We start from the raw sequence: 141,983 nt of genomic DNA, 5'->3' as shown, positions 1-141,983 counted from the left end.
TTAAGAGACAACAGATGAACGTAAGGGAAGGGAAACAAAAATAACATAAAAACAGAGGGGGACAAAACAGAAGAGACTCATAAATATGGAGAACAAACTGAGGGTTACGGGAGGGGTGGTGGGAGGGGGGATGGGCTCAATGGATAAGGGGCACTAAGGAATCTACTCCTGAAATCATTATTGCACTATATGCTAACTTGGATGTAAATAAATAAACAAACAAAAAACAAAAATGAAAACCAAAAAAATCTTAAAAGAATCTACTTTGATCAAAGTGATGGTTACTGAGTAAGATTGGCATGGTATTGAATCACACTAATATACTATTCACCAGCCACATGTAGTTTGAAATTTGGCTAGTCCAAATTGAGATGTGCTCTAAGTGTAAAATATGTATCATATTTCAAAGACTTAGTAGGGGAAAAAATACTAGAAAGTATGTCATTGATAATGTTTTCTATTGATGACATATCAAAATGGTAGTATTTTAGAATATTGGGTTGAATAAAATATATTATTAAAATTAAAAAAAAAAACACAAATACATCCACATCTAATCGTCAGGACATTAGAACATGAATACGTCACCCTACATGGCAAAAGGGACTTTGTAGGTACGATTAAGAATCTTGAGAAGGGGAGGGGCGCCTGGGTGGCTCAGTCGGTTAAGCCTCCGACTTCAGCTCAGGTCATGATCTTGCGGTCCGTGAGTTCGAGCCCCGTGTCGGGCTCTGTGCTGACAGCTCAGAGCCTGGAGCCTGTTTCGGATTCTGTGTCTCCCTCTCTCTGACCCTTCCCCATTTATGCTCTGCCTCAAAAATAAATAAACATTAAAAAAAAAAAAAAAAAAAAGAATCTTGAGAAGGGGAGATTATGCTGGATTATCTGGATGGAGACACATCACCGGTAGGAGATACCATCACCCAAGCAAGGAGAATGGAGTGACGTGAGGAAGGGGCCCCAAACCATGCGATGCAGAGGCCTCTTGCATCTGGAAAAGACAAGGACACCGATCCTCTCCTGGAAGCTCCAAGAGGAATGCAGCCCTGGTAACACCTTGATTTTGGACGTCAGACCTCCAGAGAAGGATGATGATAAATTTGTGTTAATACATGATAATAGCAACAAGAAAACTAATGTACACAGGAAGTATTTAGGAATAATAGTCTTTTCTCGAAGGATTAAAGGAATGTTTGCCCATGAAAGAATAAAAGAGAAAATGACTTAAATCGAACACAGGCATTTTAGTTGAGTGGTTGTTAAACTTGGCTTTATGCTTGTTTAAAAACACAGATGCTTGGGGCACCTGGGTGGCTTGGTCGGTTAAGTGTCCGACTTCGGCTCAGGTCATGATCTCACGGTCCATGAGTTCGAGCTGACAGCTCAGAGCCTGGAGCCTGTTTCAGATTCTGTGTCTCCCTCTCTCTCTGCCCCTCCCCTGTTCATGCTCTCTCTCTCTGTGTCTCAAAAATAAATAAATGTTAAAAAAATTTAAAAAAAAAATACAGATGCTTGTTACGTGTCTGATTCTTGATTTAGGCTCAGGTTGTGATCTCGTGGTTTCGTGAGTTCGAGCCCCAAGTCGGGCATGGTGCTGGCAGCACAGAGCCTGCTTGGGATTCTCTCTCCCCCTCTCTCTGCCCCTCCCCTGCTCACACACACGCACTCTCTCTCTCAAAATAAATAAGCATTAAAAAAAATATACAGAGGCTTGGGAGCTCCATTCGGAAATGCTGCCTTGTTAGGCCTGGGATTGGACTGAGTTATCTTTTTTTTTTTTTTTTTCTTTTCTTTTAAATGCTTCCCAAGGTGTTTTGGGTTTAAGATGGTCCTATTCCACTTCTTTTCTCCAAAAATGCAGGGGAAACAGCTACAAATTCAGATCCACAAAATGAACAGTAAAGACTGAACATATGTGTGGGTAAAGTGGGACAGAAGATGCAAAGGGAAGCATCCGAGTGCGTATTTCCAAGAGGAGAGTGGCATCCTGAAAGCACGACCCAAACTCCTCCCTTAAAAGAAAGGCGACAAGTTGCACAGGCTGGGGCAGGACTCCCTCTGGACTCTGCACCTGAGCAGGGAACAAAGGGAAGCAGGGACAAATGTGACTCACCCTGTCAGTCCGGAGATAGAAGACACATATGCAGGGAATTATAATTCAGAAGAAAGGAGTGATTGTTCTTTATTGTCTGGGTGAGAAGCAAAGCCTAAAAAGAAACATTAAAACAGGAAGTCTGCAAGGAATTAAGGCCGGGTTCTCTTACACAGAGGTGAAGGCATGTGTTGTTGCATGTTGGAATGCATTTAGACGTGACTTAGTATCTGTATGTGGCCATGCCCTATGACCCAGCAGTGTGAGGAGTTCCTTCAATCACTACCTCTGAAGGATGAGTGTCCTTAATTTTGTAATTATCAATTGCCTGTTAGTGATTGTGAGAGGAGGTAAAGGAAGGAGATGCAATGAGGGGGGCACATAGAAAGCATCAAAGATACTGATTCTGTTCCATGTCTTAAGATGAGTGGTGTAGAGGGGCACCTGGGTGGCTCAGTCAGGGAAGCGTCCGGCTTCGGCTCAGGTCATGATCTCGCAGTTGGTGAGTTCGGGCCCCGCGTCGTGCCCTGTGCTGACAGCTCGGAGCCTGGAGCTGCTTGGGATTCTGCGTCTCCCTGTCTCTCTGCCCCTCCCCCATTCACGCTGTGCCTCTCCCTCAAAAACAAGCATTAAAATTTTTTTTTAAATAAAAAAGTCTTTTCCTCAATAAAGAAAAATCTTGACGTGACAACCTTAAATTTACAGCTTAAGAAACCAGAAAAAGAGTAAAGCAAACATAAACCTGTCAGGAGGGAAATGGTGAAGATTCGAACAGACAGAATAGACCATAGAGAAATCAATGAAATCAAAAGCTCGTTCTTTGAAAAGACCAACAAAATTGACAAACCATTAGCTGGAATTACTTAAAATAAATAACATTAAGAATGAAAGTGGGGACGTGACTCCCAATTCTACAGAAATAAAACGTATAAGAGCACTGTGAACATCTGTATGCCCACAAACTGGATAGCCTAGATGGGATGGACCGATTGCTAATAACACTAAAAATAGAAAAAATTAGAAAATCCATAGATGATAACTAGTAAGGAGATTAAATCAATCAAAAACAAAAACAAAACAAAACAAAACAAAACAAAACAAAAAAAACTCCCAACAAAGAACCTGATGGTCTCACTGGTGAATTCCACCAAACATTTAAAGGACAACTTATACCGGGGTACCTGGCCGGCTCAGTCTGTAGAGCATGCAACTCTTGATCTCAGGGTTGTGAGTTCAAGTCTCCTGTTGGGCATGGAGCCTACTGAAAATAATAATTTTTTTTTAAAAGCTTTAAAGAAAAACTTGCACCATCCTGCTCAAACTCTTAAAAAACTGAAGAGGAGGGAACACATCCTAACTCATTCTACGAGGCCGACATTGTCCTAATACCAAAGCCAGACAAAGATACTGTAAGAAAAAAAAAAAAAAACTACAGACCAAAATATCTCTAATAAACATTGATGTAAAAATCCTCAACAAAATACTAGCAAACTGAATTCAGCAGTATATTTAAAGTATTATCCAACATGCCCAAATGGAGTTTATTCCTGGAATGCAAGAATGGTTCAACATTCGAAAATCACTCTGTGTAATATGGCACATTAACAGAATAAAGGACTAAAAACACATGATCATCTCAATGGATACAGAGTAAACATCTGACCAATTCAATCCCCTTTCAACACAGTACGAGTCATATATAAAAACCCACAGTGAACATACTCAATGACGAAAGACTGAAAGCTTTTCCTCCAACATCAGGAACAAGGCAAGGATGCCCACTCTCTCCACTTCTATTCAACGTAATACTAGCCAGAGGAATTGGGCATGAAAAAGAAACAAGAGCATTCAAATGGGAAAGGAAGAAGTAAAACCACAGATGACATGATCTTATATGTTGAAAATCCTTAAGAATACACACACAAACTTAGAATACATGAATTCAGCAAAGTAATAAGATACAAAATCAACACACAAAAGTCTATTGCATTTCTATATACTAACAATGCACAATCCCCAAAGGAAATTAAACAGACAATTCCATTTACAACAGCATCAAAAAGAATCCAATATTTAGGTATAAACTTAACCAAGAAGGCAAAAAGATTTGTACACTGAAAACTACAGAACATTGCTGAAAGAAATGAAAGCAGATGTGCAAGAATGGAAAGATAACTCATGTTCATGAATTGAAAAACAATATCGTCAAGGTGTGAATACCTTTATATTTAAATACCACAATATAGTAGCCAGAGGCTACCATATAAGACACATAGCTGTAATATATCATGTCTCTTTTTTTTTCATGAGAAGGGAAACAATCCCTGGCAAAGAAGCCCTTTCGAGGAGAATTTGCCTAATACAAAAATATTATTTAAAAGAAACCAGGGGCGCCTTGGTGACTCAGTGGTCAAGCCACGGACTCTGAATTTCGGCTCAGGTAATGATCTCCTGGTTGATGGGATCGACCCCCGACCCCTCGCTTCCAAGGAGCTCAGCACTGCTTTCTGGGGTTATCTCTCTCTCTCTCTCTCTCTCTCTGCCCCTCCCCCGCTCACATACACTCTCTCTCTCTCAAAATAAACTTAAAAAAACAAAAGTTAAAAAAGTAACCAGCACAAGATCTACACAAAGAAACTATGAGTAAAAACAAAGTTTGTCTAGCTCACGAAAACAAGGTGTCAGAGGGAATGAAAACTATGATCAAAACTTGTCATCAAAATATTTAACTTAACGGAGCCATCCCCTTTGTAAATAGGAGGCACATGCACAGATCCCACAGCTCAGGCAGAAGGCAAGACAACAGAAGGCGAAATAAACGTGGGGTGCACAGAAACAAAGAAAGAAGCACAAAACTCTGAAAATGGCTTCCCGCGAGAGAAAGAAATGGACTGGGGGGTCTGGGGTGCTGTTTTAATACAGGATTCTAGAACTATTTAGCCTTTAATTTAAACTCTGTGGATGTAAAAACAAATCTATCCCCTTCCCCCCACCCCCACCCCCTCCAGCACGCAATGCTTACTTGTCCGCCGCTCGTACTCCTAGCCTGGGAGAGCCCCCGCCCGGGCAGGTTGCCTGCTCCTTCCTAGGAAAACACTACAAGGTCTTGCTTGAACGAGTCCCTCTTGCTCCCGGTGTCTTATCCCACCTCTGCTGCCTGGGCCCACGCAACATCCGGCTCCACCTGCACGTCTGCTCCCTTAGATCTCAATCCCTGGTTCTCCAGTTGCTGCTGCCTCTTCCGGGGGTTGCAGACCCTCGCACCACAGCCCACGTGTCCTGGACCCCCAGGCTGGCCCTCCCAGGCCTGGCCCCCACCTGGGCCCCCATGTGTCCCGGTTTCAGTTCATAACAACTTCGCTGTCATTCTCGATCACCTTATTTGCAGGAGCGTGGGCTGGGGGAGCAGGGCTGCGGCGGCTCCGGCAGCTCTTGAGTGTTGTTTACTGTCGCCACGGAAACCTCCCCGCAAGCCCTGGGCGGGGCTTAGGAAGGGGCGTGGTCAGAGCCCAGCGAGGCAGAGGCGGAGGTCCCCTCGGATTCGGGAATTCTAGCTGGCGTCCGGGTTCCGACTCAACCCGCGCCCTGGACGTCGGGGAAGCAGCCCCGGGGCAGGCAGCTTGGCGCTGGTACAGCGGGTTCGAGGAGTTTTCCTCTTCCCGCGGTGGCGTAAAGACGGGCCGGGGACCGACATCGGATTCTGAACGGATGGAGGACGTATGGGATGGGACGAGAGGAAGGCGGCAGCTGAAAAGTACTGGGAGCCAGGAGGAGGAATTTCGTGAAGGACTTCCGGGGTGGGGTCACGTGGCGAGGTGACACCCCCCCCCCCCCCGACGTCACAGACGCCCTTGTGACGCGCGTGGAACCTCAGCCGCCGATTGGCTCGGCGGGCGCGGGATGGGGCTAAAAGCCCAGGCGCAGGTCCAACCCTGGGCTTAAGGGGGCGGGCAGAGAGGCGGTTAGTGTCTCAGCTCCCGACGATAGGACAAAGCTCTCTAGGCCCTCTGCACCCGCTCTGCTGAGCGGGCAGCGTTGGTCTGTCGCGCCTCCGGGGACTCGGGCCCAACCTCAGACCTCGGATTTCCTTGCCCCATCCTCGGCCGTCGCCCATCCGGACTCGACTCCCGGGCCCACCGCTGCCTCCGCTCCAAGCCCCCAGCCTCGCTGGTGCAGCACCTGTTGCTTCCCTCCCTCGTGGCCGTGCCCCCATGCCACACGATGTCTTCGGGCGAAGGCACAGAAGTCCTCGGTGCAGGCCACTGGCCAGCTGGACAACTCTAGAGCCTCTAGAACAAATTTGGTCTGAAACCCGTTTAATCTTTGGAAACATCTATCGAAGAAACTGAGTTGAGGGTATAAGAACGAAAATAAGGGTCATGCCCTGTAGAGGAAAATAAAATAGGGAACGAGGAACTAGGTCTTGAGAGTGGCTCCAAGTGTTCATAGAGCAGACAGGTTGCCTTTTTGAGCCCGTGCTGGCTAAGAAACATCAGAACCTCAAAGCAGTGCTTAGAAAGGTGTGGAGAGTAGAGGTCCGTCTCTTAAGAAACCCGTGGATTGCTTGGCTAATTGTTATCCTGGGGGAGATGGGGAACCTAAGTCCTGGGCCAGAATTTCTTGAAATGTTTTGGGAGTCTCTATTACTATATTATTCTCGGGAAAATGTCCCTTCAGAAAGAGAAGATATCAATGGACCGGACAACGGATTAAATGTTCAAAACCATCTCCATAAAAATGCAAGCGGCTTGGGTCACCTGGGTGGCTCAGTCGGTTAAGCGGCCGATTTCGGCTCAGGTCATGATCTCGCGGTCAGTGAGTTCGAGCCCTGCGTCGGGCTCTGTGCTGACAGCTCAGAGTCTGGAGCCTGTTCCAGATTCTGTGTCTCCCTTTCTCTGACCCTCCCCCGTTCGTGCTCTGTCTCTCTCTGTCTCAAAAATAAATAAACGTTAAAAAAAATTTTTTTTTTTAAATGCAAGAGGCTTTATAATACTGTCAAAATATGAATGGAAGCCCAAAGCAGAAAACCTCTTAGGGGGGAACAGAAGGGGACCAGCAGAAGGCTCTTTAAAGGAAGTTGTCGCATATACGACAAAACAAGAAAAAATTAGAATAAAGACCACCAAAGAAGGTAAAGTTGTACAATAGAAGAATTCAAGAGCAGATTCGTTGTAAAGGTGAAGCCAAGTAAAATATCAAATAGCTCCTATGGCACCAGAGACATAGTAGGCCCTCAGGAAAAGTAACTGATAACATACGAGGTGAGTTTCCAGACCACTCAGAGTAGGTTTACGAAACATTTTGTGGTGACGATTCCCCAATACGTGGTGACATATCCATCCAATAACGCAGGAAGTTTACACTGTGGATATTCGGAGCCTGCAATTAAAGTGACTTGACCGGAGTCCGTTAGAGCCTACTCAGAGAACGAGAACAATATGTATTAGAGAAAACCAATCTGAGAATGTAAAGTGGGAAAAGGGGCCCGGACCATAGCTTCACACAGTTGGCAGGTGGCAAGGACAGCAGGACTGGAACCTCTGTCCTGACCCCCAGCCACCTTCGTATACTTGCTCACTCCTTGGTCGGGTGGATCTCCTCACAGTGACCCTGGTCTTTGTCTGTGTCGCTGAAGACATTTCAACTCCACCATTAAATTCTGATAATAGGAACAAGTCTCTCCTTTTTACAGTCACAAACTATACCCCATATTAGAAGAGCTCTGTCGTAGTCCGAAAAAGACAGCGTCTTCATCTTGCCGTTGACGGAATGACAGGGCCGTGCCTGCCAGTGAGGCCGATCTCTGCGCGAGCCCCTACTCACTAAGCCTCAGTTTCCATCAGATGCATTTGGTCAGCATTTTTTTTTTTTTAACATTTTATTCATTTTTGAGAGAGCACACGCTTGAGAGGGGCAGAGAGAGGGGGACAGAGGATCTGGAGCGGGCTCTGCATAGACAATAGCGAGCCAGGTGTGGGGCTTGAACTTACAAACTGTGAGATCATGGCCTGAACCAAAGTCAGACACGCAACCGACTGAGCCACTCAGGTGCGCCTGGTGAGCATCAGTAAGCAGGGCCTTTGGGTTTAGTAAAATGAGGCTGGAAAACATCTCCAGAGACAAGTGCAGCCCACATGGTCACATGGGGCAAAGACAAACTGAGAAAGTCACGTTTATTGTCATATAGGGACTAGCTAGACAGCACCCACAGCTGATACGCCAACAGACATAAACCTTCCAGCTTCCGGAATTCCATTTCTCCAATGTAAAGGGTATCCATGCTGCCCCAGTCCCCTCTGGCCATGAAAAAATGTGGCAAACTTTTAATGAAACCATTGAAAAATATTCAAGCCCAGGGGCGCCTGGCTGGCTCAGACAGTACAGCATGGGACGCTTGATCTCAGGGTCGTGAGTTCAAGTCCCATGAAGGGCACAGAGCTTACTTAAAAAAAAAAAAAAAAAAAAAATCAAGACCTGACTAGTGAGCCAAATTTCCCTGGTGTCGACTGAACCACCTCCTCGTCCGACTCGATTTTGACTCAGGGCGTGATCTCACGGGTTCACGAGTTTGAGCCCTGCGTCCAGCTCTGGGCTCATACTGTGGACCCTGCTTGGGATTCTGTCTCCCTCTCTGCTCCTCCCCCGCTCGTTTTCTCTCTCTCAAAATAAAAGAAAAAAAAAAGAGAATGAAAATCTGGCATAAAAGAAAATTACCACGAAAATCGAAATGCCTTAAAAAAATGCCTAAAGTAAAAAAAAAAGCCTAAAGTTCCCCCCTCCATCCCCCCGCCCCAAATCTGCAGTGTTTTTGCCTCTCTGCAGCCACCGGACTCAAGTTCCATCTCCCGTCACTGATTTAGGAGTGGCCTTTACTGTAAGTTAATCAGGAGGCTAAGGTCCTGGATTACGCCACCCTGGCTCCCAGTGAAAATTTAAACGTTCTACCAGTTTCCAGGGTGTTTTTCCTTCGGAAGAGTGGAGAAGCAAGCGGACAGCCTCCAGCTGTTAGCTGTTGGCCGCTACAGTTTGCACTCCTCCCGGAGTGGCCCTGGCCTGTGACACGGGGTTCCTCCGCCAGGCAGTCTTTGTCCTGAGCCACCCCACAGGTTGGCAGGTCTATATCGCCACCTGACAGCTCCCCCCACCCTCCTCCGGGTGGGCTTCCTCCCGTTTCCTTTCACAGGTGTCACCCCCAAGAACCCAGCCTGCAATGAGGCTGTTCCCCAGAGCTGCGTTACAGAGAGGACACCCACTCCACAGAGCATTACCCTTCTCTCAGTGTTCAGGTCCCGGTTGGCATTTGCTGGAAAAGGAATGTGTAGAGCAGAAAGATCTAGGACGTCTTTGACGGGCTTTGGAGAGTTGGAACGTTTTCAGCCCCTTGGAAAATAAAAGCCAAGTAAAAAGTTTTTCTAAGAGAGCAATCTCCTGGGTCTGAGATGATGCCACACGAAGCAGAGACGGAGAAGCCAAAGTTAACATGTTTTTCTCAGGGGTGAGGTAGCCCTTGCTATAATTTCTGCAGCCTTCCTTCTCCATAGCAGTTATTTCTGGAGTTCTCGCTGCCACATCCTTTTAGTCAAGTGTCCCTGTGTATTCACTCACTCCAGGGCCAGCTTCCCTGCCTCCCTTGTAAATCCAGGCTGAACTTGAACAAGAGAACAGTCAAGATGGCTCCTGGTGCTTCATTATTACAAACACAGTTCTGATGAGAACAGTCTTGAGGGTCCATCATTGCATTCACCCTTAACTTTATTTTATTTTTTTAATGCTCATTTATTTTTTGAGAGAGAGCAGGGGAGGGGCAGAGAGAGAGAGGGACAGAGAATCCTAAACAGGCTGTGCACTGTCAGCACAGAGCCGGATGTGAGGCTCGATGTCAGGAACCAAGAGATCATGACTTGAGCCAAAATCAAAAGTCAGACACTTTACTGACTACTGTTTCTTTTAGTGCATATTCTCTAGAAGAGGAAATGCCTGGACAGAAGCATTTGCTACATTACAACCCAAATAGCTAGTATCAGTTTACATTCTGTTCCAGTATTTCATGAATTCTAAATATTCACCGTTTTCCCCACACCTTGCTCATGTTGGCGATTACTTTCTTTTTGTGTTTAACTGGACAATGACTGTTGCGTAATTTTGAAATTTTTTTTTTTTTCAACGTTTTTTATTTATTTTTGGGACAGAGAGAGACAGAGCGTGAACGGGGAAGGGGCAGAAGAGAGGGAGACACAGAATCGGAAACAGGCTCCAGGCTCTGAGCCATCAGCCCAGAGCCTGACGCGGGGCTCGAAGTCACGGACCGCGAGATCGTGACCTGGCTGAAGTCGGACGCTTAACCGACTGCACCACCCAGGCGCCCCATGAAATTTTCTGTATTTTTAAACAGGTGTGTGTGTGTGTGTGTGTGTGTGTGTGTGTGTGTGTTGTGTGTACATGTGTGTGTTTTAATAGAGTTTGGTTCTAAGGTTAAAAAAAAACAAAAAACAGTTCTGTGTGATTTCTGGGCAGTCACAGAATTTCAGTGAGCCGCAGGCTGGGATGACGGTGAAGCAAGTGAGGCATTCCCCACCACCACTCCTGCCCCCCGGTGCAAAATACAAGTGTGGGTGGCTCCAAAAAAACTCAGCAGTCAAGATAAATTTAAGAATAATGCAATATATTAAAAAAAATATATATATATATCAATGCAAAAAACGCAAGATACACAAAGTATCAAAATTGTACACGAGAGCCTTCAGCCCTGCACATCAGCATAACTGCCTCACTCCCGTCACTTTAGTTGGCCCTGGCAAGCAGGCGTCTAACTTTTAAAGGACCCTTTAATTATATCTGCCCAAATCTCTTTAGTCCCTTCATCTGATTGCATTACCACACTGTAGTTTAGAAAAACTGGCTGTTGGTTCCACATCCTGGTCCCCAGGAGGGCGGGGACCTGACAGGTGTATCCAAAAATCTGAGCAGGGGGATTCCAGAGTGTCTCTGGTCTTGCCTTGGGTGTGAAGCATTTCTTCCAGTAGCTTCTGGACTCTTGGCCTCAGTGGAAAAGGCACTGGCTTCTCCTCTCAGTGACTTTGCCTTGTGGCCAAGGCCAAGCTGTTTCCACCACTCCCTAGCTGACATTCCTTCCCAGTTACAATTCACCCCTGGGGCCATCAAAAGCAATAAGGAAGTGACTCCCGTCTGGATATCTGGAGATGTAATCAGTAATCTGGGGCTAGCTGACCCGTGCCTGGCCCTGGGGACATCGACAGAACCTTCTGGTCTCTGCTTCTCTGACACCCTTGGCAGGCTGCCTCGGGACTCACTGTTAAAATGCCTGCTATGCTCACACCTGGCCACAAGCACATGCCAAGACTCCTATCCCGTTTGACATGGAGAACCTCTGGGGGGGTTTCAGCTGCCAGAATAACCAGGATGGTGAGATGCCCTTCACCCCCACTGGCTTCACTGAGAGCCCCAGACACCGTTCCTCTTTCCCTCCTATAGTGAGGCCCATTCCAGGTCGTTCCTTCTCTGAAACACACCAGGCCCTGTGGGTGTTGTATTTAGAATTGATTGATGTTTCATGTTCCTAGACAAGGATAGTGGTGTATATTACTAATGGCTTTTTTTTTTTTTTAATTTCAAGAGCTTACTCACTTAATAGTCTTATTTTTCTTAACAAAGGGGGAAAAAGTACTGTCCAAAAGCAGGGACTTAAGACTCCCAAGAGGTGGACCATGAGCCCCTTAAAATCATGCTAGGAGAAAACATTAACTGAAATACGCGGACAAGATGACGACAAGCGAGGAAACTGACAAACTGTTATGTGCCATAAAATCCCATCTCAAAAATGAATCTGAAGTGACCGGAAGGGGGACGCTGATGTTCCCTGTCTCGATCCGGGCGCCAGACAAGCAAGGATTTACACTGCGTGCAAACGTGCGGCTACTTTTCGCTCTGCGTTCCATTCATCGAGTCAAAGGTCAAAAATATACTGGGGATCACACACAGCCGGTAAAACTCTGCAAAAAGAAATGCACACGAGCGTCAGCAGTGGCGGTCTCTGGATGGCGGCGTTTTCAGCGGCTCTGATGCTCTCGTCCAGATACTGTGCTGACCCTCCTTCAAAGAAGATGTTTCCTTTTACAGTTCACAGGACAGTCCCAGCTTGGGGGGGGGGGGCGCCCCGTCTTCCTTCCCCCGCCCCGGCCCCGCCGGGTCGCGGCCACCGGGAGCAGCGTCCTCGAACCCGCGCCGCGGCGGCCGCCGCCATTTTCCGCGCGGCGGCCGGAGGGCCTGGCGAGTCCGCCCCGCGGAATTCGGGAGCCGCTCCCGCCCCCACCCCGGCCGCCTCCGATCTCCGCCTCCACACCCCCCACCGCCCCGCCGCCACCCGCCCGGCCCCCGCGGCCGCGTCCCCGCCGCCGCGGCGCCCGGCCCGGGCTCGGAAGCCGCCGAGCGCCGGTTTCCCGGAAGCCGAGGAGCGGGCCGCTCGAGCTCCTCCCCTCGGACGCGCGCCGGGGGGACCGCGTCTCGGAGCCTAGGTGTTCCCGGCCGCGGGACCGTGCCGGCGCGGCGAGGTCTTTAGCGACGCAGAGTCGTCTGCTCGCTGTGACCTCGTGGCGCAATGGTAGCGCGTCTGACTCCAGATCAGAAGGTTGCGTGTTCAAGTCACGTCGGGGTCACGGTCGCGTTTTTTCCCTCGCCAACCACGGAGGGCCGCAGGAAGCGCCGCAAAGGCCGTTAGGGGAGAAATCCGGCCTCCGGCGAGCGCTGTCACACTGCCAGCGGGCGGAAAACCCCGCTCTTTTTCCTCGCATCGCGAATACGGGGGTTATAAATGCGACTGGGAGAGGCAGAGGTTCCTTGCGGCGGCCGACAGGAGGCGCGGCGACAAGCTCAGAGTGACCCCCCCCCCCCCCCCCTGCGCCCTGGCGGCCGCCCTGCCACCCCCGCCTCCGTTGATCGCGGGCCCCCGGGGTTACCAACCCCCATCCTCCACCCACCCCACCCTCGCCTCTGCAAAGCCGCGTCTCCTCCCCCTCCCCCTCCCCAACGCACTTGGGCCCCCTGGGAACGCCACCTGCCGGAAGATTGAATTCACACCTGCAGGGGCCTCTCGTCCAGAAAGGGGGCCCTTGTCCCAAGGTCTGGTGCCTTCTGGAGCCGTGTCCTGACCGGCTCTTTCCGCCCGCAAATGTTCCCGACGCTCAGAAGCTCGGTGGATTTGGCTACAGGGATGGAGGACAGAGTCTTACTTTTCTTTTTTCTTTTTTCTTTTTTAACAAGCATACCCAAACGTTAACATTAATTAAATCTGGTTAGAGAGTACATGGAGTCTAATAGGAAACCTGGGTTCCGGTCGGAATTCACTCTGCCTGCAGAGACTCAAACGTGCAAGTCAAAACATTAGTTTATAATTTCCTGGGTTATTAGGACCCACAGCAAGCTGGCGGGGGTATATTCTCTCTGAAAGAAATACATTCTCAAACCAGGCCTTCTACTTTTCGCACACGTAAAGTGCCAGTCCAAATACACTCGCATTTTATTTTAAATAAATCAAAAGAGAAGTCCTTCTGCATAAGAACCAGCAAAATCAGATCCACAGACTTCGGATATGGGGATTCTCAGATACAGAATGCACGATGGGTGGGTTTAATCTTTTAAAAACGAAAGGACTAGGGCGCCTGGGTGGCTCGGTTGGTTGAGTGTCCAACTCTTGATTTCAGTTCAGGTTATGATCCCAAGTTCGAGGGATTGAGACCCGTGTTGGACTCTGTGCTGAGTGTGGAGCGTGCTTGAGTTTCAGTCTCTCTCGCTCTGCCCCTCTCCCGCACTAACATGCTCTCTCTCTAACATATAAACAAAGAACAAATAAGTAAAGCAAAAGAGTGGCCTAAGAAATTAACAAGAGACAATAAAAACGACTTGATATGTTTCAAATACCAAAAAAGAAAATTCCAGAAATGAAAGAGTGAATATTCGATTTTAGAAATACATGGGTGTGTTATCTAGCAGATTAGACAGAGCTAAAAAATAAGAATGAAATAAAATATTTTGGCGGTTCAAAATACGTTTGTAAATCTTGACATTCCCTTCAAAAGGTGATGCCTAATTCTCTTCCCCTTGAGTATGGGCTGAACTTAATGCCCTTCATCTAACAAGTGGGAAAAAAGTAGACGTCACAATGTGTGAGTTTGGGCACTTGGTCATAAAAGAACTGTGGTTTCTTGCCTCTCTCTGGATCCCTTGCTCTGGGAAAGCCAGTTGGCCAGTTGCCAGGTTGCAAGAACCCTCTTGATGTGCTACAGAGAGGTTCACTTGATGAAGAGTTGAAGTCTCCAGCCAATAGCCTCATGAGTAATCCCCAGTCAAGTTCTCGATGAGTGCGCCCCAGCCAGCATTTCGACTCCACTGTTACACGAGACCCTGAATCAGAACCAAACAGCTAAGCCACACTCGAATTTCTGACCCTCAAAAACTATGTGAGATAGGGGCGCCTGGGTGGCTCAGTCGATTGAGGGCCCGACTTCAGCTCAGGTCATGATCTCACAGCTTGTGGGTTCGGGCCCTGCGTCAGGCTCTGTGCTGATGGCTCAGATCCTGGAGCCTGCTGAGAATTCTGTGTCTCCCTCTCTCTCTGCCCCTCCCCTGCTCATGCTCTGTCTCTCTCTGTCTCAGAAATAAACTAAAACATTTAAAAAAATTAAAAAAAAAAACTATGTGAGATAATAAATGTTAAGATGCCAAGTCTTGGGGTTAATTTCCTGTATAGCAATGGAGAACAACTACAAAGGCAGAATTAAAGAAATGACACCGAAGGCAAACAGAAAAAGATACAAAAGATGGGGGGGGGGGGGGCGGGGAATAGAGCGATATTGAGGATAGAATGAAAATGTCTAATCTCAGCCTAAATGGAGTTCCCTGAGGGACATAAAGAGACGGTAGGGGAGCGGTAGTATTTGGAGAAATGGTAGCTACTAACTTTTCAGAATTGATAACGAGACATGAGTCCTCACTCTCAAGAAGCACTATGCCTCCTAAGCATGATAAGGAAAAAAATCCATGCCTGCATACAAAGTAAGGAAACTGCCCAATATCGAGAGGAAAGATTTTTTTAAAAAACAACCAGGGGATTAAAAAAAAAACCAATTACCTACCAAAAAAAGTAAGAGCTGGACTGAAGCTGAATTCTTAGCAGCGACCATGAAAGCCAGAAGAAGTGCACTATTAATTCCAAAGCACTAAAATAAAAACAATTGCCAGCCTAGAATTACATGATTGGGAAGTTATCTTTCAACAATAGAGACATTTTCGGGCACCTGGCTGGCCCTGTTGGTGAAGCCAACTCTTGATCTTGGGGTTGTAACCTCAAGCCCCACTTGGGGTAGAGAGATTACTTAGGGGCGCCTCGGTGGCTCAGTCGGTTAAGCGTCAGCTCAGGTCATGATCTCGCGGTCCGTGAGTTTGAGCCCCGCGTCCGGCTCTGGGCTGATGGCTCAGAGCCTGGAGCCTGCTTCCGATTCTGTGCCTCCCTCTCTCTCTGCCCCTCCCCCGTTCATGCTCTGTCTCTCTCTGTCTCAAAAATAAATAAACGTTAAAAAAAATTTTAAAAAAATAAAAATAAAAAATGTGTGGACTTGCAAAATAGAAGTACAATACTGGGCAAGAATAACATGCAAGCCAGAGTAAATTTAGTCTGGGAGTAAAGCCGTTAAAGGTTCTATTTTTTGAAAGGAAGGATATTTACTAACCGGAAACCATGATATATTAAAGTGTAGGGTAATCACTAAGAGAGTAGAGGTAATTGATTGATTATGCAGTCCAAAAAAATCAGCTAAAGATATCGAGATCTGAATAATAAGCAAGTTTGGTCAAAGGGATAGAGAGAGAACTCTGCATACAACAAATGGAGAACAATGTTCTTGAATTCACATGAAACATTTCATATAAACGTGATCGCTTTCTCGACCATGAAGTCAATCTCAACAAACTCCAAAGCATAGGTATCATTCAAGTCACTTTCTCTGACGGAATTACGATGAATTTAGAAATCAACAAGGAAAAGCACACTAAATTAGGATATTTAAAAACACTTGTGGGGTGTCTGGGTGGATCAATCAGTTAACACCTGACTCTTGATTTTGGCTCAGGTCACGATCTCGCGGTCTGTGAGTTCGAGCCCCGCGTCGGGCTCTGTGCTGACAGCTTGGAGCCTGGAGCCTGCTTCTGATTCTGTGTCTCCCTCTCTCTCTTCCCCTTCCCTGCTTGAGCTCTGTCTCTCTCTCAACATAAATAAACTGAAAAGAAAACCACTTGTAAATTACGTCATCGAGCAAATACAAAAACCAGACACTTAGGCAATCGGAAAAAAATTGGAGTTACGGACACTGCAAAGAAGGAGATAAAGATCTGGGCCCCCAGGGCGGGAGATTTTCACCATCGCTGGGAACGCAGAGACCACAGAGACCGGCCGCCTTCTTAGGGACATAGCTCACCAGCAGAGGGCGCAAGTGGCAAGCCCAAGGAAAAACTGGGCGGTGACCTTGGAACTTCTTTTTTTCCCTCTAACGTGGGGAGTACTAAGCTTTTTTTGTTTCAGCACCCTTACATTTTTTTTTCTGGAAAGCGAGGTACCCCTTGCACATTTTCAGCTGGGCATCTAACGCTTTTATTATCATGTAAAGTCGTTGCAAGAGCGGGCATGTTATAAATAGTACCGTGTTAAATTAAGCAGGTACATCATTTTTAAATATAGCCCGTGAAGTGTTAACACTGCCATGATTCGGTACTATGGTGCATTTTAAAAATACAAGAACAGGTTCTTGCTCACCAGTTAGAAATTTTGCACGTTTCCCTTTTTCTCTTTGCATTTCCATTCTTCTCCCTACAGATGTATGATAATGTGATCTACTCTCGTGCTGAAAGTCTTTTATTTACGACCCTGTCATACTTCTCTCCACGAAAACGCAAATGTACGCTGAAAATGAAAATGGCTTAATTCCTGAGACCTTAGGGGTCTGGTTAATTTCTCTTGGGGATTAATTTATCACTATGATTCATATTAATGCGCAGCGCTGATGCAAACAACACAAATGTGTTACAAGTTGTGTGTGTGTTTTAATGTTTATTTATTTTGAGATAGAGGACACCCAGGCGTGCTTGTGCACATGCGAGCGGGGGGGGGGGGGGGGGGGGGGGGGGGGGGGAGGGGAGAGAGGGAGCGGGGCGCCTGTGTGGCTCCGTGGGTTAAGCAGCGTACTTGGGCTCAGGTCATGATCTCACAGTTCACAAGTTCGAGCCCCACATCGGGCTCTGTGCTGACAGCTCAGAGCCTGGAGCCTGCTTCAGATTCGGATTCTGTGTCTCCCTCTCTCTCTGCCCCTCCTCCGCTTGCACTCTGTCTCACCTCTCTGAAAGAAGTAAACAAATGTTTAAAAAAAAAAAATTTTTTTTAAAGAAAGAGAGAGGGAGAGAGGATCCCAAGCAGGTTCCACACTGTCGCGCAGAGCCAGATGTGGGACTCAATCCCACAAACTGTGAGCTGAAATCAGGAGTCCACAGGCACCCCTGCATTACAAGTTCTGATAACAGAGCTTGCAATGCTCAGATTGCTTCTTTATTCGGCGCTTCAGAAGCTGTTACACCCAACTGGTTGGCTCAGTCGGTTAAGCTGCTGACTTCAGCTCAGGTCATGATCTCATGGTTTGTGGGTTCAAGCCCCACGTCGGGCTCTGTGCTGATGGCTCAGAGCCTGGAGCCTGCTTCGGGTTCTGTGTCTCCCTCTCTCTCTCTCTCCCCTCCCTGGGAGAGCTGGGCCAGAAATCACTGATCCAAGCCAACCCAACGGAAGCCTCCAGACCAACTCACAGATGGCATCTATGCAAAGGGATGAAAAGAAATTTTCCCAAATGACTTCATTACTACACAGCTAGGATAGCAGCACAGAGAGCAGGTAGTATTTCTGTTTTATATGCTTTGTATTATTTTTAGTTGTTTATATTACATGTTATAAGCATCACATGCCTCCATATTCTATTTAATTGTCTCACTTTTCTCACTGAGATACTTTGTAACTCTTCAAATTCCATGTTTAGCAAGTCCTATAAATAAAATTTGAAGGTGAGAAAAATGAAAATATTTGAAACACACCTAATTGTTTTTTTAATTTTGAAAAACAGGGATAGTTTTTGGTTGATTGAGGCTTGAGTCCTTTGCTTTTGGAAGGTCATGCATGATGTCTGGTCTCAGATGCTTTGAAATAGACAAAATGTGTGTGTCTTAGTGGAAAGAATAAGCTTTGAAGTTCGACGTATTATACTCAAATCCTAGTTTGGCCAATTGCTTTTACATGGGCCTCAGTTTTCTTACCTGTGAATGATAATAAGGAATAATAAGGTCTGGGGGTTCTTTGTGGGGTTTTTTGTTTCTGTTTGTGTTTTTTTGTTGTTTTGTTTTTGGTTTTTTTTTTGGTTTGGTCTGGTTTGGGCGATATTGGACAATGCTCTTTTTTTTTTTTTTTAATTTTTTTTTTTTAACATTTATTTATTTTTGAGACACAGAGAGACAGAGCATGAACAGGGGAGGGGCGGAGAGAGAGGGAGACACAGAATCTGAAACAGGCTCCAGGCTCCGAGCTGTCAGCACAGAGCCTGACGCGGGGCTCGAACTCACGGACTGTGAGATCATGACCTGAGCCGAAGTCGGACGCTTAACCGACCGAGCCACCCAGGTGCCCCGGACAATGCTCTTTTTATATTCTGATTAGTCTAAGGATCCTGACTTTCCAGCTCTCGCTCTAAATTCCCTAGGATCTTGGGCTAGTTCGTCACCCTCTGAGACCTAGTTATCCAGGGTGTTGAACGCAAGGATTTCAGTGGCTACTCATTACAACCCACCCGGCATTAGCACTCTCGGCACTTAGGTCTCTCCGACCTTGTTACCCCCTCGTGGTCCTCTGCAGCCCAGTCTTTTCGACAAGTCCAAATGCGGCCTCAGACCCGCCCCGGTCTGCATTTCGGGAAGATCTCCAGGTGACTGGCAGGCCCGTCGGCCCTACCATCCTGGATTAAATAGATTTGAGGCATCTTAGAAAACAAAAGTGCCGGAATCACTATAAATGTAGAAATTTCACAAACTCTTGGATCGAGGGTGCTCCTAACAACTTAGAGACGATAGACGCCTTTTCTGAGCCCCCACATCTGAAAGGTACGGAACTTGTGCATTTATCGTGTTTTGTTCCTGGGGTCAAACAATGCATTTGCCGGGTACTCCTGTCTCTTAATGATCTGGTATTAAATTATGACCTTTTATTTTCCCCTCTGTCCCTGGAGTCAGGCAGAAATCATCTGCAGTCCCCTTTCTGCCCCCTTAGTGGCCGCTTACCCTTGGACAAGTTACTTAGCCATCGAACCTAGATTAGCCCGTCTAAGGAAACTCATAACCCCTCTAGGATTGCCGTGAGGATGACGAGGCTATGGATGAAAGCACTTAGCCGCGCTCCGGAATACGGCAGCGGCTAATGTTATTACAAAACAGAAAATGTCATCCTATCAACTTATGGGTAATGATGTGACATTTTTACGGTGGTTGTATTAGTCAGCTCGGGCTGCCATAACAAAATACCATAGACTGGGAGTCTTAAAACCAGAAATTTATTTTCTCTCAGTCCTGGATGCTGGAAGCCCCAGATCTGGTGTCGGCTGACTCATCTCCTGGTGGGGACCCTCTTCGTGGCTTTTAGATGGTGGCCATCTTGCTGTGTCCTCACACGGCCTTTCCTCTGATGCATGTGACCTTCTTATAAGGGCCCCAGTCAGATTAGGACCCCACCTTTAGGGGCGCCTGGGTGGCTCAGTTGGTTAAGCGTCCGACTTCAGCTCAGGTCACGATCTCACAGTCTGTGAGTTCGAGCCCCGCGTCGGGCTCTGGGCTGATGGCTCAGAGCCTGGAGCCTGCTTCCAATTCTGTGTCTCCCTCTCTCTCTGCCCCTTCCCTGCTCATGCTCTGTCTCTCTCTGTCTCAAAAATAAATAAAAACATTAAAAAATAAAATAAAATAAAATAAAATAAAGGATCCCACCTTTATGAACTCATTTAACTTTAATTACTTCCTTTTCTTTAAAGAAAAATTTATTTATTATTTTGAGAGAGAGAGAGAGAGAGAGTGGGGGAGGGGAAGAGAGAGAGGAAGAGAGAGAATCTCAAGCAGGCTCCATGCTGTCAGCACAGAACCCAACACAGGGCTCGATCTCATGAACCTGACCTGAGCCGAAATCCAGACTTGGACACTTGAACGACTGAGCCACTGAGGCACCCCACTTTAATGACTTCCTAAGGGCCCTACCTCCACATACAGTCACAGAGCTCCAACCTATGAATTTTGGTGGGGACAGAAAAGATATGCTTACCTCAGATTATTCCAGAGCTATCACGTGGCAAACAGAGAAGTCAGCAGAATTAGGACTGTGGTGTGTGATTTTATATCATCTCAGTATAGTGAAGAACCTCCCTCTTCTTCTTCTTCTTTTTTTAATGTCTACTTTTATTTTTGAGAGAGAGAAAATCAGTGTGTGAGCAGCGCAGGGGCAGAGAGAGAGGGAGATACAGAATCTGAAGCAGGCTGCAGGCTCTGAGCTGTCAGCACAGAGCCCAACTGTGGGGCTCGCACCCACAAACCATGAGATCATGACCTGAGCCCAGATGCTCAACCGACTGAGCCACCCAGGCGCCCCAGTACATTTGTGTTGTTTATAATTTTTTAACGTTTATTTATTTTTGAGAGAGAGAGAGAGTGAGCGAGCATGAGCAGAAGAGGATCAGAGAGAGGGAGACACAGAATCCAAAGCAGACTCAGGCTCTGGGCTATCAGCAAAAGAGCCAGATGCAGGGCTCAAACCCATGGACTGGGAGATCATGACCTGAGCCAAAGCCTGATGCTTAACCTACTGAGCCACCCAGGCACCTGAACAGTTGTGTTGTTTAAACCACTAAGATTTGGCAACTGGTTACAGCAGCCCGGGAAACCGATACAAATCATGAGGTCCCCATCACTGAAGATGTTCAAGAAAGGAAAGTGAGGACCGTTTACCTTAATAGTCATAAAGGGTGCGCAGAGCATTCTAGATAATCTCTAAGGAGGAGAATGGCTCACAGTGGCCTCCTTCAATAGAGTTCACGCCGTGCTTTTACACACATTTTTCCTTTGACCCTCTCAATAAGTTTATGGAAACAGACCCGCTCAGAACTAATTCTCATCGTTTAGTGCAAGAACATTAAAATTCAAGGTGAGGTGGCTGGTCTGTGGTCACGCAGCCAGGAAATGGCAATGGCAAGGCTAGAACCCAGGTCTTCTGATTTACAGACTGGTGGCACCTTCCCCTCGGCGATGTTGCCTCTTTCAGAGTCCAAAGGTCTCCTTTCGCGGGGAACTGAGTTAGCTTGGCTTAGGCTGTCCCAAACCAGAACCTAGGGTGTCTCCTTTTAGCCTCCAAATCCAGCAAATCCAGCCCCAGACCCGCTGTGCCCCGCACCCCCGGGGGAGCCCTGAGTCGGAGCTCCTGGCCAGGTTGGGGGGCTTGAGCTCCTTTGTGGCTGAGCAAGGCACGGCTCTATGAGTGACCAACGCCCTGAGCTCATGTCGTGGCAGCAGCCGGCCCAGGTGTCAGCCTCTGGCCTTGCCTGGAGTTGGCTGGTCGTGGTCATAAGGGATTGTCGCCACACGTTTGTGCGATGGCCAACTGGGCCTAAAATCTCAGGGTGCTGCGTCAGGCCACGGTGAGCGGGGCAGGGAGGAATTACCCGTCGAGGTATGTGTGGCTGCACCTGAGGGGGCAGTGCTCCCAGCCCAAGGTGGCAGGAAGTAGTCCCCTGCTCTCTTGGACAGGAACACGGGCTTCCGCTGAGCACACGTGTCAAAGGTTTGTTGCGCGAACTCACAAATGGTGAGGTCAGACCTGAGCCGAAGTCAGACCCTCAACGGACTGAGCCACCCAGGCGCCCACGGCTGTAGACTTTTCTACATGTCTTCAAATTTCCTCTAGTTCAGGGTGCCTGGGTGGCTCAGTTGGTTAAGCCTCCGACTTTGTTTCAGGTCACGATCTCATGGTTTGTGGGTTCGAGCCCTGTACCCGGCTCGCTGCTGTTAGCACAGAGCCTGCTTCAGATCTTCTGTCCCCCTTTTCTCTCTGCCCCTCCCCTGCTCTCTCAAAAAGAAACATTAAAAAAAAAGAGAGAAAAATTTCCTCCAGTAAGAAAGAAAGCCTGCCTAGGGATAGGGAGGAGTTCCTCTGACCCCCCAGGCCAGCTATCTTGAAAATTCCACCAGCTTCAGGCTGCTGCAATAGACCCTCGGGGTCCATTCCATCCCGGCACAGGTCGCCTACATTTCAGACTAGTCCCTCCTTCCGGAGCAGCAAGTTGTTTTATCAACAGGCCAACTTCAGGATTTGGAGTCTTTCTTTCCCCTGTCTCAGGATCTACGCGGATCACTCTTCCTCCAATGTTAACAGGCCACCCAGAGCTCCCCCTCAGCATCCATACACATCCCATCTGGAATTTGTTCTTCTTCTTCCAGCTCGTAAACACTTCTGCGGTTGGAGAGCTTTCCTGTCTGCAGGCCACAGTCAAAGGCATCCACGGAGGACAGGCTGCCAGTGTGATAGAAGCTTTTATGGTCCAGGGATCCATCCAATCCGTTGGAGATGTCCACGTGGCCCAAGGACTTTCCCACGGTCAGGAAGGAGGGGCTACAGGGGCCCCTGGTGCCATCCAGAACTTCTGGGGCTGTTTCCTCAGCCACGGTGCCAGCTAAATCTCTCCCATCAGGATCCACCTTGCTGTTCTTGTCTTTACTGTGGTCAGGACAACTGCTGACTGATCTTCCCAGTTCAAAGCACAGAACTTCGTTCCGACTGTGGCCATATAGCCCCCCGACTGGCGAAGGGCCACAGAGCTGACAGGACATCCACGATCACTTGCTGTGCTTGCTTGCTGAGCGAGTCCCACCAGCAAAACTCTTTTGCAGAAATCTCTGCAAAGACCAGAGCGTTGGACGCCTCCTCCCACCCTGGAGATTGGTCGTACCGGCCGTACCCGGGCAAAACACACTTAATCTTTTTTTTTTTTTTTTAATTTTTTTTTACATGTATTTATTTTTGAGAAACAGAGTGAGACGAAGCGTGAGCAGGGGGAGGGGTAGAGAGAGAAGGAGACACAGAATCTGAAGCAGGCTCCAGGCTCCCAGCAAGCCGTCAGCACAGAGCCCGAGGCGGGGCTCGAACCCACGAACTGTGAGATCGTGACCTGAGCCGAAGTCGGACGCTCCACCGACCGAGCCACCCAGGTGCCCCCAAAACGCACTTAATCTTAATGGAAGACATTTTACTTTTAAGATGATAGGGTGGGGCCGCCTGGATGGCTCAGCTGGTTGAGAGTCTGACTCTTGATTTAAGATCAAAATCCACTTTCCCTTCTTCTGTAAGTGCTGAGACACAGGACCACCACCATGGCGTAAAATACACTCAAAGCCTCTCGAAGCATCATAGATGCTTAAAACACAGTTTACCTACGTTCCAAAAACAGCACCCCAGTTAGCTAAAGAGCCTGTTCACCTTCACAAACCCCAAAAGAAGACGTTAAGGGGATATGGTGAAAAACACAAGGAACCTTGGAGTCAGGGGCATCAGAGTTTGTGAGAACTGGGGGCCGGTGACTCTGTGGGTGGTGGTTTCCTCATCAAGTGAAGCCAGTTTTGCTGAGCTGAGGACGCATGTGAATAAAGGGCCCAGCAGGGTCAGGAGAACTTGAAGGAAGATCTGCTCTCAGACAGATTCTCCTGAAACATCTAACTTCCAAGGACGAAGGCAAGATCGGCCATATAAGCAAGAAGAAGAAGAAGAAAGCTGTCTGTATCATATCCGTTAGACTGTTTTCCTCAGTGCGAGAGGCAGGGTCATCCAAACTGGACCAGGGATGGCTAGGGAGGAGCCCGAGGGAGGAAGGGCTCAGGCATATCCATCCGGGCTCCCAGATTCACGTTCCTGAGGGAAGCAAGGCTGGTACTTTGCTAACATGGCAAGTGCATCCGGGACATCTTGCAGGCAGGAGCAAATCAGAAACCAAACACTTGGATTCCCCAGATCAGGGAGACCTGAGTCCTCTAAGTTGCATACTTCCCGACCTAAAATCCTGCCCCTCGACTTTTGTAGTGCCGACGTCTGAAGACGTGTCACCAACTTTATGGATATGATTTTCATGTGAAATGTATTTATTTATTCATTCATTTACTTAGCGTCACGGACAGACTTGGTAACCTTGGAGATCTTGACTTTATCTGTTTCCTCTTTGAATACCTGTAGTGTTTCCTTATTTGACAATCCATCTCTGAAGTCTGACGTGGGAACAGTTCTGCAGTTTAACCTCCTTCTCTTGTCTAAAATGCATCGGTTTCCGGGCCACCTGGGTGGCTCGGCTGGTTAAGCGTCAGACTTTCGCCTCGGGACACGGTATCGCAGTTTGTGAGTTTGAGCCCCGCATCGGGCTTGGGATTCTCTCTCCCTCTCTCTGCCCCTCCCCTGCTTGTGTTTTTTTCTCTCTCGGTAAATAAATAGATAAACTTGAAAATGCGTGTGTTTCTGGGTCTTCTGGTCACCACTGGCACACTGGGAGTGCTTACCACCAGACCCAAGAAAACTGCCCTTTGGAGCGTGGGGCGTCCCGATTGGGTGGGGGTCTGTGGTGCCCGCAGTGGAAGAATTCACCCAAGGCAGAACAAGAGAGATGGGAGTTTACTGAATACACTGCAAGAGAGCAGCGGCAGGACAGCAAAGGAGATACCACCTGCCACAACGCGGTAGTGAGGGGCTATAGTTACACGGTGGGGTGAGGGAGCATGGAAACATGGAATTTTCCCTTTTTGGTTAATCTTACCCACTGCCCGGTTGTGCTTGGTCAGTGAGGGCCTGTGGCTATTTCGAAGTGGGTCACTTAATGAGCCTGTTTGCGCTCAGCTCGGGGGTCCCTGCAGGCCCTTCTGCCTTGTTCAAGGTTCTGTTGCTCTAGCCTGTTGCTTCTACACGAAGAATGGCTGGTGCCAGCCCGGCCCAGTCCAGCAAGAGTCTCATGAAGCAATAAAGCTTGGCTCTCACTGACCCTGTGTCTTATTTATTTAAAAAAATTTTTTAATGTTTATTTATTTTTGAGACAGAGGGCGAGTGGAGGAGGGGCAGAGAGAGAGGGAGACACAGAATCCAAAGCAGGCTCCAGGCTCTGAGCTGTCGGCACAGAGCCCGACGCGGGGCTTGAACTCACGGGGCTTGAGCTCACGAACGGCGAGATCATGACCTGAGCCGAAGTCAGAAGCTTAACCGACTGAGCTACCCAGGCGCCCCTGCCCCTGTGTCTTCTATGTGTCTTCTGGCTCTGTTTCTGTCCTGGGTTGTGTCTGATTCTTGGCCAAGTCTGGTTTGGGTCTGGTTCTAACCTGCATACAGCTACTTACGCCTCCATGGCAGGGAGTGGGGGAGATACACGGTCGGACCATTTGGAGAGCCTCGTCAGATGGGAGCCAACAGGAATTCGGATCTTTAGGTTATGTCTTCATTTACCTTGGGGATTCCGATACCTCCCGGGAAGCCCCGTTATGTTTTTGTGGGCACACGCCAGCACGAGCTCAAATCACTTAAGAGGAAAAGTGGTTATTTTCCCTCCCTGGAATGGAGAGGAGCCCTCTAGCAGTTGCAGCTCAACCAGCCGGTTAGTGTTGAGGTTCTGTGTTTTACTTATTGACGTGTGGGTGAAGTGACTGAAACAGGTGGTTTGTTCTCTTTCTCTGTGTGTACATTTATAAGAAGCATTCTGCACCCAATTCCAGTGTGTGTGTGTGTGTGTGTGTGTGTGTGTGTGTGTGCGCGCGCGCGTGTGTGTTGGGGGTGGTTCCCCACCCACCAAACAATTCTCGGACACTGGCAGGGTGTCCCTAATCCTCCAGTTCAAGTCAATTCCAATTCCAATTCCAATACCATCCAATTCCCGTGACCCCTACCCTAAACAATTAATTTGCTAGAGCAGCTCACAGAACGCAGAGAAACAGTTGACTTACTTAGATGACCGGTTTATTAGGATGAAGGGATATAACTCAGGAACAGCCAGATGGAGGAGACACACAGGGCAAGGGGTGTGGGAAAGAGCGGGGAGCTTCCATGTTCTCCAAGGGCCACTGTCTCCGAATAGCAGCCTGGTCACCGACCCAGCAGCTCTCTGAACCCCATCCCCTTTGGGGTCTTGATGGAGGCTTCATTAAGTAGGCACGATTGATTAAATCATTAGCCATTGGCAGTCGAACTCGACCTCCAACCCCCTCTCCCCTCCTTGTAGGTTGGGGGTAAAACCAAAAGCCTCTAATCACATAGTTGGCTCAAGTGGCAAACAGCTCTCACCCTTAGGTGAGGTCCAAAAGTCACCAAAAAAAGACTTCTCGATTTCTCCTATCACTTAGGGAATTCCAATGGTTTTAGGGGCTCTGGGCCAGAAACGGGATGAACACCAAACACAGTATATATTTCTTATTATAAAGCACAACATCGCAATTTAAAAATTTTTTTTTAACGTTTATTTATTTTTGAGACAGAGAGAGATAGAGCATGAGTGGGGGAGGGCAGAGAGAGAGGGAGACGCAGAGTCGGAAGCAGGCTCCGAGCTGTCAGCACAGAGCCCGAAGCGGGGCTCGAACTCACGGACCGCGAGATCACGACCTGAGCCGAAGTCGGATGCTTAACCGACTGAGCCACCCAGACGCCCCACAACATTGCAATTTTAAAAAGGCTTTTCCCTATCTTGTGAATGATGGTAACTTACCTTTCACAATGGTCTATTTATAATCTCTCTGTAGCTCATTCTCTGTCTCTCTCTGTGGTATGTGTCTCCATTCCGACACAGACCCCTGACAAGGGAAATGAGATTAGCAGGACTGGCTAAGATGAATCATTTGGAGTGAAAAGAATATTGGAAAATTAGCCACAACGACCACCGCAGTGTTCCCCATAATAAGAAGAATCAGAGTGGCTTTGGACTTTTCGTCTGTAACACACTATGCTAGAAGCAATGGGGTATCTCTAATGTGTGAACAGAAGACAAAAAAGGTGGCATGCAAGGGTCCACAAAATATATATTGCATAGCTTTTCTAAAAAAGCGGCTACTTGAGAAATCACCCACTCTATAATGAAGAGTTCTTCAGAATAAAGAATACCGGAAAGCCAGGCACATGCTGAGAACCCAGTGAGTGCGGTATGCAGAGTAATGGCCCCCCAATGACGTCTATACTCTAACCCCCAGAACCTCTGAGCGTTCCCTTTTGCGTGGCAAAGGGACTTTGCAGATGTGATTCATTTAAGGATCGTGCATGCAAATATTATCAAGTAGGCCCAGTATAACCTCCAAGGTCCTTACAAGAGGAGAGCAAGCGGGTCAAAGTCAGAACAAGGAGATATGATGAAGCAGAGGTTAGAGCCATGGACTTGGAAGATGGAGGAAGGAGCCACGAGCCAAGGCAGCCTTTAGATGCTGGAAAAGGCGAGAAAATGGATTCCCACCCCCCCCCCCCCGAACCCCCAGCAGGATCGCAGCCCTGCTCACATCGTGATCTTATCCCCACAAAACCCATTTCAGACTTGTGACCTCGGTAAAATACTAAAGTTTTTGAAAGACTATTTCTATTGGTAAAACTACTCGGTTATCAAGAGTCATACAAAGACTCCAACTACCTCCATTTTGAGCTCAAACTTTCTGAGTGATTTAAGTTCTTCTCTTCCGGCTTATCTCTTAGCTCGGGCAAAAGACCCTTCGGGCAAAGCATCCAGTGATGAAAACCGAAACTACCCCCTCGAGCGAGTGCTAAGTGACAGCCCTGAGCCAGTGAGACCCTGGGGGGAAGGTGGGGGCTGGCTCCAAGACACTGATGGACCCGATCATTACTGCCCACCCACCGGTACCTGCCAACCCTTGCCCCACACTTTCCTTGTGTAACCCTGGAAGGTTTTTTTTTTTGGCACTTTGGCAATGTCTTTGAGAAGCTACTTCGCTGTCTTCCTGGTGTTGGCTTCACGGAAGTAAATCCCTTCCTCGTGTCACCTCCACTCGTCTCTGCCTTTGGATTTTGTCAGTGGTGCGTGGCCGAACGGGGTCCGGTTGTGACCCCCCTGGAGTCAGGTGCTCATCGCCCTTGGGCCCTGGCTACATTTTCTTGTTTCAAGCCAAGTAAATCTGTGGTCATGTGTTACAACCACAACCTATAAACGTTTACCATTGGCCAAAATCGATTCAAGAAGAGGTAGAAAATCTGAATAGACCAGCAGCCTCAGAAGAAACAGAAACTTTCCCCTTTTTTTCTTCTTATTTTCAAACTAAATATAGCTCCTAAAAAAAAAAGGCATCAGCCAGTCTTTTGATGAATGCCGTCAAACCTTCAAAGAACAGATAATTCTTTCTTCTTTTTTTAAGTTTATTTACACGTGTGGAGGAGGAGAGGGGAAGAGAGAGAGGGAGGCAGAGAATCCCGAGCAGGCTCCATGCTGTCAGCGCAGAGCCCGATGCGGGGCTTGAACTCGCGAACCGTGAAATCATGACCTGAGCCCAAACCAAGAGTCGGATGCTTAACTGACTGAGCCACTCAGGCGCCCCCAAAGAACAGGTAATTCTGATAATATTCTAATAATTACAAAGCATAAGAACAGAAAGCTTCACAATTGATTCTACGAGGTTATAAATGGTGTGATAACTAACTTGGACAAAGACAGGGAAAACGTATACAAAAGAGTGCACAGATATAAAAATCCCGAATGAAACACTAGTAATAAATTCACCACCATAGACCACTGATGCTATACCATAATCAAGGGGAGTTTATTCCAGGAATCAGTGATGGTTACACATCAGGGAAGCTATGATGAACTTCACACTGAAATCCTCAAAGAAAAGAAAATGTGATTACTTCAGTGAACACTGGGGGGAAAAAAAGCAGACAAAAGTAACTTCAATATGTGCCTTTTAAAAATCTCTTAGCGGGAGCCACAGAGGAACATAGTAATGACAATTTTTCAAAGATCATCAGCAAAGTCAATATATTACTCATCTAGGGGGAATCAGACATGAATTGAAGTAGGGATATGACTGACCGGGAAGTCTCAGTATCTTAATGAGATACAATCTTTCTGAATAAATCCGCGGATATCATGGCATGTCAGTCAAGATCCCAGCACCGTCCAAGTCAAGCATGCTTTCCCACAACCATTCTTGAAGTAATCCTTTGCTTATGTATTGACTCCAATGGCCAAATAGGACTTTCTAGTGTAAGAGAAGGCCTATGGATGAGGTCCATGTTTTGGCTGACCACCGTTTCCTTGATCAAGTTATCTAGTCTTAACGTAACTGTGTGTTGTTTTAAACTAATTATCAATTGACAAGATCTTTTCTTCCCCATTACTTTTCTTTTTCAGAAAGGTATTTGTTTTGGGGGACAGCTGGTTGGCTCAGTCGGTTAAGCATCTGACTCTTGATTTTGGCTCAGGTCACGATCTCACGGTTTGTGAGACAGAGCCCCACATAGGGCTCTGGGCTGACAGTACTGACCCTACTTGGGATTCTCTCTCTCTCCCTCTCTCTTCCCCTCCCCCCACCTCTCTCACACACAAAATAAATGAACATTAAAAAAGAAATAAAATAGGGGTGCCTGGGTGGCTCAGTTGGGTAGGCATCTGACTTCGGCTCTGGTTATGATCTCACGGTTCGTGGGTTCGAGCCCTGCATCGGGCTCTGTGCTGACAGCCCAGAGCCTGGAGCCTGCTTCGGATTCTGTGTCTCCCTCTCTCTCTCTGCCCCTCCTCCACTCACGCTCTGTCTGTCTGTCTGTCTCTATCAAAAATAAACAATAAAAAAAAATAAAAATTAAACAATTAAAAAAAAAAGAAGAGTGGTGTCCTTATAAGAAAACAGGGACACAGAGGTAGACGCCCAGGGAGAATGCCAAGTGGTGGTGGAGACAGAGATTGGGATTATGTGGCCACAAAAGAAGGAATACCACGGACTGTAGGCAGCCACCAGGAGCTAGGAGAGAAGCATGAAACAGATTCCCCCTCTGAGCCCTGAAGAGGGAACCAATCCTGCTAAGTCCTTGATTGGAGACACCCCGCCTCCAGAACTATGAAAGAATGACCTTCTGTGGTTTCAAGTCATCAAGGTTGTGGTAACTTGTCACAGCAGCCATAGGGAACTCAGACAGGTGCATGCCATGGGTATGATTTTGATAGTGACCTTGATCATCTGGTTGAGGGAGCGTTGCCAGTTTTCTCCACTTTAAAGTGACGAATCCCCCACCCCGCCCCCACTGTTGCAGGCTGTGCCCTTTGGAAGGAAGTCACTGTGCACAGCCCCCTTAGGGAGTGAGACATGATGCTTCCCATCACAAGGAGGCTTTGTTGCTGTTGTGAAAGCAACTTCTGCCTCCAATATATTCATATATGGTATTACCAATGTAAAGGACTGGAATTATCTGTTGAAGAACTTGTCCATAGCAACTTTGTTAAATCCCCTTATGAATTCTATTAGCTTTCTTTCCCATTTGCTTAATTTGGATCGTGTGTAATTGTAACTGCAATTGTAATGCTTTGGCCTCTCTCTCTCTCTCTATATATATATATACAAATCTATATACACACACATATATCACACTTCCGTTCCACCTCTGGTTATATTGGCCAAGACTCCGGAATACTAGTAAAGAACGGCCGCGATTGAGTCAGCGTATATCCTAGGGTTTTTGTCTATTGGGACCCTCACCTCCTCCTCCGCTTTCCTGCATGTAATTCTGGTGAGACTATTACCAGTCACAGAGCCCAACCCTTTGGAGACAGGCCTGAGCGCATGGTCCAGGTCTAGGCAAACATTAGACCCTCTTTTCCTTCCCCGGGATGATTTTCCCAAAAGTGGGCAAGAAACCTCCATCTGACCACTCAAGTTTTCTCTCTGGTTTTTGTCTATTTGTTTGGAGCTAGAAGAGAGAGGGCCTTATTATCTGGTTTACAGGGTGGGAAAGAAAGGGGTGAGGGCTCCCAGAGGCAGCTCTGCCCAGCACAGGAAAAGAGAGGCTGCCTATGTAGAAAAAAATGAAACCAAGGAGAGAATCAAAACCGGTGGGAAGACGAGGGAAGGGGAGGAGAGATGGGGGAGAGGGAGAACAGTAAAGACCTTGCTTTAAAATCCCCGCATCCAAACTTCCTGGCTTGGGGGGCCCCAAACTTTATGCTTTCCATTTTCTTTGCTTAAGTTGGGTCGCTTCTGCAAGAGAAGGAATTTCCACTATTACAGAAATCACCCTATTCTGGTAACTAACGTCTGCGGGGCAAGGATCGTGTACCAGGCTGAAGGCACGTCGTTCACCGACACAACCTCATTTCATCGTCACCAGAACCAGCGGTGGAGAAACTATTCCGAGTTTACAGAGGAGGCAACGGAGGGCCTAGGAGGCAAGCAAGTTGCTCTGCTCTCCCGGGGACCACGCGGCAGGTGTCCCTCAAATCCTCCTTTGTGGACGAAAAGGTTCTGGTTCTCCCACTTCAGGCTGATTCAGGATAAATACCCAAGAAGCCCGGCCGAACGGGAATCGTTCTGTTTGGGAAACGTGGGCTTGTCGCTCTATTCTGGTAGATTCTAAGTTCTGTAACACAGTTGGTGGGGGGAAAGGGAGTACGCCAATTCCAAACCCAGCCTCAAAAGCGGGTGCTGGGCGCACTCCGCAGGGCGGGGGCCACCAAAGCCCAGGTGCCCGCCAAGGCGGGCGTGTGCTCAACCCGCGCCCCTGGCTGGTCGCCGGCCCCGTCCCGGAGCGAGGGCTCGAGGTCCTTCCTGGCCGCACGTTTCAGAACCTGAAACCCCCGGGGCAGGCAGGCGCAGGGCCAGGGCGAGCCCTGGCGTCCGCGCCTCCGAGGGCCCAGCCCCCTGAACACTTTCTGGGTGCTTCCAGAACTTTTGCAAACGCTGCCTTCCCGGTAGGAGTCGCGTCCACAGCGGTGCAGGGGTGCAAGGGAGGCGCCCAAAGTCGCGTCCGGGCAGGGGGCGCGCACGGCGGGGCCCCGGGCTGCGGGCGGGCTCCCGGCGCGCGGCGGGAGGTCTGGGGCGGGGACTGGAGTGGGGGCGGCACTGCGCCCTCCAGGCGGCCATCTCCGCGCTTCCCCGCCGCAGAACTCCGGGAGCATGGAGGCTATAGAGCTGTCCGAGCCGAGCGGCCCCGGGGCCACCCCCGAGCGTCGTGGGCCGCGCTGCCAGCTTTTGCCCGGCTTCCAAGAGGAGCTGCGGGCGCTCCTGATTCTGGCGGGCCCCGCGGTGAGTAAGGTAGCCTCCGTCGGAGGCTGGGCCCGGCGGGTCGGGGGCCCGGCACGCGTGTCGCCCCGGGTGACCTAGGGGGAGGGAGGGGGTCAGAGCGAGCTGGCGGCAGACGCGCGGGCGCCCGGGGACTCGGTGCCCAGAGCCGCGCGGGCGCGCGTCCCGGTGCCTCCGCGTGCGTCCCGGGTCGCGGCTCTGCACCGTCCCGGGGGCCGACCCGCCGGGCACAGGTGGCGCAGCTGGCCCCCGCCCGGGCATGGGGAGCCCCGAAGGAACCGGGACCTGCTGGCCTAAAGGCGCTCCACGGGTGCCTTCGCTGGGAGAAGATTCCAGCGAAGCAAGCCGGTTCCCGAGCCGCAGAACATTCGGGGAATCTGGTTGGCTTGAAAACTAGCTGTGGGGATTTCAGGGTAGCTAAATGGTCTCGAGGCAGGGAGGAGGAAGGTGAATTGCCCGTCTCTCTTGGATTTAGATCTCCGGACCCTTCGGGATTATTCTGTCACCCTCTGCACGAGGAAACCAGAGGCATCGTGTCTCTCACTCTCCTCCCCCGTTATTGTATGTGTTAAAGACGTAGAAAGTTTTTAATGTGGTTCTCTGTGGGGCTGAGGTTTTTTTCTTATCATTCTAAGGCTAGGGCTTTTTCTGCGTTGTCTATTTAAAAGTAATGTGGGTTTTAAAAGCCACAGGAACCACAGAAAAATATAATCCCAGCCCTGTTCTCCTGACAGTTTGGGTGGTTTTCAAGTGAACGGAGTAAGAGTCATTTCATTGGACAAGAAGGACCAGTTGGGGTTTCAAGGCGGGAATAAGCTTTTGGCCACTTGGTAGGCGTTCTGCACCTGCACCGGCTAAGGCGGTCACGTGGCACTTCCTGGCGTGGTGGCATCACTGGTTGAGGAATCTCATGATACCTGCTGTGGTGTGCCTGGGGGCAAGAGTAATGCCAGGGATAAAGCCGTGAAATGAAATTCTATCTAGCAGGAAGGTGTTTGTGAACCTCTTCTTGCAGAATGGAGAGAGAGAGAAAGCGTGGTTTGGAGTCTCTGTACCTGGGGGGCTATTCCCTGCTTTGATCTCAGAAGGCAGGTTGGCAAACGACTATGTGAATTTGAGTAGTTCCCGAACCCCTTCTAGCTTTTGTTTATTCATCCCTAAAATAAGGATAGAAATTTGGGCTTTGGCCCAATGTGCTGTCAGACTTGCTGTGAGAAAAGTCTAATGTAAGGCTGTTATTGCTCTAATAATACAAGACCGCAAGGCGGCTTGCTGAGACCTAGCCTCTCCCAGGACAAGTCCTTCGTCTCTCTGGTCTCCATTGTAACCTGGTCTCCCTTGATGTAGGGGGACCTTCCAGGGATCAGCACTAGCCTGAGTTGTTGACCTGTTGGGCCCTTTGTGTTGGTTGGAACCCCTGGGTGTTTGTATGTATATGACTGTGTTAATTACCGATACAATGTATATTACTTACAGACAAAAATAGAAAACCAGGACAAAGAAGGTAACAAAAACACTCTGAAAGTTCCCCACCCAGGCAATTTGGGAATTTCCTTCCAGCCCATTGGGTGGGGGTTTGTACCTGACTGCTTTACCCAATGTATATTACTTATAGACAAAAGTAGAAAACAGGACAAAGAAGGTAACAAAAACACTCTGAAATTTCCCCACCCAGGCAATTTGGGAATTTCCTTCCAGTCCTTTGGGTGGGGGTTTGTATGTGACTGCTTTACCCAAAGAGGTCATACAGTGCTGTCACTCATTCAGTCTCTTTCCACACTCAGTGTCCCATACTTTCCACTCCGAATGAACTTCAGATGAGGCCTGTAAGAGAATATGCCTAATGCAAGGGAACAGGTGCATATCAGAGAACATGTCAGTGCATGTTCCATTTATTCTGCAGAAAACGTATTTGTGAGGGAGGGAGGTGGTGGTTGAAACTACCTAGCCTTGGGCTTTTCTACTTTGTCTTTGTCATTAGCATTTTATCTTCACTGCCAGGCTGAGTCAGAGTCCTGAAAAATAATCCCAAGGAGGGATTGCCTGCTCTCTAGGAGCACGGGCTGTGCGCAGCATTGCCGAGGGTGGAAAAGAAGGGGGAATCGCCTGGACCCAAGCTGAGGGAGCTTGTTCCCATCTGTGTGGAGAGAGGAATACTTGAGAGGGAGCTGGAGAACCTTCTAGGGCTGCAGGGCAGAACGACAGAGCGAGCCCCGCACGGTGAGGGGCGTCTGGACAGACAGGCTGGATGGCAGTCGGGAGAGACACCAGACCCGTAGGCTGATGGTTTGATTTTTATCCTATAGGCAGTGGGGAAATAATCAGCGGGCAGTACTTAGTGACGCATGTGAGATTTCGGCAGGAGCAAGCTTCCAGAAGGCAGAAGACGAGCTAGGCTTGGCTGATGAAGGTCTAAAAGAGTGGGAGGCGGGGCGCCTGGGTGGCTCAGTCGGTTACACGTCCGACTTCGGCTCAGGTCACGATCTCGCGGTCCGCGGGTTCGAGCCCCACGTCGGGCTCTGGGCTGATGGCTCGGAGCCTGGAGCCTGCTTCCGATTCTGTGTTTCCCTCTCTCTCTGCCCCTCCCCTGTTCATGCTGTGTTTCTCTCTGTCTGAAAAATAAATAAACGTTAAAAAAAAAGATTAAAAAAAAATAAAATAAAAGAGTGGGAGGCATCTCAAAGGGTGATGGGCATGAGGGGAAGGGAGTGGTCCAGGATCCTCCTCCATTGTCCCCTCCCTCACGCAGGCCTAGCTGTCTCTCCTCCGGATGCACCTGCTCACCTCCCCTCCTCCGCATTCCAGGTCTGGGCCACTACTGCCTTCAGCTTGTGTCTCCCTCTTAAATGTTGGCCCCACTGCTCCACTTGGAGCCACCAATCTCCTCTTCAGATGTACTGTGTGAGCTTGTCCCCTTCCTTCGTTGGTCTCCGTGAGGCCCTCCAGTCTCTCGTTTCAATCTCCCACTGGTCCTTCACCCAGCCTCCTTTCAGTGCCCCAGCCTTGCCTCAGACCCCCCGCCCTCCTGCCACTCGGGTGTTTCCTCTGCCCGGAACGTTCTTCCCAGACAGACCGCCCACCTTCACCATTCAGGTTTCAGCTGAACTTCATTTCTCCCAGAACCTTCTCGGACTCCCAGGCTGTGCTCTTGGAGCTCCTGCCTCCTTTGTAGCACCCATCACGTGTGTCACTGGCAGTGTTATTCCACGATGAACATCTTTCTGTGCTCCGCGGTGGGTTCCATTGGTGTAGGAATGGAGTGAATGGTGTTCCTGTTACTTCCGTCCGTCTCCCTAGTGCTTGGTGCTCCAAAGATGTTGACCCCAGTTGACCATCTGGGAGTCCGGTGACTTGCGTCCTACCTCTGTTACTAACCAGCTGTGTGACTTGGGGCTGGCGGCTCAGCCTGCCTGCCTGGATTTCCTCGGGTGTAGCCGGTGACCCCGCAGGCTCCTTCCAGTGCTGGCCTCTCGCTCCAGGAGTAAGCTTTCAGGCATCCATGGGGGGGGGGGGGTGAGACCAGGGCCTTCTAGAACTGTCTCGTATGGCACACTGGACAGGCTCACACCCATTGCCTCCCCGGCATCTGGCCCTGGAGAGCACCCTTCCAAAGCGGCCACATAGCAAGAGTTCCGTTTGTTGCTGTCTGGCCGAAAAATGAGCAGGACCTCCGTGGCAGGAAGAAACAGATGCCACTTGTTGTTGTTTTTTTAATTAATTAAATTAATTTTTATTTAAACCCAAGTTAACATATAGCGTCAATGGCTTCAGGAATAAAATTTAGTGATTCATCGCTTACATGTAACACCCGGCGTTCATCCCAACAAGTGCCCTCCTTAGTACCCATCACTGTTTAGCCGCCCCCCACCCACTAGTTTGGGCATTTCCTTTTTTTTTTTTTAATGTTTATTTAGTTTTGAGAGAGAGAGACCATGTGAGCAGGGGAGGGGCAGAGAGAGAGGGAGACACAGAATCTGAAGCGGGCTCCAGGCTCTGAGCTGTCCGCACAGAGCCCGACGTGGGGCTCGAACTCATGAACCGTGAGATCATGACCTGAGTTGAAGTCGGACGTGTAACCGACTGAGCCGCCCAGGCGCCCCCAGTTTGGCCATTTCTGTTGTGCATTTGACTACATGTAGCCATTGCCAGTCATGCTGTCGTGTAGGCAGTGGCCCGTGAGGCACCCGGGGGAACAAACCTGTGTCCGGAATTGGTTAATTCCCCAGGCACAGCAACGTGCCGTGTGATGGGACAATTTGGGAGGATCTTGTCCTTGACCAACACGTCTTGACTGGGTGTGCATGGGTTGGGCGTTGGGGTGTTGAAACGCAGATCTCACAGCCCCACTGATGTCCAGAATCAGTCTCTTAAGCTAGGGACCAGGTGTTAGCCTTCTGATCAATATCCCCAGGTGATCCTTTAATTTTTTAAAAATTTTTGTTGAATTTATTTATTTTGAGGGGGAGAGAGTGAGCACAGGGAAGGGGCCGAGAGAGAGAGAGAGAGGATCCCAAGCAGGCTCTACTTTGTCAGTACAGAGCCCAATGCGGGGCTTGAACTAACAACCATGAGATCATGACCTGAGCCGAAATCAAGAGTTGGACCCTTAACCCACTGAACCACCCAGGCACCCCCCTCAGGTGATCCTTATGTGTAGGGACCACAGCCATGGTCAAGAGCTTACCCAAAGGGCTTGAAACCAGGATATAAACGTTACGTGGTTAACAAACATCAACCCTGGAGCCAGGATCCTCCTGGGACTGAAGGTCACAAATGGCTGCTGTGTTGGGCGACCTGAACCCCTTGTTACTGCCATGACCCCAGCAAGTGTTCAGTGGCCTCAACACTGCATCTCACGTGGGTTAGCTGAACTTAGCTAGACTTCCTGGCTTTTTCATCTAAGAAACATAACTATTCCCACTGGTGGACGGGACACTTGCCCTACAAAAATGCCCATTCCCTGCCCAACTACAAAAGGCGTTCTGTGTAGCATGATCAGTTCAGTTAGAGCAGAATTGGGAAAGTGGCCCAGAGGCCTGATGATAGATGAGACTGAGCACGTTTTTACGTGAAGCCACGGAAAACAGCTCACATGTGGCCTGTGGGGGGACTGGGCACTGTGTCGTAGAAATAACGTTCCCGTGGAAAAGAGGAAAACAGATTCTGTGATACAGCCATTTGCCACTGTTTACATGCACGGAGGCTGAGAAGTTAGTGACCGTGATACTGAGTTTACTAAAAAAAAAAAAAGGACCCCATGATCTTTAAAGTTATACAAATTCACAGTCGAAGAGACAGCAAGGTGCCCTGGACGGAACCACAGAGAACATCTGTAAGGATGGTGACGAGGCCCAGATCCTGGCCTGTCCCACTGGCACAGGCCTATGGGGGGTACCTTGGCTCTAGGCTTAGGTTCTATAGGATTGGGTTTCCATGCCAACCTTTTTTATTTTCACCCCTGCCCCCAGCTTCTCGTTGTCCCCTGCCTGCTCTTTGGTTTTTGGCTTGCTTCTGCAATACGTTTGAAAGCATCCCTTCTGCTCCATAGCAGAAGGTCGTGTCAGATGAGAAGTTGTGTCACTTGGGGGCCCAAGAAGGATGGAACCTTGTCTGAGGTCTGAGCAGGAGGAGTCCCTTTTCCCTTTGCCGATGGGACCAGCACAAGCTCCTCTGTGTCCCATCAGCTTGGGAAGGGGCCCTTGGGGCAGACCCCAGCAGCAGCTGTCAATCCTTAGGCCTCTGTTCTGTCTCCCAGAGAGTGGGGGTGAGAGCACATAAGCCTCCTGGGAAAGAAGGGCTTTCCTGAGAGGTACTCCACTGCTCTGGCAGGTGAGGGTGGGAGGTGTTTTTTAATTTTATTTTTACTTTATTTTTGAGAGAGAGAGAGACAGTGGGGGAGCGGGAGAGAGCGGGGGAGACACAGAATCCAAAGCAGGCTCCAGGCTCTGAGCTGTCAGCACAGAGCTCGACATAGGGCTCGAACTCGTGAACCGCGAGATCACGACCTGAGTGGAAATCAGAGGTTTAACCAACTGAGCCACCCAGGTGCCCTGGGAGGTGGCTTTAAATTAACCTAAGGAGAAAAAAGAAAGAAAAAAAAAATTAACCTAAGGAGATAAGGTAAGTGTCCAAACATGTGGCTGCAGCCTTGGGGAGCAAGTCATGGTAGTTCCTGGAATGATGGCTCATTGTTCCAGAAGCTGAATTTGCCCTCCTTTCTGAGCCTTCATAGGATATAAGAACTAAACATGCTTGGCAGATTGGGGATGTCTCTCCCCAAGATTCCAGAGCCCGTTGACCTTCCAGCAGGATAACCTCGTGTCTGCCTTAGGTGTTCCTGCCTGTGGAATTGATTGAAGGCGGCATTCTCTCCAGTCCTCACTAGGAATTTGGGAGAACAGGGGGGTTATCCCAGGAGGCAGCCTCTGACAACTTCAGAGAATGTACACATGTGACGTGCGGCCTGAGACCCTGCAGTGAAAAATCAATTTAAAAAGCTAGAAAGTTCTCAAAAATGTGATTCTGGGGGCGCCTGGCTGGCTCCAAGGGTTGGACTTCCACTCAGGTCACGATCTCATGGTTCGTGAGTTCGAGCCCGCATGGGACTCTGTGCTGACAGCTCAGAACCTGGAGCCTGCTTCGGATTCTGTCTCTCTCTCTCTCTCCGCCCTTCCCCTGCGCTCATTCTGTCTCTCTCTAAAAAATAATTAAAAAATGTTTTAAAAATGTGATTCTGGTAGCGGTCGCAGATGAACCTTTTACCATCCTTCTGGAAGCCTACCTGAAGTTGCGTGTTGGCCTGTGAAAGTTGGCAGAGGCCGATACCAGCCAGATTCCGTTACTGGCGTTGATTTGCAGAGGGTGGGGGCGCCCCGACCCCCGTCCCCCTGCCCTCACACCCTCCTTCGGCTGTGACAGTTGGGACACTCACCCGCAACTCCTTTTCTGTCTCTTCCCAGTTCTTGGCCCAGTTGATGGTGTTTCTGATCAGTTTCGTGAGCTCCGTGTTCTGTGGCCACCTGGGGAAGCTGGAACTGGACGCCGTCACCCTCGCGATTGCGGTACGTAGGGGACTTTATAACACACGTTTCTGAAAGCCGTCTGTCTTTCCTCTTGCTGCTGTTACGAGGTGTCGCTATTTAATGGCCTAAAACAACCCAGCGTATCCTCTTATGCTGCTGGAGGTCAGAAGTCGCCAAGGGGTTTCACTGGGCTGAAAACACGGTGTTGGCGAGGGCGGTAACCATTTTTCTGTCTGCAGCTATAATTCTCCTTTGCCACGTAACCTCACGTTTTCCCAGGGTTCCGGGGGTTGGGATGGGACATCTTTGGAGGGCCCTTACTCCGCCTCCCACATCCGTGAATTTGTAATCCGTGGCGCTCTGGCCTTCGGTTCTTGGTCCCACATCTGGGAGGAGGGAATCATAAAGCGGGGGGGTGAAGTCTGACTTCATCAGGAGAAACTGTGACACCCCCCACCTCCGCCTTGACTTCCATCTCCCTGACACGGAAGTGGAAGATGGAATCCTGGATCCTAGTGTCCAAACCTAAAATTGGGAGGAACCCCAAATCCTCTGTGTATCCTGGATATGCGTCCCCGAAACCAGAGAGAGATGTCGTTGACCTCTGCCAGGGGCTCAGTGGCTATGTCTGGCCAAACGACCCTGCCAACTTCTTTGGTTTGGCCAGCGAGGTGTCTCTAGGAAGGTGGATTCGGTGGCTTGTGTGCCCCTGTTCAGCCTCCCCAGTTCCCCCTTGGTGCTCTCTGCTAAGGCACACGTCCACCTTACTTAGCCGTTGGTGTTTGCTACCTCGGAACTGGGCAAGACTACTCTGAACCGGGTCTTGGGTATATAGGGGTTGTCTTGCTTTAGAAAACAATGTGAGGGGGTGCCTGGGTGGCTCAGTCGGTTGGGCGGCCGACTTCGGCTCAGGTCACGATCTCGCGGTCCGTGAGTTCGAGCCCCGCGTCCGGCTCTGTGCTGACAGCTCGGAGCCTGGAGCTTGTTTCCGATTCTGTGTCTCCCTCTCTCTGACCCTCCCCCGTTCATGCTCTGTCTCTCTCTGTCTCAAAAATAAATAAACATTAAAAAAATTAAAAAAAAAAAAAAAAAAAAAAGAAAACAACGTGAGAAACCCCCAGGCTTAATTATTCCTTTGTGGTTTTAATGTTTGGAAATCCGGGAGGGACAAACGCACCTGGCAAGCCTCTGGCAAAATCTCTGTAGCCAAGCAAGCACAAGAAAGCTGTCCTTCGGGGCGCCTGAGGGGCTTGGTTGGTTGATTGTCTGACCCAGGCTCGGGTCATGATCTCACGGTTTGTGAGTTCGAGCCCTGCCTCAGGCTTGCTTCCATCAGTACAGCTTTGGATCCTATGTTTCTCTGCCTCTCTGTCTCTCCCCTGCTCATGCTTGCGCTCACTCTCTCTCTGTCTCTCAAAAATAAACACTTGAGAAAAAGAAAGCAAGCAAGCTGGTGCTTCTAGGCTGAGTCCAGTTTGGGGCTGTTGTCTCTAACCTCCCCGCAGACTCAGGTAGAGGTAACAGGTTCCAGACATCCTGTGATGCCACTCCCTGGTGTTGGGGGTGCTGCCCTGGGCTCCCCAAAGCTCCAGGGACCCTGGGGTTTAGTTGCCGACCCTGGTCAAGACAAGTACACCTGGAAGCCCTCTGGCCTTGGCTCCGGGGGCTTGATTCTGAGCCCTCAGAACCCTTTGGGATATTGTAACAGGCCGTACTTGGCCTTGAGCAGGGGGACTCACCCAGAACTGCCACCCCACCACGTTACCTTGCCGTTGAGAAGTATTCACGTTCCTCTGAAGTCAGGAAGCCAAACGCCTGGGACTTAAGAAAGCAAAAGGCTTTGTAGTGACCTCTGGCCGAGACGTTTCCTCTCTCTCAACTCGTGCGCGTCCTTTAATTAAAGTGGGGCCAGTGGAGGGGCTCCGGGCGGAGAATGGGGCTGAGTAGGCCCACTGGTGAGGGTTGTTGGAGGCTCGAGGCTGCCTCTGATCAGAGCAGACAGAGAATATGCCTTCCTGTCTCCTTGCGTTTCTTGGCAGATGATCAACGTCACTGGAATCTCGGTGGGCTTTGGCTTATCTTCTGCTTGTGACACCCTCATCTCCCAGGTAAACGGAAGCCCCAGGTGACTCTCACGGTGACCCTGAACATCTTCTCCGGAGCGTAGCCGGAAGGTCCCCAGTGGCAGGAAGGGAGGGCCGTGCGCACGGCGGGGAGGGACTTGCTGACGGCCAGCCCTGTGACGTCTGGCCAGCCGTCATTTCCACTTTCCGGTGCCTGCTTTCTTTGAAGCATGGCTGGGTGTCTCGCAGGCTTGTGCACGGCCACCTTACGTTGCCTTTTGACCACATGGGACATTTTGTACGAGTCCCTTTTATCACTTCCCGCATCATTGAGTCTGGCACGGTCCCCGTGGGTCTCAGACTTGAGCGTCCCTCTGAGCTACCAGCGGGGCTTGCCAGAGCAGGCTGGTGGCATCCTGGTAACTGCGGAACGAGCGGGTCTGGGGTGGGGGAGGGGCAGAGGGCCACGTCTGACCTGCTCTCTGCCAAGTCCCATGGTGGTAACTATTCTCTCTATAGCTAGCTTCAGGCTCCCGTACAGATGTCACTGAACATGTCCCAGGGAGAGATGGCACAGAGTTTTTGGCTTCTGTAGGCCCATAGGAGCTGGCTTCTGCGCGCACTGACCCTGTTTCGGCAGGTGGGGGGCAGGGCCCGAGATACTGCACGTCTAGGAGGTTGGTTTCCAGCTGATGCAACCCTGACTGGCCTTTATTTTTTTTTTTTTTTTTTTTTTAATTTTTTTTTTAATGTTTATTCATTTTTGGGACAGAGAGAGACAGAGCATGAACGGGGGAGGGGCAGAGAGAGAGGGAGACACAGAGTCAGAAACAGGCTCCAGGCTCTGAGCCGTCAGCCCAGAGCCCGACGCGGGGCTCGAACTCACGAACCGCGAGATCGTGACCTGAGCTGAAGTCAGATGCCCAACCGACTGAGCCACCCAGGCGCCCCCCTGACTGGCCTTTAGAATCACACGGAGAGGGGCGCCCGGGTGGCTCAGTCGGTTAAGCATCTTTGGCTCAAGCCATGATCTTGCGGTCCCTGAGTTCAAGTCTCCCCGCGTCGGGCTCTGTGCTGACAGCTCAGGGCCTGGAGCTTCCTTCAGATTCTGTGTCTCCCTCTCTCTCTGTCCCTCCCCCGCTCATACTCTGTTCTCTCAAAAATAAACAAACATTAAAAAAAGGAAAAAAAAGAATCACATGGGGAGCTTTTAAAAGTGATTGATGTGGGGCGCTTGGGTGGCTCAGTCTTGAGCATCCGACGTCTGCTCAGGTCATGATCTCGCGGTTCGTGAGTTCAAACCCCACATTCGGCCCGCCACTGTCCGTGCATAGCCCACTTCAGATCCTCTGTCCCCTCTCCCTGCCCCTCTCCACTGTGCTCTCTCAAAAATAAATAAACAGCAATGACTGATGTCTGGGTTCCACCCTGGACCTGTTAAATCCAGACTCTTTTTTTCTTTAAAGTTGATTTATTTATTTGAGATAGAGCTGGAGGGGCAGAGAGAGAGAGAGAGAGAGAGAGAGAGAGAATGCCAAACAGTCCCTGCACAGTCAGCACAGAGCCCCAGCTGGGGCTCAAACTCATGAACCATGAGCCCACAACCTGAGCGGAAACTAAGAGTCAGACATTCAACCGACTGAGCCACCCAGACGCCCCTAAATGTAGACTATCTTTAGTGGGACCCTGGTGTCAGTGTTTTAAAAATGTTCTCCAGGTGGGGTGCCTGGATGGCCCCATGGAGTGTGCTACTTTGTTTTTAATAATGTTTATTTATTTTTGAGAGAGAGACAGAGTGCGAACGAGGGAGGGGCAGAGAGAGAGGGAGACACAGAATCTGAAGCAGGCTCCAGGCTCTGAGTTGTCAGCAGAGAGCCTGACGCAGGGCTCGAACCCATAAACCGCGAGATCATGATCTGGGCCAAAGTAGGACACTTAACTGAATCACCCAGGCACTCCTCTTTTTTTTTTTTTTTAATTAAGTAAACACTATACCCAATGTGGGGCTTGAACTCACCACCCTGGGATTAAAAGTCACATACTCTGGGCACCTAGAGGGCTGAGTCGGTTAAGCGTCCGACTTCGGCTCAGGTCATGATCTCATGGTTCGTGGGTTCGAGCTCCGCGTCAGGCTCTGTGCTGACAGCTCAGAGCCTGGAGCCTGCTTCAGATTCTGTGTCTCCCTTTCTTTCTGCCCCTCCCTTGCTCGTGCTCTGTCTCTCTCTGTCTCTGTCTCTCTCTCAAAAAATGAGCATTAAAAAAAAATTTTTTAAGGAAATCGAAAAAAAAAAGTTCTCCAGGTGATGCTAATGGGTAGTCAAGTCTGAGAACCACTAACGTAAAGAGCGTGGCAAAGTCATGATTGAAGGCCTTTGGGGGGTATAAGGGGTGTCATTTCTGTACTCATGCGTTTGTTTGGACCGTGTACACCTAGACGTATGGGAGCCAGAACTTGAAGCACGTGGGGGTCATCCTGCAGAGGGGCACCCTGGTGCTGCTTCTCTCCTGCTTCCCCTGCTGGGCACTCTTCGTCAACACCCAGAACATCCTGCATCTCTTCAGGCAGGACCCAGCCGTGTCCAGGTAAGATGGGCCCATGCCATGGGGGGGTGGGGGCTGGGATTGGGTCCATCTTGGCAGAAAAACGGCCCTATCCAGGTTCAGCCTCTGGGAATTACAAAGGCTGGCATTATGTAGTGCTTTTCATACCTGGCAAGCAAGGTCTAGACCCTTCCTTATTTGGGTGACTTCAGGGTACATCGTTTATACTGAAATAAGGTTTGCAAACATCCTCCGCTCGAGATAGGAGTTTAGGGCATTTGTTCACGGTTTTGTGATTCTTGACCCTGGTTGATACTAAAATCACCTGGGTGCCTTTAAAACCCGCCCGTGCCCGGTCCCCCTCCCCCCGTCGGCGTTCCGTGTGAATTGGCCTGCGGTGTGGCAAGGGCATCAGTGTCTTTCAGAGTTCCCCTCGAGGATTCTCATGGGCTGATGTCTTTGCCACCTGCTGGTCGAGTTAATCAAGACCTTTAAAATAAAGTCCTTGTGCTAGACCCGCGGCGGTGAACCTAGGGGGCGTTTAGCCATGTTGGGAGGCATTTCCGGGGATCAGGACTGGTTACTGGGGCTCTGTGGAGACATCGCGAAACATCTTTCGATGCACAGGTTCGTTCCACGGTGGGGAATTCTCTATCTGGCCGTAGTGCCGAGGTTGAAAAACCCTTTCCTAGACCTAAAGATTTGGAAGGACCAAGAGAGGCAGTTTTAAGAGGACAAGGTCTAGGTGTCTCTCATTTTCGCATTTGCTCCAGCAGTCGAAACCCATTAATTCAGAAAGAGCCAAGAACAGGAAAGATGGTTTTCGTTAGCTTCTCCTACCCACCCTTGCCTCACAGAGACCTCTGTGGCCTTTTTTTGCTTTTCGTTGTACAGGCTTACCCAGGACTATGTCATGATCTTCATTCCTGCCCTGCCTGTAAGTTTTCAAGGGTTACAAGGTCCCCTTCTTTTTTTTTTTAAGTTTATTTTATTTTGAGAGAGAGAGTGAGCGAGCCACAACGAGTGGGGAGGGGGCAGAGAGGAGAGACAGGATCCCAAGCAGGTTCCGTGCTGTCAGCGCGGAGCCCGGCTCAAGGCTCAGTCCCACGAACCGTGAGATCACGACCTGAGCCGAAATGAGGAGTCGGATGCTTAACTGACTGAGCCACCCAAGCACCCCATGAGGTCCCCTTCTTGGGGTTTACTGGTGGAAGGCACCTGAGCTACCTGTGGGCCCAATGCATTGGGTCAGTCTTCTGTGATTCACATGTGTGATGTTGGCTCCTTTAAGAAGTGGGGTTTTAATTATGCCTGTAGAAGACACAAACGTGTGTCCCTTGAGAGACCCCGGGACCGAGGCGAGTTCAGTGAACCACGGTCTTGAACTTCTGCCGCTGGAGGGGTCTCCAGGATATCCTCCGCGGAAAGGAGTTCAGCCTTTTTTTTTCTTTTTTCTTCTTTTAGATAAGGGTAAATTCTTTCCCGTGTCAGAACTCCTTAGGGCCTCACTCTGAACCTTTAGATTTTTTTTTTTTCCTTGCTGAGTGTGATCACACACAACCCTGAGTGTATGTTCACGTCTGACACAGAAGCTCGCGGTCAGTGAACAATTAAAACTATTTTACTCCGTTGGGACGGCGGGGCTGCGTGGGTTTGCTTGCACTGCCCTGACAACACGCCGCAGACTGGATGGCTTAAACGTTTTCTCACACTACTGGAAGCTGCAAAGTCTGAGATCAAGGTGTCGCAGGGTTGATACCCTTAGGGGCCTCTCCTTGCCTTGCAGACCACCTCCTGCTTGGCTGCCTCTTCTCGCGGCCATCCCCCCGTGTGGGTGCAGCCGCGGTGTCTCTTGTCTTCTTATCAGGACCTCAGTCCTGTTGGGTTAGAGCTCACGCTAATGGCCTCATGTTAACGTAATCACCTCTTTAAAAACTCCCCAAATACAGCCACATTGGGGGTTAGGTCTTCAACATACGAATTTGGATGGCTGTAATTCAGCCCTTAAAAGTAGCCGTCTGCCGTCACAGTTGGCATTGTGGCTTTTAATTTACCCCGAAGCCTTTAAAGTTTAATATTCTCGGGGTGTCTGGGTGGCTCGGTTGGTTAAGCACCCAACCCTTGGTTTCTGCTCGGCTCATGAGCTCATGGTTTGTGGGATTGAGCCCCGAGTCAGGTCAGTGCAGGGCCTGCTGGGGGGGGTCTCTCTTTCCCATTCTTTCTCTGCCCCTCCCCCATGTGCACGTGTGCACGCTCTCTCAAAATAAATTTCTGAAAACGTTAAAAAAAGATAAAGTTCCGTATTATTTAGTTATGCCACCAAATAGGACTGCTACTTGGTCTATAAAAGTGGTGCCCCCCCCCCCCCTAGAGTTTGCCCAGGGGCCTCCTTTACAGCCCCACTGTTCCCCAGAAGGCTCCTTGTCATACTCCCAAGGAAACTGCTCTCCCAGGCCCTGGGGTCCCTTGGATGCTGTTCATCCATAAGAGATGTTTGGAACGCCCTGGCCCTAGACACCTCGGCTCCCACCCCCTGTCCCTGTCCCCTTCTGAGATGGCATGCCTCTGCGGGTCCACGGGGGAGCAGAGGGCAGCCAAGCCACGGCTCCCAGCTCCTTGCTACATGGCAAGGCCAAGATGTTAACATTCGTTTCTTCTTCTCTTGTAGGCAATCTTTATTTACACGTTACAAGTTAAATTTTTGCTCAACCAGGTAATGTAGACTCTCCTTTTTTCTTTGGGGGGGGGGCGGTTCATGGGAGTTTATGGCTTTCGGGGATCGGGGCCCTGAAAACATTCATGGATAACAGGGTGGGGAACCTCACCTGCTGGGGGCCACCGAAACACGTTTTCCCGTGTGGTGCGCTCAGGACTTCGGTGTGGAGAAGTTTACCAAGTGAAATCAAGGGAAGGGTATGTTCTTGTTGGCTCTGGAACATTCTTCTCTGATTCCCCCTTGGAAATATTGTCATTGGCAGGATAAGGGGTAGCACTAGCGTTCTTTGGCTCCATGCTGTTACCTGGCTCTCTGGAAGTGAAGGGTGTGTGCCTGTGTCCCCCAGAGGGTGCCGGGCAGGCTCCAGGGAGCCAACCTCTCAGCTCCTCTCAGCCTGTCTGAAAGGCCCGGCTCTCCTCAGCGGGGCGTGAAGGCCCACGTCGTAGCATGTCATGTCAGGGAGAACTGTGACCAGCGGCAGGGGCCAAAGCTGTGTGGCGGCTGCCCTGGTTCGGTAGGCGTGCATTTACGATGCCAGCGTATGTGGGACCCTTGACTTCCTTCCAGAGGAATCCAGGGAAATGAGGGTCCCGGGCAATGGGTCGTGGCCACACAGGTAGGCTCTCCAGGGCACGTGAGACCGAGGGCACAAGGGAGGGGAGAGAGAAGGGAAGAGGTTTTCCGTTTATTTAATGTTCTTAAATTTAAGGTTACCCTGTGGACAAAAACAGCTTCCGAGTCTCCCGTCAGCGTAACACTGAAGGGTCTGGAAAGGGGCAGAAGTCTGCACGACTGAGCGCTGGCCTGTCTGTCCACTGCCAGCCCGTGGCCTTGTCTGAAGCCACGCGGAGGCGTTAGATGCTCGGGGCTTTCTCCCTGACTGCCAGGCTCCCAGCCAGCATGGGGGCTCCTAGCCACAGGCTCCAGCTTGGCCCAGTGAGGACACTGGGAGTGAAAACCCCTCTCTCAGATACTCTGAGGGACCCGCAGAGACCTACAAAGAGGAGCCTGCAGCTGAGAGGGGCCGAGAGGCTTGAACCGGGTTTGGAGACTACCCGGGGTTCCCAAGGGGTTCTGGTCACCGGGACGCGGGAGCACAGAGGCCAAGGCATGGATGGAGGGGCACAGTGGATGACAGAATCAGAGAGGTGGGCTGGCCCAGGTTCAGCCTTGGTTCTCTGCTGTGGATTTCAGCTGGTGGGAAACCGATTGCTAGGGGGAGAGAGAGTTGTGGACGTGGTCCCAACAAAAGATGCTGCAGGTCTGTGATGAGAAAGGATGCCCTACAGAAGCAACGGGAATCGTAACACTGGGGCGGATCCTGTAGAACGAAATGACTCCTTGTCTGCAGGGGTCTCTGGAGAGGGAGGGAGTTGCATTTAACCCAGTTTCCGTCTTCGGGCCCAGCCCTTCTGTGAGTGTAGGATATGGGAGTGTGCGGCTGGTCTGGGGGCAAAGTTAATACAGTTGGGGAGGGTGGAAGGAGCTCCAGAGAAAACGGGGGGGTTGCTTAGACTTGTAGGTGGGAGAGAGGTAGACAAGGCGACCCCACTGGCTTCTGCTGACCTTCCTCTGAGGGAAGCTGTCTCTTGCCTGTTTTTTCTTGCCATCTGTGTGCCCAGGGCTCCCCTGTTTAGAGCTCTAGTCGCCAGTCTGGAATGCTGCCTCTAGGAGGCGCATGCATGTTGCGCACTTGACCTTCTCATCCCCCAGGCCTGCCTCTCCACTTGCCTGCCTTCCTTCCCAGTTAGGGGCCTCGAACACCTTATCTCTGGGGAACCTGCCCTCATCTGGCTCTCCATCTTTTCCTTCACTCTTACGTCTGGTCACTGATGGTCCTGTGGTCCTGCCTCTCTCCAACCTCCAGCCTCAGTTCCTCTCTTCTTCCCTTATCCTTCGGCGGATACTTCCGTAGCATCTTACCAAATTTCCCTGCTGCAAGTCCTTCCCGGGGCCAACCTCACCCCATGCTACTTCTGCTCTCTCTACCCGAAAGGCTTGTGTGGTCTCCTGCCTCCTTTGCTAAAAACTAATAAGCAGGGTTGCCTGACAAATAAGTGACCCACATAAGTGGTTGGCCACGATCCTTGTCCTGGTCCCTGACCAGGAGACCACTTGAGACAAATACGCAGCATGGTGGACCATAGCGTGGCTGGATCAGAGGAGTGTGGTTCTCCCCCAGCAAGGGCGGGGGAGAGTTATCATATGATTCTGATGGATGGAGTTTAGGTGCAGTGCAGGGGAAGCCACGTTTTGGTAGGCTCAGAGCAAAGCAGAAGAGGGATCAATGCCAGGTCCGCTCTGCAAGGTGGAGCCACGTTCTCTCTCCTTGGGGACCGGAGAGAGCTCAGATAGATGCGGATTGCTGTGTCCAGAAATCCGTGAGAAGCTCTGCCCCTGAGCTGGAAAATCGAGGCTGCTGCTTTGGGGTGTGAGAGTGACTTCAATCCCCCAGGCAGGAGAGGGATCTTTTATTTTAACTGGTAACGACTTCACACGACGAAATGTCACAGGGTCCGTGATTTCAGAGAAGCAGGTTTGTCAGAGGGTGAGGAAGCAGTAGGCGTTCAGACGAGGGGCCGGGGTGACACCTTGCAGGTGGGAGAAGCAGCTCATCGCGTCTGCGATTCTGATCCCCTGATGCCTTGTACGTCTCCAGCCCGTGTCGTTTTCCTCTCCCGTCTGAAGTCTTAGATTACGATGCCAAACAGCCCGGACTTCTCTGCCCTGTACTTGTAAGCAGAGCCGGGTGGGATGGAGTCCTTCCCACGCCCCAGCTTTGTGAGGTCATCTTAGATCAGTGTTCTGAACTTCCATTTGGTTGAAAAAGTGCTGAGTTGGTCACCCCCTGTCCAGTGTGGAAGGTGATTTGTTTATACTCCGTCTCAGCCAGTCCTTGTGCTCTGGTAGGCGAACCACTTGGCTGCCTGTCTGTTGCCGGGCCCTCTCCTGCCCACGTCCCTGTGTTTCACGCCTCCAGGCGGGGGAGGAGGGGAGGAGGAGGGAGGGGGGAGGCAGGAGGCCAGGAGCAGCAAGGACAGGCATTCGGTTGGGTCCTCGTGCTATACCTGTGGCGCGTGTGCATTTGGGGAAGAAGTGACCACCCTGCTCCCTGGTCTCCAGCACGCGGTGTGGTCTCTCCTCGTTTCAGGGAATCCTACTGCCCCAGATCCTCACCGGAGTTGTCGCCAATCTTGTCAACGCCCTCATCAACTATCTGTTTCTCTATCAACTGGATCTCGGGGTGATGTGAGTCCAGCTGATTCTGGGGATGGGAGGCGGGGGGGGGGGGGACCTGCCTGAGGCATTTCCAGGGCGGGATGGCAGGGGGGCACCTCTACTTGGTCATGTCTCCCGGTGGGGGTCCCCTCCCTGGGCCGCTCTGGAAAGCACTGTCAGGGACGGACCGCGAGGCTGCTCCGGAAAGAAGATGCGTTTAGGGCTGCCACGGGAGTCCCCGCACGATGGACAGGCACCTGCCCTCACTGGGACCGTTCCTCCCAGGGGGTCGGCACTGGCAAATACCATTTCCCAGTTCATCCTCGTGCTGCTCCTCTTCCTGTACATCCTCTGGAAGAAACTGCATCACACTATCTGGGAAGGTAAAGTCTGCTGTTCGTTTTCCAGCTCGGACGTGGGTCTTGTCTCGGGTTGAGCTCCAGCCCAGTGGCCCGTGTGTTGGCGATGTGTCTCTGTCTCTGCTGCAGGGTGGTCCCTTGAGTGTCTGCATGACTGGGCCGGCTTCTTCGACCTGGCCTTCCCCGGCATGCTCATGCTGTGCATTGAGTGGTGGGCCTACGAGATCGGGAGCCTACTGAGCGGTCAGTGTGGGGACAGGTGGCGATGGCTGGCGTGGGCACGGGCCCCGTCCGGAAGCACGGTGTCAGCTGCCTCTCTCCACCAGGTATCCTCGGCATGGTGGAGCTGGGAGCCCAGTCCGTGTTGTACGAAGTGACCGTCATTTTGTACATGGTGAGTGTCCGGGAGCCGGTCGTGTGGGAGTGCTAGCTGGTTCTTTTGAAAAGAGCCCAAAGGGGCGCCTGGGTGGCCCAGTCGGTTAAGCGGCCGACTTCAGCTCAGGTCACGGTCCGTGAGTTCGAGCCCTGTGTCGGGCTCTGGGCTGATGGCTAGGAGCCTGGAGCCTGCTTCCGATTCTGTGTCTCCCTCTGTCTCTGCCCCTCCCCTGTTCATGCTGTGTCTCTCTCTGTCTCAAAAATAAATAAACGTTAAAAAAAAATTTTTTTTTTTAAATAAAAAGAAAAGAATCCAAAGAACGAGCGTAGGCATTCATCCCGTTAGTAACCTGTGAAACGATACACGAGAGTAAAATTTCATCGTAGAGCCAGGCAGGGCCCATCTGGAATGGTGGGGTCTTTCTGGTGAGCTCTGGGGAGTTTGCACGTCCTAGCACTGTTCGGATCTGAAAGATTTTTGCCTAAGCTTCTTTATTTGTGTAGAGAGAGAGGGCATGCAAATAAGGGAGGGACAGAGAAAAAGAGGGAGAGAGAGAATCCCAAGCGGAATTCTTGCTGTCAGTGCAGAGCCTGACGTGGGGCTCGGTCCCATGAACCGTGAGAACGTGACCCGAGCCGAAATCAAGAGTCAGACACCAGCCAGGCGCCCCCCGGATCTGAAAGACTTGATTTGATTTGCACACTTCCCAGACATGAAGAATCTTTTCCGGTTGTCACAACACACGATAGATGCCTGGGGGACAGGTCGGGGGCGCAAAGGGTGATGGCGCTAGGTTCATGGCGTGAGGAGCCCCGCTGCCTGGGATGAGCTTGGGTGTGCATCTTTGCGTTTCCTTAAAGTTCCTTTTTACCCGACGCTCCGGGGAAGGGGAAAGGTCGCCGTTTTGGGATTCTGTTTTCTAAACTTGATCCCTTGATGGTCTTTCAGAACAGACTTCCCCTGGGCTCCTGGCAGTCCGTCCTCTGCACGCAGAGGAGGAACACGATTGTGCGGGACCCTCCCTTGCACACCTTAGAAGCCTTGCCCCAAAGCCCAGTATGCGATGGAGATTCACATCAGCCTGGGGGCACTCGGCTAGGCAAATGGGAGGTTGCAAATTTATTTTCTCAGAACTTTTAGGACCAGGTTTTACCACTGAGGTGTATGCCATGATCTTCCGGGTCCCTGTTCCCTGGGGAAGGTGCACGGTTGGGCTGAGAACCGAGCCAAGAGGCAGGGACTTCTCTGCTCCCTGCTTACTCTTCCCTTTTCGTTATGGTATGTCTGCTTTTCATTTTAGATACCTTCAGGCTTCAGTGTGGCCACCAGTATCCGGGTAGGGAATGCGCTGGGCGCTGGAGACATCGAGCAGGCCAAGAAGTCCTCAACTGTCGCCTTGCTGGTCACAGGTGCTTAGACTCTTCAGTCATTGACTCACCCAAATGATCTGTGCCCGGGAAGCCCAGCCTCCCGGTGCCCTGCAGATCTCCTTTCTCACTGGTTGTTTCTCTGCTGTTTTTACCTCCAGGAGTCTTTGCTGTAACCTTCTGCGTCCTGTTGTTAATTTTTAAGGATCTGGTGGGGTACATTTTCACTAGCGACCGGTGAGTGTGGACATTTTCTTGAAATGCAAAATTTGCCGTAAAGAAATGGTTGGGTAGATGGATGCCTTCACACTGGGAGGCATCCTGGGGGTGTTGCATCGTGGAGGGTCCCTGAGCCATTTGTAAGATCAGAAACTCACCGGGGGCACCTGGGTGGCTCGGTCGGTTAAGTGGCCAACTTTGGCTCAGTTCATGATCTCACGGTCCATGGGTTCGAGCTCCACATTGGGCTCTGTGCTGACAGCTCAGTGCCTAAAGGACGCTTCAGATTCTGTGTCTCCCGTTCTCTCTGCCTCTCTCCCACTCGTGCTATGTCTCTCTCACTCTCAAAAATAAATAAACATAAAAAAAGGAAAAAAAAACCTCACCAATGTTTCCTGGGAAGAACTGATCAGGTGTAGGAACTAATTTATCATCCAGAATGCCAATTTATTGGTGATACGTGCTGCAGGTGGTCAGGATAGGTGTGCATTTTAGAGAAGGAGACCCCTTTTTGGTACCATTGATTACATTTTCAGTTAGTTATTTTGTTCCCAGTGATAAGAATCCTCTTGGTAGCTCAGAATCTGCCCCCCAAGTCCCTGGTAGCTACAAGTCGTGGAATGTATTGGTCAGTTCGAACCGAAGTTAAAATCTCCCTGAAGAGCTGTCTCAAAAAATCATGTGATCAGATTGATCACTGAGACAAATTCGTGTAAGGGATGGATCTTTTGTGTGGTTTGCGGGTCCTGTTTGGGTTGGTTGCTTTCATCAGTGAGGCTGGCTGGTGTGGGCATGTCGCAAGGATACTTCTGACTTGGGTTTCTTCTATCAGCAGTTGCAAAAGGCAACGTTGACTTTTCCTTCACGGGTGTAACAAGCAGGTGGTGGACAGGACTGCCCTCTGCCGTTCATTCCTTGGGTATCTTTTTGGGGTTGCCTTTTGATTTCTGATGTCGGGTTGTCCCCTTGAAGCCTCCGCCATGTTGCTGTGGGGAAGTCGGATGTTTAAGTGTCCCTCGCTTCCAAGGAAGCCGAAAGGCAGCCGGAAATCATGCTCGTTTTGCTGCAAGGGAATCAGAACGGTCGTTATCGGATGTGTATCCTGCGCTGATGGTTTCAGTAGGCACGTGGCAGACGTTTGCTTCTGAGTCTGTCCACTTCCGGAAACCATGCGGGGCAGGAAGAAAACACGAAGAACAAAAGGGCCCAGGAACCATATCTTTGGTGGTATTGGGAGACCGAGAAAACTCACGACGTCAAATTATTTATCAGCTGACCAGGATCAGCTGAAACTGGCAGGATTGGTGACACAGATTTCTAACAAGGACACGGAACCTAACGTTAGCAGAGAGGGAGAAGAGAGAGAGCCCCTCGATGCAAAGTAATAAAGGAGGAAGTTACTAAAAAACAGTAGTTTTTTTGAACCGTGAGAGACGAGTTTGCATGACTTTTGAAAGTAAATTTAAAAAATCTGGAAGGAATATAGGGGCGTCTGAGTGGTGTCAGTTCAGTATCTGACGTCAGCTTAGGTCATGATCTCACAGTCCGTGAGTTCGATCCCTGTATCGGGCTCAGTGCTGACAGCTCGGGGCCTGGAGCCTGCTTCCGATTCTGTGTCTCCCTCTCTCCCTGCCCCTCCTTCACTTGCACTCTGTCTCTTTCTCTCAGAAAATGAATAAACATTTTAAAAAAAACTTTTTTTAATCTGGAAGGAATAAATAACTTTCTAGGAAAATAATTTACCAAAACTTACCTTGGAAAACATAAAAGGTCTAACTGGACCGATTTCCTTAGAAGAAATAAGAAAAATTTATTTTAAAATTTGAAAAAGCACTAATCCCTGAGGATTCCTGTGGAGAATTTTATAAAACCTCGAAAATGTCATTCCAGCGCTGCCGAACTGTACCAGAGACCACAAAAAGGGAAATGTCCGCATTCTGTTTAGGAAGCAAAAATAACATTGGTACCGAAATCTGACAAAGTTTGTACAGTAAAAAAGAAAGTTGCAGGCCAGTCTCACTTATTAATATCAGTTCTAAAATCAAAACTAAAATATTAGTGGACAGAATTCAGCAGCACATAAAAGATCATATATTTTGATGGGATATAAAAATGAGTATGTTGGAAAAGCCAAGTTGTAGAAGGTCACGTAGAGAATGCTAGAACATGAACTAACAGTTTCTAGAAGGGGAGCAGAAGACTGTATTTGTACTGGAAAAGTACAGACAGTATTCAGGATTGTTGCCCAGTCAGCAGGGAGGTGGCAATGGGTGGGCTGGGAACAGAGTGGAAGTAAGATTTTTCTCGATACTCTTTTTGCATGGCTTGATTTCTTTTAACCATTGGCAGATGTTACCTATTCAAGAAATAAAATCCAATTTGAATAGTGAACTGTATTTCTGTCCCGTGTTTAGAGGGGGAGGAGAGTGACCACCTTGTTCAGTGCTGGGTTTCCTGATTTCTTCATTCATTCAACAAATATTTATTGCCAGACAACGACCTAGGCCTGTTTGTTCATCGCTCAAGAGTATGATGGATTTTTTTGCCTTCCTGGGTCAGTGGCAGCATTTTCTAGAAGTGTAGGTGTTAAAATCAAAGTCTCTAGCTGTAGAGGTTAGGGACTACCTCTAGGAACCAAGGATAATTCTGTAAACTGTCTCTATGGCCTTTGTAACATGCCAACCGGGTTCCACAGAGAGAACTGTAACCACTCTGTTCTTCTCCATCCAGACACACTGAGATACGTGTGGAATCATGTTCAAAGAAGGATGGCATTGGGGTGCCTGGGTGGCTCAGTCGGTTAAGCATCTGACTTCCGCTCAGGCCATGATCTCACGGTTCGTGAGTTCGAGCCCCACATCAAGCTCTCGAGGCGCGGTCAGTGCAGGGCCCGCTTTGGATCCTCTCTCCCTGCCCCTCAGCTGCTCACATGTGCTTGCACACTCTCTCTCAAAAATAAACATGAAAAGAAGGTGGCATTATAATCCAAATTTTATTCTTTTGTGGGCAGTGGAGCACCACCTCATCTCATGCAATTGTTTCCATCAACCAGTTGGACTATATATTCCTTCTGGAAGTCATTCGATGCAGTGTAGGGTTGGTTTCCTCTACGGGCCAAGAAACCGTAGGATTGTCCGCGAATCGGGTGTTGGCTGGAACGCATGGGCCCCTCCGGTTTTACGCAGAGGCCAAGCGCCGTCACCTGAGCCACACATCTGTCTCCTCCTGATCGCGACGTGCTTTCTTTTCCTAACAGAGAAATCGTGGCTCTGGTCGCTGAGGTGATTCCGATCTGTGCTGTTTCCCATGTGTTCGAAGGACTTGCTGTAAGTGTTACGCAGTATTCCTTTCAAGCCCCTTTATGATCTACACGTTTCTTCTGATGGCGGTTCATTTAAACCGAAAAGAGCAGTTGGGGGTGCCTGGGCGGCTCAGTGGGTCAAGCGTCCGACTTCGGCTCAGGTCATGATCTCACCGCTCGTGGGTTCGAGCCCCATGTCGGGCTCTGTGCTGACAGTTCAGAGCCTGGAGCCTGCTTCGGATTCTGTGTCTCCCTCTCTCTCTGCCCCTCCCCTGCCCTCTCCCTGTCTCTCAAAAACGAATAAGCGTTAAAAAAAAAAAATTAAAAAGGAAAAAAGAGAAGGAAAGAGCAACTGGGATGGGGCAGGTAGGTAATACCGAACGTTTTTATCACGGATTTTAAGTCCGAGCCCCGCCCCCGCCCCGGGATGGGAGGTGCTTGGGGACAGGAGTCTTTCAGAAGCCTCAGCACTGTTCTCACTGATGGATGTTTTCTGCCTACAGTGCACAAGTGGTGGCATCCTGCGGGGAAGTGGCAACCAGAAGGCTGGGGCCATGGTCAATGCCGTCGGGTATTATGTGGTTGGTCTCCCTGTCGGGATCTCGCTGATGTTCCTGGCCAGACTGAAAGTGCTTGGTAAGCATTAACCACGGGCAGGCAGATCTGTTACTTATGGGGCCTGGAAATGACTGTTGGAGCATGGAGGCTTTTTTCTTTTCTTTTTTTTTTTTTTTTTTTGAGACTTGGCCCTGGAACTTTGAAACTTTTGCATGCTTGTTCCGTGCCCTGTCAGTGAGAAGCACGGAGTGGACAGCAGGTAGCCAGGGACCCGGGACTGCAAGTTCACGCCCCTCTTGCCCAGCCGGGCCCGCTTTTCACACTGACATGCTTGAGTAGAGCAGGGTGACCTTTCTACTCCTCTCCCTGCCCTGTGCCATTAAGTTCTCACGTCCTCAGAGTTGGTGAGAGCAGGAGGGCCGAGGAAGCTTGGAGAAACGTGCCTTTTGTGGCCCCGGTTCTGTCCTTTGGTAGAAGCGCTTGTATGGTGAGACCTGGAGAGTGAGTCTGCAGGACTGGTTGTGGCCATCATAAACTGGCCATATTGGAGTGTTTGGGCTGAGGCAGGGGAAGCCATGGGTCAGCCTTGGCGTGATGCTTACAGAACTTCCAGCAGCAGCCATGGTAGCTGAGTACATCCTGGAGCATGGCTCCTGTGTCAGCCCATGCAGCCCTTAGAGCTGTGCTCTCAATGTCACCTTCATTGCCATTCTGTTGCCTCCACCTCCCGCCTGGTACGACCTTGTAAGCCTTGTGCCTTGCAGGTCTCCCCAGAAGGCCATGGGGGTGATGTGTGCGAACAGCACAGAAGGCAGGCACAGGGGTGTGAGGGGACTCTTTATCCCTTTGCCACACTTGGAGGAAAGGACTTAATCCATGCTAACCTTGAAAAACAGAGAGAGGGGCGCCTGGGTGGCTCAGTGGGCTAAGCATCCAACTTCTGCTCAGGTCCTGATCTCGCGGTTCGTGAGTTCGAGCCCCACGTCGGGCTCTGTGCTGACAGCTTAGAGCCTGGAGCCTGCTTCGGATTCTGTGTCTCCCTCTTTCTGTGCCTCTCCCTTGCTCGTGCTCTGTCTGTCTCTCTCTCAAAACATTTAAAAAATTTTTTGAAGTATAGAAACAAATGACGGCCCAGCTTTGATTTCTAAGATAATAATTTGGAATACACTGGTGGTTAACGCATGATGATGTTAAAACCTGAGCACTTTATCTTTGGGTGAAGTGGTGACAGACTTAAGCGTGGCTCATTTTTACCCAACAGTACTTGGCTGGCGGGGGAGCAGTGAGAAGTCATCCGATACCTGGAGTGAACTTCCCATCCCGTTATGCTGCACATTGTTCTCCAGCTGAATAATATTTTAATGAAAAATACGGGAGATGTTCAAAGAATGGAGTTGCCAGTGCAAAGTTCACTGGCTTTCATCGTGGTGCAGAAAATTATTTAGCTGAGTTTCTGGCATTATTCATATTTTGGATTTGCCAGTGGCATAGCTAAGGGAAATATTAGAGAAATCCACTTAAAAATACAGATCTGTGTTCCCAGTGCTGTTCATTTGACAAAAGCATCCCTAGGATGTGCAAAGCAGAGGGAGTTAAGAATCACTTAAAAGAGAGGCACCTGGGTAGCTCAGTCGGTTGAGCGTCCGACTTCGGCTCAGGTCATGATCTCAGTTTGTGGGTTCAAGCCCCGCATCAGGCTCTATGCTGACAGCTTGCCCAGAGCCTGCAGCCTGCTTCGGATTGTGTGTCTCTTTCTCTCTCTCTGCCCTTCCCCTGCTCATGCCCTGTCTCTCTCTGTCTCTCAAAAATAAATGTTAAAAAAAAAAAAAAAAGAATCACTTAAAAGAAATGCTGTGGTGGGGCACCTGGGTCGCTCAGTCGATTAAGGGTCCCAACTTCGGCTCAGGTCTTGATCTCACAGTTCATGAGTTTGAGCTCCGCGTCGGGCTCTGTGCTGACCTCTTGGAGCCCGGAGCCTGCTTTGGATTCTGGGTCTCCCTTTCTCTCTGCCCCTCTCCTGCTCATGCTCTGTCTCTCTGTCTGTCTCTCTCAAAAATAAAACATTAAACATTAAAAAAAAATGCTGTGGTGCAAACTTCCAGTTATAAAGTAAGTCCTGGGGATTGGGAATGTGCAATTTGGTAGCTACAGTTAATAATACTGTTATTACTTGCTTGAAGATTGGCAAGGCCGGGGCCAGCATCCCTGGAGTTCTGGCAGAGATCCAAAGGCAGGCAGAGGAGTTGGGAAGGTTTTGTGGCGGGGGGGGAGGGTAGGGGGGAAAGGGGCACGCTTCTGGTGTTGGACGCTGGTGGCCTGGGGAAGCTGGAAGCAGGCTAAGTAGACGTGGGGCATCCTGTGCAATTGGTCAGGGGTGCGTGTTTGCTTTTCTTTGCTTGGTTCTGAGTGGGAAGCAGGGACAAAAATTAGGGAAGCTGTCAGTTCTTAAGTCAAATCCTGGCCATTTTGGGTCAGCTGTTGCAGAAGTTAATGTTTAGCGTCCTGGAGTGTCCTTAGGGATAGCTATCTGCAAGTCTGATGTGGAACAGGCTGGCTTTTCGGTTGTTTATTGTGGATAAGGGGTTTCCTGGCTCTGTTGCTGCAGGTTGTGGGTCAGAGTTCTACTTTTTTTTTTTTTAACGTTTATTTATTTTTGGGACAGAGAGAGACAGAGCATGAACTGGGGAGGGGCAGAGAGAGAGGGAGACACAGAATCGGAAACAGGCTCCAGGCTCTGAGCCATCAGCCCAGAGCCTGACGCGGGGCTCGAACTCACAGACCGCGAGATCGTGACCTGAGCCGAAGTCAGACGCTTAACCGACTGAGCCACCCAGGCGCCCCCAGAGTTCTACTTTGATATATGGTGTGGCCATCGTATATTCAGTGTCTCAGTCTCCTCTTTTTCAGGGAAAATTAGAGACAAGGGGAATTCAGGGAAAGCTAGGGAGCCAGGTCTTACCACTTGGGGATTGTACAGTCATCTTCATAGTCAACTGTATTGCAAGATCTTCTTGAGCTCCTTGATGTTGTACCGTCATGATGACCATCATGGTGAGCGATTGTGCAGAACCATTCAAGACTTGGGAAAAAATGCAACCAGCCAGCATCACAACCATTGAAAAGGTCCCTGCCAACAAGGTTCAGGAGCAGTTTTCCCTGCTCTCTCTTCCGGTAGATGAAATCTTCTGGCTAAAGAAGGTGAAGAAGCTGTTTAGGAAGATGTTGTGGGAAGGCAGCCTTAAGCTGTTGGCGGTAGGACCCTGGTGATATTTTGCACGTATAGCCCATCAGTGTGGTCAGGCTGGTATTGGTGGTGAAATCCCTAGACACAGGCCTTCCAGTGTCCTAATTCTTTCAGAATTTAAGGATGAGTTTAAGGATGACATTGGTCCTTTCTACTTTTCCAGAAGATTGTGGGTGATGAGGACAGCATAGTTTTTTGAGTAAGGAGTGATACTTTACAGAGTTCTTTTATATGGCTCCCATAAAGCATGTGCCTCAGTCACTTGGTATAAAACTTGCCATCTGAGACCTGTAAAACCTGAGACATCAGGTTGGAAATACAAAGTCAGGCAGCTTTTTGGTGATGGTACTGTAGCTTTTCAGCAAGGAAATGCGTCATCTATCCTGAAAATAGACAACCGATAACTAAACCGTATGTAAATCCTATGGAGGATACAAGCTGGACAAAATCCATCTGTAGGCGTTCAAATGTCCCTTGAGGCCTGGTTCCCGGCCATGTCGCCCTTGACGGTTTCTCCAGGATTATGTTGGTGACGAGCGACACATGACCTGAAAAAAATCTCAGCTATTTTTTTTTAAAATTTTTTTTAACGTTTATTTGTTTTTGAGACAGAGAGAGACAGAGCATGAACGGGGGAGGGGCAGAGAGAGAGGGAGACACAGAATCGGAAGCAGGCTCCAGGCTCTGAGCCATCAGCCCAGAGCCTGACGCGGGGCTCGAACTCACGGACCGTGAGATCGTGACCTGAGCTGAAGTCGGAGGCTTAACCGACCGAGCCACCCAGGCGCCCCTCAGCTATTTTTTTAAAGTTTCCCCACCGACGTTGATTTCAGATGCTAAGCAACCCGTCTACTCTGTGATGACGAATAGTTTCGTGGAGAAACTTCGCTAACATCCATTTGAAATCATCTTGTGCTCTTTTTTTTTATTTTTTTTTTATTTTTTTTTAACATTTTTTATTTATTTTTGGGACAGAGAGAGACAGAGCATGAACGGGGGAGGGGCAGAGAGAGAGGGAGACACAGAATCGGAAACAGGCTCCAGGCTCCGAGCCATCAGCCCAGAGCCTGACGCGGGGCTCGAACTCACGGACCGCGAGATCGTGACCTGGCTGAAGTCGGACGCTTAACCGACTGCGCCACCCAGGAGCCCCTCATCTTGTGCTCTTGAGTGGCCATCTTGATGGTGCCAGAGATTCCCTGAGTGATGGGTGTGCAGCCAGATGTGTTTTCCTTTCGTCTTTTTCAAAACCGGAGGCTAAACACTGGTCTTTTACAGCGGCCTCTTTGAACCCTCCAGAGATCTATCTTTGGAGGGCTCGGATAGGATCAGAACCTGGTTTAAAGTGGCTTGTTTGGCTCAGTGATCTGCAAGGGTCTCCTTCTGGCTTCTGCGTTCTCTTGTTCTCTGTGGGTCTCCATGTTTACAACGGCTGCCTCTCTGGAAGACGGAAGTGAGTTTAAAGGTTTCTTCACTTGCTTTCTATCTGTGATAGGGGCTCCAGCAGAGGTGAGAAACCCCCCGTTTCCAGAACAGCCCCACATCAGGCAGGGGCTTCTCCCACAGCATCAGTTTGCCATCCGCATATATGTCTACTCTGTGGTCTTTGCTGGTGACATACTTTGGGAGTCACAGTAGGGTCTGCTATCTGGGCTGATGTTTTATGTCGGGTAGAGGACTGCAGTCTAATATTTTATTGTTTTATTATTTTTCTTCGAAGTTTATTTATTTTTGAGAGAGAGACACAGCATGAGCAGGGGAGAGGCAGAGAAGAGAGAGAGAGAGAGAGGGAGACACAGAATCCAGAGCAGGCTCGAGGCTCCGAGCTGTCGGCACAGACCCCAACACAGGGCTCGAACTCATGAACTTTGAGATTATGGGCACAGAGAGACAAAGTAGTTTTTTGTAGCTGGGGATGCCTGGGTGGGAAGGAGGCCTGCTGAGGAGCCTTCTAGGTTTCAGAAACCTGTTCGTGTTGGGGCCTCCTGAGCACAGGGTCTGTCTCTATGGACCAGTCGATTCATAGAGAGGTGTTGCAAGCTCAGAAAAATTTGGCCCCCGTGGTCTGCAATATACAGTTAAACCCAGAAATCCTGGATAGGTCCTACCCTAAACGAACTGTGTTGTGGCAAAATTGTGATTGTGCTTTTGCAACGATGTCTCTCTTCTGCCAAGGCTGAGAACAAGAAAACAGGATGTTTTACGTGCACTTCCTCATTCTCCGCACAAAGTAAGAGTGCTGGTGCATCATGTATCAGAAATGAATCACAAGGTGGCTCAGTTGGTTAAGCATCTGACTTCGGCTCAGGTCACGATCTCACGGTTTGTGAGTTCGAGTCCCTCAGAGGGCGAGCTTGAACCCCACTTTGGGTGAGTTTGAGCCCTGCTTCAGGCGAGCCCCGCTTCTCTCTCTCCTCTCCCACTCTGCCTGTTGTGGGATTCTCTCTCTGTCTCCCTATCTCTCTGCCTCTTGCTTACTTGTGCCCTCTCAAGAGGAAAAAAAAAAAAAAGATGATCTTCCTCTCCCTCTGCCCCTCTCCCTCGCTCACGTGCTTTCTTCCTCTGTCTCATGAATGAATGAATGAATGAATGAATCCTGCTGTGATTTAAAAAAAGGAAAAAAAAAAAAGAACCACAAGGGAAATGTACATTTTGAAAATTCTTTTTTAAATTAGAAAACAATTTTTTTTTTTATTTTAGAGCGAGGGAGTGCAAGTGGGGAGAGGGGCAGAGGGAGAGCGAGAGAATCCCCAGCAAGGACGGAGCCTGATGCAGGGCTCCCGACCACGACCCCGGGATCCTAACGTGAGCCAAAATCGAGTCAGGTAGTCAGCGGACTGAGCCACCCAGGTGCCCCGATTTTTAAAATTCTCGATTAAGGAACTGAGAAAAATTGAGGGGGGTGGGGGGGATTCAGTGGCCCTCCTAGCCCGTGACTGTGCAGACACACTGTTGTCCTCGGCTGGTGAAGGAAAGGGGTGTCAGCCGTCCCCGTGTAGAGGCTCGCTGAACAGAGCAGAACAAAGACACATCACTACAGTAAAGCGAGTGGCTTCAGGAGGGATTGATGTCACGATGGTTCTGGGTCGGGTATTTGTGGTGAGCGAGGGATAACAATTTTGTTGATGGCCCCGAAAGTCTTGAGTAAAGATATCCTCATGCATCTGACTTTTTTTTTTTTTTTTTTTTTTTTTTTTTTTTTAGTGACAGTTCTAAGGGCCAGTCCAGGGTATGGAAAGACCTCTGGGTGTGACTTTTCAGTGCTAAGTTTGAATCCTTTCATTTGCCTTCAAGGGATGCTGGGGAAGGAAGTTTAGGTAACACTTGGTAGGAGCAGTCTGAACTTTTAGGGGTCCTGCTCCAATCCTTTGGCTGTGTTAGTACAGTAACCAAGGCCATGGAGTGTCAGGCATAGTGTCAAGGTCCTTGTCTGGGGTCTGTGTCAAATATAGGAAGCAAGGTGTGCACCCCGAGCAGACCGAATTTGACCATAAATAGAGGAGTCCGCTCAGATCTCTGGTATGCATTTGATATCACGGTTCCGCCTGCAGAGGAAGGCTCCCTCTGTGAAATTTGCAGGGGTGGTAGCACCGAGCAGGAAGGTGCGCCTCTCAGTCAAGGGCTCCAGGGTTACGGTTAAAGACTGGGATAATTGGCGGGGGTGCCTGGGTGGCTCAGTCGGATTAGTGCCTCTTTTTTTTTTTAAAGTTTTTAAATGCTTATTTATTTTTGAGCGACAGAGCGAGAGTGGGAGTGGGGTGGGCAGAGAGAGGGAGAGAGAGGGAGACACAGAATCCGAAGCAGGCTCCAGGCTGAGCTCTCAGCACGGAACCCGAAGCGTCTGACTCTTGCTTTCGGCTGAGGTCATGATCTTGCGGTTTGTGAGTTTTGAGCCCTGCGTGGGGCTCTGCGATGACCGTGCAGAGCCTGCTTGGGATTTTTTCTCTCTCCCTCTCCCCGGCTTGTGCTCTCTGTCTCTCTCAAAATAAATAAATAAACTTAGGGGGGAAAAAAAAAGACTGGGAGATTGGGAAAACCTGTGGGTCATTTGAAATACCAATCACGTGTGCAATATGTGTACCCTGAGACAGAGGTTGGGTAAGGTGCCGGGGCTGCTTGTAGAAAGCGGGGCATCCGCCAGGCATTGATGAGGATGGCCGTCTTTATTTACGGTGAATTCACCTGGAGCGTTGAAGGGCCTGGCGGGATAGTGGGTGATTTTGCCTTCCGCAAGCACTCACTGACCTGAGACGAGAGAGTTTTTGGTCTTGGGTTTTCCCTTCCTGGCATCCCTTCTGTTTACAATATCTGCAAGTGTCCTTGTAGTTGGAGGTTGGCCGGGGTGGGGGCGGGGGGCGGCCATCCAGCGGTCTCTCTTGCAGGTCCCAAAGAGACTTGGGGTCTTGGCTCATTTTTGTCCCAAAGTCCTTTTTCAAAATGGTTCTCCCATGTGTTGTAGGTCAGCGAAAGGGTTATGTTTCCTACCAAGCTCTGTGTTCATCTTCGCTTTCCAATTTCAGTGTTAGTTTTCTCATCGACAAAAGGAGACGAAAGGGTTGTGACATCGAGCACCTTCTCTGACGCCCACACGGCGGTTGGAAGGGGCTTAGAACGGGCGGGCGGAAACCCAAAAAGAAAGCTCCCTGGATCAAAGCCAAGGCCTCAGGACACAAAACCGTGACAGGAGAGCCTCATCTGGTCTTAGTGGTGACCTGCAGAAAAGTCTGTCCCAGTGGATGCCAGTTGGGTTGAGAACCACAAACTCCTCGTGGGTCCGTGAGATCGGCACACGCGGCGGGCTTCTAGGGCCTGTGCCTGGGTTCTGGCCTCTAACTGTCCCTCTGTGACAGACAACACTTTACACAGCACCACAAAGCACAGCAAAAGGGATGAAAAGGAATGGCCTGATTCCACCCAAGATGCCAAACGAATGGGAACCAGGGACAAAACCTGGGTACTGAGCCGAGGAGCTCATTGTAAAGAGATTGGGGCGCAGGCCTGGCCCGAACTCACATCGTCAAGGACTGCACACGCCACAGGCCGACAGGCACAAGGGGCCTCTGTGGGTACCACATTGGGTTGGAGGCTGGGGCCTGTGGTGGTAGGCAGTGTAGGCCAGGTCTTGTGGGGCCTCCATGATGAGCTGTGGACTCATGGGAAATGGGAAAAACGAAGGCCATTATTCTGAGTTTGCTCTAGCAAGGGAGTCAGCCACCACCACCGGAGTTTGGGCAGAGACCCAGAGGCAGGCAGAGGGGTGGGAGAACTCTACAGGGAAACTAAGAGAGGTCTCAGGTGTGCCCTCATGTCCCGGGGAAGCCGGAATCGGGGCATCCTGTGGGATTGGTGGGGGTAGGGGGGAGGGCGTGTTTGCTTTTCTCTGGTTGGCCCTAAGTTGGAAGCAGGGACAAAACTTAGGGAACGTGTCAATTATCGATCAAGTCCTGGCCGTTTTGGGTCAGTTGTTGCAGAAGTTCTTATGTAGCACCCTGGATTATTCCCAGAGTTTGACATGTAACCAGCTGGCTTCTCGGGTTTATTGTAGGTAAGGGCTTGGTTTCTGGACAGATTGCTGTAGGCTGTGGATCAGAGTTCTATTTTTTTTTTTTTTAATATTTATTTATTTTTGAGAGAGAGAGACAGTGTGTGAACCGGGGAGGGGCAGAGAGGGAGGGAGACAGAGAATTGGAAGCAGGTAGCTCCATGCTGTCAATGCAAAAGCCTGACGTGGGGCTTGAACCCGTGAACCATGAGATCATGACCTGAGCCGGAGTCAGCCTCTCAACCGACTGAGCTGCCCAGGCGCCCCTAGAGTTCTGTTTTTACATATCGTCTGCCCGTTGGCTGTTGGCATATTCAGTTCCTCACAGCGCTTGTTGGCTTTTCTGATTCTGCCATTGCTTCACTGTTGACCAAAGAAACCCTTCTCACTTGGGGTCTCCGTGTCCCGTGTGGGTTTACTAGGTAGAGTGCGATGGTACCTTGAGATCCACAAGGCTTTTCCTGTGTTCTGTTCTCCCTCAGCCTCTCTGTGATCATCCCTCTGCGGACAACCTTGTCCCAGGAGCTCTGGAAGTCTGTGCCCAAAGCCAGTAAGCCTGTAGGAAGTGCCAACGGAGGGAACTTAACATGGCTGGTGACTTGTGCATTTTGAAAACGTTAGTCCCTTTTGAGGAAAATAGGCCATAGCTGTTCAGAAGCATAGCACTCTTAGAGAACAGGAAATAGTCTGTCTTGGGAATTTCATTTCCTTATAACCTGCGTGTCTCTTACTAGCAAAGTATTAGGATCACAAAGGCCAAAAAGAGCGTCTAAACATCAGTTCTGAGACCCAGAGCACTGGGCAGTGACCACAGGGAGCCCTGGGCCTCTCAGAACCTTCTGGAAACCAAAGGAGAGCAGGAAGGGGATGTCTGGATCACTGTGGGCTCCACTGCAGCCGTGAAAGCAGATTCTCAAAGTGAGACAGGAGGCATATACTCCCCAGGGGTGCCCTGTTTTCCATGGAATTAACCTCTATTAAATATTTCCACTTCTAGGTCTGTGGTCAGGCATCCTTATCTGTGTGATCACGCAGTGTGTGTGTTTTTTCATCTTTATTTCTCAGCTAAACTGGAAGAAAGCCTGTGAAGAGGTAACTATGTTCATTGCTGGCCCATAAAAGTTCCTCTCCTAGAAAACAATCTGTTCAGGCTCTCTCCCTCTCATTTGTAAGGTTCTTTCCCCTTTTATCACCAATGCTTTGTTGTTGTTTCAATTGCCTTTATTTCAGATGCTAAGGGCCAGATACCCCTGCAGTTATCCATTTCCCTTTTGTTTATTTATCAAACAGAAAAATAGGGGTTCCTTTCCTCCTCGTATCCCAAGCCAGGCTACCACCCTTGTGCCTGAAAAATCAATTTGAGGACAGGATTTGAAACTGGAAAGAAAGGAGGCATGCCAGCCAATTTATCCTGATAGTGTTTTTTATGATCCCAAAATATTTCATTAAGATACCTGCACACATGAGTGTCTCCAGCTTGCTAGGGTCAATGTGGGGTCTGAAAATAGATGGTCGATAAAACAAAAATGAAGGAAAAAGGGAAGAATCCTCTGAACTTGGGCCCAGCCTTCCCCCTAGTGCTTTTCCATCGATCCCTTCCCCCCCCCCCACCATTGACCTTATGTCAATCATCCTGAAAGACGATTCCATACTTGGGAACCAGAGAAGGTCCCCTTACATGTCAGTTACAGAGAATGGCTTGGTTTTTCCTAAACTGGGTAGTAGTCAAGTCAAATGTTTTATTTATAACGGTGGTAAATAATGCTTTGCGGATTGACTTTGAGTTTCATCTTCTAGGCTCGGGTACATGCCAATGTGAGACTAAATGTGGCCCAGGCTAGGACCCAGTCTGCGGCCCGGACGGCAGTCTATCAGAACATAGGTATGGAATAAACTCTCACCTCTTGGAAACAGGCCTGTCCAGGTGGTCCAGGAGGGGCCATTTGTGGGACACAACTAGATTTTCTGCCATGAGTGCCCCCCAAACCCGGGAAATAAAGTTTCAGGGACAAATGATAAAGTCACGCAACACTCAATTTTAGGTACACTGCAGGTTGCCAGTTCCTTGGCTGACTTAACGGTACTCACGTAAGCATTCCAAAGGGATCTCTAATACTCGGTGATCCTGTGCGTTGACCTTATCTTGGAAGCTGACGTTAGTAGGTCTGTGTCTATAGGGTTCCCCCATTCACCAGGCAAAGATGGGCCTTAAACAGATCGTTGTTTTAACTGTTGCTTCCGGTGACCATCATGCAAGTGTGTATATCACTTTCTCTCTGTCAAATCTGTAATCTCCCCAGACTTCCAGATCCTTCGGCAGTTAGTCATGTACTCACACTAGTTCCTCGCTTCTTTATTACCGAGTTCACAGACTGGCTGAATTACGGCTGCCAATTCCATTGTTCCTGCCAGTTTTCGTTCATGTTGTCTGGTCCCCTGTGTGCCTGGTTATCTTTGATTGTGTTCCAGATCTTGTATTTGAAAATTGCCGGTGGAAGTAATTTGAGGCCTGTGATGTCTGTCTGTCTTCAGGGAGGATTTTCCTTTGCTTTTGTCGAACACTTAGGGTTACCAGCAGTCTAGGGCAATTTCAGAAACTGAGCTTCCCGGAGCCCCCAGCTGACTTGAAGGCAACCAGGGTGAGGCTTGGTTTACTTCTGGTTCCTCCTGAATTCTTGGATACAGCCCCTGAGATCCGGCCTAGAGTCCAGAGGGGTTTACCTTGGTGAGGACTAAACTCCCCCCCAAAAGCATTGCTCAGGTCCAGATGGAGAACTCTCAGGTCAAAAGTGGCCCCCAAAGCTGGCTTACTTTGCTGGGTTTCCAGCTTCCCGTAGATCTTGCCCTGGTGACTTTTTGTTACTTCGGTAGTACTCTGATACCTTCAAGATGATATTTTTCATTCGTTTTATCCGGCTTTCATAATTGTCTTCAGCATAATTGTCTTCAGCGGATGGTTCGTCCAAGTTTCCTATCATCTCCCATTTGTAAAAGGGTAATAATACTAGTTACATCATACCACTGTCGTGAGAGTTACGTGAGTTTCATACGTGTAAAGCGCTGAGAACAGTGCCTGGCATGGAGGAAGCATTTTGTGAGAGTGGGCTGGAATTACTCTATTCGAAATTCTTTTCTCTCACAACTCCCAAGGGCCATCAGCACATCCCAGTATCCACTATGCTTGTTAAGAAGTCGGATGCCCATCTTATTCTTGGTTCTTTCTGTCAACTGCCTTTGCGTTTCTCTCGGGAAGCTTTTAGGATATTTTCCTGAATTCTGACTACTCTGAAGCTTTGGAAGACTGAATCTACATCTGAGTCACACCCTTGCTGGATGCTTAGTAGGCCCCCTGATGTGAAGAGTCACATCTCTCTTCAGTTCTGCGAATGGCCTTGAATGATCTCTTAGGTGATTTTTCTCCTCCGTTGGCCTTGTTCTCCTTCTGAACTGTTAATTAGAGGAGTGTTGGCCCCTTGAAAACTTGCCCTATGAATCTTAACTAGAGAGTCACTGTATTTATTCCTCTAGTTCTTGTGGTGGGGCAGAGCTCCCTGGTAGACCTAAGCTCACAATAGCAGGCTCCGGAGTTTGTGATGGGTGAATGGAGAGGCACTCTGAGATAGTATTCTTTTGCGTATCCAAGGCAGCAACTGCTTCCTCAATAAACTTTCCCCTGGCTAGTAACATACATATAGGACATCTTTTATACTAATAAAAAAAATACCCTTTTACTCTGCTCACTAAGTTCCTTTTTTCCCCTCAGCGGTGGTCCCAAGGAACCCGCGAAGAGTGTTAAGGAGAGCTGTTGTACAAAGAGACGAGACTCCATTGGATCTGCAAATGAGCCAAGACGCTAGGTTGACCGGGAGACAGTTGGTGCTGTGGCGTGGGCTCCTGCTCCTGGGGGTCATTTCAATCTTGCTCCTAGGGATTTTACTGAGAGTGTATATCAGAGTTGAGGGATAGGCAAGAGAGAGTCAGGTCGAGCGATACTTTTTGAGTTTACAAGTAACGCACAGGCCAAGCGGTGGAAATTTGTTTTCAGTTAAGCAGTTCTACTTTTTGAGTTTACAAGTAACGCACAGGCCAAGCGGTGGAAATTTTTCAGTTAAGTCGTTCTACTTTTTGAGTTTACAAGTAACGCACAGACCAAGCGGTGGAAATTTTTCAGTTAGGTCGTTCTACCTTTTGAGTTTGCAAGTAACGCACAGGCCAAGCGGTGGAAATGTTTCAGTTAGGTCGTTCTACTTTTTGAGTTTACAAGTAACGCACAGGCCAAGCGGTGGAAATTTGTTTTCAGTTAAGTAGTTCAACTGTGCCCATGGCTTTCAAGGATTGAGAGTTCAAAATTATGTTTTCTAATGAAGAAAAGGAACTAAGGTAAAAAAAACCTATGTTCTAGTCTAAGACAATGTCTGAATGATGAGATTAATAATATCTCATCCATCATTGTCTCAACCCAGGACCACTGTGTACTGATGGTGTTCATCTATGACTTTGATATTTCTTCTGCTTTTGTTTCTTTAGATACAAACGTATGTACTGAGTGCTTAAGGACTGTTAGCATCTAATTATTTAAAATATATTTTACAGCATCTGTTTCCTTGTGTCTTCTATGGTTATTCAATGGGAAAATGGCATTTGTTAAGATTCATTTGGGGTCCAGCTCTCAGGCGCTGTGGGCAACGGACGTGCTTGAGAAACCAAAAGAGGAGAAGACCGGTTTAAGAAGAGAGGAGTCAGATGGCATTGATGAACATGCTTCCTGTTAAGCAATGGTCTAAAAATCTGTCCGGACTGAGAAAGATTGGCATAGACCAGGAGAGAGGAAGCTGTAGGCCAAGACCCCACTGAGAAGCAGCACCTCATTTTTCTAGAGGGGTGGACATCCCAGAGAGAGAAATAAAGGGCTTGAAGAGCTATTCTGGGCAAACTGGAAGAAGTCAGACCTTTTCCTATGTTGATGGAGGGGATTAAAGATTGGAAGGCAGCAGAAATGGAAAGAGGGGGCTAGGAAAGGGGTCCTGGGTGGGCCCCATTCATCTTCTGCTTGGGTCTTTGTCTTTATGAAGGCACCAGCTTTAGGTGGTGAACACGGCATATCCAAGGAAGAGGTGTGTGTGTGTGTGTGTGTGTGTGTGTGTGTGTGCGCGCGCGCGCGCGCGCATGCATGCGCATGCGTGCTTTTGTCTGAAAAGGATGAGGTTTTGGTGAATGCTCCCTTCTGCCCCAGCATTGGAGAATAATTGGGGAAGTCTTTGGAGCTGTGCAAATCCAAACAACCCTAGCTAATTCCTCTGGGGTGGAGGGAGTGGTCAGGATTTCAGTAGCGGCCTTGGATTAAGTAGTAACCAAGTTGTACTTGGATTCCACCTTCCTGGGGGGTGGGGGACACTTTAACTCAGAATTAAGAACGCTGTGTACTTGGGATGGATACAAAGAGCTACGCACGGCCTTTGCCCTCAAAGAACAGATAATGGACAAGATCACAAATGTTGGCTACTATGAGTAAAAAAAACACCCAGGGCCGCCTTAAGGTATCTCCACCCTCGGTGCTTTACTCTTCTAGGAGAGTCACTTTACTGGGACCAAGATTAAAGGCCTGCCCTGAAGGATGCCCGCCCCCCCCCCCACCCCCGCCTTCGCCGGCAACCTCCCCTCTCCCAGCTCTTTCGTGAGGAAGCCCACACACACACCCTCCTCATTCCCTCCCCTGTGGATACCCCTCCTGGATACCCTCGCCTTCTAAAGAGTTCTCACCCTGCCTGGCCTTCCCTTCACCAGGTAGGAGCCCCTGGGAAGGGATGCGGAGGCTTATCTCATCAGCCCAAGTTGCAGGCGAGGAGCGCATCCCCAGGGGAGTAAATACTTTTAACACACCCGTAACCCGAGGCAGAGGGAGAGGGACTTCACCTGCAAAACCGGCGCAGTGCTCTCGGGGTGCGGTGGGTGGAATTAGAAATTCGCCCTCTCCGCCCCCGCCGCAGCACATTGCGCTCTTCCCAAGCTACAGTCTCCTTTGTCAGCGCACAGCGCCCCCGACCCCGTCCTGCCTCCCCAGCACCACCCCCCCCCCCCAAACCCCACCCGGGGATGTGCGGGCGGTGACGGTTGGCCCGTAGGTCCGGCGTCCGGGGGTGCGGCCCTCCCCCTCCCCCACCCCCGGCCGCGTGCGCAGGTGGGGGCGGTCCGCGGGCGCGCGGGGCGGGGCCGTGCGGGGGCCGCCCCCAGCCCGCCGCCTCCCGCGCGCCAGTCCCCGCGCCGGCATGGAGCCCCCCGCAGCCGCCGTCGCCGCCGCCGCCGCCGCGTCCCGGGAGAGCGCCGAGCCGCCCGACGCCCCTCGCTGGCGCAGCTGCCTGCGGAGCCTGCGGGGCGCGCTGCCGCCCGACGCGCGGCGGGAGGCGGCCGCGCTGGCGGCGCTCGCGGGCTCCGTGGTGAGTGCGCGCCCCGACGGCGGCCCCGGCTCGGGGCGCCCCCCAGCGCCTTCGCCCCGCGCTGCCCGAGCGGGGCCCGAGCGGGGCCCGGGCGGGGCGGGCGGGCAGGGTGTCAGCGCGTGCTCTCCCTCCTTTTTTCCCTCGCAGTTCCTGGCCCAGTTGATGATCTTCCTGATTAGCGTCGTCAGTTCCATCTTCTGTGGGCATCTGGGCAAAGTCGAGCTGGATGCCGTTACGCTCGCGGTATCGGTAGGTTTTCTTTTCTTTTTTCTCTTCTCTTCTCTTCTCTTCTTTTCTTTCTCTTTTGTTTTTTAAATACTTCCATTGGGGTCGGCCCCGCGGTAAAGCCTCGGAATTTGCACTGTATTATGTCTGATCTCTTCCCTTAACACTATCGGAGCTTGGCCCGTGGGTAGCTTTTGCCTTATCTCTAGATTTGAAAGGAGATCGCGTAAACTGCTCGGGGAAGCGTTGTTTCAACCATCCCGTGGTGGTCGGGCTTGCGAAGAATTTGTAGCAATGATACAATTCCAGGGCGGCCAGGGATTGCTAGGAATTTGTAGCAATAATACGGTCACAGGAACAGAACGGCATTTTTTTTTTTTTTTCCTGTTGTAAAATTAAACCGGAGAACTTAGAGATCATGTAGATTGTCTGCCATCGGTTTGAATTGCACAATTCATTATGGGCGCAGTATTTCCCGCTTGTACTAAAGTGTCTCCCTTGGGCCACGGATTGAAATTACACCTCCTTTGAAGGCTTTCGTCCCTGAGTGTTTGTTAGTGATGTAGCGGAAAGTTGCCTTCCTCCATCCAGGCTTTCAGAGAAGGTGGAAAATAGTTCCGGTGGTGCTGGCAGGTGGTCTCTCCCAGCCTTAGAAAATTCCCCTTCCGTCCCCACCAGAGGTCGGTATCTGCTCTAGGATCGTGGCGGGACCGCCGGAGTTTCTCTTTTCAGCTTTGTGGGTGAAGTGACCTTAGTATGTGGACTCAGATATTTTATTTACAGGTCTGTTACTGAGTGAACTAATTCAGGCTAAGGGATATTTCTACTTCCTTTGAGATTTTAGATTGGGTCTCTAGAAAGAGTGAAGAAAGCAGAGAAGCTTTACGTACAGGCTGTTAACTGTGTCCCCTCCAGAAAGGATGAACTTGATTCCTCCCCCACATAGGGCACGGTGGCCCTGGCATATGTTGTACTCCTGATCATTCTGTCTGCTGTGAACGACATTAACAGTGGGTTATTATTGGAAACCTGAAGGGACACTTTCTGTTTATCCACGGGGCCGCAGTTGGGATCTCCCTTTTCCTGTCGCTGGTTCCAAACCTTTATTTTGCAGTGCTCTTTAAATTTTTTTTTAATTTTTATTTACTTACGTGTTTATGTATGTATCTTAAATGTTTGAGAGAGAGAGGGGGACAGAGGATCCGAAGCGGGCTCCGTGCTGACAGCAGCGAGCCTGTGTGGGACTTGAACTCACCAACCGTGAGATGGTCATGACCCGAGCCAAAGGCAGATGCTCAACTGCCTGAGCCACCCAGGCGCCCCCTTAAAAAATTTATTATTATTATTATTATTTTTTTTTTACTGAGGTATAATTGACACACAACATTTAATCGGTTTCAGGTGTCTAATGTAATGATTCAGTATTTGGGTATATTGTGAAGGGATCACATTAAATCTGGTTAAAATCTTATCACTACACACAGATTTTTTTTTTTCTATGTGATGAAATCTTCTAAGATTTACTCTCTTAGCAAGTTTCAAGTGTGAAATATGGTATTATTAACTATATTCACCATGCGGTACATTGCATTTTCACACGTTATGTACTTCGTAACCGGGACTTTGTATCTTTAGATGGCCTTTACCACCAAGCCCCTCGGGCATTCCACCCCCCCCTCCCCCCCAGTCCTTGGCAATCACCAATCTGCTATGAGTTCAGTTTTTCTTTGTTTGGATTCCACGTGTAAGTGAGATTATACGGGCATTTGTCTCTGTTTGACTTCTTTGACTTAGTATAATGCCCTCAGTGTCCATCCGCATTGTTACCAATGGCAAGATGTTCTTCTCTTTTAGGACCAACTAAGATTCAGTGCATAAGCCGCATTTTATTTACATGTTTCGTTTTCTTTGGTCAAATACACAGAAGTGCGATTGTTGGATCTTATGGTAGTTCTGTTTTTAATTTTTTGAGACTTCATACCGTTTTCCCCGAGGGGCTGGACCAGTTTGCATTCCCTCCAAGAGTGCACAGGGGCTCCCTTTTCTCCACGTCTCCTCCAACACTTGTTATTTCCTGTCACATACTCTCGCAGGGGTTAGTTCATGGTGGTTTTAATTTGCATTTCCCTGACGATTCGTGATGTCAAGCACCTTTTCCGGTATCCTTTGGCCCTTTGTGTGTCTTCTTTGGAAAAATGCCTATTCAGATCCTCGGCCCAGTTTTTAATTAGATTGTTTGGGGTTCTTTTGCTAGTGAGTTGTATGCGTTCTTTACATATTGTGGAGGTGAACCCCTTATCAGGTGTACGATTTGCAAATATCTTCTCCCATTCTGTAGGTTGGCTTTCCACTTTGTCGGTGGGTTCCTTCAGGGTGCGGGCGCTTTTGAGTTTGGTGTGGTCCCACTCATTTATTTTTGGTTTTGTTGCCTTTGTTGTTGGTGTCAAAACCAGAGTCCTCGCCAAGACCAAGAGAGCTCACTGCCTGTGTTTTCTTCTAGGGGTTTTATGGCTTCAGGTCTTGCGTTCAGGTCTCGAATCCATTTTGAGTTATTTTTTTTTGTGTGTATGGTGTAAGATAGGGGTCCAGTGTCACGCTTTGGCCTGTGGCTGTCCAGTGCTCCCGACACCCCTGGATTGAATAGCCTGTCTTTTCGCAGTGCCCATTTCCGGACTGTCCCTTCGGGTTTACCATCCTGTATGGTTCATGTCCATGGTATCTGATGGCCGGTGCATGGCTTCTTCTGTGTTCATCAAACACCCCAGGGCCTGAGTGCTCAGCTTCTTGGGTGTGGGGACCCCACCTCCGTCCATCCCTCTGGCTTTCAGGAACCCCCTAAATCCACTTCAGGACTCACACTCTGCACATTGTTATCTCTCAGCATGGGCGCACGGTAGCAGTTCTGTTGTTGTTGTTGTTGTTGTTTTTCACTGTAACAGTGTTAAACTTTACTTTCCTGCTGGCAACCTTTTATCCCTGGAGCCCTCTCAAGTCCCCACCTGCCCTTTGACCTCATGGGTCTTCCCTTGCTGTGGTCCCTCCCTCTTCTCTCACTCTGCCGCCCTGACTGCCCCGATCGATCAATCGTTCTCGATCCTGCATTCTGTGACTTGCATGTGAGGCTCGGGAGGATCCTTCTAGATGCAGCTTAGGGGCATGCATTTGCAGAACATTTTCCCAGACCCCCCCCCCCCCCAGCCCCACCTTTCCATGCTGTGCCACAGTCTCTGTCTCTGAATACTCTCGCCTTGGCCGGCCAGCTCATATTAATTTTTGCCACGCCTGGTTCCTGGCACAGATCTGCCCCGAGTGGATATTTCCAGAAAATGCAGAGCTCAGGGGAGCTGTGAGCGGGTCCTCATCTAGGCGCCTCCTGAATTTGTCTCCTACGCGGCCCTGCTGTAACATGGTGAGGGTTGAAGGCTCTGTGATGATACACGTACAGGCCCCATGTCTCCTTTCACCATTTCGGCAAAACTGTCTTTTTTTTTTATTTTTTTTTTTAATTTTTGGGACAGAGAGAGACAGAGCATGAACGGGGGAGGGGCAGAGAGAGAGGGAGACACAGAATCGGAAACAGGCTCCAAGCCATCAGCCCAGAGCCTGACGCGGGGCTCGAACTCACGAACCGCGAGATCGTGACCTGGCTGAAGTCGGACGCTTAACCGACTGCGCCACCTAGGCGCCCCAAAACTGTCTTAACCAGGGGCGGCTGGGTGGCTCAGTCTGTTGAGCGTGCAACTTCAGCTCAGGTCATAATCTCCCGAGTCATGAGTTTGAGCCCCACATCAGGCTCTCTGCTGTCAGCGCAGAGCCTGCTTCAGATCCTCTGTCCCGTCAAAAATAAATAAACATTAGAAAAAAAAAAGAAAGAATTAGGGGCTCCTGGGTGGCTCAGTCGGTTGAACGTCCCACTTCGGCTCAGGTCATGATCTCACGGTTCGGGAGTTCGAGCCCCAGGTCCGCCTCTGTGCTGACGGCTCAGAGCCTGGAGCCTGCTTTGGATTCTGTGTGTGTGTCTCTCTCTGTCTCTTTGCCCCTCCCCTGCTGTGCTTGCTCGCTCTAAAAAATCAATAAATATTAAAAAAAAAAAAAAGGAATTAAATAAAACTATCTTAACTGTATCCTGGGGGGAGAAAACAAAATTAAGATTTTATGGAAGGTTTGTAGTAATTTCTTTCCTTCTGTCTCTCTGTTTTACCCGCAATTCACGCACCGATGAGAGCATAAAAAAGAGTTCCTACTTTTTGAAGTAAAAATAGGTAGAGAGCAAATACAAGCCTAAAATTCCATAGATAGGCCTGAAAAGGGTACGCGGGAAGGTTGGTATGTTGCAAAGAGAGGAATTTCTGTAGCTAAGGTTTTAGGTAAGGGAGTCTATGTCTGTCTTTCCTTGGGCAGTGCGTGGTAAGACTGTGCTTTTAACCAGCCGTTAAATTGTAACTAATTGGTAGGAGGAGAGTAGGCCCAATTTCAAGAAAACTATTTATGAAAGCCAGATACAGTTAAAAATGTTTTACTTTATGAAAAATTCTGTATGCGGAATGAGAGAATTTACAAAAGTGTTTGTTTTTTAAGTAAAAGAACGTTTTTTAAGGTTCATTTTATTATTTTTTTAACGTTTATTTTTTAGAGAGAGCGTGTGCACCCATGTGAGTGGGAGAAGGGCAGAGGGGGCCGTGGGGGGACAGAGGATCTGAAGCAGGCTCCACATTGGCCGCAGAGAACCCGATTCAGGGCTCGAACTCACGGAGCTGTGAGATCATGACCTGAGCCGAAGTTGGATGCTTAACCGACTGAGCCACCCAGGCGCCCCTAGGTTTTATTTTATTTTTTTGAAGGAATCTCTTACTCCCAATATGGGGCTTGAACACGCGACCCTGAGACCAAGAGTCGCGTGCTCCACCAACTGAGCCAGCCAGCTGCCCCCTGCCCTCCCCCCCCCCCCCCCCCCCGCTCCCCCGGCCACAAACATTTATTTATACCCCACCTTGTTTTGTTTCATGAAGAATTTGAGTTGGTTTGTAAAAATACTTTCAGTACAGAAGGATAAATAATTAGCTGGTAGAATTACCGGCATCCTGAGCTCTTGTAGTTTGCAGAAATTCACAGTGTGTCCAAGATGTCCCTGAGCCATCTGTTCGGGGGAAGGACGGCCTTTCCTGATACTGAGTCAGAGGAGTGGCGTGGACACCCTGAGGTGGAAGATGGTGTCCCGTACAACTTGCTACGAGAGATACGTCAGCAAGTCTCGAACCGTCTCCGTATACAGGTGGTCATTGTGTGGGGAAAGCACAACGCTCTTGACTTTCATCCAAGCAGTCTCAGACAGCGGACTTGGCCTGGAGATAGACTTGAGGTCACAGAAGAAGAGTGACGGCTGGGCTTCCTTTTCTTTGCCTGGAAGGCTGAGGGGTTTTGGAGCTTTGGCCCTGACACTGTCCCGGGCTGGAATTGAGAACACAAGGCGCCTGCCTCCCGCTGCTCCCTCTGTGTGTGGCCTGTCACTGACTCCTGGTGGCTAGAGTTTATGATCTTGGTCAGCCAAGAAGTGAACCCACCTTGGGATTGACATCACCACTAAACGTGAGACCCGGGATGAAAATGAGGGTCTCCAGCTCTCCCCAGCCTCCGCAATTGCAAAATGGCTCCTTGGGCCCTGACCTTAACCTGCAGGTTCATTGCCAGGGGCCCTGGGTAAGGTGCAGACACGAGGGCGACACAAAACCAGTCCTGTTTCTCATCACAGGGTTCAAGCCTGTGGCCAGACTTCCCAGCTTCGGGTCGCCATCTGAGTGACCTAAGCTTTCTGTGACGTGCTCCCAAGACCCGTAAAACGGGCACAATGCCCACGACAACCCTGTATGGGAGGGTTTGGGGACAGGGCCTGCACGTGGCATATGCTCAGTACACGTTTGCTGTCCTCGTTCTTAAAGGCACATCGCAGACCAGGGGCGTGGCCTTTAGATATCAACCGCAACTTAACTTTTTGATGTGGAAATTGTAACACACGCTGTGTTGTTCAAGAAGAACTACGTTGTCAGCCACCCCGGTTGACAGGAAGTGATTGTGATCCTCTGGTCGGAGGCTGTGTTTTTGTTCACAGTCGCCAGGGATGGACGTGGACGCCCATCTGCTGTGAGATGCAAAGTCTTAAGTGTACGATTGCAGGTTGCTCCTTGCAGGTAAACCGTCACGGCTCCTTGGCTTAGCGGGAGCTCTTAGGCAGCGACTGCCCGGCCGGTCCTCCAGCTGCAGCTGCCTGTCATTCCTTGCAGGTGGTGAACGTTATTGGGATTTCAGTCGGAACTGGCTTGGCCTCGGCTTGTGACACGCTGATGTCTCAGGTGAGGACCACCCTCCCCCACACACCATTTTTTTTTTTTATTTATGTATGTATTTAGTCAGTTACCTTTCCTGTTGGAGGCCAGGTAGGCGACTCTCCCCTCTTTGGCTTTTGTTGCCTTTTATTTGTCAAACACTGTGCTGCTGATGGCTGTAGATGTAAGCCAAGTGGGCTTTATAATTGTGCTCAGGGGCTGTGCTTTCCTTTCTGTCTCTGGTCTGATCTCTCCCACCCTAACACTGTACTCCCTCACCTGCTGTTGAAGACGCTCAGCTCCGTCTCCCGCCCACATCTCTGTCCTGAGGGCCACACTTGAATGTCGGTCATGTCCCGGACATCACACTCAGCTCAACCAGAGCTAAGCCCATCCGGCTTTCCTCCCTGAACTGTTTCTCCTCTCGGGTTGTCTCTCTCAAGAACACACGACCCTCCACTGAAGCCAGAGTCCTTCTTTATCTTCTGTCTCCTTACGTTAGTGGAGTCCGCTCACACCCCTCCGTCCTCGTTGCCTGTCACAGGACTGGGAACTCTGGGTTGGTGTGCTAACGCAGTCAGAGGAGAGTCAGATTCTGGTCCCGGCCTTTCTCTCCTGGCTCTGTCTTCCATCTCACCCACCTGGTTTACAACCATAGTGGTTTCCCTGGTAGAATCTGAGCTGCCTGGGGAGAAAGGCTATAATCCCATTCAGTCTTTGAATCCCTGTGGGGCTCAGCATCGTGCTTGCTATGTAGTGGGTACCCTGGAAATCTGTCGAATGAGTGAGAGGAAAGCAGAGAAGCAAGCCGGGATGGGTAGATGATGACGGACGGATGGATAGACGGTTGGGTGGTGGGTGGATGGGTTTATAGGTGGATGCTGGATAGACGGGTGGGTGGGTGGAGGGATGGATGGATGGATAGATGGTTGGGTTGGATGGTAGATGGATGGTTGGACAGATGGATGGGTAGGTGGCTAGAGGGATGGATGGTAGAATGGATGAGGTGGACAGATGAATGATGGCTACGTGGGTAGGTGGATGTGTCATAGATGAGTCCTGCCTTCACACCCACTGCCTGGGAGAGTGGGGACAGGGTTATATGCCAAGGAAGGAGTGGCCCTGAGCATATGTGTTATATCCTGAGCGGTTGGACTCAGCTCCTCAGCTGTTGGTGCATGAGGGTATCCTGGGATAGTTTTTATAGGCTCAGCTAAATGTGGCTCTGGATTGGCATGGTAGAGAATGTGAAATTTTTTTTATTTTTTTAATCATTAAAAAAACATTTTTAATGCTTATTTATTTTCAACAGAGAGAGACAGCATGAGCGGGGGAGGGGCAGAGAGCGAGGGAGACACAGAATCTGAAGCGGGCTCCAGGCTCTGAGCTGTCGGCACAGAGTCCGATGCGGGGCTCGAACTCACGAACTGCGAGATCATGACCTGAGTTGAAGTCAGACGCTTAAGTGACTGAGCCACCCAGGAGCCCCTGAAATTTTATTTTAAAATAGTTATTTTGTCCCTTTTTTGTTACCATTTCAGTTATTTTTATCCATATAGTTAAAAAAAGAAAAAGACTAGATCTTTGTTTCCCCCACCCACCCATATACAGTGGACGTCTTTCCGTATTAGTAAACGTATTTCTATAATAGCACATTGTTTCTTGGATTTTATTTATTTATTTATTTATTTATTTATTTTTTAAATTTTTTTTTCAACGTTTTTTATTTATTTTTGGGACAGAGAGAGACAGAGCATGAACGGGGGAGGGGCAGAGAGAGAGGGAGACACAGAATCGGAAACAGGCTCCAGGCTCCGAGCCATCAGCCCAGAGCCCGACGCGGGGCTCGAACTCACGGACCGCGAGATCGTGACCTGGCTGAAGTCGGACGCTTAACCGACTGCGCCACCCAGGCGCCCCTCCACTGACTCTTTCAAGGCACTTTAAGTTAGACTCCTTTTTGCTTTTGAGAAAGAGACAGTCATTCAGGGTACTTGAAGGAAAGGGAGAGTGAGAAAAGCTCTGAGAAACCTTGACTCGGCCAAGGCCGCTGGGGGGACCGGGCCTTCCCTGCCCTCCCGTGGCCTGCTCTCCGCTCTGTGCTCTGGCCACCTGGCTGCCCCTCATTTCTGCCTTTTGTGCTCTCGTCACACTTAAACGTCAGGTGATGTCGTTTCTCTGCGCGCAACTCTCCTGTGACCCCGTCTGACTGTGGAGGCCGCTGAGCCCTCTGCTGTCCCCACCGGGGTTCCATCCCCACAGGCTGCCCTGCTGGGCCTCTCCCAGACGTCTGCCTGGCTCATTCTCTCAGCTCCCGCATGTGTTTGCCAGAAATCCCCTTCTCCGGGAGGCCTGCCATCCGCCCTGTAAACATCGTGCTCCTCCCCCAAGGGTCTGTCCCCCTTCCCTGGTGTCTTTTTCTCCAAGCATTACTGCCATTCTAGAGAATGCACTCTAGATCTTAGTTATTTCTGTTTATCGTCTGTCTCCCTTTCCTTCTAGAAAGTCAGCTCCATGATGGCAGGGACTTCTGCCTGCTTTGTTCACTGCTGAGTTAGTTCCCGGGTCGCAAATGCGTGTGGCACATAGTAAGAGTTCAAGAAATACTTGCTGAGCGAATCCGGCAGGCTCTAACCCGCCGCCTGCTTCTTGCACCTTTGAAGCCCTGCTCTCTGCTGTCAGTGCCCTCCATGTCTAACTGTCCCTGTTCCCAGAGACAGGAGACTCCTCGTCCCGGGGCATGTTTAAAATGCCCTTGGTGCCCTTGGCTCAGGTGTTGGGGGCGGGAAACAACAGCTGTCCGGCTGCATGGGTGGCCAGCAGGGTGCTCTCCCTTGGGGAGCCGTTTGCGATGCCGGCGGTCCAGGCCTCGGCCCGGTACACGGTGGCCCTCTTTATCACTGCGTTTGTTTTCTCCAGTCCTTCGGAGGCAAGAACCTAAAACGCGTGGGGATCATACTCCAAAGAGGAATCCTCATCTTGATGCTGTGTTGCTTTCCTTGCTGGGCCGTCTTCATCAATACGGAGCGTATCCTCCTGCTCTTAAAACAAGACCCCGAAGTCTCCAGGTCAGCAGCGTCTCTAATGTCAGAACCCCAGGTTCAGCGTAAGTGACCGTCTGGTCGTCTTAACCTTCATTGACGTTTTGGTCAGTTACCTGGACTTGAACCCCCGTGGAGAATGGAAGCTGTGACTTGTGGATCACAGGGTATTAAGGCTGGCAGGGACCAGCTGGCACAGAGTGACACAGAGTGGCACAGCGTGACACAGTAACCTGACGTCCTGCCCAGAGTGAAGATACAGGATGAGAATGTTAATACCCTTGGCCCCAGTCTACTTTCCCGGTGTTTTGCAAATACGCAGAGGATTTTTTCCCTCCCAGAAGCAAAGGAGCAATATAGTTGCTTAGAGTTCTTAGAGTTGGGTTTTTTTTTAACCTACAAGTCCAGCAAACTCTGGAATTTGTCTTCAGGATACACGGGATCACGGGATGCAAGGAGGCATCTCTCTTTTCTAGAACACTGTTCGTCTTGCTTCAGTGTGAGGTACAGCTACAGTCCTGACCCAAAACCTTTCTGAACTTTGCCCGACTTTTAGTTCATTTTGCTCTGTTCGTCCCATCTTTTCTGCTAAGAATGAGCTGAAAGACGTAAAGTCAGACTTCCCTGTAAAAGCAGACGTGTAGCAAGCCTAACATAGTGTTAATCTGGCTTGTGGAAAAAGCCTTTTCAGAGTGGTATTAAATTTCTCCCGTGTAAATTATGTTTAATTTTTAGGAACCACGTGGATTCAATTTGAAGAAGTACGGCAGCAATTGTTTGAATATTAACTGAAGGCTGTTTGTTGTTTATTTCAGGATAGCCCAGATTTATGTGATGATTTTCATTCCTGCTCTTCCTGTAAGTGTCGAGGATATTTTGTGTCCTGGGACGCCCCAAGCAGCTCATGAATAGTGTCATGCCTGTGCCTCCCCTCTTTCTGTTTATTTTATCATAGTCCTGTTCCCGTGTAAGTTCAGTGTGTAGTTCTTGGACCTGTCATCCCATCCTTACTGCTTCTCAGAGCTTGTACCACTTTGATATCCAACAGCTTGAACGTAATACCCACACCGATGAGGGGGAAGAGCTTTCTGTCCTTATTCTGTGGGTGCTTTTGACTGCAGATTAATTAGGATGTTTCTGGGGCCCCTCTGGGATTGGGGAAAGTACTGCCAGCTGGCACTCTCAGAGCCATTCAGACGTCAAGGTAGTGAGCCGTTCGCAGATTCGGCCAGTTCGAGGTCTGAGGGTCCTCTCCGGAAAATTCCAAACAGCATCCTAGCATTTGATCCGCGTGGGTCTGGGTCTCTGATTTTGAGGTCGCATCAGGAGGAAATACCTTCTTGAGAAACAGAACTGTCAGAAACTGTTGGAATTATGCCTTCATGTTAACAAGAGGTGTTTTTCTGTTTTACCTCCTAGGCAGCATTCCTGTTCCAGCTGCAGACAAGATATTTACAAAGTCAGGTATAGAGCCTTTGGATCTTTTGACTCCGTGGTGCCTAGAAACGTGTAGTAGATATTCTTAGGGAGTTCTCCGTGAAAGTCATTCACAGTTTTATTTCCCTGGAATTTTACCCAGAGCTCCTTGTTTGGGAGACCTGAGGTCTTGTAAATGGATTTTGTCCAGCTCAGGAGAGATGCCCATCTCAACCTGTCAGATTCCTGCACCTACCTCTTGTTTTACTCTGCAGCCCCTGCCTCCCACAACACCCACCACACTGCACCCCTTCCCTCCTCTGTGGGCTGCCTGCTGGCTTTGGGTCTGACCTCAGGCCCGGCTCTGGTGCCTGTGCTTTAGAGGAAGAGGCTGCAGAGTTCTGTGGGGTTTACGGCGCCCCCAGGAACCAGAGGGACAAGGGGCATGGAGGGGAAGGCTAAGGGCAGAGCTGAGGGGGAGCTCTGCCTCTCTGTGTCCCCAGGTCCCTCTTACGTGAGCCGCCCGCTTGCCTTCATGTAACTTTTATCCACAGAAGCCGCTCTACTTTGATGGTGGCCAACTGTTTTTTAAAAAAAAATGTAGACTCTTTTTTTTTTTTTTTTTTTTGTAAGTTTATCTGTCTTAAGAGAGAGTGCGAGCAGGAGAGGGGCAGAGGGAGAGGGAGAGAGAGAAGCCCAAGTAGGCTCCACGCTGTCAGCGCCCAGAACCCAACATGGGGCTCAATCTCATGACCCCGGGATCATGCCCTGAGCCAAAACCGAGAGTCAGACGCTCAACAGACTGAACCACCCGGGCGCCCCAAATGTAGAGTCTTCAAGAAAATGTTTACCTGAGGACTAGCGTAGAGTAGGCAAGAGACACACGAGAAGTGAGGAATGAGGCCCCGTAAATAATGGGGGTGAATGTCCACCGCATACCTGCTGGGGACCAGGCCCTGCTGGGTGCTTCGTGTGAGGTGACCTCACGAACCTTCACCTTGACCCTGGACAGAAGTTAGGTAACTCGGCCTGAGTGTCTCCCATGGGGTCTTCCTGGGACACCTCGTGCCATGCACCGATTTGCTGTCCATGCAGTCATCCCTTCTCTTCTATCTCTGTGTTACTGTGATAGAAACGATGGCCCAGCGGGTCATTCAAAAGCTTTTAGAAACTTCTAGTTGGCCGGGCTCGCAGCTGTACCAGTGGGGGAGATGTGGCCAGCGGCTCTGACCCTGGCCGTCGATGTCCTCTGTGACCGTGCTGTCATTCAGAACCCTTGCCTGTGTACCTCTGAGTGTTCGGCTGACCACCTCTTTAGGAAAACTCACTCTTCCTGCTGCAAGAGTCTTAACTGTTCTCACGAGACCACATTCTCCGCTCACCAGAGGAGTGGAAACATCCCCACGCAGCCCGGCTAACGCAGTTGTGTGTCCTGCCTTTTAACTCGACCCTAACGCGCTCTGCCCAGAGTTTCAGGGACCTCCCACGGGTTAAAGGGCTCGGTCCCTCGAGACTCCCCTCCCCCCACCTTCCGGTGCCCACGTTGCCCCCTGTGCTTCTGACTGATCGGCTGCAGGTTGGAGGTTTCCACGACCGCCAGCCTGGTTCCGTTAATTTTTTAGAGCGACTCCCAGGACTCACGAAGAGTTTGCTTACGATTTGCCGGTTTGTTACAAAAGGGTGTGGCAAAGAACGCAGGCCAAACACCCAGATGGCAAGGTGTGTGGGACAGGGTCCGGAATTTTCACAGCACGTCCTCGTGTACACAGCCTGGAGGCTGTCTGAACCCCGTGATTCTGCGGTTTCAGGGGAGGCTCCCTCACGTAGGCGGGATTGATCACTTCCTCTATTCCCAGCCCCCCTCCCCTCTCCCGAAAATGAGCGAAGGGCTGAAAATGTCAAGCTCCTAACAACCATGGCTTGGTTGTTCTGGTGAGCAGCTCCCATCCAGGAGCCCACCCAGAGTCATTAGGACAAAAGGCGCCCTTGTCACCCAAGAAATTCCAAAGGATTTAGGAACTCTGGGTCAAGAACCCGGGTTGAAGACCAAATATTAGAACAAAGGATCCGCCTCGTGCCCCTGCCACTGAGAAGTTCTAGGGGAGTTAGGAGCTCCGTGCCGGGAAGCGGGGGCGGGGTGGGGGCAGAGACCAGTATATATGCTTCCCATTACGTCACACCACATAACCGATCAGCTTTTGAAAATGCTGTTTTCCTGTTTGGGGATTTTAGGGCATCATCATGCCTCAAGTGATCACTGGGGTTGCAGCAAACGTGATCAATGTGGGCATGAACGCCCTCCTGCTCTACGCCCTGGACCTCGGAGTGGTGTAAGTTGTGACCCGTTCGTTCCCCAAGTGCCGAGCGTCTGCTGGCCGCGGCCCTGGGGGCTGGGATATGGGGGGGTGAAGCGGCCTGGGAGGGAATCCCCGTGGGGTGGGGGCTGGTGTCCTGGAGCACCTGGGGGGGCAGTCAGCCCAGGCTGTGGGGAGGAGTGCGGGCGTCAGCTGGGGGAGAATGTTGTGGAAGAGGTGACGTTGTGAGCTGACACCTGCCTGTCCGGTGGAGTTAGTGTGAGAGGGCGTCGCTGCAGCCCATGAAGACTGAGATGCCAGACCTGAGCAAAGGCAGGAGGGGGCAGAGGACTGTCGGGATCTCCCACTAGCTCTCAGTTGTAAGAAATCAAGCCAGTTCCGTCTCTGTGAAGCTGGAGAGTTGGAGGGTCCCACGAGGAAGGCAGCGTCAGTTTGGACCTCCCGCCAGTAGGCATCATGCTGTCGATCCATCCCTGACTTGAACCGTCCGGTGCGCTGGCCCAGGTCCAGCCCCCTTCACGTGGGCCGACGTGGTCACACGAGCACTCGAGATATATTATGAATGACATGTAGTAAAGTGAGATAGAATAGAAAATAGTGTATGGAGGTCTTTTCATGAGACTTCGTGTGTACACATATTAATGTGGGTACCAGGTAGTGATGGAAATTTAGTTCTGTTAGTTGCAGTAATACACGTGTGTGTACACACACACACACACACACACACCCACACATATTTGTACATTTGTACGTTTGTATATAAGTCATTAGGTGATGGGTAGTAGAGAGGTGGACTGTAAGAATAATCAATGGAAAAAGGTTTGTAACATCTCCTGCCAGAAAAGCCAGAGGCTTTGACCATGGGGGGCGGGAGCACGAGTCGGCAGGCAGGTCTGAGAGCTGGTGACATCGACCCACATAAACACCTGATTGGCACCCGGTTTGTCCGGCTTTCCTCTGCAGGTGCACCTCACGGACCATCTCATAGAAGTTTCTTGAACAGGTGTACGGAGGACAGTTTGGATAGTAGGAAAAGAGGAGAAGAACACATAGGAATGGGTTAATAAGTGATACAGTGTGAGGATTGGTCGGAAGATTAAAATGAAAAAATAGGAAGAAGCAGGGCTCTGGGCTCCCTGTGCCAGGACGGGGCATCGTTTAATTTGTGGTGACAAAATGTCATCTAAGATGCTCTAAGTTTGTCTTGTAATTGAAAACAAATTTATTATAATCCTGGGAAATAACTGTGAACCTTAGACCAGTATTTTGAGCACAGTAGTTGTTTTTGATATTGTACTTAGGTGACTACATTTAAGAATTTATCTGCTAGGTTATTTCGGGCTGTTAGGACAAAGGACGGTGACAAGTGTGTATGTCCTTTTATTTTTCTGGTGATGAACAGTAACATTTGGCTCTTCCACAAAATTGTTGGTGGAAAGAAAACAAGTCAGTTGTAAGTGGACAGTGTATTTAAATCATTAAAAGATAGTCCACAAGTTCTAGGCTTTTCTAATAACTGTAATTCTTAAAACAGAGCAAAAGCTTGTCAGGGGTAGTCTGTTTATTTATATTTGGACAGAATATACTCCCAGGTAATGATCACTTTCTCTCCTTCAGGGGATCTGCCTGGGCAAACACCACTTCCCAGTTCCTCCTGTCTGCTCTCCTTCTCCTGTACATGTGGTGGAAAAAAATCCACGTCGATACCTGGGGAGGTATGAGAACTTTGATTTACATTATGATATTTGTTATTCAGAAGGATGTAATTCGGGTGTTTGGATATTTTTCCCCCAGAGAGTTTTTTTTTAATCTTTTTGGAAAATTAAAAAAATTAAGGAAAATATTTGTATACAGAAAATATAAAAATTATAAGTCACTGTGAGTTTTTTTTTTTAATGTCCATAAAGGCAGCTTTTGGTCATAGAGAACGGTTGGCAGCTGTTGGGTTTAAGAATTGATATTTAAGGAATTAAAATTGCAGATACAAAATCTAAATTTTTCTTTGCAAATCATCCTGCTGTGTTAAAACACAGTTTGATTGATATCTTATCGACTCAGGTGAACAGATTGAGTTCTTAAATAATAGTACCACTTAAAGTTTCGCCAAATTCCCTTAAATAGTGTAACATGCATTTGTAAGTTTAGTAAAATAGATTTGTTTTGTTTTCTAATTTTTTAAATTGTGGTAGAATGTATGTAACATAAAACTTGCTATTTTAGCCATTTTAAGTGCCCTTAAATACATTCACAGTGTTTGGTAACCATCACCACAATCTAGTTCTAAAACATTTTTATCACCCCAAACAGAAATTCTGTACCAGTTAAGCAGTCACTGCCCCTTTTTTCTCCCTCTAGACCCCCAGTAACTTCCAATCTACTTTCTGTTGATCTGGTACCTTGAAACTTTGCTGAAGTCATTCATTAGCTCTGAAGGCTTTCTGGTTGACTCTTTGGGTGATTCTGTATATAAGATCATACCATGTGCGAATAGAGATAATTTTACTTCTTCCCTCCCGGTTTTGATGCCTTTTCATTTCTTTTCTTGATTAATCGCTCTGACTACAACCTCTAGTGCAGTGTTGAATAGAAGTAGCAAAAGTGAACATCTTTGTCTTGTTTCTGATTTTAGGGGTAAAGTTTTCAGACTTTAGCCATTGATACGACATATGTGAGTTTTTCATAGAAGCCCTTCGTCAGGTTGAGAAAGTTTCCCCTATTCCTAGTTTGTCGAGTGTTTTTGTTCATAAAAGGGTATTGGACTTTTTTTTTTTTTTTCCCTGCATTAACTGAGATGATCACTCTTTGTTTTTTCTTCCATTTTATTAATGTGGTGTACTGCATTGATTGATGTTAATCATCTCGTGTGTTCTTGGGATAAATCCCATTTGGTCACTGTGTGCGATCATTAAATATGTTGCTTGGGGCGCCTGGGTGGCGCAGTCGGTTAAGCGTCCGACTTCAGCCAGGTCACGATCTCGCGGTCCGTGAGTTCGAGCCCCGCGTCGGGCTCTGGGCTGATGGCTCGGAGCCTGGAGCCTGTTTCCGATTCTGTGTCTCCCTCTCTCTCTGCCCCTCCCCGGTTCATGCTCTGTCTCTCTCTGTCCCAAAAATAAATAAAAAAAAAAAGTTGAAAAAAAGAAGAAAAAAAAAAAAAAATTTAAATATGTTGCTGGGTGTGGTTTGCCAGTATTTTGTCGAGGATTTTTACATCTATATTCATAAGGGATATTGTTCTGTGATTTTCTTTTCTTGTGTTGTCTTAATCTGGCTTTGGTGTCGAGGTGATGCTGGCCTCAGAACGAGGCTGTGGGTTTGGTACCATTATTTCTCTTCTGTGTTTTGGAAGTTTGAGGAGAATTGGTGTCAGTTCTTCAAATATTTGCTTTAATTCACTGGTGAAGCCGTAAGGTCTTGGACTTTGTTGGGAAATTCTAATTGCCTGTTCAGTCTCTTATTAAAGGTTTGTTGAGATTTTCTCTTTGTGTTCGGTCACTTGAGGTAATTTGTGTGTTTCTAGGAATTTGTCATTTCGTCTAGTTATTTGATTTGTTGCCATACAGTTCCTAGAACTCTCTTATATTTTTTATTAAAGTGAGGTTGGTAGTAACATCCCCACTGTTATTTTTGATTTTAGTTATTTGAGCCTTCTTTTTCTCTTGGTCAGTTTAGCTAAAGTTTTTTCAATTTCGTTGATCTCTTTTCGTTTGTTTTTGTTTTATTTTTTCAAAGAATTGGTTTTTGGTTTTCTGGTTCTCTCTTGTTATTTTTCCATTCTCTACTTCATTTATTTCTGCTTTAATCTTCATTATTTATGTTGTTCTAGCTTTGGGTTTAATTTGCTCTTTTTCCGTCTCCTCAATGTGTAAAATTAATTTTATCCATTTGAGAGCTTTTTTCTTTTGCAATGTAGGCATTTACAGTTATAAATGTCCCTTTGAGTACTCCTTCACTTCATCTAGTGTGGTGGGTTGTGTATTTGTTTTCTTTTGTTTCAGTGTGGTGTTTTTTTTTTCGTTGAACTTTTGCTACACTTTTTAATAAAGTTTATTTATTTAGGGTGAGAGCAGGAGGAAGGGCAGAGAGAGCAGGAGAGAGAGAGAATTCAAAGGCGGCTCCGCACTGTCACTGGAGAGCCTGATGCCTGATGTGGGACTCAAACTCATGAACTGTGTGTGACGTCATGATCTGAGCCGAAACCAAGAATGTGACACTTAACAAACTAAGCCACGCAGGTGCCCCTTCAGAGTTGTTTTTCAAATTGTCCCTTGTGTTTTGTTTAAGAGTGTGTTTAATTTGGGGCACCTGGGTGGCTCAGTCAGTTGAGCATCCAACTTCACCTCAGGTCATGATCTCACGGTTCGTGGGTTCGAGCCCCACGTCGGGCTCTGTGCTGACAGCTCGGAGCCTGGAGCCTGCTTCAGATTCTGTGTCTCCCCCTCTCTCTGCCCCTCCCCTGCTTGCATTCTTCTCTCTCTCTCTCTCAAAAATAAATGAAACATTTTTTTAAAAAGTGTTTAATTTTTACATGTATATGAATTTTTTGGATTTCCTTCTATTACTGGTTTTATCCTTATTCTGTTGTGGTTGGAGAAGATACTTCGTATGAGATCAGTCTTCCCAAATGACTCTAAACTTGTTTTGTGACCTAACACATGGGCTGACCTGGAGAATGTCCCGTGTGCACTTGAGAAGAGTATTGCTGATGTTGGGTGGAGAGCTGTGTACAAGTCTGGTGTGTAGTGTTGTTTTAAGTCCTCTCTTTCCTTAGTGATCTCTGTCTACATGTTCCATTCATTACCGAAAATAGTACTGGAGTCTCCAACTATTTTGTGGAACTAATTCTCTACTTGTGTAAATGTTTGCTTCGTATTTTATGGGGCTGTGTTGTTTGGTCCCTGCCTGTTTATCATTGTTGTGTCTTCTTGATAAACTGACTGTCTCATCAACGTATAATGTCCTTCAGGGGCACCTGGCTGGCTCAGTCGGTTAAGCGTCCCAAGTTCGGCTCGGGTCATGATCTCGCGGTTCGTGAGTTTGAGCCCGGCATAGGGCTCTGCAGACCCTGCTTCAGATCCTGTTCCCTCCCTCTCTGCCTCTCCCCTACTCATGCTTTCTCCCTCTCTCTCTCTGTGTCTCAAAAATAAATATTAAACACACACACGTATATAATGTCCTTTTGTCTTTTGTAATCGATTTTGACTTAAAGTTATTTTGCCTAATCTTAGTCTAGCCACCCCAGCTCTCTTTGGGTTCCTACCCCAGTTCTCTTTGGGTTACTACTGATATAGAATATATTTTTTAATCATCTTTCTTTCAGCCTATTTGTTGCTTTCTGAGTCACTTTTCTGTCACCAAAGTGAGGCTCCTATAGACAGCATATAGTTAGATCGTGTTTTCTAGTCCATTTGGTCAGTATCTGCCTTTTTATTGGAGAATTTAATCTGTTTACATTTAAAATAATTGCTGATAAGGGCAGACTTTCTTTGCCATTTTATTATTTGCTTTCTGTTTGTCTTAGACGTTTTTTGTGTTTCATTTCCTTCTGTACTGCCTTCTTGGGGGTTTAGTTGATTTTTTTTTTGTTTGTTTGTTTTTTGTTTTTTGTTAGGGAACTGTTTTGATTCCATTCTCATTTCCTTTGTGTAGATAATTTAGATTTTTTCCTTCATTGTTACCATGGGGATTTTATTTAATATCTTAAATTTATAACAACCCTGTTTGAATGGATACCACCTTAACTTCAGTAGCATCCCAAAATACTACTCCTATCCAGCTCTCTCCACCACCCCTTTCTGTTGTTGTTTCACTGACGACCTCTTTATTCACATGTGCTCAGTAACAGAGGTTCGTAATTCTTTCCTGTGCATTTGTCCTTTGAATTATGGAGGCGAGGCGATAAATCATGGAGTTACAAAGCAAACATACAGTAATCATACTGGTCTTTATATTTGTGCACATAGTTACCTTTACTGGAGACCTTTATTTGTTCACACAACTTTTGAGTTACTCTCTGGCTTCCTTTCTTGTCAACCGGAAGGACTCCCTTTAACATGTTTTTTAGGGTAGGTCTGGTAGTAACAAAATTCCTGAGCTTTTGTTTAACTGGGTATATTTTAATTTCTACTTCATTTTTTAAGGACATTTTCATCAGATACAGAAGTCTTGGTTGACAGTTATATTCTTTTGGCGATTGATTGATTGATCGAGAGCACATGCACACTCTCATGTGAGTAGGGGAGGGGCAGAGAGAGCGGGAAAGAGAGAAACTTAAGCAGGCCCCAATGCAGGACTCGATCCCACAACGCTGGGATCATGATCTGAGCCAAAACGATGAGTCAGATGCTTAAGCAAACTGAGCCACCAAGGCGCCCCTCTTTCAGCAATTTAAATGTCATTCCACTGCCTTATGGCCTCCATGGTTTCTGATGAGAAACTGTAGGTTAATCGTCTTGAGGATTCCTTGTACGTGATGAGTCACTTCTCTCCTGCTGCCTTAAAAAATTCTTTGTCTTTGATAATATGATTATAATGTGTCTTGCTGTGGATCTCATTGAGTTGATCTCATTCGCAGTTTGTCGAGTTCTTAGATGTGTATATTGTTATTTTTCTGGCAGCCTTTAATCTACTTCCTGTCAATGGATTTGCCCATTCTGAACATTTCACAGAACTTAAACCGCACAATATGTGGTCCTCTGTGACTGGTTTATTTCACTTAGCCTGATATTTTCAAGGCTCATCCATGTTGTAGCTTGTATCAGTGTTTCCATTTCTTTTCCCAGGTGAATCATATTCGGTCATACATGGTATCATGGAGATACCATGTTTTACTTATCCATTGAACAGTTAGTGGGTATTTGGGTTCTACTTTTTGGCTATTTTCTATAATGTTACCGTCCACACTCATGTACACGTTTTTGTGTGGATATATCTTTCAGTTCCTTTCGGTAAATAAGTAGGAGTGGGATTACTAGGTCATATGGTAATTCTGTGATTAACCATCTGCAGAATTGCCCGACTGTTTTCCAAACTGTAAAACATGATTTTACATTCCCACCACATCCTCACCAGCACTTATTCTATTTTCCTTTTTATTTTATTATTATTTTTTAATTCTAGCTATCCTATTAGGTAGGAAGAGGTGGCTTGGGATTTTGACTTTCATTTCCCTGATGGCAGCTGGTGTTGAGTATCTCGGGTTTCTTGGCTTGCTCCGCTCTTGTATTTCCTTTTTTCTTTACATTTCTTCGCCCCTCTGTCTGCAAGAACACTTCCTGTCGCGCCATTGGATTAGATGACATGCTTCGCCTCATTACGTGGTTCTGTTATCAGATCCTCCTCCACCTTTATCACCTGATTAGATTCTGTAGCCCTTTGACGTCCTTCCTGGTAACTGGAACACAAATTTAAATGGCTTCTGATTGGATTCTGTAGCTTGTGATTTTGGCCCTGTGGCTATAGCACTAAGTCACAAATGACTGAATACATATTTTTGAATGTTTATTTATTTTTGAGACAGAGAGAGACGGATCGCGAGTGGGGGAGGCACAGAGAGAGAGGGAGACCCAGAATCCGAAGCAGGCTCCGGGCCCCGAGCTGTCAGCACAGAGCCCGACATGGGGCTCGAAACTCACACACCATGAGATCATGACCGGAGCCAAAGTCAGATGCTTAACCGACTGAGCCACCCAGGCACCCCCGGCATTCTTTTCTTTTCTTTTTTTTAAAAAAAGAATTTTTTTTTTTTTTACATTTATTTATTTCTGAGAGACAGAGTGAGACAAAGAGTGGGGGAGGGGCAGAGAGAGAGGGAGACACAAGATCGGAAGCAGGCTCCAGGCTCTGAGCTGTCAGCACAGAGCCCTACACGGGGCTCGAACCCACAGACCATGAGATCATGACCTGAGCCGAAGTCGGACGCTCAACCGACTGAGCCACCCAGGCGCCCCCCAGCATTGTTTTCTTAGCACAAAGGTGGATCTGCTGGCTAAGCCCTATGCCATGGTGTTCTATCTACCCATAAGGGGTACTATATAGGTTAATAGAAGTCCTGGTTCCAGGCTCTTTTTAGCTTCTCCACGGTATATAGTTTCCACTCCCAAGGTCACTTCATGGACCAAGAGGCTACTATGTTCCAGTTAGTAGGAAGGAGGAGGGAGGAAAACAGGACATTCACACACCCCCTTTAAGTGTGTTAAAAGTTCCTGACAGGTGCCCACACCGATTCTGATTTGCCCTGTTGGCCAGTACATAGCCCCATGGTCATATTAAGCTGCAAGAAATGGATACATGGCCCCTAAACTTCTTGTAAGTTTATTTCTGTGAAAGATTGTGAAGGATAAGGATGTCAGTTTTGCTAGGCAAATAGCGGTCCCTGCTGCAGTTGGGAACCATGAAGTGCTCAGGAAACGCCAACAGCTCTGGCTCTTCTCCTGCATTCACCCTGGATGCTCATTTATCTCGCGAGATGTTGTGCATGCTCCTGCTGGACAAAGTTCCCCAAAAAGTCGATCATTTTACTGATCGATGTAAACGCTTCTTAATTAAGTGAATGGAAACTGTGGCATGCTAATTTTCAGTCAAATGCTGCAGATCGAAATCAGAGTTTGCTTACAGTCAGAAAAACTCCATGTGCGCTTTTTAAAACAAAACGAATCTGTTAACAGTGATAAAAGAGAAGCGAGTTTAGGTCCTTCTACTTTAAGTCTTCCTTATAATCAGCCTCCTTTCATTTGTTTCTTTTCAATTAAATTTTTTTTTTTTTTTTTTAGTGTTTATTTTAGAGAGAGAGGGGCAGAGTGCAAGTGGGGGAGGGGAAGAGAGAGAGAGAGAGAGGGAGACACAGTCCGAAGCAGGCTCCAGGCTTTGAACTGTCAGCACACAGCCTGGTGCGGGGCTCGAACTTACGGACTGTGAGATCATGACCTGAGCCGAAGTCAGACGCTCAGCTGACTGAGCCACGCAGGTGCCCCTCTCTTCACTTTTAAAAGCAGAAACGGGGGCACCTGGGTCGCTCAGTCAGTTGAGCGTCTGACTCTTGATTTTGGCTCAGGTTGTGATCCCAGGGTCATGGGATTGAGCACCACATCGGGCTCTGCACTGGGCGTGGAGCCTGTTTAAGGTTCTCTCTGGTCCTTTGTCCCTCTCCTTTGCTCTCTTGCCCTCTCTGTCAAAAATGAAATGGAATGGAATCTTAGAAAACGTGTTGGCCTCATTCTGCCCAGCGTCCACATCTACACGTAGACAACGTTCAATCGTTTTCTCTTGTCAGATCACAGTTCTTAATCATTTCTGATTCTTTTTGTTTTAAAGTCAAAATGAGGAGGGGCGCCTGGGTGGCTCAGTCGGTTAAGCGTCCGACTTCAGCTCAGGTTACGATCTCGCGGTCCGCGGGTTCGAGCCCCGTGTCGGGCTCTGGGCTGATGGCTCAGAGCCTGGAGCCTGCTTCCGATTCTGTGTCTCCCTCTCTCTCTGCCCCTCCCCTGTTCATGCTCTGTCTCTCTCTCTGTCTCAAAAATAAATAAACGTTAAAAAAAAATTTTTTTTTTAAAAATAAAGTCAAAATGAGGAAAACTCACGTATCTTGTAACAGCTTCGTTGAGGCATATGATACAGACGCTGTAAAATCCAGTTTGAGGACGTTTCTTCTTGTCACTGCAGTCCCTCCCTGTCCTTGCCCTGTCTTCATCCTGAGCCTCAGGCAGTCACTAATGTGCTCTCAGCCTCCGTGGAGTCCCCTTTTCTGGACCATCATAAATATTTTACGTTGTACCTAAACCATCGGTTATGAGGCAGGCTAATGGCCTCTGCAAAGGTGGCTAATAAGGAAGGTGATCTTATACATACCATGTAAAGTAATTCTTAGCTCTTTGCTCAATTTTTGTCTTTGTTTTTATCTCCCTTCACCCCTTAGTTTTAACGGTGGAGGAAAAAGGGCCACATCCAAATACTTTTTTATAGACACAAATGCCTATTTGGGACCCTCTGCAAATCTAGGTCATTATACCAGGTTGGTAGATACTTTAATGTTAGGAGGTGGGTAGGATTTGGGTGTGGATTGATTTATCTGCTGTGAAATTATTAACTGTTTAGCGTTCTTTAAATATTGACCAACATTTTTCTAAATATTCTCTCAGTACTTACGTAACTAAGACCCCCAAACTCAAGAGTTAACAATTTAGGGGCGCCTGGGTGGCTCAGTAGGTTAAGCGTCTGACTCTCAGGGTTACATCAGGTATTTCCAAAGTACTGTTTGTGCCCATTCAGATGCCCTTTTCTCAGCCCGGTGCCTCTCCTGTCCTGTAAATACTTGCCCTAATTGTTTTCTCTTCACAATCCAGCCTGTTGTTTACTTAGCTTTCAAGACCTTGTTCTGCGTGTGTGGTCCCCATGGTCCAGCCCAAAGCTTCTATTGCAACTGCTTGCTGTCCGTGGGGCCTGTGTGGGTCTGGTTTCATAAGGTCCAGGGCCTTTGGTCTGTCTGGCCCCCTGAAACTGATTGCCGTGAACCAGCACCCCGGCAACTTGCATCAGTAATATATGACAGTACGATTCGTCCCACACACTTCGCGGGCGTTATCTATGCTCCCAAGGAGTCACTCTGTTTTAGGTGTGTCTTTTCTAAATAGCATATGGCATTATTCCTCCTAAGAATCTATAGTTTCTAATCAGTGCCTTTACCCGTTTGCATTTATTGTCATTAAAACGTATTAGGACCTACTTACTAGGAATTACTCTGTGTTTTCTATTATTTCATGGTTTTACCTTGCTTTTTTTCCCCCCTTACTTCTTTACTTGTAATCGGTTTTCTTTCTGTCTTTACTGTACTCTTACTGTAACTCTTTTTTTTTTTTTTTTTTTTTTTTTTTTTTTTACACTGTAACTCTTGATTTGGGAGGTGGGGGCACGTTGTTCCGCATGTTGTTCAGCGTGGTGACTCTGGATCCAGATCGCCGCCGTTAGGTCCCATCTTGAAGTGGGATCTGGGGAGCACTACCTAACTTCCGTGTCTCCATTTCCCTATTTGTGAAATGATGATAATGAAAAATAGGGCCTACGGGGGCACCTGGGTAGCTCAGTTGGTTGGGCGTCTGACTTTGACTCAGGTCGTGATCTCATGGTTTGTGAGTTTGAGCCCTGCATCGGACCCTGCGCTGACCATAGGAGCCTGCTTGGGATTCTCTCTCTCTCCCTCTCTTTCTGCCCCTCCCTTACTCGTGTTCGTGCTCTCGAAATAAATAAGCTTTACAAAAATCATAGGGCCTACATCCTTTAATTGTGAAGATTTAACTGAGTTATCCCTGTGAAGGGTTTAGAACAAAGACTGTGACAAAGTGCACTCAACAAATGTTAGCTGCCATTTTTTTTTTTTTTAGTATGCTAAACTGTTTTTAATTGTTTTACAGTCCCAAGCGCTTTCTCATGTTTCCCTTCAACTTTTTATTTTCAAGATGTTCAAGCCCACTGGAAAGTAGAATGGTTTAGGGGTCATTCGACTCTTCTTTCCCTTAATTTCCTGATTGTTAACATGTTGCCTTGTTTGTTTTTGTGTTTCCCTTTATGTGTGTGTGTCTTGCCATGTAGTGAATCGTAGACATGACACTTCGCCACCAGCTAGTTCAGCATGTGTCTCTCCTAAATGACATTCTCCCAAATAACCACCATATGGTCGTGGAGGAAAACAAAAAAGAACACGTTATTCAGTGTGATATTCATTAATGTCCTAAGATGTGCCTTCTGTGTTCAAATTTCCATACCTGTTTTTTTGTAAATTTTTTTAATGTTTATTTATTTATTTATTTATTTATTTATTATTATTTTTTTTTTCAACGTTTTTTATTTATTTTTGGGACAGAGAGAGACAGAGCATGAACGGGGGAGGGGCAGAGAGAGAGGGAGACACAGAATCGGAAACAGGCTCCAGGCTCCGAGCCATCAGCCCAGAGCCCGACGCGGGGCTCGAACTCACGGACCGCGAGATCGTGACCTGGCTGAAGTCGGACGCTCAACCGACTGCGCCACCCAGGCGCCCCATTGTTTATTTATTTTTGAGAGAGAGAGAGAGAATGAGCAGGGGAAGGGCAGAGAGAGAGGGAGATACAGAATCCGAAGCAGGCTCCGAGCTCTGTGCTGACGGCTCAGAGCCCGATGTGGGGCTCGTTCGACCGCGACATCCTGACCTGAGCTGAAGTCGGATGCTCAACCGACTGAGCCACCCAGGCGCCCCTCCATACCTGTTTTTATGATCCAGGGTCCAGTGAGGGTCCATGTATCACCTTTGGTTGTTGTTGCTTTAGCCCCTTTTTATCTAAAACAATCTTCCCAGAGTGCCTGGGGGCCTCAGTGCATTAAGCATCCAACTTCGGCTAAGGTCGTGATCTCGCAGTTCATGAGTTCAAGCCCCGTGTCGGGCTCTGTGCTGACAGCTCAGAGCCTGGAGCCTGCTTTGGAGTCTGTGTCTCCCTCTCTCTCTGCCCCTTATCCGCTCACACTCTGTCTCTCAAAAAGTAAGTAAACATTAAAAAAAAAAAAATAGAACAATCTCCCCATCTTTTTTTGTTTTCCTGGCGCTGATTTTTCAAAGAGCCTGTGCCATTTTTTTCAGTGAATGTCTTAGACTCTGGATTTCTCCCCTCATGTTAGTTTCCTCATGAGCGGATTCCGATTAAAGCGTTTAGGCAGGAATACTATGAAGAGGGTGGTGTGTACTTAATCCGAGACCTATAATCGCAGGTGGCCCTGGCTTTGATCGTTTGGCTTAAGGTAGTGAGTGCCAGGTTCCTTCGTGGGAAATATACATTTTCTCCTTTGTAATTAGAGAGTAATCTGTAACACGACAGAGAGGATTTGACTGTCTGGGACTCCAGTAAATTCTCATTCGGTGGTTTAGCATCCGCTGCTGATTCGCACTTGAATAATGACTACAGTGGCGGTTTCAAATATTCTTACGTTTTCAGTGTGTGTACTTGCCTCCGTTAGGATGCATTCAGCTGTAAGTTACAAAAACCAAACAACTGGTTCAATCAGCTTAACCGTTAAAAGTTCAAGTAACTGACTCCTGTAACTGGAAGTCCCAGGGTAGGTGTTTCGGAATTTGAATGCAAAGGAGCCGTGGATGCCTGAGTGAAAATTAAGAGTTTCCAAGAGAAGTGAGGATGCTGGTTGTACAGGCAACTTTTAAGGCTCATTTGTGATATTTTACGATACGTGCTTTTTTCTGATCTCTGTTCTGTTCCCAGATAACGCACCTTTTGTATCATCATTAATCATAAATTTAGTTCTGGATTTTTAAAAATTTTTTTTTCCAGATTTTTAAGAATGCCAATAAAACATTATTTTGTCGTGTTTCAATTTATCAATGTTTTTAGACATTAATTTTTTTCACTGTTGCCTCTTGAATCTCATTCCTCCTTTCTGGATTATTTTTATTCTTGCTGATACATGTCTTTCAGAAGTTCTTTCAGGAAGGGCCTGGAAAGAGTAAACCCTCAGTCTGTTGATGTCTTAAAAAATGCCTTTATAGGGGCCCCTGGGTGGCTCGGTCGGTTGAGCATCCAACTTCGGCTCAGGTCATGATCTCATGGGTTCGTGGCTTTGAGCCCTGTGTTGGGCTCTGTGCTGACAGCTCAGACCCTGGAGCCTGCTTCAGATTTTTCTCCCCCTCTCACTGCCCCTCTGCCTCTTGCACTCTGTCTCTCTCAAAAATAAACATTAAAAAAACGCCTTTATCTTTTTCTCATTCTTGAATATTACTGGGTGTGAAAATCCAAGTTGGTAGCAACTCTGCTTGCACGGCTGATGTTACACTCTTTCCTTCTTGTTCTTGGTGACGGGTCTGGCATCAACCTGTCTTGGCTTTGTAGACAATCAAGTATTTTCTTTTGTAGTTTTTTTTTAATATATATATATATATATATATATATATATATATTTTTTTTTTTTTTTTTTAATTTACATCCAAATTAGCATATAGTGCAACAATGATTTCAGGAGTAGATTCCTTAGTGCCCCTTCCGCATTGAGCCCATCCCCCCTCCTGTACCCTCAGTTTGTTCTCCATATTTAAGAGTCTCTTCTGTTTTGTCCCCTTCCCTGAGTTTATATTCTTTTTGTTTCCCTTCCCTTATGTTCATCTGTTTTGTCTCTTAAAGTCCTCATGGGTGAAGTCATATGCTTTTTGTCTTTCTCTGACTAATTTCACTTTGCATAACACCCTCCAGTTCCATCCACATAGTAACAAATGGCAAGATTTCATTCTTTTTGATTGCCAAGTGATACTCCATTGTGTATATATACCACATCTTCTTTATCCACTCATCCATCGATGGACATTTGGGCTCTTTCCATACTTTGCCAATTGTCAATAGTGCTGCTAGAAACACGGGGGTGCATGTGTCCCTTCGAAACAGCACACTTGTACCCTGTGGATAAATGCCTAGTAGTGCAACTGCTGGGTCATAGGGTAGTTCTATTTTTAGTTTTTTGAGGAATCTCCATACTGTCTTCCAGAGTGGCTGCACCAGCTTGCATTCCCATCTTTTGTAGTTTTAAAAATTTTCTTTTCCTTTTTGTACCATAACATGGCCGCATGAGGATTTAAAGAAAATTATCTTAGACATTCAGTAAACTTTCTTAATCTGAGGGCCTCAGTTAAACTCTGGAAAAGTTTTAGCCTTTTCCTCTACTGTTTATTCTCCATTGCTGACTGTTCTGTCCTCTGCACTCAGACACCTTCCAGATGGCTTTATTTCTCTTCGTATGTTCTCTCTCAACTTTGTCCTGCGCCTTGAGACATCTTCTCTTTCCTGTCTCTGTTTGCTAATCACCTTTTAAGCTGTGACTTGTCTAGTTTCTGATCCATTTTTTGTTTTCGATTTGCAACAGTTATGTCTTTTATTCCTAAGATGTTACTTGGCTCTTTATCTGTCTATCCTTATTTCAAAACCTCCTGCCCTAAACATTTTAAGAATGCTTACTTAAAATTTTTTTTTTCGGATGGTCCTATTATTTCTACTTTATCCGGTGTGAAATCTTTCATGTGTTGGTTTTGTGGAGTTTCTTTCCTGGCATTAGATTTCTTATCTGTTTATATCCTGGGTCATGGAACATACCTGTATCCATATTTTGTTAATTTTAAGACTCATTTTTTTTTTTTTTTTTGCATATTAACGTCTGTATAATTGGAATTCCTCTTGCAGTTGATGTACTAAAATATAAAATACCATGTCATAATTTAATTGGCCGATTCTTTGTGGCACATAATGATACCTTAGATGCGTTGAAAGCCACACTTAATTTCACCAAGCATCGTCTGACCGATGCCTCCTACCTCAGACTGTGGTTTTGATCGGTTTCTTTATGATTTTTGTCTGTGAGCTTATTTCCCAAGGGGGTTGTCTTCCTTGTGAGTCACATATTTGCCCTATTTTTTTTAATGTTATTTATTTATTTTGAGAGAGAGATGGAGAGTGAGTAGGAGAGGGGCAGAGAGAGAGGGAGAGAGAATCCCAAGCAGGCTTCGCACTGTTAGCACAGAGCCCGATGCGGGGCTTGAACTTACAAACTGTGAGATCACGACCTGAGTTAAAACTAAGAGTCAGATTCTTAACTGACTGAGCCACCCAGGCACCCCATGGCCTGTCAGTTTTTTAAAGGTTTTATGTCTGATCAGATCAAATGAAATCTACCTGTTCTAGTCCCAGGCTTTCCTCACCATGACTGGATCAGGTTCATACCCTCTCCGGTACACGGCAGCCCTTTCTGCTCCTGGTTCATTTGTACCCATGGGTCTAGGCTGGCAGGTAGATTTTCTGGTCTCTTGATGGGGGACAAAGTGGGGGACGGGCAGTGCTTTCCTAACTCCTAACACTTCCTGCTCAGTGGAGCTTGTGCCTTTATCTCTGACCCTTCTCACCAGCCATAGCCACCTCATAATTCATGTGGATCATTTTCTATTGGTTCTTGATGTTGTTCTCCCCTCCAGCCTTCACCTCCAAATTTGGGGGTAGAGGGTGGGGTCCCAGCCCCTCTCTTCTCCTGCTGGGACCCAGTGAGGTGAATGGCAAGATGACTGTTGGGGCCTTTCTTTGTTCTTATGTTATAGAAATTCCTCAGTGTTGGGGCGCCTGGGTGGCTCAGTCAGTAAGCGTCCGACTTCAGCTCAGGTCATGATCTCACGGTCTGTGAGTTTGAGCCCCGCATCGGGCTCTGTGCTGACAGTTCAGAGCCTGGAGCCTGCTTCAGATTCTGTGTTTCCCTCTCTCTCTGCTCCTCCCCCACTCACACTCTGACTCTTTCTCAAAGATAAATAAACATGAAAAAAAGAAAAAAGAAATTCCTCAGTGTTTTTCAGTGCCTTCTTCCCCTCCCCTTCTTCCCTCTCTTGTCCTGGAATTTCTTATACTCAAATTCATGACACACTGATAGCCTCATTTCTTACAGGGCCCCCCTTCCGTTTTGGAGTGTTTCTCCCTCCCATTTCACAGTTCCCATTGTCCTCCTTTGAGGCACCTTCTCTGTGTTTAATGTATGTCTTTTGATGTGTATCTTTGAAAACTGCAAAGTGGTTTTATTGTTTTTGGCTGTATATATGTTTATATTCACCTAAGAGCATAAGAGTTCAGATTTCCTTTTTTTTTTTCATAATTTTTTTTTTTTTTCCACTTCACAGAGGTAGGCAAACAGCCCCACAAACTAAATCCAGCCACAGCTTGCTTTGGTAAATAAAGTTTCGAACACAGCCACACCTAATTGTCACCCGTTGCCGGTGGCCATTCTCGTGCTGCTACAGCAGACTCGAGTAGTGGCCTCAGGGACCATTTGGTCTGCGAAGTTGAAAATGCTTACTGTTTGGCCCTTTATGGAAAAAAAGTTCATTGACCTCTGATTTATAGCGTAGACGGTGGTTTTGCTTTAAGTTGTAGTGAAATGTACATAACATGAAATTTACCACCATAGCCATTTTTCAATGTATAGGTAAGTAGCTTTAAACAACACTCACGTTGTCGTGAAACCATCTCCATCATTCATCTCCAGAACTTTTTCATCCTGCAGAACTGGAACTCTGTCCTCGGTAAAGAGTAACAACTCCATTTCTCCCTTTTGTCCGTCCCCTGGCAACCACTGTTCCATCACTGGTTTTCTGTCTCTAAGTTCGGCTTCCCTAGATACTTCCTCTAGGTGGAATCATACAGTGTTGGTCTTTCTGGGTCTTCGCTTAGTGTCTTCGGGTTTGATTCATGTTGTAGCATTGTGTCAGAATCTCCTTCCTTTTTAAGAGTGACGAATACTCCGTTGTGGGTGTGGACCACATACCGCTTATCCATTCATTCCTTAATGAGCATGTGGACTCTCCTTCCACCTCTTGGGTGTTGGGAATGATGGTGCTCTGAACATGGGTGTGCAGGTAGCTCTTGGAGAACGTGCTTTCAGTTCTTTTTCTGTATGCTCAGCAGTGGTATTGCTGGACCCTGTGATACTTCTTAATTTTTTGAGGAACCACCATACTTTATTTCCATAGCGGCCGTACCATTTTACGTGCCCAGCAGCACGGCACGCGGGTTGCAATCTATCCACATTCTCACCAGCATGTGTTATTTTCCTTTTCTTTTCTTTTTTTTTTTTTTTAATTTTTTTTAACGTTTATTTATTTTTGAGACAGAGAGAGACAGAGCATGAACAGGGGAGGGGCAGAGAGAGAGGGAGACACAGAATCGGAAGCAGGCTCCAGGCTCTGGGCTCGAACTCACAGACCGTGAGATCGTGACCTGAGCCGAAGTCGGATGCTCAACCGACCAAGCCACCCAGGCACCCCTTTCCTTTTCTTTTTTAAAGCAGCCATTCTAATGGGTGTGAGATACCATCTAACTGTGATTTTGATTTGCATTTCCTTATTGATTAGTGAGGTTGAGCATTTTTTTTCACGTGCTGGTGGCTGTTTGTAGATCTTTGGAGAAATGTCTATTCAAGGCCTTTGCTCATTTGTTTAAATCATTAAAAAATTTTAACGTTTACCTGTTTATCTTGAGAGAGAGTGCCTGCATGCACATGTGTGCAAGTGGGAGAGGAGCAGAGAGAGAGAGGGAGAGAGGGAATCCTAAGCAGGCTCCGTACCGTCAGCACAGAGCCCAACGTGGGGCTGCGAGATCGTGACCTGAGCCAACATCAAGCGTCATCCAGATGTTCAACCGACAGAGCCACCCAGACGTCCGGGTTGTTTTATTGTAGTTCTTTAGATATTCTGGTTATGATATCCAGATATCCTTATCCGATACATGATTTGGAAATATTTTCTCCCATTCCGTGGGTTGCCAGACTCTGCTCTGTTGATGGTGTCCTTTGGTGCACAGAAATTTTCAATTTTGATGTAGCTGAAAAGATCTGTTTTTACGTTAGTTACCTGTGGGCAGTATAATGTCAGATCTCGCCGTGTTGCTTTAAAAATTTTTTTTTTTTAACGTTTATTTATTTTTGAGACAGAGACAGAGCGTGAACAGGGGAGGGTCAGAGAGAGAGGGAGACACAGAATCTGAAACAGGCTCCAGGCTCTGAGCTGTCAGCACAGAGCCCGACGCGGGGCTCGAACTCACAGACCGTGAGATCATGACCTGAGCTGAAGTCGGACGCTTAACCGACTGAGCCACCCAGGCGCCCCATCGCCGTGTTGCTTTATATACACCTGGTGTTCTGCTTTTAACGGTAATACGCATCGATCATAATTTACTTCTCTAGTTTCCCAGCGACGGTCTCCGTGATGCCCCCACCATCCCACAACCACAGCCTGCCTCAGTGAATATCTTCCGTGTGTTCCTATGGAGCTCTATGGGAGGGTCTCTGCCATTGGTACCCAGGAGTGAAATGTGTGGGTGGCAGGGCATACGCGTGCCTCAGTCTCACTAAGTGTTGCCAGCTCTGTCCCCACCATCTCAGACTCCAGTCTTGTTTGACATCTTTAAAATACATTCTTTTTCTGGAGACCTCTGCTTCCTCCCAGTCTCTGGCCCTTTGCAGGAGGCAGCCATGGGAAGTAGAATTGTTGGCGTCAGAGACTGTTCAACGAAAAGTAAAAGCTGTTTTCTCTCTCCCCTGTTCTCTAGGGTGGACTTGGGACTGTTTCCAAGAATGGGGCTCCTACATCCAGCTGGCTGTCCCCAGTATGTTCATGGTGTGCATTGAGTGGTGGACCTTTGAGATCGGAACCTTCCTTGCAGGTTGGTCAATGGTTCAGCGGAAATCTGAGAACAGCCTGGCGGATCTTGTCTCCACACCTCAAGAGACATAAGTCTTACTGCTCCTCCCTTTCCATTCCGCCGAGCTCTCGTGGGAGTTTTCAGCGTAGAATTAAATCCTTGCCCAACCGTAAGCATATTCGAGTTCAGTGGGCCTTTAGCTCTGCCTCACTGCCCTTCACTTTATAGATTCAGCGAGGGAGGTCATGGTTAAGAAGTGTGCCAAGGTCACGGAGAGGAAGAACTGAAACCTGAATCTGGGTCTCGTGACTCTCTCAGACCTTCTGCTTCAGCTGACTTTTGCTGGGCAGCATGCAGATTTTTAATCCATTTACAGAGGGACTGATTTGGCTCTGCTTTAGACGTGATCTTTGTTTCTATCAGAGCTGTGATAATTTTGGTCCTAGGTGTTCCCTGTAGCCATCTTACTGCCAGGAAAGTAATAGAGAACATAATAGAGACAGGATGACACTGATTGGTGTTAAAGGCTCTGGAGACACTTGAATACTCCAGCTCCCACCACATCAGAGTTCCTCCGTCTGCCTTCCCACCCCCCACATTGTGACCCCGCGTCTGCCCGAGGAATGACCTGCAACTCTAGGAGCCTCGTGTTCTACTTTAAACCTGATGTTTTGTTCCTTGGTGGATACAGACTTGTAGAGTGAACCTGTCCCATGTCGTAGCCGCCTTAGTTCTTGGAAGCTTCCTGGGAGTGGACACCTGGGGTTCTCCTCCGCACAGATCATGAATTCTGCCATTGGCTTTTGCTCCTGGGGGCGATCCTGGCTTCTTTTAAGTTAAGACACGTTCTGCTTTCACAAGGAAAACGTTTGCTTTGATCCACTTTCTGAGATGTGTTTTGTGTGTGTCTGTCCAACATTTCAGGACTGATTAGCGTGACAGAGCTCGGGGCCCAGGCCATCATTTACGAACTGGCCTCTGTAGCCTACATGGTAAGAACCGTTGAGGTGAGACCCAACACCTTCTCTGCACAAACTCTGCTAGGCTGTTGGCATTGCGTTCACTCGACACCCCCCGCCCCCCCACAGGCCGCGCACTGGGGAGAGAGGAGAGCCAGACAGCAGGAGAGAGAGCACACGGGAGGGAGCGTGGATTTTGGAGCCAGACACTGGGTTTGAGTCTTGCCATGCTGTTCCCAGCTGTGCGACTGTGAGCTCATTACTTAACCTCTCTGAGCTTCCGTTTTCTCATGTACAAAACGGGGAAGAAATGCTTCCACCGAGTGAAGGTAGAATATGATAACGTGTTAAAGCACTTGGCGCAACGCCTGGCACGTTTACGCCACAAATACGGAATCGGTGGTGCTGGGATATGATGGAGAGCGAGATGGGGATGTCCCCTGCCCTCCCGTGGCCTGTGGTCTGGTGGGGAGACAGAGACAAACAAGTAAACCGGTAAACGAGAGCATGACCGACATAGATGACGCGTAACCATAGAAGCAGCAATAAAAGTCTGAGGTGCGTAAAACCAGAGCTGTGTGCTTTCAGGCGGGGTCGTCAGAAACAGTCCTCTTGAGTTGCTGGTTAAGCTGAGACTTGAAAGGGGAGAGGAGCCGGCCCAGGGAGCCCGAGCGTGAGAGCTGACTGCGGAGCCTGAGCAGAGGCTCCGGGATGGAAAAGAGCATGTGGCGTGTTCAGGGGCCCCAGACAGGAACCTGGCTGACGGGGTTGGTGAGGAAAGAAGAGAGACGTGTAGAAGCCGGCTTAGGGGAGGACAGGTGTCTGGGGGTCTGGAAGGAGGCTGTTCGAATCATCTGGGTGAGCACCTAGGAGCCCGCTGGTGGGCGAGGAGAAAAGTGGGTGAGTTAGTTGTGCGGGAGGGCAGAGGTGACAGGACCTGGCCGGGGTTTGGGTGCGGGACGCAAGGCAATGAATAGGGAGAATCACAAACGACCCCAGAGTCTCCAGCTTGAAGAACCGCTTGAAGAGGATGCCTCTGCCTCTTGATACTTGAATATTCCAAACCCATACAAATCGTCCCTTTGTTTTGTTTCTTATTTTTTTTTTATTATTTTTTACCGTGAAATGTTCATTTTGAGAGAGAAAGAGCATGAGCTGGGAGGGGCAAGAGAGAGAGAGAGAGAGAGAGAGAGAGAGAGAGAGACTCCCAACCACGCTCCGTGCTGTCAGCACAGAGCCCAACACGGGGCTCGACTCCACAAACCAAGAGATCATGACTTGAGCCTAAGTCAAGAGTCAGACGCTTAATCAACTGAGCCACCCAGGCGCCCCTGATTCTTATTTTTTTTTTGAGACCAAGGGAGGCCATCTGGGCAGTGGGATTGTGGGGTTTTTGTTTCCTTTTTTTTTTTTTTTTTAATCTTAAAAATGAAAACAAAAAGGTTTTTAGTGGGGATCGATGAAGTCGTTTAGGAATAAAAAGGAAGCATGTCCAGGAGCAAACCCCAAGATGTACAAGTCAGGAGGAGGACAGCTCAGCCAAGAGGGAGGACAAGGCAGTGAGGAATGAAGAAAATCAAGAGAACACGTTGTAGAGGAAACGAGCTATCAAGGGTTCACCGAAGGAGTGACAGTTGTACGGAGAGCCACTAGGAGGTGGCGTAAGGCGAGGTTGGAAAGTGTCCCTTGGGTTTTGGGTCATTAGAGACCTTGGGTGGGGACCAAGAGCCGTATTCCAACACGTTGGCTTTCAAGGTTGGTGAAGGAGCAGAGGCTGCTGACGGAGACAGTTCCGTCTGGAGGTTTGGTAGTTGATGGTGGGAAATGATACCATCAAGGGAGGGTTTGGGTTTAGCTTCTGTTTTGAAATGGGGGCACTAGAGTTTATTTATAGATCTGTGGTCAACAGTACCTGTCTTCTAAATCTCTCGTCTTCCAAGTCTTCTCTGTTTCTACCTGCTCTGTCACAGGCTTCCTTTTGTTTTTATTTTTAGTTGAGGTAAAAACCACAAAAAGTAAAATTTACCATCTTAACCAATTTTAACTGTGCAATTTAGTAGCGTTAACGTTGTTGTGCGGGCGGCGCCCCGGGTGGCTCTGATGGTTAAGCGGCGACTTCGCCTCAGGTCGTGATCTCACGGTGGTTCGTGAGTTTGAGCCCTGCATCGGGGTCTGTGCTGATGGTGCAGAGCCTGCGTGGGATTCTCATTCTCTCCTCTCTCTCTCTCTCTCTCTCTCTCTCTGCCCTTCCCCCACTCATGCTTTCTCCCTCAAAATAAATAAACTTAAAAAAACATTGTGCAGCTGATCTCTAGAAACTTTTCGCCCTGTAAGATGGGAACGCTACCTATTAAACAGTTGCCTCTTTAATTGATTAACTCCTATAATTTAACACTCCTCCCTCAGCTGTTGGGAACCACTGTTCCACTTTCTGTTTCTTGTCACAGGCGTCCCTCTGTTAGAGACAGTAAGGCAATGATTCTTCATTATTCCTGTGGAAAAAACAAGTCCCCACAGGGGTGAGCTTACCGTAAAAATTATAAAATACAAAGAAATAATCTAGCATGGGCAAGAGCTTGCACAGTTACAACAAACAGGAAAGTTAGAGTTCAGAACTTGAGATGATGGTGTAATAATGGAGGAGTAGAAAAGTATCATGGTTAAAGTCATGAAACCTAAAAGAAGGAGCTGAAACCAAAAGAACGTTATTTGGAGAAGAACCGAGTAACATTTTTTAATTGACGAATTATAGCCATTCAGATGTAGTACTTGATAGGATCAGCAGATTAGTTAAAGCTGGAAAATAATGAACTTGAAGACCTATCTGGAAATTCTCAGAATAAAACAAAGACATGTAAATAGTTGGAATTAGATACATAGACCAATCTGTGCATATATGATCAAATGATTTTTAAGAAAGAGACCATTCAGCGGGGACAGGACAGTTTTTTCAGGAACGGATGCTGGGGAAACTGGACATCCACATGCAAAAGAATGAAGTTGCCCTCTTACCTCACACCATATACAAAAATTAACTCAAAGTGGATCAAAGACCTAATGTAAGCCCTAAGCAATAAAACTTCTAGAAAAAGACAGAAGGCCAGAGCTTCACGACATTGGATTTGGCAATGATTTCTTGCGTGTGACACCAAAGGCACAGGCAATGAAAGAAAAAATAGACAAGCCGGACTCGATGAATGAAAAATTCTGTGCATCCAAAGGCCATATTCACCGAATAAAAAGGCAGCCCACAATGGGAGAAAATACTTGCGAATACTGTGGGATAAGGGATTAGTATCCAAAATCTAGAGAGAACTAAAACTCAGTAGCAAAAAACCAAACTGGATTAAAAAATGGGCAGAGGACTTGAATAGATTTTTTTCCCAAGGAAGATCTACAGATGGACAATAAGCACGTGAAAAGATACTCAGCATCACTGATCATTAGGAAATAATTGACAAAACAACTACATTGAGATGCCACCTTATACACGTTAGAATGGCTACTATTCCAAAAACTCAAACACAGAAGATAACAAGTGTTGGTGGGAATGTAAAATGGTACAGCTACTATGGAAAGAAATGCGGTGGTCCTTCAAAAAATTAAAAATAACGGTGTCATGTGCTGAGGCAGTGTCCCTTTGGGGTAGACCTAAAAAGAACTGAAAACAAGATCTCCAAGATACCTGCACACCTGTGTTCGCGACAGCGTTACGCACAATGGCTAAAAGGTGGAAGCTGCCCACATGCCCCTCGACGAATGAATGAAGAAGCAGAATGTGATATACACATTCAGTGGAATATTACTCAGCCTTAAAAAGGAAGGAGATTCTGATATAGGCTACCAAATGGATGAGCCTTGGGACAACATGCTAAGTGAAATAAGCCAGTCCCCAAAAGACGTACAGGCATATACCTCAGACGCATTGCAGGTTTGGTTCCAGACCACAACCGCTAAGCGAATATTGCAATAAAGTCAACAAGGTAAAGTTTTTTGGTTCCACGGTACATATAAAAGTTCTGTTTACGTTACACTATAGTCTTAAGTGTGCAACAGCATCTGTCTAAAAGATGTCCATGTCCTAGTTAAAAATACTTCATTGCTCAAGAAAACTAACCATCCTCTGAGCTTTCAGCCAGTGGCAATCTTGGGACAAGGGTCTTGCCTCAGTGTTGACGGCTGCTGACCAGGGTGGTGGTTGCTGAAGGTTGGGGTGGCTCTGGCAATTGTTAAAAATAAGACAACCATGAAGTATGCTGCGTTGACCGGCGCTTCCTTTCGTGAACGGTTTCTCTGTAGCCTGTGATGCTGATTGATAGCATTTGACCCACAGCAGAACTTCTTTTAAAATTGGGAGTCAGTCCTCTCAAACCCTGCTGCTGCTTTTGTCAACTACGTTCATGTAATACTCTAAATGCTTTGTTGTCATTTCCACAATCTTTATGGCATCTTCACCAAGAGTAGATTTCCATCACGAGAAACCACCTCCTTGGGGCGCCTGGGTGGCTCAGTCAGTTAAGCGTCTGACTTCGGCTCAGGTCATGATCTCACTGCTCACGGGTTCAAGCCCCGCGTCGGGCTCTGAGGCCGATAGCTCAGAGCCTGGAGCCTGCTTCGGCTTCTGTGTCTCCCTGTCTCTCTTTGCCCCTCCCCTGCTCATGCTCTGTCTCTCTTCTTTCTCTCTCTCAAATATAAGATAAAACATAAAAAAAACTAAAAAAAAAAAACCACTTCCTTTGTTCATTCATAAGAAGCAACTCTTATCCATTCACGGTTTGTCATGAGGTTGCAACCATTCAGTCACGTGTTCAGGCTCCACTTCTAATTCCAGTTCTCTCGCTGTTTCCACCACATCTGTGGTTACTTCCTTCACTGAGGTCTTGAACCCCTCAAAGTCATCCATGAAGGTTGGAATCAACTTCTTCCAGACTCCTGCTCGTGTTGATATTTTGATCTCTTCTCCTGAATGATGGATGTTCTTAATAGCATCTAGAATGTTGAATCCTTTCCAGGTTTTCAGTTTACTTTACCCACATCACTGTCTATGGCAAATACAGTCTTAACGACACGTAGCTCTTAAATAGTTAAGACTCGAAAGTTAAAGTTTGGTCCACGGACTGCAAAATGGATGTTGTGTTGGCAGGCCCGAAAACAGCATTAATCTCATTGTACGTCTCCGTAAGAGCTCTTGGGTGACCAGGTGCGTTGTCAATGAGCAGTGGTGTTTTTGAAAAGAATCTTTTTCTGAGCAACAGGTCTCAACAGTGGGGTTTAAATACTCAGTAAACCATGTTAACAATAATTGTGCTGTCATCTAGGCTTTCATCTAGGCTTTCTTGTTCCATTGATAGGTAAAGCACAGGCCGAGTAGATTTAGCACAATTCTTCAGGGTCCCAGGATTTTCAGAATGCTAAGTGAGCATTGGCTTTGACTGAAAGCCACCAGCTTCATTAGCCCCTAACGAGAGTCAGCCAGTCCTTTGAAGCTTTGAAGGCAGACATTGATTTCTCTCCAGCTATGAAAGTCCTGGGTGGCATCTTCCAACATAAGGCTGTTTTGTGTGTGATGAAAAGCTGCTGTTGAGTGTGGCCACCTTCATGAGTCATCTTAGCTCGATCTTCTGGATAACCTGCCGCAGCGTCTGCATCAACACTTGACATTTCACCTCTCACGTTTACGTTATGGAGACGGCTTATTTCCTTAAACTTCCCAAACCAACCCCCGCTAGCTTCAGACTCTCCTTCCGCACTTCCTCACCTCTCTCAACCTTTACAGAATTGAGAAGAATCAGCCTTGCTCTGGATTAGGCTTTGACTTCAGGGAACGTTGGGGCTGGTTTGACCTTCTGTCCAGACCACTGATCCTTTCTCCACATCAGCAATAAGGCTTCACTGGACTAGCACTTTTCCTTTCCCTCGAGAACTTTTCCTTTGCATTCACAACTTGGCCAACTGGTGCAAGAGGCCGAGCTTTCATCCTGTCTCCGTTTCTGAGATGCCTTCCTCGCTAAGCTCAGTCGTTTCTGGCTTTTGGTGTCAAGTGAGAGACATAAGACGTCCTTTCCCTTGAACACATAGAGGCCATCGTAGGGTTATTTCTTGGCCTAATTTTAATATTGTTGTGTCTCAGGGAAGGGGGAGGCCTGAGGAGAGGGAGAAAGGTGGGGGAACAGCTGGTTGGTGGAACAGTCAGAACACGCATAGCATTTATCAGTTAAGTTTGCGGTCTTAAACGGGCTCCGTGAACGAAGTCTACAGTTCGTTTGATCTCATTTTTTGTTCACTTTATTACATTTCCTTTAAAAACTATTTGGGTTAAATAGTCGAAGAACTTTTTCCTAAGACTATATGGAAGGTGAGCTGTGAGCCATGCACATACGAAAGAGCCTTTATTTTTCCTGTACACCTGTTCAGTAATCTGAGTGTAGAATTCTAGCTTCAAAACAATCTTCCCTCAGAATTTTTAAAGCCTTGCTCTATGTTCATCTGGCATTTGAGTTACTAATGTGAAATTTGATCTTAATCTGGTTCTTGTTCCTTTGTGACAACGTGGGTTTTCTCTTCGAAAGTTTTAGCATTTATTTCTTTGTCCGTGTAGTTGTGACATTTTTCAAGTGTGGGTTGCTCTGCAGGTACTTCTTTACTTACCCTGCTCATTAGCACTTGGTACATACCCTTTCAGAACGAAGGCTTTTGCTTTCCTCAACTCTGAGAAGTTTTAAAACTATTACTCTTTCTCCCTTTCTGTACCTTTTTTCTGTTCTCTCTTTTCAATTGCCTATTGGGTGGAGGTTGATCTCCAGTATTGAACTTGGTTTTTCTTCATCCGCTAAGAAACGTGGCGCCAGAGGGGCTCAGACGGTTGAGCATCCAACCCTTGATTTCGGCTCAGGTCATGATCCCAGGGTTGTGGGATTGAGCCCCCCCTACCCCCACCCCCGTCTTGGGCTCCATGCTGAGCATGGAATCTGCTTAAGATTCTCTCTCTGCCCCCTCCCCTGCTTGCACGCTCTCCAAAATAAAAAGAAAATCTCTTTGTCTTTTTGTAATTAAAATTTTTGGTTGGTTTTTAGTTTCCAAGAACCCCTTCTTTTTCTCTTACAGTCCCTTCTTCATGGGAACCTGTTCTTTTTTTTTTTTTTTTTTTTTTCTTTTCTGCCGTGTTATCTTTTTAATATCTTTGGATACAAAGTGGAACCTTCAAACATTCTCTTCTGTTCTCTGAGTCACCTCATTTGTTTCCTCTGAAGTCAGTTGGTCTCTTATTTATCTTGGTCTCTTTTGCAGGTATGTTCTTTGGTTTTCCTCAAAGATCTGGTGATCTTTATTGTACTTACGAAAGAGTGACTACGTTTAAGAAAGAGCGAATACGTTGATTGGTAAAATAAACGGCTGGCGTGGCTTTTCTGATCTTGTTATTTGGGGATGTTTCTCTAACAGACCTCTCCCCTGAATGGGAAGGACCAGTAGGGAGCCGAGTCCAAAGGTGTCTCTGTCATGTGGCATCTTCATTTTAGGGTTTGTGGGCAAGGAGCAGGGAGCAGGCAGTCTGACTTCCCCTCCCATGTCCCACCTGTCCCCAGGACACTACAAGAAGGGCTTGGTTCTGAGGTGCTCACACCATGCAGGGAGCTCTCCCACTTTGCTTTTCTACCTTTAGCCTAGTCCTTGTGTGTTCAGTGGGGCTGGGAGGGAGGACCAGGTAGGCGATGGGGTCTGGCTGTGCTGTTCGTAGTGAATCTGATCTCCCTGAGTACCGCTCACCACCGCCTCGCTGATGGACCTGAAGCCTCCAGCCTCCTGATGCTGCACTGAGAACAGCTAGCAGGATGTGGCCTCCGCCTGTCTGTATTCTGGACTGTGGTTTTCTGTGGTTCTTCCCCGGGGTGGTGACATCACTTCCCCTCTTCCAGAAGCCAGTGTGCTCTCGTCTTCTCAGTGATGTGTGAATGAACTTCTTTTCTGTGCAGCATCTTGACTGATGTTTTAATGGTGTTTGGGAGGGAAGAGAGTTAAGCCTGTGAGCTAGTTGTCCATCTTGAACCAGAAGACAATTAGGTATATACTCTGGGCATGCAAGTCTTACAATGTTTTACAGAGTCAGTCCGTGGTTTCTCAAGTTCTTAACCGAGTGTGTATTTTACCAACTCGGGCTAGTTCTCAAAACAGTAATAAGTTAGAGGTGGTCGGGAGGATGCTGTTTCTGGTAGGAATGAGAAGTTAAAGCTGGTGTATAAATTGTCGGCAGACATGACAGCGAAAACCAGAGTTTTCTATACAACCCATGTTATTCGAACAGCTCCCGAGAGCAGCACTGTATTTATTACAGGATAATGACAGGAGGTCAAGAGCACGGCTTCGGAGATCGACTAATGGTCTGTGTAAGAGCAAGGAAGCTTATAGCTTCGGATTTCCATAATGAATGATGAAAAATGAGATTTTGGAGACACATTTCAGTGTCCTGGATAATTAGAAGTATGGAATGTTGGACACAGTGGAGTTAATGGAGTCAGATTTCATCAGCGTTCATCAGGTTCTTACACTATGCCAGGCTTTGAGCTAAGTGCTTTTCCGTGTGGCTCATTTAATTTTTACAAATTATCTCTGTATTTATAATGCATTAAATCTTACCTCGCGGAATGCAGCTAGATTGAATTAAGTCTCGATGGTACGTGTCCGGCCAGTGAAGGAGGTGCTTTGCCCTGAACTCCCACTGCGTTAAGAGATTCTGCCCTGATGGATGTGATACAGGTAGCAGTCAGGGCAGCCATTATCCTTGTTTAGGAACGAAGAGGTTGGGTGTGAGCGGGACTGAGCGATTGGATTGTGGTCACACAGCTCAGCTGTAACAGAACCAGTTCGAGAACACGGACGATTGTCTGTGTCTAGGGCTCTCGCGTGGTTGGACCCTAGGGCACTAGCATTCTCGCAGGCCCTCTGACTTCTTACGATCTGTGATTGTTGGTTCTCAGGTGCCCCTTGGCTTTGGTGTGGCGGCCAGTGTCCGAGTGGGCAATGCTCTGGGGGCAGGGAATGCCGAGCAGGCTCGGGACTCCAGCATCACCGTTCTCCTGTGTGCGGGTGAGTTGAAGCAGGTCCGCTCTCTGGCGTCCATACTGATTTTTGTCTGATAGGTTACGGTACACGTTTCGGAGTTTCTCTGGGGAATGGATTTATATATATGGCCTCAGCTAGAATATTCTTTAAGCCCTTTTCAGGTCACTCAGCAAAATGAAACTTCTAATGGTGATTTTCCGTTACCGGGCACCAATGAAATGGTGCACTCGGTAAGACTGAAAAGTCTTCAGATTGTTATCACACGCGGGCTTGTTTTCTGACCAAAGCCTGTATGACTGAGTCTCCGCATCCCCGGACCGCTGCCTCTTCGAGCAGTTTTAATGTTTTGGAATCTGAGCAGTTAGAGAAGATTCTGACCGTATAGACATCTCACCGAGCATCTTTTTCTATGAATGTGCCTTCGACAAAGGAGTGAGAATCAGGACTTCCTTGCTGTTTTCAAGAGACAGTAATAAACACTTGTAATTGGGACCTTTCTGAAATCATTGACGCCAGTCTCTCCTGAGACTGGATTTATTACTTGGGACAACTGTCACTTCCCGCTGCTGCTTCTCTATTTTCCAGGTGTCTGCGCTCTCGTAGTGGGCATTGTACTCTCAGCGATGAAGGATGTGATTGCCTATGTATTTACCAGTGACAAGTATGTACCCATCTTCTAGAACGATGTTTTCCGTTTTATGCTTTCTTTTTTCACTGTACTTTTCTGGTTCTAAGAGGTGAGTAGTATTTTGCTTCACGGGAAGTAGGGCAGCCAGCAATGAGAACCCCGGTACTCCATTGGAATGAAATTGGACGAAGGAAGCCCATGGGCACTGTCCCCGTTCCTCCAGTACCCAATTCGTTCATTTATCGAACCCCAGTGGCATTTCTCTCGTGCTCAATGCTGGTTCTGCTCAGAAATACCTAGAAAAAGCACATGGCATGTCCTCGTCCCCAGAAAGGCACGTCCCAGTCCAGAGCACGCTGACAGCATGATGCCTGAGTCAAAAGGGCAGAATTTATATAAACCACTGACTCAGTCTTAGGTTGAATTTTATTGCATCTTCTGTAACTCTGTGTTTGCATAGTTATTTAGATATAATGAAGTGTCTTTTGAATAAACCAGATCCTTTTTATGAAAAGGTTTCGGTGATTTGCACTGTTTGCCTCAGATTACTTTCATAAAGAAACTCAGTTGAGGGGCACCTGGGTGGCTCAGTCGGTTGAGCGTCCGACTCTTGATTTCAGCTCAGGTCACGATCTCATGGTTCATGGGTTCGAGCCCCGCGTCGGGCTCTGTGCTGACAGCTCAGAGCCTGGAGCCTGCTTCCAATTCTGTGTCTCCCTCTCTCTCTGCCCTTCCCCCACTTGTGCGCTCTCTCTCTCTCTCTCTCTCTCTCTCTCTTTCTCTCTCTCTCTCAAAAATAAACGTTAAAAAAATTTTTTTAAGTAGCTGATTTAAGGATTTTTCTTGCTCCAAAGTCTGGGCACCCTCAGAGATTAGTCTTATTAATTGCTTTGCTCCCTCCGTACAGGTGCCATACATTCTTGTTTCTTTACATGAGTCATATTTTTGGTTGAAAACTGGACATTTTTTACATCGTAATGTGGCAATTCTGGAGATCCGAACCGCCCCCATCCCCCAAGGTTTTTTGTTGCCGCTTGCTGGCTTAGTGGCTTTTATGAACTAATTTGGTGAAGTCTGTATTTTTTGTCCGGTGTGGCCACTAAAGTCTCTGTTGCATTAGCTTGCTGATCGGCTAATTACTGGACCAAATTTCCTTAGCTACATGCATCCCACTTACCTCCCACTCTGCAGAGGGGCTCTCTGTGCGTGTATCAGGGTAGCCTTCAGCACTCGGCCAGGCAGTTTACAGCTTGGCCTTCGCCCTCATTTCCTGCCTGTGCGGAGCCTCAAGTTCAGCCAGAGGTGAGAGCTTAGGCCCTCTCCGGTCTTTCTTGAGCACATACCCAGTCATATGCCTGCGTGTGGCCTTTTAGATTCCCAGGGACGCGTCAGAGCTTTGAAGCCCCTATGGATGTCTCCTTGCCCAGCCTTTCCTGCCGAGCTTGTCGGTTAGTCTTGTTTGTGCCAACTCTTATCCAGTGCTTCAGGCAGAAGCACCTAAAACATTTGCCTGCAGACATCTCTCAGAGGCCAGCTGGAGCACTGGCCAGGTTTGAGTCCAGAGAAATAAAGACAGCGTTTCAAGGGGAGTCTTTTGAGGAACAACCTGACAGGTGGTCTCTGTGCAAAATAATGGCTGTTCCTTGGGAATGAAGCTTTGAAAAGCTTCCGCTCCTTCTTCCTCCTCCAGTCCTGGAAATAGGGACTGTTACTTATCAAGGTTACTGCTGAGCTGGGAGCCGGGGATGGTACTCAGGTCAGTGGCAACACCACAGACATCGCTGTTACTACCAAGACTCGGCAGCTTCCCTTGAGGAAGCACTCCCCAGGTCACCGCAAGCCGTTGGTTAATGTCTAGAATCCGAAAAAAATGGATTCTGACCATATTTGCCGGTTTCTGACAGTTTTCTTTTTTTCCCGCGAATGGGCCATGCCTTCTTTGTGTGCTTTGTAATTTTATGTTGAAATGACATTCTGAATATTGTAACACAATAGCTCTGGAGATTAGGTTCTCCTCCCTCCTCAGGCATTGCTGTTCTGCATTTGTCCCGTTTGCTTAGTGATTTTTCCAAACCATTTTTTTTTGGTTTTGTTTTTTGTTTTACAAAGACTATGTTGCTTGTCGTGTGTGGTGTCTGTTGTCTCCTCAGTGAGCCAGTGGCCCGGCAGATTTCCTCAAATGCCTTGATCCAATAAGAAAAGAACATTTTTAAAAAGTTCTGTCTCTCTCAATTATCTGACAGGCACTGCGTGGGAAGCGGCCTCTGTGCTGGGCCCGTAGTGAACCGCCAAGGAGATCAAAACCCACAACTCTGACTTTTGGAGCACGAGATCCTTATTGTCCAACATGCCACCAACTAGCCACACCAGGAATGCAGGCAGCCATCCCTACACCTGCCTGCCATGGGACCAGGGGACAGGAAGCGGTAGCTAGTCTGTGAAACCCCAGGATTCATGGATACTTACTAGGCTCATTCTTCATGAAGCACTGCGTGCTTCAAGTTTTCAGCTCGACTCCAGAGTTGTGAAAATGGTTGATTTTGACATTTCTGGCCAGTTCAATCATTGTTTTGGTAAAAGGATTGATTCTTGGAGCTTCCTCCTCCATCAGCTTCCGTCATGTCATCTGGATATAGACTTTGCATACTAATCTGACTTTTTTTTTAATATAATTTTTTAGATGTTTTTATTTTTGAAAGAGAGAGAGAGAGAGAGAGAGACAGAGCATGAGCTGGGAAGGGTCAGAGAGAGAGGGAGACACAGAATCCGAAGCAGGCTCCGGGCTCCGAGCTGTCAGCACAGAGCCCGACATGGGGCTCGAACCCCCAGATCGCGAGATCACAAGCTGAGCCGAAGTCGGACACTTAACTGAATGAGCCACCCAGATGCCCCCTAATCTGACTCTTAATCCATATTGTAGGTTAGTTTTTTTTTTTTCCTGGAAATCTTCCAGATGTTATTTGTGTCTTTGCACATGCTTAGGCATAGGTGAATATTTTTTCTTTTATTTGGTGTGGCACTTTGTAGACTCAGTCCGAAGTGCTGAATTTTTCTTTAGCTCTGGGATATTTATATAAATGGTAGAACTTCTGGATGAATCTGACTTGTCTCTTCTCTCCTCCTCTGTGCTTGGGGTCATTTCTTCAACTTTACCTTTCAAATTGAGATTTAGTATTTTGCCATGTCTGTCTCATTATTCAGTCTTCAAACAGAATGTTTTCCTGTAATGGTCATATTTTTTTGTTTCATTTTTCCCCCCCGATTTACTCCTTGTTCCTTGGATTCGGTGGTGGCTTTTGTGTCACCTGTTCTGCATGCTCATTTGGGTCTGTCCTTTTTGTGTGCGGGCTGTTGATTTTCTTCCGAGTCCGGTGAACACTGGGCTAATGTCTGTATTTGAATGAAAGACGATTTTGATTAGTAGGGATAGTGTACCATGAGGCAACTTCACAGTCCTATGGATCTATTCCAGAGAGGTCTCTCCTCTGGTGAGAGGGCTGACTGCAGGCTTTGTCTGTATTGGTGGTACCTGTTGACCAGCAACCTTCCCCTTTAAGGCGAATGGGAGGGAAGCAGAAAACTTCCTTTGGGGAGAGTACGATAGCCTGTTTCATGTATTCCAACCACATTGGCTCCCTCTTTTTTGTTTTTGTTTTTCAAATGTGTATTTACTTTTGAGAGACAGAGCATGAGCAGGGAAGGGGCAGAGAGAGAGAGAGAGAGAGAGAGAGGGAGACGAAATGAGCTCCAGGCTCAGAACTGTCAGCACAGAGCCCGACGCAGGGCTGGAACTCAAGCTCTGAGATCCTGACCTGAGCCAAAATTGGATGCTTAACCAACTGAGCCCCCCAGGCGCCCCCGTCTGCAGGTCTTCAGACCCCTCCAGCTCTGCTGTGTCTCTCTCCAGAGTCCCAGTATCCCCACTGTCATCCCTCCCCAGACGGACCTTCTACCACATTCAGAGTTCAGAGGATCCATGAGGGGGCAAGTGTTTCCTGTGTGAACACTGGCCTTCACCTCCATCTTTGAGGAAGTGTCCCATTCACAGAGGAAGATTACCAGCCATAGGCTGAAACATTTTTTTTTCCAACCTGCACGTTTTTATACTCCTAAGCAAAACTTTAAGAATTATCCTCTAGGGGAACCTGGGTGGCTTAGTCGGTTAAGCAACCGACTTGGGTTCAGGTCATGATCTCGCGGTTCGTGGGGTTCGAGCCCCACATCAGGCTCTGTGCTGACGGCTTGGAGGCTGGAGCCTGATTCAGATTCCGTGCCTCCCTCTTTCTCTGCCCCTCCCCTGCTCACGCCCTGTCTCTCTTTCCTTGAAAAATAAATAAACATTAAAAAAAAAAAAAAAGAATTATTCTCTATAGTGACAGCCTAGGCCATGCCCCTTTTACTCTCGATTCTAACTAAGAAAATTTAGTGAGGTTTTATTGGGTACTCGTTTTGTCAAATAGAAAAGTTGTGTTTTCAGTGAATTACTGATCCGTTAGTTAGGTTTGTCAGATCAGTAGTAATTAATATACTCCACTTAAATGTAATTTTGGGGTCACTGACCACTTTCTTTTCCTCCCACAGAGATATTATTTACCTTGTGAGCCAAGCGATGCCTATTTTTGCTCCCTTTCATCTATTTGATGCCCTTGCAGTGAGTACCTGGAGTGATTTTACCCCCACCTAATATGCATAGCAAGATTTGTTTTGCGTTTCTAGTTTTGAATTAAATATGCGATTTCATCCTTGAGAACAGAGAGTTCTTGCCACAAGCGTTCTTTTTTTTTTTTTTTTTTTTAACATTATTTTTGAGAGACAGAGACAGAGCACTAGTCAGGGAGGGAGAGGGAGAGAGGAAGACACAGAATCCGAAGCCGGCTCCGAGCCGTCAGCACAGAGCCCGGCGAGGGGCTCGAACTCAACGAACCGTGAGATCATGACCTGAGCCAAGTCAGAGCTTAACCGACTGAGCCACCCAGGCGCCCCTTGCCGCAAGCATTCTTCACCGTTTGTGGGAAAGATGGGTGACGCTAGAGTATAACATCTCAAGGTAGAAGAGACCAGAGCTATCCAGCCTCCTCTTTATCTGGGGCCTGAATGCCCTGTGTGGCTCTTAGCCACATGAGCAGGCCCGTATCTACTGTATTGTCCATGGCAGGCCAGGCCACCTTCGAGTTGACCCTGACCACGAGAAAGTCTTTCTCTAGGCTGATCTTCTGTGGGTTTGTAGGAGTTTGAAGATCCTTCTGCTATACCCTGGAATCATGCCTTGAGTCGTCTTCCCAATTTCAGCAGTTAGCCCTCATGACTTGATTTCTAGGTCCGTTTGCCATCTTTCTTTTTCCCCCAAGGAGTTTCTTCCGTTTTATTGTTACCAGTCTGAAGGTGTGATACCCGATTGAATACCAGCTGTGGTAAGAACAGTGTGGAAGAGAACGATGGTTGCCACCACTCTGACTCTGGGCATTTTTGAAGCCCATGGTCCCATTCCTGTTTTTCAGCCATGGTATCAGACTAGTTTCTGCTGAGATTTCCATCAGTGAACCTTAAACTTTTTTTTTTTTTTAATCATACACTTACAAAATATTTTTAAGCAAAGATTTTAATAACATTACCTGTGGGTTTCTGATGAAAGCCGCTATAGCTTATTGTCATTAACATAACTTTAGAAGCAAAACGTTTTTATCTCTTACGTAACGTGCAGTTCTTGTTTTGAGATAGAACTGTGTGATCACATCCAAACCTGGGATGTATTAATGTAATATTCCTCACGAACCTGACACGAGGGTAGGTACACGGCTGTAATGGTGGTCTTGGTATTCCTCTCTTCAGGGCACCTGTGGTGGAATCCTGCGAGGTACAGGAAAACAAAAGATCGGTGCTATCATGAACGCCATCGGTTATTACGTGTTTGGTTTTCCCATTGGAGTATCTCTGATGTTTGCCGCAAAACTTGGGATAGTAGGTATGTTTTTGATTCCTCAGTGATTAACCTTGAATCTCATTTGTCATATTAAGATAAGCTGCTTGAGATATAAATTAGCTGACCTAAGGGGCCCCTGGGTGGCTCAGGCGGTTCAGCATCCCACTCTTGATTTCGGCTCAGGTCGTGATCTCACGGTTCGTGAGTTCGAGCCCCACATCGGGCTCCACGTTGGTGGTGTGGAACCTGCCTGAGATTCTCTCTCTCTGCCTTTCATGCTTTCTAGCTCTCTCTCTCTCTCTCTCTCGAAAATAAATAAACTTAAAAAAAAAAATAGTTGACTGATAAGTAGCCCCTGTGGAATTGTTTTCTCTCAAAATAGTTACTCCTCTGCCTTGTCTGTACCAAAACCCTGGAAAGGTAGTCTTGAAAAAAGTAGACATGATCTGTGTCCTCAGGATGAGACCAAGATTAAGTAATTACACGGTAATTCCATTTGGATTCAGTACTGCAGGCGAGAAGAACTGGGTCCTGTGAGCACCTGTGAGTTCCCTCACTGGTTGGAGGGGACATCTGAGCCTTGACGGACTCGCCAGAACTGGCTTGCCCGAAGGTAGTAATGTGTTAGCTTCAGACCCGAGACATGATGAATTACCTAGATGAAGTGAACACCATTTACTGAAAAAGTGTTCTTTCCCCACTGAATGATCTTGGCACACTTGTTGAAAATTAGTTGGCCACGGACGTAGGAGTTTATTTCTGGACTCTGTTCCTCTCCACTGGTCTCTCTGTCTAAACCAGTACGACTCTCTTCTGGATTACTGTAGCTGTGTTTACTACAAAACTTACTGTTTTGAAATCAGGAAGTGTAAGCCTTGCAACCTTGTTCTTTTTTTAATTTTGTTTTGGCTATTTGGGGACCCTTGGAATATTCCATATAAATTTGAGGGTCAGGTTTTCCATTTTTTGCAAAAAGGCCATTAGAATTTTTATCAGGATTGCATTGAATCTACAGACTGCTTTGGAGAGAATATTGCAATCTTCAGTCCTCCAGTCCATGAACACAGGATTTCCATTTATTTAGGTCTTTAATTTCTTACAGCAACGTTTTGTAGTTTTCAATGTTTTTTGCTTCCTTGGTTAAATTTATTCCTAGATATTTTATTCTTTTGGATGCTATTGTGAATATAATTTTTTTATTGATATCTTAGAGAGAGCACAAGTAGGGGATAGGGGCAGAGGGAGAGAGAGAGAGAATGAGAATCTTAAGCAGGCGCTGTGTGGAGCACGGAGGCAGGGCTCGATCCCATGACCCTTGGGATCATGACCTGAGCTGAAATCAAGAGTCAGACGCTCAGCTGACTGAGCAACCCAGGCGCCCCTAGAACTATTTTCTTAATTTCCTTTTCAGATTGTTCATTGATGGTATTTTAAACCACAACTAATTTTGTGTGTTGACTATGTAAGTTTACTGAATTTATTAGCTGTAGTATTGTTGTGTGTGTGAATTAAAAAAAATGTTTCTAAGTTATTTATTTAGTTTTGAGAGAGAGAGAGAGAGAGAGAGAGAGAGAGAGAGAGAGGGAGCACACAAGCCAGGGAGGGGCAGAGAGAGAGATAGAGAGAGGGAGACAAGAATCTGAAGCAGGCTCCAGGCTCTGAGCTGTCAGCACAGAGCTGGATGCGGGGCTCAAACCCACAAACTGTTCTTTCCCCCCCATTTTCCTGTGTGTGGATTTTTAAAGATTTTCTATGTATTGAATCAAGTCATAATTAAATAATTTTACTCCTTTTCTAATTTTTAAATTTTACCTTTTTCATTGTGGTAAGTGTACTCTGTAATCACCATCACCTATTTCCCCCATCTCTCTAACTCACCTCCCCTTGGTAACCATCAGCTTGTTCTCTATAATTAAGAATCTATTTCTTAGTTTATTTCTTTTTCTTTTTCCTTTGCTCACTTGTTTCATAACTTAAGTTCCACATGTGAGTGAGATCCTATATTTGTCTTAATCTGACTTATTTTGCTTAGCATTGTGCTCTCTAGCTCTGTCTATGCTGTTGCAAATGGCAAGATTTCATTCTTTTTAATGGCTGAATAATATTGCATTGTGTGTATATATATCACATGTTCTTTATCCGTCCATCTATTGATGGACACTGGGTTGCCTCCATATCTTCGCTGTTACAAATAATGCTGCAATAAACATAGGGGTGCATATATCTTTTTAAATTAGTGTTTTTGTTTTCTTTGGGTAAATACCCGGAAGTGAGATTGTTGGATCATAGGATAATTCTGTGTTTACTTTTTGGAGGAACCTTCGTACTGTTTCCCTGAGTGGCTGCACAGATTTGCATTCCCACCAGCAGTGCATGACGTTCCCTTTTCTCTACAGGCTCACCAACACTTTATTTCTTGCCTTTTTTTTTTTTTTTTTACTGTTTTTTTCTAGCCATTTTGACTGGTGATGTCTCATGGTTTTGGTTTGCATTTTCCTGGTGATTAGTGACCTTTTCATGTGTCTGTTGGCCATCTGTATGCCTTCTTTGGAAAAATGTCTATTCAGGTTCTCTGATCATTTTTTAACCAGATTTTTTTTTTCCTGGTGTTGAGTTACAGAAGTTCTTTATATTTTTTTGGTATTACCCCCTTACCAGATACATCATTTGCAAATATCTTTTTCCCGTTTGGTAGATTGCCTTTGTGGTTTTTGATGGGCTCTTTTGCTGTGCTAATAAAGCTTTTTCTTTTGGTCGAGTCCCAATGGTTTTTGCTTTTGTTTTCCTTGCCTGAGGAGAGATATCCATAAATATGTCTAAGAGATTACTGCTTATGTTTTCTATAAGGAGATTTATGGTTTGGGTCTCACATTTAGGCCTTTAAGCCATTTTAAGTTTATTTTTGTGAATGGTGTAAGAAAGTGGTCTAGTTTCATTCATTTTCATGTAGCTGTCTAGTTTTCCCAACACCATTTATTAAAAATGTGTTTTCTGTTTAAGATTTTATTTTTAAGTAATGTCTACACCAAATGTGGGGCTCAAACTCACAGCCCTGACATAAAGAGTTGCATGCTCTACTGACTAAGCCAGTCAGGTGCTCCCCAAAAAAGACTTTTCTTTTCCCCGTTGTATATTCTTGCCTGCCTTTCTAATTTTAATGGATTTTATTTCCTTTTTCCTGCCTTACTATTGTGGAAAGAACTTATACAGTTTTAACATTTTTCTATATTCTTCTACAGTACTTTTATTTTCAAGTTTAAAAACTAAAAAACTGAAATTCATACGGTGTGAGACCATATTCATAAAGAGCTTTTATGCTAACCTTTTGTATATATAATGTCACTTAAGTTTAGATGATGACCACATAAGATATTTCCCACAAGTTCCATTCTAAACATGAAGGAGCTAAAACTTGAAGAGTTTAAGTAATTTGTCCCACAGATAGTAAGTGATGAGAAAGGATTTGAACCCAGATAATTTGCCTCCTTGGTGGTGCATGTTGTCTCTCTCTCTTTTAGCAAATTATTATTATTATTTTTTTTTTTTTTTTGGAAATTATATCCTTTATCAAGATTCTAAATGTATAGGATTGTACAAAATAATCTATCATGTGCTTTGGGGTAAGTTGTTATACGTGTTTTCTACATATATATTCACATCTGTATCTTTAGCTTTCAGTAACAGTGAATTTTATTTTTGAATGTGTATTTTTTTAAGAGTGAACGAGCGAGCATGAGCAGGGAGGGGCAGAGAGGGAGGGAGAGAGAATCCCAACCAGATCGAGAATCGGACGCTTATGCGACTGAGCCACCAGGCCTGAATTTTATTTTCCTTAAGAAAAAAAAAATAGTCTAATTAGAGGATTGACTGAATGCTTTAGTACGTATTCAGATAGCTCCTTTTTTTCTGTAGTCAACCAGTACATTTTTACTATGTAAAAATTTTGAGTCTGCTCTTTATTCTCTGCGAAATTTTCATCTTCTAGCTATCATAAGAGCCTCCCTGTGTCCACACAAACAGGTGCTTAGTTTATCTTACTTGTTGGAAATGTTACTTGGTGGCTTAATGAGGAACTGTCTTCAATGTCACCTATGTTTTTAATGACAGGTACAGGCTGGGGGCCTGTGGGGTATTTGATTAACGTTAGTTAGGCTGGGCTTCATTCTCTATTTGGGACGCACGACTGCCAGATATTTATTACTCTCTCCTAGTGCTACCAAGCACTGTCCTAATCACCAGAGAAAATACTGTTCAACCAAATCGCAAGAGCCGCTGCCCTTAATAAGCTGCTGGGGCTTTACGATTCAGCTTTACTTAAAAAAACAAAACACACAAAAGCGCTCTTATTAGACTCTAAGCTCCTTTAGAGTAAGCAACATGTCAGATTTCCCTCATTTTTTTTTGTCCACTAATACGCTTTTTATAATTGTACGTAGTGGGTTCTCAGGTTTGTTAAATACCTTTTAAAGATTTTGTTTATTTATTTTAGAGTGCACAAGGGGGAGGTGTAGAGGGAAAAGGAGAGAGAGAGGAGAAAGAGAGAGAGAAGAGAGAATCCCAGGCAGGCTCCACACTCAGCACAGAGCCCAACGTGGGGCTCAGTCTCACAACCATGAGATCATGACCTGAGCTGAAATCAAGTCAGATGCCTAACTGAGCCACCCAGTGTCCCCAAGATACTTTTAAATTATTAAAATTATACTTTAATGGCATGGAAATGTTGGGAAAATACATTAAGTGTAAACAATTAAATTACCTTTTATTACACTGCCTTGATATAATGGCAGAGGCGTTCAGTGTATTTTATTTCAGTATTTTAAAATTGTTTTTTATTCCGGTATTTTTTCTATTTTTCACAAATGCAGGGTTGTACTGAATGTGTGATTTTCCCCTATTCTGTGTTAAAGACGTGGTTTTAGGACCTCTAATATTTCCTTGCATCATTTCCTTAATGCTCCCGATAGTGGACACTTAAACTGCTTCTCTGTATAAATAAGATTGTGATGAGCATCGTAGGCATATGAGTTACTAACGTTTCTGAATCTTTCCTTAAGGACGGGTTCCTAGGAATGTAATCACTTGATCAAAGTGTGTAAACTGCCCGTCCACCTAATTCTCAACTGAAGGGAAGTTTTAATCAGCATGAGTCTACAGAGGACCAGCCTCACTGTGCTTTTCCCTAGTGTGGGGCCCCAGACACGGAATGAATGAATTAGTATTCCAGCTCCCAGTTTATACCATGTTCCAACTCCTCCCTCCGCAGCTTGCTTCATAGTGAAATTATTGGTACGAAATACCTACTTTGGTACACAATGCTATTTAAGTGGCTTAAATAGTTTCTTCTCATAAATAGTTGGCATTATCATTTTTTTTCATGGATCCCTTTATATTCTCAATAAGCTTTTCCACACAGCAGTTGGAGAGATCTTTTTCGAAATGGGCTTCTGCAAGCTGCCTGGGGGGCTCAGTCAGTAAAGCGTCCAACTCTGGATATCAGCTCCATGATGATCTCACCGTCGTGGGATTGAGCCCCGCATCTGGCTTTGTGCTGAGCAGGGAGCCTATGTGGGGTTCTCTGTCTCCCTCCCTCTCCCTCTCTCCCCCTCCCCCACTGGTTCTCTCTCTCTTTAAATAAATAAACATTAAAAAACAGAAAAACCCAAAGTGGGCTTCTGAAAACCTCAGGTCTCACATCCACAGATGCACACACCAGTCTTAAGCCCTTCAGTGGTTCCCATTAGAGTTGGAATCAAACCCCGATCTTTCCGGGCCCAGATGCCCATCATCATGTCCTGCTTCCCTGACCTTCTCCCCTCCACTCCCTGGCTCCCCTGCTCCTTCCCAACTGGCCTTCCTGCTCCTGGGACTTGCGGGCCGGTTTCCCCTGGGCCAGGCCTGCTCTTCCCTCCGCCTGCAGGGCCTGTCCTGTCACTGTCACAGAGGGCTCCTCGCCCTCGAGGCCACCTGCCCGTCTCCCTGCCCCTGGGCCGCAGGCCACCCCTCCAGCGCTCTGCCCAGCGTCTCCCACGGCCCTCACCGCCCTGCCAGCCGTCACGTTTGCTCCCTTGTTTGCCCTGTGTCTCCCCCAGCGGCACAGAAGCTCCACGAGGGCAGTGATCCCGTCAGCCTGTTCGGTTCTGTGTTAGACACAGCACTTCAGGCAGCGCCCGGCACAAACAAAGCCAGTAAATGCTTGTTAAACAGTCAACGTATGAAGCGGCGAACAGGCTCGTGCCGTTTTCACTCTTCGTGGGTCCGTCGCTTGCCACCGATCCACCCGCGGTGAGCTTGAGTCTAATCCTGGCCCGTAATTATCTCCGTTTCGGGGGAGTTATTTTCACCGCAGCTTATCGTGTAGACCCAGAAGTTTGGGAAGCACGTTAATGACGACGGGAGCGGAACTGGAGGACCTCTGGGCCGTGACTCTCACCCTCCATCCCTAGGTCTCTGGTCTGGATTGATAGTCTGTGTCTTCTTTCAAGCCCTGTTCTACCTGGTGCTCGTCTGGAGGACAGACTGGGAGAGAGTTGCGGAGCAGGTAAGAGCGTGTCCTTGGAGAAGCGTGGCTCTTGCCCGGTCGCGCGGCACCGGAAGGACTCTTCGCGGGTCAGAATGCCGAGAATGCCACGGGCGGCGTGGCTCCCTTTGACCCGTGAAGAGGGTCTAAGGTGACAGTTAGGGGCCACGAACATCCCATCTCCGCGCATTTTCCTCTGAGTGTAGGGCCGGTGCAGGATCCGCTGACTAGGGCTCAACAACAACAGCAAGGAATTAGCTTAGGAAATATTTTGCTGTTTTCGTATCACAGTCCTTAGGAGAGTAGTCGTCTCTTCCCCCTACTTACACTGAGTTGTTGCGCGTTTTTAGGCCTCTTTCTACCGACATTTTTGGTCCGTGTTGTCCGTATGCTGAGCGTCTGTGATCGGTGGGAAGTAGGTGGGGCAGAGCCATACCCTGCACGGAGAGGACAGGCTCTTGACTCAGTGGGCATCGCCGTGTCGAACTGTGAGCCCCGTTTATTCTGTCGAGGCCTGAGATGGGATGGGCGGGGGGCCGGCTTAGGGGCGGTGTCACCGATGAGGAGACGGGAGGATGAGCTCGGGTGCGCCAAGCGTCCCTGCTTACCTCTTGTCCCCCCTCCAGGTTTCTCCCGGCTTTGGCTTTCCTCATCGTGATGTGTGATGTCTTCCGTAGCGCAGTGTGATTCGTGGAGGAAGTAAAGTGTACAGGGTATTAAGTTGGGCCCTAAACTACCCTCTATGTGATAGCACCGTTTGCCTTTAGACTTTCTTCCTCACATCAGTGCTTAGGAACACTGACGTGCACGGTGCAAAAAATGTTACATTTGCAACTAGAGCAGCGGGTAGCTTTTCACATTCTTGTGAGCAGAGCACTGGGGAGAAGAGTGGTTGTTGAGTGTTACATCGTATCGTCACCGGCATTTCAGGCCCAAAAAGGACCGTGCTGGATGGTGGAAACCTTTAGCAATAGCTTGCGTGAAGTTTTAACACGAGTACTAGCCTAACCTGACTTACGCTTTGTCCACTTACGTGCCGCTTGTTCTCAGGCACAGGTTCGAGCTGGCGTGAAAGGGATCAAAGAGGCCACGCCTGCAGCAACAGGTAACAGAGGACATGGTCTAGTGCACTCGCTCTGCCTCGAGAGCCTGAAACGGGTTAGCGTGGCCAGAGTTGCTTAGTTTATGAGAGCCTGCTCTCTCGCATAATAAACCTTGTCTGTGCCATTATTAGAACGGGGAGATCCACTCTGGGTTCTCCTGTGAAACGTTCTTCACGTAACTTCACACATACCAGCCGGTAACTGACGGCATCGTTTACGATGCATTCTTGTGCAACTTCCCATAATATCCCTTTATTTCTGAACCCCCTACGTAAGTGTATACTCCACTGTTCTCTGCAATCAGATCTGCCTGTGTTGGAAAAAGAAGTCACCGATGAAGTGATTTTACCTGCTATCGTCAGATCCGAGAGCCAGACCCTCCAGCTAATGGTGATAGAAGAAAACAATCAGTATGCGGTGGCCACCGTTGGGGATGTTTTGACAGTGAAGCAGCTGATTTTCTATCGTGGAATGGCTCTAGCTGTTGCTGTTGCTGCCCTCTTAGCAGGAATTTTAATAAGAGTTTTTCAGTGAGCCTGGCTAAAATAGAAGAATTAGCAGCAGCCCACACACTAGACATGGTAATTATTGTGATATCTGAAGCCCGGGAGGTGACCTCCCAGTTGTGGATGGAAAGGATATCAGTGATGTTTTCTGAGTTATCCCGAGAATCTGCACTATCCTGTTGAAGATCACGAAAGGAGTTCTAAGTTTCTCCTGAACATTAACTCTATCATGGGTGATAAGTCTGTGGATTTGATATTCCCTGCCCTAAGTGTTCTGTACTCTTACATTGAATATCTTCTTTCTTTTGGGAAATTCGTTGCCCTCTAAACTTGATTGCTGATCCAGTTTTGTTTGTATTTCTAGGTTATCGTATTTAATCTTGTTAGTGAGTGTTAAGTGCCTGTTCAAGTGCTGTCTCAGGTATTGCCGTATAAACTTTTATAAAATAAACACCTTAAAATTGAAAACGTGTGCTGACGTGGGGGTGCCTGGGTGGCTCAGTCGGTTAAGCGTCCAACTTTGGCCCAGGTGGTGATCTCGCGGTTCGTGAGTTCGAGCCCCGCATCGGGCTCTGTGCTGACAGCTTGGAGCCTGGAGCCTGCTTCAGATTCTGTGTTTCCCCCTCTCTCTGTCCCTCCCCAACTTATGATCTGTCTCTCTCTCTCTCTCTCTCAAGATAAATAAAATTTTTTTTTCAGTGTGTGCTAATGATATTATAAAATCTATCTAAATGATAACTTTTAGTTTTCGGCTTTTGAACACATTTTTTTTGTGGCAACTTTCCTATTAAAGAATCAACATCTGTTCTCTTCTGCTGCTCAGCTCCCCAAATGCTGGCAGTTACAGCTGCTCCCATCCAAGCAGATTTTTAGGGTCTCTATGGGGAGTTTGAGCAGCCCAAATAGAAAATCCTAAAAAACATTACTAATATTGGGGATTCCCTCCACGAAACCCACCGGATGAGCCAGAGTGCAAGACTTTTATAGGGAAAGAAAACTTACATCCTCAAAGGGCCAATACCAAATATTGCAACCGTGATCTAGGACAGGATGCTATAGAATAAGACAGGAAAACTTTTGAGCTGAAATTCACATAACATGAAACGAACCAGTTGAGGTGTATAATTCAGTGGCATTTTGTACATTTCATACTCTTGTGATTTTGTGTTGTTTTTTTTTTTAACTATGATACCATCTGAGTGGCTGTGAAGTGTCTCACTGTGGTTTTAGTTTCCATTTCAAATGCAGATGACAAATGGTGTTGAGTATCTTTTCATTGGGTTGTCTAGCTGTCTGTCTTCTTTGGAGAAATGTTTGTTCAAGTCCTTTGCCCATGATTTTTTTAAGTTTGTTTATTCTGAGCGAGTGTGTGTGGGCAAGCAGGGGAGGGGCAGAAAGAGAGGGAGAGAGAGAGGATCCCGAGCAGGCCTGGTGCTGTCGGCGAGGAGCCCAATGCAGGGCTCGATCCCACCAACTGTGAGATCATGACGTGAGCTGGAAATCAAGTCAGATGCTTAACCAACTGAACCACCCAGGCAACGCCCCCGCCCCCACCTCCACGGACTTTGCCCATTTTTGAATTGAGTTGTCTTTCTATTGTTGAGTTGTTAAGAGTTTCACATATGTGCATTCTGGATACTAGACCCTTGTCAGATGTAAGATCCGTGAGTCTTTTCTCCCATTCAGTAGGTTGTATTTTCACTTCCTTGACGGTGTCCTCTGTTTCACAGAAAAGTCTTCATTTTGATGAAGCCCAGTGTGTCCATTTTTTTTTTTTTTTGGTTGCTTTTGTCATATCTAAGAGTCCATCGCCACATGATAGGAAAAAAATTTAAGTGTTCTTGGAATCTAAAAATATTCTAGCAGAAATCAAAACCTAAATAGAAGACTGTTTCCAGTGTGACAGTAAGGAGTTTGGAGGTCATCACCCCTGTCCTCAACGAAGAACACTAGAATTTATTTCTGCTTTGTCACCTCTGACACCAAATGTGTGGGTTTTTCTGTACCAACAACCCATTCTCCAAACCACCCAGCACCAACTGAGATGTCCGGTGATTCCATTTAATTCTGTCACGAAGTACCCAGAGTCAGTGTCAGACCCCCTGGTTAAGGGCTCAGACCCACGAGACTGACCCAGACTTCAGAAGCCAACTGCAAGGCCAGGCCGACCAGACTCCTCCCGACCCACCAACCGTCAGTTGGAGGTTTTTATGACCCACTTCTTGGATTTGGTAATTTGCTAGAACAGCTCACAGGACTCAGGAGAATGCTTTACGTAGGACTCCTGGTTTGTTACAAAGGATACGACTCAGGAACAGATAAATGGCAAAGATGCATAGGGGAAGGTGCAGGGGTCATCGATGGTGCTCCGAGGTTTCATGCCCTCTTGGCATGTCCCCTTCTCGGCACCTCGATGTGTTCAGCAGTCCCGAAGTTCTACAAACCCTGTTCAGCGGTTCTTACGAAGGTTCCGTTACACAGGTGTGATGGATTAAATCACTGGCCATTGGTGATTGGACTGCTCTCCAGCCCCGCTCCCCTTGCTGTCATATTGTAGATCTTTCTATTGTCCATTGCTCTGAAGCGATCAAGGGCCCCCGCTCCCCAGCAGTAACTTTATTAGCATAAGCTCAGGTGGGGTTGAAAGAGGCTTATCATGAATAACAAAAGATGCTCCTCTCACCCCCGCCCCCATCACTTAGCAAATTCCAAGGAATTTAGAAGCTATTGTATCAGAAACTGCGGACGGACGTGGCTATCCCAATATCAATATCAGAGCGAACGCCTGAACAGACTGAATGTCCACCATTTTTGTCAGATCCGTCAAAGGACTGAGGTCACGAGGATAACTGCTGCCCCCCAAATTGAAAAGACAGGAAGATACAGCTTCCCACAGCAGAGGCAGCTGGAGCCAGGAAGGGGAAGACTTCAGCTATAATTGACAAATTGCTGGAGACTTAGTGTGGACAAGCTGAAGAGTTAAAAATCTCCAGGGGATTTTGTCATCGGTGGGTCCCGCACTTCTGTGAATTTGATCTTCGGGGCCCCATTCAGTTCTCAGGGTGTAGATCAGAGAAGAATTCTTTATTAATGTTTCTACAGGAGGTAAGGGAAATGGAACCATTGAAAAATATGCCCAGAGCATTCTGTGCTGTTTAACCAAAGCCCACCCTCAAGGGAAACTTTTACCAGAGGCCAGCTACCTAAGGGTTTTATCAGAACCTAACGTGTGGTCGAAGGAAATCCCAGACTCCAGTTCCACCAGCCTTCCACAAGGAGGCAGTGAAATACCCAACTCCACTCCGTCTACCATCCCAGGGGAAGGGGTGACACTGAGAAGCATTCAGTAAAGGTATGAAGGGAATAGTCCAGAGACAGGCTCTTTAAAAGACTGAGACCATGGGGCTCCTGGGTGGCTCCGTTGGTTAAGCGTCTGACTTCGGCTCAGGTCATGATCTCATGGTTCATGGGTTCAAGTCTTGCATTGGGCTCTGTGCTGACAGCTCAGAGCCTGGAAACTACTCCGATTCTGTGTCTCCCATCTCTCTGCCCTTCCCCCACTTGTGCTCACGCACGCTCTTTCTCTCTCTCTCTCTCTCAAAAATAAACATTAAAAAAAAATTTTTAAAGAGGAATTAGATTAGTTGTAAATATATATTGCAAACTCCAGGGTAACCACTAAAAACGTTTAAAGAAAGAATATAATTGATATGCTGGGAGAGGAGAGAAAATAGAATCATCTAAAATGATCAATTAAAGGGGCGCCTGGGTGGCTTGGTTGGTTAAGCGTCTGACTTCAGCTCAGGTCACGATCTTGCGTTCCGTGAGTTCGAGCCCCGCATCGGGCTCTGTGCCGACAGCTCAGAGCCTGGAGCCTGTTTCAGGTTCTGTGTCTCCCTCTCTCTCTCTGACCCTCCCCCGTTCATGCTCTGTCTCTCTCTGTCTCAAAAATAAATAAACGTTAAAAAAAAAAATTTAAAATGATCAATTAAAACTGTGGAAGGCAGAAAGAAAGTGAAAGAGAAAAAGAACAAGAACAGCAAGTAGAGAAAGTAACACAATAAATAATCCCACTACATCAGTATTTCCACCCTCCTTTAAAAAAAACCAAAAACTGGGTGCCTGGGTGGCTCAGTCTGTTAAACATCCAACTCCTTTGATTTCAGCTCAGGTCATGATCTCATGGTTTGTAAGACTGAGCCTCGCGTGGGGCTCTGCGCTCACAGTGCAGAGCCTGTTTGGGATTCTCTGTCTCCCTCTCTCTGCCCCTCCCTGGCCTTGCATGTGTGCTCTCTCTCTCTCTCTCAAAAACAAAACAAAACTAGGAGTAGAAAGGAACGCCCTCAATGTGATAAAAGCCATATATGAAAAATATGCAACCAAACTCAAGAGTGAAAGAGAAAGCTTTTCCCTTAAAATCAAGGATAGGACAAGGAATTGCACTAATTCTACTCAGCATAGTACTGCAACTACCCAGAGTGTTAGGCAAAGGAAAGAGAGAGAGGAAAGGGAAGGAAGGAAGGAAGGAAGGAAGGAAGGAAGAAGGAGGAAAGAAAAAAAAAAAGAGAGGGAAGGAAGGAAGGAAGGAATTAAAAGGCACCCGAACTGCAAAAGAAGTAAAATTACCTATATTCATAAATGACATGATATTATATGTAGTAAACCTTAGAGATTCCGTGAAACCGTTAGGCCTGATAAACACGTTCAGCAAAGTTGCAGGATATAAATAAACGCACAAAATCAGTTGTATCTCTGTCTAGACACTACCGAGGAGCAATCCAAAAAGGAAAGTTGGAAAACAATCCCATTTTATGGTCGCATGAAAAGAATAAAATATTTAGGAGTGAATTGACCAAGGAGACAAAAAAACAAATAAAAATTCTATGCTGAAAACTATAAAACATGGCTGAAAGATTATTAAAGACAAATAGAAGAAACATCCTGTGTTCACGGGTTAGAAAACCTAATATTAAGATAATAATATCACCCAAAGTGATCTACAGATACAAGGTAGTCCCTATCAAAAATCCCAAAGACATGTTGCAGAAATAGAAAAACCCATCCTGAAATTCACATGGAATCTCGGGGGACCCAAACAGCCAAAGCTTCTGGAAAAGGAACAGAGTTGGAGGTCTCACACTTCTGATTTCAAAACGTATTACACAGCTACAGTAACCAAACCGTGGACAGATAGACCAATGGACAGAATTGAGACCCCAAATAAACCTTTGCATATAGGGTCAAATGATTTTCAGCAAGACTGCCAAGACCAGTCAATGGGGAAAGGACAGTCTTTTCACTAAATGGTGCTGGAAAAATCGGTAATCTGCATGAAAAAGAATGAAGTTGGACTTTTACCTAACACCATACAGAAAATTAATTCAAAATGTGTAAAAGTAAAATCCTAATTACAAGAGCTAAAACTGTAAAACACACACACACACACACACACACACACACACACACACACACGGGGAAATCTTTAAGACACTGGATTTGGCAGTGATTTCTTGGATATGAGACCAAATGAATAAGCAACAAAAGAAAAGATAGATGGTTTGGGTTTCATCAAAATTAAAAACTCCTGTGCATCAGAAGATACTTTTCAAGAGTGTGAAAAGGCAACACAATGAATGGATGGAAATATTTGCAAATCCTTTATATGAAGGGGATTAATGTCTAGTGTCTAGAATATATAAAGAACTTCTACAGATCAATAAGAAAAAAACAATTCAAAAATGGTCAAAGGACTTGAATAGACATTTCTCCATGAAAAGTGAACAAATGGCCGGTCAACACAAGAAAACATTCTTTACGTACGTCACTCACTAGTCATTAGGAAGAGGCCAATTCATAACACCATGAGACTTCCCTTCACGCCAATTACAATGGCCATTATAACAAGATAATGGAAAACGACAGGTGTTGGCAAGGATGTAGACTGAATGGAAATTGTGCGTTGCTGATAGGAAAGTAAAATGGTGTAGCCGCTGTGACAGACAGTATGTGTGATGTTTATCAATTAAATGTAAATTACCATATGATGCAACATTTCCACTTCTAGTTATATGCCCAAAGGAATTGAAAGCCGGGGAGTCAAATACTTGTACAGCACTGTTCACAGCAGCATTTTTCACAATAGCCAAGGTGGAAGCAACCCAAAGGTCGAGCAACAACCCAAGGGTCGAGCAACAGGTAAATGGATAAACAAAATATTGTATATACATACAGTGGAATATTATTCAGCCAATAAGGAATGAAATTTGGATACATGCTATAACTTGGGTGAATCTGGATAACACGATTCTAAGGGAAATAAGTCATATGTGAAAAGGACCATTTTCTTATACCATAGACAAAAATAAAGCCAAAATGGATTAAAGACCAAATGTGAGACCTGAAACCATAAAAAGCCTAGAAGAAAACATAGGCAGTAATCTCCTTGACACTTAGCAATGTATTTATGGATGTGTCTCTTTGCGCAATGGAAACAAAAGCGAAAATAAACTGTTGGGACTGCACCAAAATAAAAAGCTTTTGCACAGCAAAGGAAATGATCAACAACAGAAAAAGAGCCTACTGAATGGGAGAAGATATTTGCAAATGACATATCCAATAAGGGGTTAAAATATATGAAGAACTTAATATAACACCACCAAAGCACCAAAAATGGGCAGAGGACCTGAGTAGGCATTTTTCCAAAGAAGACCTACAGATGGCCGACAGACACATGAAAAGATGCTCAACGTCACTCATCATCAAGGAAATGCAAATCAAAACCACAGTGAGGGGCGCCTGGGTAGCTCATTTGGTTAAGCGTCTGACTTCAGCTCAGGTCATGATCTCGCAGTTCAGAGTTCGAGCCCTGACTCAGGCTCTGTGCTGACAGCTCAGATCCTGGAGCCTGCTTCAGATTCTGGCTCCCTGTCTCTCTGCCCCTCCCCTGCCTTCTCTCTCTCTCTCTCTTAAAAATAAATAAACATTAAAAAAAAATTTTTTTTTTAAATTTGACCCCTTCTTTGCACTAAGAGAACATAGTAGAAGGCCATGAAATACTGAAGAACTTTTCAAGGCAGGAATTGTAATAGACAAAAAAAGAAAAGAAATTGTAACAGAAACACGAATTTAGGCAAACACAAAGATGATACCAAGGACCTCTATCTTCTGTTGATGCCCCAACAAAGGTTTCATTCACAGCTTGATGAAGATTCCCTGACCCTTTGAAAGCTAGTGTGTCACAGTGTGGTCCTAGGTCTTACTCTTTAAGCGTATGCGACCGGGGTTCCCAAGCTTTTTTTGGCTCATGGTACCCTTAGTATTTCAATCCTTTTTTTCATGGCACCGCTGGTCCAAAAAAAATACCTAGTAGTTCTTACCAATTAGGTCTAAGCAGCTTCATAATCACTTACCTCCTAACAAGTTCATAGCTATTTAAAGAAAATAATACAAATTGAAAAAAATTAGGATTTTTTTGTTTCATTATTTAAAAAGGCACTTCCTTACTAATGGGATATTTGTACCTGCTGGGCACTGCACAACTTCCCAAACATTGAAGTCAGGCTAGATACTGTCACCCTTGTTATCTATTTCACACTGATTTTCAGCCAGGAACATTGCAACTGCTGAAAACCCAGTTTTGCAAGAATGTGACATTGTTGAGAAAGTATACCATGCAATCTAATGCTGGAATTGTGAAGCGCCTTCAGCTAATAGCTTGCTTGGAGTCTGACAGATGTCAAATATCATTGTTTCCCTTGAAAATTGAAAGTCTCTTACCACACCTATGAATTCACTGCCACTTCCCTAGGCACCTTGGGGAATTTAAGAACCACGAGTACATACGGAGAAAAAAGTCTGGAAGAAGATACCACGTTAACAGTGGATGCTTCTAAGTGCTGGTATTACAGATAGTTTTTACTTCTCTATACTTTTCTGTATTTGCTGAAAAAAAATTACAGTGAATTTGCATTACTTTTATAGTCAGGAGAAGCGAACAATGAGGCAGATTCCCAAAAATTAAGAATTAAAGGAAAAGCAAGTGTTGTCAAGGATTTGAAATAACAGGAACTCATACACTACTGGTGAGAACGTTAACTTGTACAACCATTTTGGAAAACAGTTTGTGTTATCTAGTAAAATTGAAAGTAAAGAAATAAAAGTCCAGGGTGCCTGGGTGGCTCAGTCGGTTGAGCATCCAACTCCTGATCTCAGCTCACGTTTTGATCTCAGGGTCATGTATTCAAGGCCTGCGTTGGGCTCCATGCTGAGCATGAAGCCTACTTAAAAATTTTAATAATTATAAATAAAACCTATGATTCACTATTTCCATTATTAGTTACAAACTCTAAGTAGTCCCCATATGTGCCATGGTACCTGCACAAGAGTATTCTTGCAGCATTGCAAGAATTCATTGCAGCATTGTTTGTAATAGCCCCAAATAGAAATAACCCAAATGCTTGCCTATGGAATAGATAATTGTGCATATTATGCATTCAATGAGCTACTCCGCGGATGAGAAAATAATTGGAATACACATTCATTACTAATGTAAAGCTAAGCTAAAGAAAGGAACAAAAGAACGTGTAAGAATGCCTCCATTTAGAAGAGACTAGAGAACATGAGAAACCAAAATACAGAATAGTTTATGGGAACTAAATAAAACAAAGCATGAGGTGGGTTGATTCAGGGAAGGAGAGGAAGTAAAGGAACGTGGGATCCATTCATCTTCAACTTTGCAAGGGAATGTGGTTGTGGGAATCTGGAAACTGCCAGCTCTCGCAGGGAAGTAGGAAGCGAGGTCCTAACTGAGGGTAAGATGATGAAGGGGGGTTGGAGGAAGTTTGAGGTCAGAGGAGAAGGCGTGAAACTGTGGAGAAGAGGAGTAGGGGTGTTAATGGATTGGAAAATATAGTGTGATTACCAGGTGGCATTAAGGGCCACCTGAGGTTTGAAGTCATGAACTTTAAATGAAAACAGCAGAGTTCGGGGTTTTTCTCCTGGATGCAGACTGACTCATATAAACAGTCGCCACAAAAAAAATAAGGTTTTAGGGCAATTCCACTACTAAGTGTTTACCCAAAGAATACATAAATCCTAATTTGAAGGGATACACGCACCTTGAGGTTTATAGCAGCATTATCAACACTAGCCAAATTATGGAAACAGCCCAAGTGTCCATTGACTGATGAATGGATAAAGAAGATGTGGTATATACGTACCATGGAATATCATTGAGCCGTCAAAAAGAATGAAATCGTGCCATTGGCAGCGACGTGGAGGGAGCTAGTGTGTATTATGCCAACCAGAAGAGAAAAACACCATATGATTTCACTCGAGTGGAATTTCAGAAACAAAACAAACGGTCATATGGGTAAAAAAAGAGAGGAAAACCAAGAAACAGACTCTTAACTCTAGGGAACAGACTGATGGTTACCAGAGGGGAGGTGGGCGAGAGGACGGGTGAAAGAGGTGATGGGGATTAAGGAGGGCCCTTGGGGTGATGAGCACTGGGTGATGTGCCGAAGTGTTGAGTCACTATATTGTACACCTGCAACCTGTATTACACTCTATGTCAACTAACTGCAATTTAAATAAAAACTTTTAAAAAAAAATAAGGTTTTATATTTTGTTTTGAGAAAAGCAAGCCTCTATGAATAGCTGAACATCGCTAAATCAGGCTTCCGCTCAGTCACCACACGGCATCCTTACCCCTTACCCCCGACCGCACTTGCCCATAGGAAACTTTTACTAGTTTTCTCTGCGGCCTTCCAGTTTTTTCTTCATGCAACAATAAGGAAATACGAATATATTTTTATCCCCACCATTTCTTACACAAATGGTAGCATACACCGTGTATCATCTTGCTTTTTTTTTTTTTTCACTTAATGATATATTCTAGAGGTATTTCCATTTCTACTCTGAAAGCTTTCTTCTTTTCTTCTTTCCTTTTTTTTTAAATTTTAGAGTCACATGATATCCCACTGTGTGACTGTTCTGTAGGGTTTATTTAACCAGCACCCTAGAGGTAAACCCTTAGATTATTTCTAGTCTTTTGCTGTTATAGACAGTGCTGACATTATATATGTGCTTATGTGTTTATCATTTGTCTCATTAAAATTACCCTTCAGGGTGAGATACTGGTCTTAGTCACTGTTAACAACTCTAAAGCCTAGAACAGCCTGACATACAGTAAGTGCATAATAACTGTTTGCTGTGCGCACGCATAAGGGAATGAGCGGCACCCTCCTGTAGTCCACAGCCAGTATCCCTGTGTTACCTACTTTTCTGGTTTTCTCCACTGCTTGTGATTCGAGTCACGTTGGAAATATTTATGGCACCACCCTCGATGAAGCAAAGAATAGGCAAGTCTAACAAATGTCTCTGTTTCTTATGTATAAACAGTGTCACATTTCATTTCCTGTGTGGTATTTCTCATGTGGGCACCCATACATTCAGGGATATAATTCTCATAACAAGATTTGCTGGGTCAAATTGAATTGGTAATTTTCATAAGATAACCAAAATGCCCTTTTACATTCCATGAGCAGCATACAAGAATCACTATCTTCCCATAGCCTTGCCAACAGAGTATGTTGAGAAACTTCTGGATTTTAGCTGGCTTTGGTAGGAAGAGGCCACATCTCGGGGTGCTTTTAAGTTGCATGTGTCTTACTAGGAGTGACATTGAGCCTCATTTTATACATTCAAGGGCCATTTGAATTTTTTTTCTAGAAACTGTTCATGTCCTTCGCCCATTTTTTTTTCTATTAGGGTGCGGTCTTTTTTTCCCCCCCTTAATTTTCAGAAGCTCTTAATCCGCTAATAAATATGGCTTCATCAGGGCCCTGGAATCCAGCTCACTTCAGATGAACAATGATTCCTGTTGGTGAGGAGCTACATGAAAACGTGGAAGAAGAGCGGGAGCTTTTGCTTCATCTCATGTCTCAGATACGGTTCCAATAACATGTGCTGTGTTCAAGAAACAATCGAAGAAGAAAGGTTAAAACATCAGTGGCAGAGTAGGTTAAAGTGTAGACTAGGGGCACCAGGTGGCTCAGTCGGTTAAGCATCCAACTTCGGCTCAGGTCATGATCTCACGGTTCGTGGGTTCGAGCCCCACATCGGGCTCTCTGCTTTCAGCACAGAGCCCGCTTCAGATCCGCTGCCCGCCTCTGTCTCTGCCCCTCCCCTGCTTGTGCTCTCCTTATCCTTCTCAAGAATAAATAAACTTAAAAAAAATGAATGAATAAAAATGGAGACTAGAAACGTATATCACTCTTCTTCCTGCTCTAAATCCCATTGAAATGGTAGGTGTAAAAAAAAAAAAAAAAAAAAAGAAATGGTAGGTGTTTTAAGTAGCCTTCATGCCCAGCAGGGAGCCCAATGCAGGGTTTGAACTCAGGACCCTGAGATAAGACCTGAGCTGAGATCAAGAGACGCTTAACCAACGGAGCGACCCAGGCGCCCCCTGAAATGGTGAAAATACCATTTCTAAGCTAGACATCTGGGGGAACTCCTAGGTGATAAAAAACTGATGAGATCAGATTGACAGAGAATTAGAGTAAGAGAAAATGTGGTCCAAATCATAAGTAGGAGAGTACTAGAATAGCAGTTTCCAACAAAATGCCAGAGAATCAACAAGCTTCGAGTTAAATGCAGAGAACAGCAGGGGGGCTCTGGGCATCATCAGGGTAATTCAAACAACTTTTTAAAATGTTTTTTTTTTTTTTCAACGTTTTTTATTTATTTTTGGGACAGAGAGAGACAGAGCATGAACGGGGGAGGGGCAGAGAGAGAGGGAGACACAGAATCGGAAACAGGCTCCAGGGTCCGAGCCATCAGCCCAGAGCCTGACGCGGGGCTCGAACTCACGGACCGCGAGATCGTGACCTGGCTGAAGTCGGACGCTTAACCGACTGCGCCATCCAGGCGCCCCTCAAACAACTTTTTAAAAAAAGATTATTTATGAGAGAGAGAGTGAGAGTGTGAGTAAGTGGGGGAGGGGCAAAGAGAATCCCAAGCATGCTCTGTGTTTCAGCACAGAGCCCGATGTGGGGATCGAACTCACAGATTGTGAGATCACGACCTGAGCCAAAATCAAGAGTCAGATGCTTAATCACCTGAGCCACCCAGGCGCCCCAGGGTAATGCTCTCTGGAGAACTGGGGACAAACAGGCCCTCTCCCTCAATATGCTAAGTTGCTGGTGGCAGCCACATTTGCCCTGGGACAAAGCCCTGAAAACTACTTCCTGGATAAACAGTCCACCCAAGGAGAGCTCACAGAGTACGTGCTGGGACTGGAAATGGCAGCAGAGCAAAGCTCGTGGTAACTGCAAATACAAGAAAGCCTGCTGGAACTCAAGCTCTTCAACCCAACCGGGGCAATAGGACAGGTACAACCGGTGAGATGCAAATGTGGAAAGAAATAGACAAAGAGTGCAGTTAATTGTATGTGATAAGATGACCCATCTAGAAAATACAAAAGAGCTGAAAAATTACTAGTCTTAGAAAACTTGTAAGATACAAGGTCAGCTTTCAAAAGCCAAAAGCTTTCCACATCATCAGTTATCAATTAGAAATTTTAATTAAGGGGCACCTGGGTGGCTTAGTCGATGAAGCGTCCAACTTCGGCTCAGGTCATGATCTCACAGCTCGTGAGTTCAAGCCCAGTGTCAGGCTCTGTGCTGACAGATCAGAGCCTGGAGCCTGCTCTGGATTCTGTGTCTCCCTCTATGCCCCTCCTCCGATCACATTCTGTCTGTCTGTCTCAACAATAAACATTTAAGAAAAAAAAAGGTAAAAGATGATAAAAAGATAAATTATGTTCTCTCTGCTTATGTAGCTTATATTTATTGGTGTACATTTCATATGGTTTATTTAATTTTTTGATATCTGCATTAATCTGTGCTTGAAGCATAGGATTAGCATGAATCCTGGGAAGGAACACACAGCATCTACGGCAAAACAGGGTAATCCTGGGGTAGAATGGGCAAAATGCACATTCACACTCCCCAGAGCTCAGTCAGGTATTTATGCAGATGAGTAACCTGAACTCTTCAGTTTTGCAAAAGAGTAAAGACATTCCCAGACAATGGGAGACACATCTGTCAACCCTGTCAGTAGTCTGTGGCCTCACCCCATCCCATACCCACCTGCCTTCCATTTCTAAGTGTTTACACCAGAGAGATGGGAGAATGTGTCCACAAAATGGCCTCCGTGTGAATGTTCATGGAAGGTTTATTGGTAATAACCCCAAACTTAACAATTCAGATGTGCATCAGCAATGGATAAACACATTGTGGTATGTCCATACAAAGCAATACTACTCAGCAATAAAAAAGGAAAGGACTATTGATGCATGCAACAACGTGAGTAAATGCCGA

General features: G+C 47.3%; 2 protein-coding genes, 1 non-coding gene and 1 pseudogene across 3 annotated transcripts; 3 read left to right on the top strand and 1 right to left on the bottom strand.

The window, feature by feature from the left end:
- Window positions 1–12,693: 12,693 nt before the first annotated feature.
- TRNAW-CCA (transfer RNA tryptophan (anticodon CCA)) lies at window positions 12,694–12,765 on the top strand. Its single transcript has one exon. It is a non-coding gene; the product is annotated as a tRNA-Trp (tRNA).
- A 9,580-nt stretch (window positions 12,766–22,345) lies between these two features.
- Window positions 22,346–23,192, bottom strand: LOC132687103 (regucalcin pseudogene; annotated as a pseudogene).
- Window positions 23,193–32,261: 9,069 nt separating this feature from the next.
- On the top strand, window positions 32,262–69,575 carry LOC132688251 (multidrug and toxin extrusion protein 1). The gene is made up of 17 exons (XM_060647153.3): window positions 32,262–32,452; window positions 39,409–39,510; window positions 41,511–41,579; window positions 43,969–44,117; window positions 44,970–45,012; window positions 46,744–46,788; window positions 49,943–50,040; window positions 50,296–50,393; window positions 50,499–50,612; window positions 50,696–50,763; window positions 52,046–52,154; window positions 52,274–52,349; window positions 55,588–55,657; window positions 56,136–56,268; window positions 65,974–66,068; window positions 66,774–66,858; window positions 68,740–69,575. Exons 1-17 carry the CDS (start codon window positions 32,324–32,326, stop codon window positions 68,940–68,942), a joined length of 1,686 nt encoding a protein of 561 aa, XP_060503136.1. The 5' UTR covers window positions 32,262–32,323; the 3' UTR covers window positions 68,943–69,575.
- A 1,667-nt stretch (window positions 69,576–71,242) lies between these two features.
- On the top strand, window positions 71,243–129,069 carry LOC132687104 (multidrug and toxin extrusion protein 2-like). The gene is made up of 17 exons (XM_078437659.2): window positions 71,243–71,410; window positions 71,558–71,659; window positions 77,914–77,982; window positions 80,875–81,023; window positions 81,812–81,854; window positions 82,416–82,460; window positions 84,645–84,742; window positions 86,345–86,442; window positions 103,819–103,932; window positions 104,836–104,903; window positions 113,843–113,951; window positions 114,513–114,588; window positions 119,137–119,206; window positions 120,385–120,517; window positions 126,919–127,013; window positions 128,043–128,097; window positions 128,400–129,069. Exons 1-17 carry the CDS (start codon window positions 71,243–71,245, stop codon window positions 128,627–128,629), a joined length of 1,722 nt encoding a protein of 573 aa, XP_078293785.1. The 3' UTR covers window positions 128,630–129,069.
- Window positions 129,070–141,983: the final 12,914 nt, after the last annotated feature.

Source organism: Panthera onca, chromosome E1 (assembly GCF_046562875.1).
Source record: "Panthera onca isolate mPanOnc1 chromosome E1, mPanOnc1 haplotype 2, whole genome shotgun sequence".
Lineage (NCBI taxonomy): Eukaryota > Metazoa > Chordata > Mammalia > Carnivora > Felidae > Panthera > Panthera onca.
The sequence above is the reverse complement of the archived record's forward strand: the minus strand, read 5'-3'. Positions and strand labels throughout refer to the sequence as shown.

Excerpts from the sequence above, each read along its gene's own strand:
- LOC132687104 (XM_078437659.2), top strand. The coding sequence starts at position 71,243 with ATGGAGCCCCCCGCAGCCGCCGTCGCCGCCGCCGCCGCCGCGTCCCGG. Across the intron at positions 113,952-114,512 it reads CACCGTTCTCCTGTGTGCGG|GTGTCTGCGCTCTCGTAGTG; the intron begins GTGAGTTGAAGC and ends TCTATTTTCCAG. Across the intron at positions 128,098-128,399 it reads GGCCACGCCTGCAGCAACAG|ATCTGCCTGTGTTGGAAAAA; the intron begins GTAACAGAGGAC and ends CTCTGCAATCAG.
- LOC132688251 (XM_060647153.3), top strand. The coding sequence starts at position 32,324 with ATGGAGGCTATAGAGCTGTCCGAGCCGAGCGGCCCCGGGGCCACCCCC. Across the intron at positions 41,580-43,968 it reads GTGACACCCTCATCTCCCAG|ACGTATGGGAGCCAGAACTT; the intron begins GTAAACGGAAGC and ends GTGTACACCTAG. Across the intron at positions 46,789-49,942 it reads TTAAATTTTTGCTCAACCAG|GGAATCCTACTGCCCCAGAT; the intron begins GTAATGTAGACT and ends TCCTCGTTTCAG.